The sequence below is a fragment of the Hemiscyllium ocellatum genome, chromosome 37, assembly GCF_020745735.1.
Source record: "Hemiscyllium ocellatum isolate sHemOce1 chromosome 37, sHemOce1.pat.X.cur, whole genome shotgun sequence".
Lineage (NCBI taxonomy): Eukaryota > Metazoa > Chordata > Chondrichthyes > Orectolobiformes > Hemiscylliidae > Hemiscyllium > Hemiscyllium ocellatum.
In genome coordinates this window covers 8,807,722-8,929,617 of record NC_083437.1, presented here as the reverse complement: position 1 = coordinate 8,929,617, position 121,896 = coordinate 8,807,722, and the positions used below count along the sequence as shown (strand labels likewise).

At 42.1% G+C, this 121,896-nt stretch overlaps 1 protein-coding gene across 5 annotated transcripts; it reads right to left on the bottom strand.

Moving 5' to 3' along the window:
* Positions 1-1,811: 1,811 nt before the first annotated feature.
* sh2d5 (SH2 domain containing 5) lies at positions 1,812-83,053 on the bottom strand. Of its 5 annotated transcripts, none has more exons than XM_060852119.1 (10): positions 83,031-83,053; positions 78,138-78,218; positions 73,986-74,060; positions 59,830-59,976; positions 38,534-38,797; positions 38,011-38,094; positions 35,190-35,355; positions 28,527-28,635; positions 2,583-2,742; positions 1,812-2,493 (listed from the first exon to the last, which is right to left on the bottom strand). In XM_060852119.1, the coding sequence occupies exons 3-10, from the start codon at positions 74,043-74,045 to the stop codon at positions 2,302-2,304; spliced, it is 1,182 nt and encodes a 393-aa protein (XP_060708102.1). In that variant the 5' UTR covers positions 74,046-74,060; positions 78,138-78,218; positions 83,031-83,053; the 3' UTR covers positions 1,812-2,301. The 5 variants fall into 5 exon arrangements, with proteins under 5 accessions (XP_060708102.1, XP_060708099.1, XP_060708103.1 ...); XM_060852116.1 differs by lacking the exon at positions 83,031-83,053 and adding an exon at positions 82,264-82,696; XM_060852120.1 differs by lacking the exon at positions 83,031-83,053 and adding an exon at positions 82,264-82,332 and having other exon boundaries at positions 78,138-78,211.
* Between the last annotated feature and the right edge of the window lie 38,843 nt (positions 83,054-121,896).

Here is a 121,896-nt window from a genome sequence, read left to right as displayed (position 1 = left end):
ATTCATACTTATTTTGTATTCAATATTTGTATTCTGTTTAGGAATTATACATAATACCCATGTGCAGAATATAAACAAATTATTAAGTATCACTTCCATTGACCTTACATCGAAAAACGTGGCACTGGTAAAGCACAGCAGATCTGGCAGCATCCGGGGAGCAGGGGAATCGATGTTTTGGGCATCATTACCATTCCTAATGAAGGGCTTATGCCTGAAATGTCGATGCTCCTGCACCTCAGATTCTGCTTGACCTGCTGTGCTTTTCTGGCACCACACTTTTCAAGTCCTCACTTTCTTCTTATATTAGCATCATAACTTTAATAAAACAAAGGCAAACTTGCTAAGATTATCTAATGACTTAAGTCAGCTTGAACCCATTTGAGATCCTCACTGCAATATTTTATGATTTCATGATAATCAAATCAAAAATAACATTTTTAATACAGCAATTAATTAGAATTTGTTTCACACAGACTGAAACTAAAGAGGTAATGGTTGGTGCCATAATCTGCAAAAAGCTGCAAAATGGTAGCTCTGCTTTCAAGGTAGCACATTTTAAATTTCCACTCTTGTATTTTCTTGAGGCCAAATCTGATACTTGGTCTAAGTGCCTAGACTTGTTAAAGCTGATCAGCTGTAATAAATTTAAAGTCTCTTTACTGTTTGTTCAATGTTTCAAGCTGACTCCTTCTTCATAGCAGTATGGCCTTTTTTTTAAGACACGTGTAATTATTAATACAGTGTAATATTTGAGCAGTTACAATGAACAAAATAAAAATGGAGTACTCCTGATAGTCTCTTGGGTAGATGATGTGACCTATTCCCCATATTCACTTACATGTCTGAAACTGTATGGTTTTTATCTTGGTCCTTCTGCTATGTGAATGTCTAGACCCACTAGAATGTACTCCAAAAAGTAGAGAAATCTCCCAATTATAGGCACAGAAAGTTGAATCTCTTTTATAGCCTAAGCACAGGCTTTTCAGTACTTATTTTTTTACTTTCATTCATTCAAATTTCATTTAAAATTCTTCTTTTTGATGATGCAATTCAGGACCTTGAGGACCAAAAGAGTTCTAAATGTAAACAAAATCTAGTTGTTAACAACTTTTCCTTAATTCCAACAGATGAAAAATAAATCCAAAGTAATAGTCCTGTTAATTAGCAACCATATTATTAAACAACATTCGAGTAAAAGCTTCATGCTACAAGTAGTAAACAAATATTATATTTGATTATATTTCGAAACTTCAGAGTTTGCACATTCTCACAGGCACTGAAAGAAATTGGATTGAGCTGTGGGCAGTTTTAAGTCTCACTTCCTCTCTCCTAGTAGCATCTCAATGAAGTCAGCAAAAAGTCTAAAATGTGTTTTTGCAGAATAGCAGCTGAAGAGAAAGATCTAGGATAATTTAGATCTTGCAATTGATAGTATCTCAAAACATTTTCATAAGCTAATTTGCTTATACAATATCTCTGACTTGGCTTCAAGCTTTAATGTAACCATTATTCTTGCACGGCTTGCATGGATTGCTGTTACATTTTAGCATTTTTGACAATATTTCCACAGAAAGGATTTTATTTATTTTTCATATTGTTTACAAGAACAATGCACATTTTCATGAATTGTTTAAGAGGCTAAACAGAGACTAGAAATTTGGTAGCCCATCTGGGTAATCAAAGGATAACCACAGACTATGTTTTAAAGCGCTTTGATCATTAAGCTCTTCCAAATCAGGAAAAATAAGCACACAAAGATGTGCTTTCTTGAATGTGAAATTTAAAATATTGGAAGATAAAATCCTCTTTCTTTCATGAATTAAAAACATCTTACTGATGGTGAACTGTGTTTCTATTTTGTATCATTATGCTATGATGGGTGATATTAATTGAACTTTTCTAATCTGATCATAACTGTTGGTGTGTCTGTGCATTTGCTGCAAAGTAAAGCAGCTGAATGATTTGTATCAAACTTCAACTCATTAAGTGCTAGCATAGTCTGCCATAGAAGGGACTAAAGGAACGCATACATGGTATATATAAGTATGCTGTTGGAATCACAAGACAGCATTATTATTACAACTTCCGACATGCTATTGTGAGTCAATCCCCATAACAGTAAACTCTGGGACCACTGCAGCAGTGTCTGATACCACTGAACACAAGACAGTATCTGTGGCAGATTCAAATTTATTGTATTAAATTTTCCTCAACCACCCTGCACATCACAACTTGCAGCTAGTCTCTTGATATGACCTGCAGGAAGCAGTCTTACCCGTTCTTGGAAATTCAGCTTCATTAATCTGAAGCAATCTGCCTGTCCTCTGGTTTACTTTGGACTGGGTGCAAACAATAATGTTCAGGAGAATCATGGTCTTCATAGCAGTGATTTACCCTTGAAACACTTAGGCAACAAAATAGACCATCTTCATTTGCTGTGTAATGTTCTATCAAGGCTTTTATGCTGGGAAACATTAGTGTGTTCAATTGCTGGAAGAGAATACATACATATTATAAATATTTAAAGCTATAGTGGAAAATAGATCATTTCATAGTTTTAAAAGTTTTTGTGATCGTACCTGCAAATAATATTTGCCTTCATCATTTTTACAGATAAGATAGTTGACCACACCAAATGGAGTTCGCATCATTAGGGTCCAACACTGTAGGGGGCCAGGATTCACCCACAGTAAGAAGGCTCCCATTACATCATGTTTTAGGAGTGCTGTGGCATAATCCCTTCATAAAAAAAAAATATATGTGAAAAACAAACTCATTTTTAAAGTTTTTCTGGAAAAAAACTTTTTAATAGTTAACTTGATCTAAGCACTGAAAAAAGTTATGTTTTTTAGTTATCATTATTAGTTGTTCAGACCATAGATTGAGAGAGGATAAATAGTGGGGTGGGGGAGTGGGATTCAACACCAGGAGCACTGCCTTTGTATATTTTAATGACCTAAGCATTGGTGTACAGGGTACAATTTTAAAATTACAGATGACACAAAACTTGTAAATATTACTAATTGTGGGGAGGATAGTAATAGACATCAAGAAGACATTTTGGTGGAAAATATGATTCGAGCATGATACAAGGGGTACAATTCCAAAAGGGTATAGGGACAGACAATGCTGCGGATATATATGCATACTGTGGTGGGCTATAGTTATGAAAGTAGTTAAAAAGACAAATGATTCCTGGGCTTTATAAGTAGAGACAGAGAACACAGAAGCAAGGAAGTTTTTAAAAACACGGATTTGACCTCAACTGGAGTACAGTGACAATTCTGGGCATTACACTTTAGAAAGGATGGAATGGCTTTAGAGAGTTCATTAGATTAGATTACTTACAGTGTGGAAACAGGCCCTTCAGCCCAACAAGTCCACAACGACCCTCCAAAGAGCAACCCCACCCAGACCCGTTTCCCTACATTTACCCTTTCACCTAACATTACGGGCAATTTAGCAGGCCAATTCACCTAACCTGCACATTTTTGGACTATGGGAGGAAACCAGAGCACCCGGAGGAAACCCACGCAGACACAGGGAGAATGTGCAAACTCCACACAGATAGGTGCCTGAGGCGGGAATTGAATCCAGGTCTCGGGCGCTATGAGGCAGCAATGCTAACCACTATGCCACCGCCCATAAAACATCATAGAAGTGATTATGGGAATGGTTCCGGGGTGAGGTACTTCAGTCATGTAGTAGACTGGAGATTGTTCTCCTGAGAGAAGAGGAAGTTGACAAAGGTGTTCAAAATTCCAGGGGGTCCAGAGATAGTAGATGGAGAGAAACCAATCCTGTTTATGAAAAGTTGAGAACCAGATGTTGAGAATACAATGTGACTTTTTTTTCATAGCAAATGGTTTACATCTGGAATACATGAGATGAAAATCGTGGCACTGGAAAAGCACAGCAGGTCAGGCAGCATCCAAGGAGCAGAAGAGTCAACGTTTTGGGCTTGAAACATCGACTCTTCTACTCCTTGGATGCTGCCTGACCTGCTGTGTTTTTCTAGCGCCACAAGTCTTGACTCTGACTCTCCAGCATGTACAGTCCTCAACTTTTCTGATCTGGAATACATGGTCTGACAAAATGTGTAGGGAAGATTTAATCTTGGTTTTAAAAAGGCATAAGTAACTGAAGATAAAACAAAAATCTTCTAGGGTTCTGGGAAAAGGGTGGGAACTGGGACTAGCTAAATTGGTCTTGCAATTAGCCAGCATTGTGCTATAGCCATTCTATGATTCCATGATCTTTACACAAGTTTTGAAGAATTGATGAGAATCATAATTCTGCCAAATATTATTTAAAATTTCAGTTACACAAACAGCAGCCAGATTTTTCGATAGCAATACAATTAGACAGTAGCATTCGCATGTGCAGATAAACACAGAAATCTGCAAGATGCTCTCTGACTTGCTCCATCGTTCACAAGCTTCCTTCTCAGGGTATCTCACCAAGGGTTAGCATTGATATCCATGTAAGGACATGAGGTTGCAGTACTTAACTGCTAGTGACCATGACATACTAGAAAGATGTGTTCACATAAACAAATAGGTGACAATTGTGATGTTGGTTCTTCCTTTGGAACCAGGAATTACACACAAATGGTAAATGTGAACAGCAACACTTTACTGAAAATACTCACAACTCCATAGCTAGTTCTAGACTAGAACCAAGGTCCCCCAACCTCTTGGTCACCTGATCAGCTTTCTTAAACAGGCAACACCTCCCAACTACATACATAACAATGATAGAATAGTGTAATATGACTGGACTGGTAATCTAGAAGCTTACAATAATATACTAGAAGCATGAATTCAAACTCCACCACAACAAAAGAAGAATTTAAATTCATTTAATTGATCATAATGAGAAACTGGTCCCAAACAGAATGATCATGAAACTATCATATCATTGTAAAAACCAAATGTTCCACTGGGGAGGAAAACACTTCCTTACCCAATCTAGATGACATATGGGTGCAGACCCACACAAATATGGTTGCCTCTTAACTGTCCTCTGAAATCAGCCAGCAAGCCACTTGGTTATAAATGACTTGCCAAGGTTTACTTGAGGGCTGTTTGATATGGCAGCAAATGCTGGTTTTACATGCCAAGCTCACATCCTAACAACAACTTTTTTTTAAAAAATTGCCATCAACCAACTTTTGGCATTGAAGATTAACTTTGTAAATGTAAAATCTCATTCTTTCAGGTTTGAATTATTGGTGGTGATATTTAAAATAATAAAACTAAAATAAAATTAAACAAAATCATTATTTGTCTCTCTCCTAAGGCCATCTTTACTTCCAGCTTTTTAGATTTTCTGTACAATACTTGATTTTATATCAAGTTAAACATTCTGACTTAAACTTCCTGGTATATACTCTGTGCAAGGCATTTAATCAAGATGATGGTACTCTTTCCCGTTGGCTAGAGAACTGGTGAGAGCTCTGTATTTTTGTCTCCTGTGAGGAAGGCCAGCCAAATTGTATCAAACAGGTATTTTCCCAAGTGTAAGGAATTCAGAGAGAGCAATAGCCTTCCCTGTATGAGCTGGTGTCCTCTGCTGTCCAAATCCCATGCAGGCAGTCGACAGGGTTGCAGCCACTGGCAGTGCACCCTTGCAGAGGCCTAGAATCACTGAGGGATTCAGGCCATACTACTATAAGTAATAGTGGGGTCAGCATCAGGGGATCTTCATCAAAGAACTCCAACAAATTTGTGTGGCATCACTTCCCACATACAAAGCTAAGATGACTACTCCTAATCAAATCCTGTCTTTCCAAAAGCATGTATATCTTATCCCTCAGATTCTTCTTAAGTAACTTACCTATCACAGATGTTAGGCTTACTGGTCTTTGGTTGCCAGGTTTTCCTTTGCAACCCTACTTGAATAAGGGCACAACTTTCGCTACCCTCCAGTCTTCTGGGACTTCACCCGTGGCTAACAATGATGCAAAAATTTCAGCTAGGGCCCCTGCAATTTCTTCTCTAGACACTGGCAATGTTCTTGGATATTCAGGAGATATATCCATCTTCATTCATTCTAATACATCAACACCTCCTCTACTGTATTATGGACTGTCCCCAAGATACCACTAACTTCCCCAAGTTCCAAAGTCTTCATGTCTTTTTCAAAGCAAATACAGAGGAGAAATATTCATTGAGGACCTCACCCATCTCCTGCGGTTCTACATGTACATATCCAATTTGGTCCTTGATGGGTCCTTTTCTCTCTCTAGTTATTCTTTTTCCTTTAATATACTTTGGATTCACCCAAATCTTCTCAGCCAAGGCGATTTTGTGCCCCTTTTTCACCCTCCTGATTTCCTTCTTCAGAAAACTCTTGTATCCCCTATATACCTCTAGGATTCTCTTGATCCCAGCTGCCTGTACCTGAGCCGTGCCTCCTTTTTTTTGATCAAAGTCTAAATATTTCGTTATCCAGGGTTCCCTGATCTTATTCATGTTGCCTTTCACCCTCACAGGAACATATAGACCTGAACTCTAGCTATCTCACTTTTGAAGGCCTCCCACTTGCCAGACGTCACTTTGCCTGCAAACTACCCCAATCAACCCCTGCAAGCTCCTGTCTAATTCCATCAAAATTGGGCTTGCCCCAATTTAGAACTTGAGCCTATGGATTAGTTTTGGCCCTCTCCATAACTATTTAAAAATTAATAGAACTGCCTTTATCCTTCTCTAGTTCGTGATTCCTTTTAGCGGTCAAACATTAACTTCCCACAAAGAGGACCATTCTGGCTTTTATCAAATCTTGGAGAAAGATATAAGAGATTTTTCTTGTTTCTCAGGGGCAGGCAATGCAATGGGTTACTGCCTTTGCAACTAATATGAAGCTTTTCATTAATATGAGTACATGGAGATGCAACCTTCTGTGTGCCCAAATAGACTTATATCAGAGTAGCATCAATACATATAGTCTAACTGGCTGAGGTGAAACCAGGATTCTGAATTTGGACAATGTAGGTGCTGACAATGCCTATACTGCCTGCTCCGGAAAAAAAACATTGTGTAGTCAGATGGAACTGGTCATCTGTCCACATAAAGGCTGCAGCATGTATAGAGAAGCAATAACAAAGCTGCTGATTTTGCAGCATGACAGGGATATGTAGCAGAACCTGCAGAGGACATGATCTGCAGCATCCACTTTCCTAAGTTGGAGCAAGATTCCTCCCAGCTTTCTAGCAGGCCCTGAATGAACTCAGTTTAGGATTATATGCTCATTCAATACTTTCAGTTACACTATTGCATCAAGGTCTTCATCAGAGTCCATCAGAGCAATATGTGTGTTATCTCACCTTCTGGTAAACTAAGATGCAAATCATCCTTTTGCTCCACCTGCTTTCAGCCCACTCAAAACCTAGTGACTCACTATGTGCTAATCTAAACTATATACAAGACTCCAATGTAAATGCAGTGCTAGAGTCATGATGATAACTGCAGTTGTCAAATTATGGAAAGGAATCTCTTCATCACTGCTGTGCTGTTGTCTCTGCCTTCCTTCTTGGGTTGCTGTGGATGTGCAAGCAGCACTTTTAAGAATAATGTAAAGGCAAAATACTGCAGATGTTGGAAATATAAAGTAAAAACAAAAAGTGCTGAAAATATTCAACAAGGCAAGCAGAATTAAAGTTACAGATCAATTCATTTGAAAATCTGAAACAACTGACCTCCTGAGTATTTCCAGAAATTCCTGTTTTCTTAATAGCAATTTTCAAGTTTCTGAAAGCAGGAAATCAGAAGACCAAGGTTCTTCTGGAGGAAGGGAATGGGATGAAAAACAAGAGGCTCCTGGTCACACCATTAGCAGTCTGTTCATCATGCAAGATGACAGAAGATTAGATGTAGACATTTTTTGGATTTAGATTTTTTATTATCACGTGTATTCAAGTCCAAAAGTACCACCAGAGTACAGTGAGAAGTGTAATGTCGCCACACAAAGCGCCATCTTAGGTACAAGTACCTAGGTACAGAAACATAAGAACAAGGTATGTTAAACCCTGTTAAGTTAAAAGTTAAACATTACAGTAATTCCTAGTTTTAACTAGAAAACTATAGAAATAAAGCTAAAAGTCAGACATTACAGTCTTTTGAAAATGCTTAGCCACACTGGGCCTGCACTACCTACAGAGGCTTGATCTCCTCTTCTTTGGCACGTTTTCCCTGCACAGTCCATTCTAGGAGTCCCCATTGTGGCCTGCCACACCACCACTGAAGCACATGTTGCTCCTGTCGATCCACCCAGAGTATCGATTCGGGCCTACTGCAGTGCCACAGCTGACCGATGTCAACTGCAGATGCTGCTTTCTACGCCGTCCGCAGAGGACATCGACTTGCCATTGAAAGCTGATGTTGCTGCCCGCTCTGAGTCCTGTGCCAAAGACGCCTCACTCTGGTGCCATCAATTGCCGCTGGGCCCACAATCACTGCCAACGTGAGCCCCCTAAAGGCTTGTTCCCTCCAAGCTGGACTCACTCTCCCCAAGGAGTGGACTCCGGCCACTGCTGCTGGAAACACTCTGGAGGTCAGACCCGTTCTCACCCTGCTGACGGTGCTGAAAGGTCTCGTCTTTAGCTGCCACTTAAGCAGCCACGAGGAACAGTCGGATCCACTCCGTTGGCGCAGCCTCCTAGAACCTCCTTCCTCATCTAAAGCTTGAACTAGGTGTTGAGCCAGTGCTAGGACTGCCTCGATAGAAGCTGTCAGGAACTTGAACTCACCCCCACCATCTCTAGGTCCAAGAGGTAAGTAAAATAAAATAAAACAGGAAAAAAGAGAGAGAAAAAAATTCAAAAAATGAAAAGGAAAGCACGGAAAACAGACCCGTCAGTCTCTAAGGGAGACCAGAATTGCACACGATATTCCAAAAGTGGCCGAACCAATATCCAGTCCAGCATCAACATGACCTCCCAACTCCTATATTCAATGATATACTTGGTGAGTGTACGAAATATGTTACGTGTTGCATCCCATATGGAAACCAGTTTGGTAAACCTTATTTCCGGTGATATCTGTTGCAGGGTAAGACATTCAAAGATCTGAAAGTACATAGTAATTCACACTCGTAAAGAAATAAGAATCCTCTGGTGGCCCTGATGTAGAGGATTACTTCATCGAGTGCCTGCTGTACTCGATGAGAGGGAATTTCAACAGAGATTAAATTCACTTGTTTCAATTGGAAACACTAAAGCCTGATTTTCCATCTTATAGCGGCCCAAGAATTACTAAATGGCCCACCAATCACTGTGAACCACGTTGCCAGTCACCTACTCTATTAACTAAGAACACCGTTGGAAAATAAAACAAGATGCATCATCTGTACCGAACTAAAACAAAACAACACCAGCAATATGCAGAACATCTTTTCAAGATTACAGAACTGGAGAAAATATTAAGGGGTGTGTAATGTGGCAAAGCAGTGAGATAATCATAATTCATGAAATGACTTTGCGGCTGTGCTTGTGTCTAGCTTTGTTTTTATTAATTCACAGGATGTAAGTGTCACTGGCTAAACCAGCATTTATTGTCCATACCTGACTGCCAGAGCACAGGTAAGAGTCAAGCGCATTGCTGTGGAGCCGGCGTGACATGTAGGCCTGACCAATGGCAGATGGCATTTCCTTACCTAAAGGACCTTAGTGAACCAGATAGATTTTTCTCCAAAACTTGGCAATGATCTCATGAGACTTCTAATTCCAAATTTTTATTGAGTTAAATTCTACTATTTGCCATGGCAAGATTCAAACCTGGGTCCCTAGAACATTACCTGGGTCTCTAATTTGCTAGCCTAATGATAATACCACTAGGCATCCCCTCCCAGCTGATTCACTTTGAGATAAGAATCAACTTGCTGAAACTCCCAAAGGTGCAGTGAAACTAAAATCATAGCCATTCCAAACCTGGAAAAGAAGTCACTGGCAGCCAGCTTTTGACCAATTAAGCTCTATGAAACATTGCTATAAATGCCTTATGGCTAAAGTCATGACATTTACAGCGTTAAAATCTTCATCTTTGTGAATTTATTTCACTAATGCATTAATTTAATTTACGTTCACCATAAACTCACAAATCCTTTCACTGACAAAACTAAGCACCTGTTCAATTATATCATAATTATGAATTGTAATGTTAAATTGTTTAGTTTTGTAGAATTACCTTGTAGCTAGTGTGGAGTACAGAGAATTTTCTTCTGAGATGTTGGCCATGTTTGTGGTTGGAAACGGATAATGGGCAGAACAGCTTGTTCTTGTTTCTTCCTTTATCATTTTAGTTTATAAAGTTGAATGTTATCCAGAGTCATCAGATACAAATAAAATTCACCTTGGATTTTGTTTATTTAAAATCTAAAGGGTATTTATTCCATTGAATGTTCTGTATATATCTGGCTACTGGTCAAATGGCAACCCAGAGTTAAGGAAAACAGCTGGATTGTATTAGTTAGAAAGTTCCACCCAATCGTCCAAAGATTAATATTTTATTGCCAAACTGAATAATTCTCTTTTCAGTTGGACGTATGTAGACCTTTTTTTCCTCTCCTACCCAATCAACAGCTAAGACAGGGAGCTGGTAAGCCACTCTTAGGGCTTTAACAAATCAATTGTTGATCTACAGTCTGAGAAGTGTGAACAATCAGACTATGGTCATTCATCTAATTTGTTTCCACACCCAGTGGAAATGTGCCAGCACTGGTAAATCATGCAGAGAAGTAAATGGCCTGAAACTTAGTGACTTTTTTTTCATACTTTGTGCTGCATTCTGTTATGCTTCTTACAAAACAGTCAACTTTGACGTTTTTTCCAAAAAACACAAACAGATCAGTTTACAGCTATGGTGAATCAGCCTGTCTGAACAAATTTAGAAGTGTTTTATGTTCCTGCTCTTTGGTAAGTCTAAGACAGTAATGGCATAAAGCCACTTCATAGATCCCAAATATCAAATTGATCCCGACTAATCTGCCCCCATCCATTTTTCAAACACAGAGAATGTTGGAGAAATGCAGATCTGGCACTATCTGTACAAAGAGAAACAGAATCCACATTTCAAGAGCAGTATGATTCTTTTTCAAAACTGAAAGGTGTTGGAAAATGATTTTTTAAATACATTTGACACTGAAGGAGGTCCAGTGCAAAAGACAACGAGTTGTTAATGGTGGAAAAAATATGTAAAATGGGTTTAAATTTAAGTGTGAAAGGGAGAAAATTGATCCTCTCTATTAAATTCAAAGTTAACAAGATGCAAACAATACAAAGCTGTGGAGGAGGGTCATAGAGGTTTACAGTATGGAAACAGACCCTTCAGTCCACATTGACCAGACACCCCAATCTGACCTAGTCCCATTACCAGCATTTGACCTCTCTTAAACCCTTCCTATTCATGCACTCATTCAGATGCCTTTTAAATGGTGTAATTGTACCAGCCTCCACCACCTCCTCTAGTAGTTTATTCCATACATGCACTACTCTCTGCATGAAAACATTGCCCCTTAGGTCCCTTTTAAATCTTTCCCCTCTCATCTTAAACTCCCTCACCTGGGGAAAAGACCTTGCCTATTTACTCTATCCATGCCCCTCATGATTTTATAAACTTCTTTGTGAGCACCTCTCAGCCTCCAATGCTCTAAAGAAAATAGCCCCAGCCTATTCAGCCTCTCCCAGTAGCTCAAACGCTCCAACCCTGGCAACATCCTTGTAAATGTTTTAGATGGACCAGGTGAAGGTGAGAGAAGAATGGAAATTGGAAGGAAAACTCCACTCTAGTTTCATTCCTTTCCACTCCCAAAGGCTGTGTCTAGTGTCCAGTGTCCATTGCTATGGCACAACTTATAGAACAGCAGTCTCCCCATAAGTTGGTCAAGAATTTTTTTATTATTCGTGAACATTAACAGTAAGTGCTGGTAGGCTGTTTCATTTCAAATGGCTTCACAACTAAGCACTTTCTGTTTCTTCATTCCTTTTATTCCATGTTTGTATGCCAGTTAGACAGTTTTAACACTTCATGTATTTCAATCATAAGAATGAGTTTCTATTTGTCTTTACAATGCAAAATGTGTTGATCTATTTTTCGGCAAACTCCTCCAAGATCCTTGTTCAATCAAAACTTGAGTGGCCAATACCTTGATGAAGGGGAATGTCATGCAGGAGTTGACATCTAATCATCTCACCACTGCTATCGGTTGGGGAGACTGGGGAAGAAAGCCTCCTGCTGTGGCCCTTAAACTATCCACACTAACACAATATGCCATTCTTAACCATACATTTCAAGAAAGAATACAAAAAATATTCATCTTAAATACTTGAAGGTATTCTTAATATTATCCATCATAAAATATTTTATGGTTGAATAAATACTGAAAATGTAGACAGTGACCCTGCAAATGTGAAGAGTTATGTACAAATGTGATGAAATATTCAGATATTAAAAACATTGAGGAAATAGATGTAGATTTTGATATTTGGGATTTTGAGCATGCATTGGAAATGTAAGGAATGATTAGTAGAAATCATATGGTTAAAAATTGTAAATTTCATTAAACTACAGTCAATTCAAGTAAAATAAATGAAAGTAAATTCATTATGAAAACAAATTTTTCTGTCCAATGTTTTGAGTATGAAATTTTTATATGAATTTAGGTATTTGTGTGACATGAAATTAAAACTCTGAAATAATTGTGTGGAAGATGATAATTAAGTAATTCTCTGAATAAAATCTATTGGTATAAGAATTGTTTCAAATAAATTGCTTCACAAATGCATTTTTGAGGTCTGATTTTCAGTTTTATTACTTATTCATCCTAAATATCTATGGATGAATATCTCAGATAATTAATTCAGAAAAGATTTCACCTTATCTTTAAAATCTTATTTTTAACTTCTATCTCCTTCTCTTCCAACTTGAGTGTTTTCATGGATACATATATATAATTTCAACTAGAAAATCACATCTATATACAAAGTGTAATTCCTGAGGGTGGGTGAACAGCGAGGGAAAATAATCTGATTTCTCATGATAAAGTGCTAAAGTTATACAATAGCTGGAATGACAGCAAAGCAGTCAGCATTTGACATCACTACAACTGTGAAACAGAGCAACTTCTGTCATCCACACATGCAGTTAAATAAGATTTCCTGTTCCTCCACAGAGTGCACTGTTGAAGTCCTCACGGATAGAATTCATTTGAATTTGTATTAATTTCACTTTTATGTCTTAGTCTCACTGTAAAAGCCCTCAAACATTACGTATTATTGAATGAAGAAGATGGAGGGTAATTTTCTGGGCCCACCTAGAACTTTTAAAAGGGCAGGCAGAAGAAGGTAATTGGTTGGGAGGCAAAAAAATCAGTTTCCCGACAGGAGGCTTAAATTTTCCCATTAACTTCTCAGAATTTTTTTAAGTTTCCTGACCCTCATTATTGGAAACCTGTTTTGCATTCACTAGGCCTGCATACTAACTATTATTCCAGTCTGCTGGAATTATTTTAATGGAAGCAATTTCATTATTCATAAATGGGAAGCAATTCTGTTCACAAATCTGGCCAAACATAAGATATGAGATATGGACATGGCAGGATAAATTTCTTTCTCCATGTTCATGTGAGTACAAATTTCTTCAGTTATTTGGCTCTTTCACAACAAATGGGTAGTGCTCAGGGTGCAGCCAGACTGGACCAACAACTACACACTCCTGAGGCAATTTGGGTAGAACTCAAAGGTGAACCATTCTTTGAGATTGTGTTCTCATTCCATGCAAGCTTTTGGTGAAAACCTGTCAGATGTGTACCTTCTCCTGGCTGTGATAAAAAAATCAATGGGCTGAAAGTAAACTGTTGAGGATTGTAGCTCCTTTTATGTTTTAAGTCTCAACATTAACAGATTTTTGAGAAGTAATATCGCTACAGAGTCAGCAGGGCTCCACTGGTAGCTGCAATGAAGTGAGACATTGATTGCACATTGAGGCATCTGATAGACATGGCTGGCACCCAAACTCCTGTTTTGCAGTCAGCTACAATGGCAACATTACAATGCTAATTTACACTCATAGGGGCATGAAACACTAAGTAAACAGTGGTATCTACTGAGGCAGAGCACAGATCATTCATCCTGTTGTGGCAATGGAGCCAGTTTCTCTGAGTAACCTATGGGCATTGAGCTCTGCAGTCACCTCTGTTTAATCTGCTTTTGTCAGTTAGGATGTTCTCTTGTTATCATTCATAGAGAAAAAAACCTCTCTAGCACAGTCAAGAGAACCTCTAGTGAGGCATTGCTAAAGTGTGGTGCTTCTTTTGACTGGTCTCTGACATGTTTGACCTCTTCAGAGATTCACTGAAGTTCTTTGGTTTCAGACACTGAAGTATTGTTTAAATATGGCGCTGGATAATGGTGACCAGAAGGTGCCCAGCAGAGGGTGTAGCATCTAAACAAACTTTGGCACTTTCTGTGCACATGCATACAGAATGAGCTGAGGAACATGTGATTGTATGGAATAATCCCGCAAGTCTTCAGCAGAGGTCCCTCCCACTTTTCGTAAATACATGACAATTAGCCTTAGAAATCCACACTAGGTTTTCAACCACATACTAAATCCCTAATTACTGCTGAGCAACCCCTTTGGACTTAAAAAATATTTTAAGTCTGTGAAAACAAAATTGCTACATTATGATAAAAATTCCATAGATGTTTATTTTAATGGAAAAGTTCATTTTTAACATGTATTTATTTTTAACACATATTCCAGTTTCTTACTTAATCCTATGTGGATGTCCCAAACTTTATTTTGCTCTTTGTAAATTAATTAAATGAAATTCCTTGTCGGAATTTGTTCAGTATAGCTAAGACTGCTTGATGATGTAATTGTTACAAGCCATTTAAGATCCCTATAGTTGGCTCAATAATCAATTTAATGTCAGGTAAGGTGAAATCCATGCTACAGAAATCTATTGATATTTGTGGAAATCTATGAGGTCAGTAGTGACTGCTATCATTTTGCAGTTGATTGCAAAATCCAGATGAATGGAAAGCATCTACAGTTATTCTTTCAGTAAATTATTAATTTAAATCAGTTATCTGACCTTCTTGTACTTTTCATAGGGATGTGTTAGCATTCATGAAAAATAACAATATCGTGAAACAATGCTATATAAAAATGACTTTACAAAATTACTCACGGGAAACAGTTAACCACATTGATAAATGACCAGTGTTAGATTCCAATTACTTGTAATCACAGTCAAAAATGGCTGAACATTTGCATCATTGTGCCTTTGACAGTCCAAAGCCATTGAAATGAAGACAAGCTGTTTTCATAACCTCACTAGGAATAATTCCCTTGAAGGAGTATAAATAGAGGCTGTTTCCTACCCCATCAAAAAAAGCTTCCAAACAATCATCTGAATACTCAACTGGTAAATACCCAACTGGAAGCCAGACAAGTGTAATCCACTGACCATGACGATATTTGGGCCACTGAACAGTTGAAGACAGTGTAAGAGACAGTCATGTCACAAGCTAGCCAACTCTTTGGATGTTTGAGTGCCTGTTCTCTCTGCAAGATACAGAACAAACAAATGAGATGCTGAAGAAACCCTGAGTGGGGATTCTTTCTGTCTTTTGCCATCTAACTCGCAACACTTAAACTCCGTCTGTTGATTTTGACTGTCCAGAAATTGCAGAAAAATATTTTAAGAACTCAAGCAAATTCTCTTGTGCAGAGTGGAAAGACTTATGGTGTTACTCTTGTATAAAATCTAGGATTGCTTGCCTCTAATTTAGCATTTTACATACGTTTATTGCTTTTATTTTAAAGTACATTAGAAACTTGGGGGCCGAGTTTATAAAATAAATCAAGGTTGTTTGATTGAGTAACAGTAGCAAATTAAGTAACTGGCTTAACTGCTTTTGTAACTATTTGATAGGATAATTATTCTGAAACCCAGTGGTATAATTGAGAGAGACTGGCATCTGGCGCAGAGTGCAAATGTTGCATGTATGATAAGAACAAGTTAGGTGAGAAGCAGAAGGGGGTACTCTTTTCCTTTTTATTTCACTATCTTCAGCCTTAAGGAAACCCATCTGGTTCACTAATATCCTTTAGGGAAGGAATCTACTGTCATTTCCTGATCCAGCCCACGTGACTCCAGACGCACAGCAATGTGACTCCTAATTGCCCTCTGGGAAATTAGTGATTGGCAATAAATGCTGGCCTTGCCAGCGATGCGCACATCCTGTGAATGATTAAATTTTAAAATGTTGAAATACTGGATTAGAGGGTTAGGGTTTAAAAACATTTAAGATGAACATTAACTGGAAAGTGGGACTAGAAGCCAGCACAAGATGAGAGGTGGCCTTGGCATGCAAGATTGCCAATATTTCAACTGTACAGTCTTTAACTTAAAACTTGATCTTTAGTTTAAATTAAAAATATTTACAGTACAAGGAATAACACGGGATCCCTGGTATATAATTAGTACTTTTTAAACTAGAGGAAGTAAACAGAAAAAAATACTTTAAGAAATGTGCGGTATGATGTCAAGTGTTCAAGGCAGTTATCCAGCTGCAACAACTGGAAAACCATGTTATGGATATAGTACAACAGTTGAAGACACTAAATTGTCTGCAAAGCTAAGATCTTCAAGAATAGCACCTCCAGACTTGGCACCAGGATGCAATGTTACCTCGTCATCATTGTGTAACTGCAAAACATTCTGAAGGGGGAGCCAAAGGTTGTGGCCCATGTCTGTACCGATGACAGGTAAAAGGAAGGATAAGATCTACATCATAAGAGAATAAATTAAAATGCAGGACCTCAAAGACAGTAATCTCAGCATTATTTTCTATGCCACTTGCTAAAGAGATCTGGAGTAGGAGAATACACTAGGTGAATGCATTGATGGAGGAAGATGCTTAGATTCTTGAGGCATTTGGATTAGTTCTGGGTTAGATGGGACTTTAACGATAAGTGCCATGCTGGTCCAGATAATGCATTGAAGGTGTGAGGTGCCCCCCTGTGTGATGCTGCCTGTACCCCAATGTTCAGACTGATTCTAATCTAAAAAAGGGATTTACAGAACCTTACATGGATTCGTGCCATTTTTGAGTAAAATAAAATGTAATTCTGCAAGTACAAATTCACCCCACAAACTTTTATGTGTGGGTTTGTGTGTGCGGGGGGCTATGAGTGTCTGTGACAGAGTGTGTGTATGTGTATGTAAAGTGGTTTAAGTCTGTGAGAGAGTGCATAAGTGCGTGTGAGCGCATGAGAGAAAGGTTGTGTATAAGAGAGGGTCTGCGTGAGTGTATGGGTCTGTAGGAGTGAGTGTGTGTGTGTGGGTCTGACTGTGAGTGTGTCTGTGTCTGCGTCTGTGTTTGTGTCTGTGTTTGTGTCTGTGTGCGTGTGTGTCGTGCAGTGGGGTCACCTGTAGTGCGACATGAACCTGAAGTCCCGGTTGAGGCCATCCCCATGGGTACCGAACTTGGTTATCAGCCTCTGCTTGGACACTTTGCATTGTTGCCTGTCCCAAAGTCTGCCTTGGAGGACGGTCACCCAAAGGTCCACGGTCAAACATCCTGGACTGTGAAGTGTTCTTCGACTGGGAGGGAACACTCCTGTCTGTTGATTGTTGGGATGTGTCCATTTATTCAGCCTGGAGCTCGGTGACAAGTGGTGTTCTGGGACCTCTGCTCTTTGTGATTTTTATAAATAACTTAGATGAGGAAGTGAAAGGGTGGGTTAGTAATTTGCTGATGACACAAATATTGGTGGAGGTGCAGTTAGTGTGGAGGGCTGTTGTAGTTTGCAATGGGACACTAACAGGATGCAGAGCTGGGCTGATAAATCACAGGTGAAGTTTAACCTGGAAAACTGTGAAATAATTTACTTTGACAATTCGAATTTGAATGCAGATTACAGGGTTAAAGGCAGGATTCTTGGCAGTATGGAGAAACAGAGGGATCGTGGGGTCCACGTCCATAGATCCCTCAAAGTTGCCATCCAAGTTGATGTGTTGGCTTTCCTTAGCAGGGGGATTGAGTTTAAGAGCCGTCAGGTTATGCTGAAGCTCTATAAAGCCCTGGTTAGACCACACTTAGAATATTGTGCTCAGTTCTGGTCGCCTCATTGTAGGAAGGATGTGGAAGCTTCAAAGAGGGTGCAGAGGAGATTTACCAGGATGCTGCCTGGATTGGAGGGCATGTCTTATGAAGAAAGGTTGAGGGAGCTAGGGCTTTTCTCATTGGATCAAAGAAGGATGAGAGGTGACTTGATAGAGGTGTACAAAATGACGAGAGGCGTAGAGAGATTGGATAGCCAGAGACCTTTTCCCAGGACAGAAATGTCTATCATGAGGGGGCATACTTTTAAGATGGTTTGAGGAAGGTTTAAGGGAGATAGCGGAAATAGGATTTTTATACAGAGAATGTGGTAAGTACATGGAATGCACTGTCAGCAGTGGTAGTAGAGTCAGATATATTAGAGACATTAGTTAGGGACATGTAAGCGACTCTTAGATAGGCACAGGGATAACAGTAAAATGAAGGGTATGTATATTAGTTTGATCTTAGAGTAGGATAAAAGGTTGGCACAACATCGAGAGCCGAAGGGCTGTACTGTGCTGTACTGTTCTATGCGAAACTGAGGACTGCAGAGGCTGGAGATCAGAGTTGAAAAGTGTGGCGCTGGAAAAGCACAGCAGGTCAGGCAGCATCCAAGGAGCAGGAGAATCGACGTTTCGGGCATACATCCTTTGTCAGCAATGTACTGTTCTATGTTCTGTCCTGTCAGACCTGGTGAGCCTTTCCAGCTACTTCTGTTTTGGTTGCTGATTTTTGATGATGGTTTTGACATCCCACAGGACAATGGCATATTTCCTCCTGCACATCTGCATCCCCATTACCTCTACTACTGTGAATTGCATTGTCATTCTTGATGTTCAGTTTCCAGGAATTTGTAATGCAGCAATCCTCATGTGCAGTTTCCCTTTAACAGGGAAGAGACTGCCTGAACCACCTGGTGTAGAGAAAACACTGCCATGCTTTACACAATGTGCAGAGCTTGCCACCAGCTTTAAGAACCAGGAAGTAGTGCTGGAGATGGGGAACAATTAAGGTCACAATTATTCAGATGAGGCAGGTATATAAATTTTGTAAATCATGAATTGCAGTGCCCTGTTTCTGACAGTCATATAAAACACGCTTCTAACCCAGTAAATTTATAATGAATATAGACTGTTACTGCAGAGAAGAAATTTAAACAGCAACTTTCAAATACTGACTAATAAATGTAAACATTCCTGATCGTTATAGCATTCCATCTATTTTCTGAGAGCTAACAAGACATACATAAACAGTAAAAACTAAAAGAACTGTGGATGCTGTAAATCAGAAACAAAACCAAATTGCTGATAGTGTACGAGATAGACAATGTTGGCTGAGTCACACAAGTACCTGTCACGTGCATGGTGGGAGGTGTCCCCATGTGTAATGGTGGTATCCATGTCAACACTCTAACACATCTTGCAGCATCCACCGTGACAAGGTTGTATGGTGTTGTCCTGCAAGCCAGGCAGTTTGTTACGAACAATGATCTGTTTGAGGTTTGATGATTGTTTAAAGGTGAGAAGTGGAGGTGCAGGGAAGGTAAGGTATTCATCCTCATTGATAATGTGTTCCAGGCTGCGAAGAACATGGCATAGTTTTTGTGCTCCTGGGAGTCAAAATGCCAACATTTTCATGCACAGGTTCGTACAAGATTTCTCCTCTATGCAGGGTCTCCAACCAACACTATACGCCAGGTATATTGATGACATTTTCTTCCTCTGGACCCATGGGGAGGAGTCACTGAATTAACTATACAGTGATATTAACAAGTTTCACCCCACCATCAAATTCACCATGGACTACTCTCTAGTATCTGTCTCATTCTTGGACACATGCATCTCCATCAAGGATGGGCACCTCAGCACCTCACTCTACTGCAAACTACAGATAACCTCACGGTGCTACACTTCTCCAGCTTCCACTAGAAACATATTAAAACAGCCATCCCCTGCGGACAAGCCCTATGCATACACAGGATCTGTTCAGATGAAGAGGAACGTGACAGGCACTTGGAAGTACTCAGGGATGCCCTCATAAGAACAGGGTATGATGCTCAACTTATCGACTCCCAGTTCTGACATGCCACAGCAAGAAACAGTAATGACACGAGCTGCAACCGGCAGGATATCCTTTGTTGTCTGGTACTTCCCAGGAGCCGACAAACTACACCATATTCTTTGCAGCGTGTAACACATTATCAATAAGGATGAGTACCTCACTAAGACCTTCCCCACACCTCCACTTTTCACCTTTAAACAACCACTAAACCTCAAACAGATCATTGTTCACAGCAAACATCCTGGCTTTCAGGACAGCACCATACAATCTTGTCACGGTAGACACTGCAAGACATGTCAGAGTGTCAACACGGATACCACCATTACATGTGGGGACACCTCCCACGATGTACGTGGCAGCTACTTGTGACTCGGGCAACGTTGTCTATCTCATATGCTGCAGCTAAGGATGCTCTGAGGCAATGTACATTAGCGAGACTGAGCAGAGGCCACGGCAATGGATGAATGGACACCGCACAACAATCAACAGACTGGAGTGTTCCCTCCCATTTGAAGAACTCTTCAGCTGTCAGGGGCAACAACGCAAAGTGGCCGAGCAGAGGCTGATAGCCAAGTTTGGTACGTATGGGGATGGCTTCAACCGGGACCTTGGGTTCATATCACGCTACAGGTGACCCCACTGCACAACACACACACACACACACACACACACACACACATATATAAGTTTGTGGGGTGAATTTGTTCTTGTAGAGTTACATTTTATTTTGCACAAAAACTGCATGAATCCACGTAAGATTCTGTAAATCCCTTTTTTAGATTAGAATCAGTCTGAACATTGGGGCACAGACAGCCTCACACAGGGCACCTCACACCTTCAATGCATTATCTGGGTCAACAGGGCACCTATTGTTAAAGTTCACTTGAGAATATATCTTTAAGAAAGTTCTGGCATTTGCAAATGAAAAATCTGAAACCAAAATGCCCATTCTAAAAGATGAGAGACTTAACAAAAAATCCATGTCTTTTTCAATATATACTTTTAGTTACGTCATACTGTAAACTTTTGCTATAAATTGTGTCCTACGATCTTAGACTCCACAACTATCTGATGAAGGAGCAGCACTCCGAAAGCTAGTATTTCCAATTAAACTTGTTCGACTATAACCTGATGTTGTGTGATTTTTAACTTTAAATAAGTGTAAAGTTATTATTTTCAGTAGGAAAAAGAGAATAGCAGAGTATTATTAAAATTATGGCAGAGGGGAAACGTTGATGTACAAAATGGACCTGGGTGTTCCATGCACCAGTTTTTGAAAGCAAGGATGCAGGTGCAGCAAGCTGTTAGATAGACTAAATGTTATGTTGGTATGGCATGGAGGGATGTCCTATTGCATATAAATGCGAAGTGCCGCATTTTGGAAAAGCAAATCAGAGCAGGCCTATACCCTTACTGGTAAGGTCCTAGGGAGTGTTGCTGAACAAAGAGACCTTGGAGTACAGGTTCATTGCTCCTTAAAAGTAGAGTCACAGTTAGATAGGATAGTGAAGAAGATGTTTCGTATGCTTTCCTTTATTGGTCAGAGTATTGAGTACAGGAGTTGGGCGGTCATGTTGCGGCTGTACAGGACATTGGTTAAGCCACTTTGGGAATATTGCATGCAATTGTGGTGACTCACCTCCCATCGGAAGAATGTTGTGAAACTTGAAAGGGTTCAGAAAAGATTTACAAGGATGTTGCCACGGTTGAAGAATTTGAGCTATAGGAAGAGACTGATAGGCTGGGGCCGTTTTCCCTGCAGCGTTGGAGGCTGAGGGGTGACCTTATAGAGGTTTATAAAATCATGAGGGGCATGGATAGGGTAAGTAGACAAAGTCTTTTCTCTTGGGTAGGGTAGTCCAGAACAAGAGGGCATAGGTTTAGGGTGAGAGGGGAAAGATATAAAACAGTACTACGGGGCAACTTTTTCATGCAGAGCATAGTGCATGTATGGAATGAGCTGCCAGAGATGTGGTGGAGGCTGGTACAATTGCAACATTTAAAAGGCATCTGTATGGGTATATGAATAGGAAGGGTTTAGAGGTATATTGGCCAAGTGCTGGCAAATGGGACTAGATTAGGTTGCAATATCTGGTTGATATGGATGTGTTGGACCGAAGGGTCTGTTTCCATGCTGTACATCTCTATAGCTCTATGGCTCTATGACTCTATAACTATACAGAACTTTGTTGAGATCACAGCCGGAACATTTTGTGCAGCTTTGGTCTCCTTACCTAAGAAATATCAGATTGATTGGCAGGTTTGGTGTTTGAGGACAGAGTCGGTCAACTGGGCCTGTATTCACTGGAGTTCAGAAGCATGCAACATTCTAACAGGACCTGGAACATCGGATGCAGGTTTGATATTTCCCATGGCTGGGGTGTGCAGTACAAAAGGGTCAAGATCTCACAATACAAGATAGGCCATTTCAGATTGAGATGAGGAGAAATATCTTCACTTAGAGGGTGGTGACCCTATGAAATTCTCTCCACTGAAGGCTGAGGACACCAAGTTATTGAATATGTTTAAGAAAGCAATAGATTTGCAGAGATTAAAGGTCTCCAGACATATGGGCAGAGAGAACAGGAGTGTGTTGTTGAAGTAGTGGATCACCATGAGTTGAGGAGTGAGTTTGATGGGCTGAATAGCCTGTGTAAGCTCCTATTTTCTATGTTTCTATGTTTCTAATCCAATAGCTAATGTCTCAGAAGAACAGATATATCATCTTTCTACATCTTTAAACTGTTTTGACGTCAGAACTAGTGGGACCATCAAACCCAGCCTTGATCTGACAAAATCATCAGCCAGTGGAAATCTTTAATGGACTTTAAAGTGTCACTTAATCTATCCTCCTACTCTGTAATCTATTTACCTGTGAAAACTTTGATTGTATCTAAGCATCAAAGTTATCAGAAGATTGCAGGTTCTAGTTCTGCTGCAATCACTTTAAGGGCCCTCTTTTGGTGCAGGGATAGTGTCCCTACTCTTGGACAGGGAGGCCCAGAGTCAATCCCACTCATTCCAGAGGTGTGTAACAACACTTCTGAACAGATTGATTAGAAAAATAGAATCTGGGTCAAGTACAATAAATAATATTTTCTTTTTCAAAACAAAAGACTCAAGGAAGCCGATCTATGTCATTTTCAATCACAGCATAAACAGTTAAACATGCATGGAATTGGCAAACATATCCCAAGAAAAAAAATCCTGTTGCCGTCACATGTGGATTGGGGAAAATTCCTGCCCCTCTTGATCTGATTGCAACAAAATCACATTGAATTTTTTAAAGCTCTGTAATCATTAATGTCCAGAACATGGTCTTCAAAATTGTATCTTTCTAATGACACACTGGATGCAGCTTTTAGAAAATACAAAGACTGGCTTTCCCTGGGAGGGAGAGAAAAACAACTTCTATCTTAGTAAAAATAGGGCAAGTGTCTAAATTTAACACTTCTTTGGAAGAAATATTTCTTCTTTTAATGATGTATTGAAAAAAATGTCGTTCATGTTTATATGAATCTTTGTTGTGTGATTTCACAACAGATTGTAAACTGTGAAAATCCCAGAGATGGGGAGCTTAGATCAACAACTCCATAGCTTGGGGTTACAAGGGAAAATTGTATATCTCTTTCATAAACAAAGATTTGAAAATTTTATTTTATTCTAAGAATATCCTAAAGGCTGATTTTAAACTGATTTGATACAACAAGCAGACAAATGGTATAGTGCAGGAAAACAATGTTTTGCCACAGTTGAAGATCAGTACATACTTCACTTTCAGTTGGATTTCCTCACAGATTTCCATTGCACGTGACAAAAGGAATTGCTCTTCAACGTGATGAAAGGAAATGGCACTGTTAGAAATGTGAGTAGAGGGAATGGGCAAAGACCCAGCCTGGTTCAGGCGGATGGCAGCAGCTGAAGAGGACCTCATACTCCCAACATCTCCAAACCCCCTTGCTCCCATCTCCCACTTCCCCAGTGCCCTTACTTTTTGCCCTACTGCAACTGAAGTCCAAACCTCCTGTCAGCACCATATGCAATGATACATCACTGTGCACAGGACGTCATTGACACAGATGCTTTCTGAGGCCAGTCTTGGTGCAGCCAGGTGAAGATACTGGTCACATTGTGCATATATTGGGACCTTGTGTACTGGTCACAAGGTGCCAATATTGCATTTTGGACAAGCACCTGGCTTCAATTACCCTCCCCACACAGGCTTTGGTTATACCTGGAGCACTGCGTGCAGTTTTTATCTACACAGCAAGAGAAGAATATACTTGTCTAGGAAATGATGCAGTGTAAGTTTACTAGATTGTTTTCTGGAATGAAAGGGTCATCCTGTATGCTGAGGCTGAGTAAATTGGACCCAAACTCTCTGCAGTTTAGAAGAATGAGAGATTATCTCATTGAAAAAAATAAGATTCTGAAAAGGCAGATACAGAGAAGCTGTTTCCTTTAGTTGTGGAATCTATTACATGAAGGCAGAGCATCGTAATAATATTAACAACACAGATAAGGGGTCGACTGAGAATCTGTGAAGAGACAAAATCTCCACAATCGGATGATTGAGAAGTTTTAGAATTCTCTACTGCAAAGAGTTGTGAATCCTTCATCATTGAACATACTCAAAGCTAAAACAGACATTTTTGAAGAATCAAGAGATATGGTGAGCTGGCAGGGAATGGAGTTTAGGCACATGATCAGCCATGATCATACTGAATAGCAGAGGATACTATGGCCTACTCCTGCTCCTATTTTGTAAATATTTAAGTTCCTTTAATGAAGTATTGTTTGCATCAGAGTTTTGGCAAACCTTTCTTTAGATTTGTTAACTAAACAGGTTAACCTCATTCATATCATTATGATATTTGTAAAACGTCATATTCACTTTGTGCCACACTTGACATATTGTATAATCTGATCACTATTGTATTACTTATTTTTACAAATATGCACTCAGATTGAAACCGTTAGATTCATTGCATTTTGCCAGGAATATTCATTACATCATGAAAATAAATCACAGAAAGACAAAAACTATAATTTAAAGAAAGAAAATGTAGCACTGAAGTCTCACAAGTATGCTAAAATGCTAAATAAATGTCTTATAAAATTATTTTTTTAATTAAGTCCAAATTCTACATTCTGATATGGCCTCATGTCAATGCAGATGTCCTTCTTTGTGAAAAGTTTGAGAGGATGGAATATTCTAACCTTTCTGCTCAATGCACCTCTCTATTCTACTATAGAAATAAATCAATTTCACAGTGCAGCAATGATAAGTTATGATATAACAGGCATTATTGATTATTCTTCTCTTTGGTCAACTCTATACCTTACTCTATCCTTGTGTCTTATTCACTTTGTGCCACACTTGACATATTATATAATCTGATCACTATTGTATTGTTGATTTTTACAAATAACTCAAAATGTGTTCAGAAATTTCCAATCTCCCAATTTCTCCTCAACAAATGAAGTTCCTAATATCCAAAATAGAGGTTTAAAGAAATAGTCAAACATTTTACAATAATGCAATTATGTTAATCCATTAAGTTATTTTGTTGGATACAGTCTTCATAAACAAGTTTCTATGCAGTAATATTCAAATTTGAAAAAATCAGATTATCTGACCTGTTTACTGTTATAGAAGATAAATGCTTACAAACCTAAGACAGATTTTTATTACTAACATAGGGCTGCACTTTATGATGGGGGATCGGGCCTTCCACTCTATCAGGGATGAACTCCCAGCTCCAAGATTCAGCCGATAGATCTTTGGTCCAATATTGTTGTCGAGAGCAGTGACATCTGCTGAGACCAGAAGCAGTCCCCAAGAGTGTGATTTGCAACAGATCAAGGGAGAAAGGCAAAACCAGGGTGTAGTTACAGCCAGGCTGACAGGCTGTCAGGTGGGGTCTGGGGTTAACAAGGAATGAATGATGTGAAGACGGAGGTTAACCCTGTGGGAGGCCTCCAGTGGCAAAGAGGGTCCATGAAGAAGGCATCTCCCAACTCCTGGTCTAGCCACCAGTCTACTCAGTTAAATGTGACAAGCTGGACATTTGGTGTTAGCCTTCACCTGGTGCAAGTACAATCCTAGTGGCAGTGAGAGGAGCGTCTACCCCTGGGAGGAACATAAAATTCAGCCCATAAGATAAACAGGTAGAAACACAGTCAAGCAGCAGGCCTAGAAAATGAGATAAGCTATCTGATGATATAATTAGGAAGATGGAAGAAGGGTTGAATGGGAACTGCTCAGTCACGTATTCCTAGCAGTGTCTGCAATTGGTAGCAGATAGTTCCTCCATCACACCATGCCATATGTCTTACACCTTGCACCCGAATGGAATTATAGAAGAGGATCATGGAACAGGTACAGCACCAGAAGCAGACATTTCCTCTGTCATGTCTGTGCTATTTCTACATAAGCTTGAAACAAAAGAGAAATGGAAGAAACAAAAAGTTTAAGGAGGAAAAAAATAAGGGAAAAGAGGAGATAGAGCAACATAAAAACATGACTTAACCAAGGTACAATTAAATATTGTGATTGCACAATGTCCAATAAATTGGCATTCCCCAAAAAACGCAGCACTCAGGTGTTCTGCCTGATGACATATTAAGCTCTGTACATATTCATATAAGATACTGAGCCCTGTTTGAAATTCCACCTCAAATGCTGGTCACCTTGAACATAACTTGATATAGTAAAAAAAAATCCTAATAGGGCACTTGCAGGCCACACCCAGAAGTTCAGTATTTAAAATATAATTGCCTTTTTTTAATATTAATTTGTGGGACATGGGCATCACTAGCTGAGCCAGCATTTATTGCCTGTCTCTGGTTGCCTTGAGCAGGTGGTACTGAGCTGCCTTCTTGGTCTGCTACAGGCGATGTGCTGTGGGTTGACCCACAGTACTGTTAGGGAGGGAATTCCAGAATTTTGACCCAGTAACGGTGAAGAAACAGCAATTTATTTCCAAGTCAGGATGCTGAATAACTCAGAGGGGAACTTGCAGTTGGTGGTGTTCCCATGTAACTGCTTGCCCTTCGAGATGAAAATAGTCATGATTTGGTGAATTTCTGTGGTGAATCTTGTAGACAGTACATACTGCTGCTATTGAGCATCAGTGGTGATGCGAGTGGACGTTTGTGGATGTGGCGCCAGACAAGTGATCTGCTTTGTCCTGGATGGTGTCAAGCTTCTTGAGCTGTACCCATCCAGGCAAGTTGGGGGGTATTCCATCACATGCCTGAGTTGTGACTTGTGGATGATGCACAGAGTTTGGGGAGTCAGGAGGTGAGTTACATGCTACCGTATTCCTAGTCTGACCAGCCCTTGTAGTGATTGATTATGTGGCAAGACCAGTTGAGTTTCTGGTCAAACTGCAACATAAAATGGAATCTTCCTTTCCATAGAGGTGGTAAGGGAGGTGCAAGGAAGGGAAAATAGCTGGGTGAGTTTGTCCTGGAGAGAAACTGCCCCATTCTTACTATCTGTGCACTTAAATGTTGGGTAAGAAATATCCATGGGCTACTTTCTTGACTTGCCAGCAATTAAGACCCTTTAGTGATCAATTAATAGCAAATTAAGGGCAACAATTCACTATACTCCAATTACAAGAAGGGTGGCTAGATTCCCAACATGGCAACCTTCGTATCAAGATTGGGGCGGGTCTTCAATTGCCCCAACCTAGTGGCAGTTGGAGGTATGGAGAGTGGGCATATGGGTAGTGTCTGAAAGCCAGTCCCCTGTCTTTGCCTCCAATTTCCCTGACCGATCTTTTCCTCGCATCCTCTTCCCCACAAGAAGAAGAGAAACCTTCTCGCCATTGGATCCCTCCATAGTAGGCCTCAATCAGTGGTCCTCAGCCTGACAAGATGCCTCAAAGGAATAAAAACTCAGCAATGCATGTCTGTGAGCTCTTAATGACAAATTAGTCGCCACCTAGATCTTTTGTTCCCCATACATCGTTCAAAAATGGGAAATCCCAGGCTTATTTAAAATTGTCAGTTACATTTCCCTGCCAGTCTCTATGTAGTGCCTACCCCATTGGTATAAACTAGACTACTGGCTTCATCTCATCTTCAACAAGCCACATGCTCATTAATTGCACTCTTAACTGCCTGAACAGAATACATGACTAAAGTAAGCATTTTATACTTGTGCGAGAATTTTTATTTCACCATGGAATCCATTGAGATCATTTCTGCAACTGCTATTTACAGAAACTGCTTGGATTTATAGCCACTTAATCATTTCAAGAAGACATACCATATATTTCTTATTTGAAAGAGCTAATCTTTAAAAAAAATGACTACTATAGTGTCATGACATACTAACCTAGGTAATCCAGCGCTGGCCCAAACTGTATCCATTAATACTTCTTCATGTTGCAGTGGTGCAAGTGCTTTCCAGGATTCCATGAGTTCATCTCCCAGGCTGCAACTATCTGTGAGAATATAAAACATAAATTGCATTTTAGATTCCGTGTTAACATTGTTTGAGCTATGTCTTTTTTTCATATCTAATGTTAATTTTAAAAATGAACAACTTTCAAACATCTATTTTAAACATATATTCAATAAAGCACAAGTTGGAAAACCACCAGATTGAACTCGGCTGGGGAGCATGCAAGTTTTGTGATCAATTCTGACTGCACCAATTTCATTTATGAGGATCAGGTCAGAAAGAAGAATATTTCATTTCTATATTGACTCTGCTCAAATAAACTATTTAGGTGGTAGGTTTGAGAGTTTTAAACCAAAATTCACTAGCACCATTTACTGAAGTTGATCTACACTGTGCAGCCACTCAATTCTGGTACAGCCAGATGCTTGTTTGTGCACCCCTGTGTGTTCCAGAAGCAACTGAATGTGTTCTATCATGATGCCACACAGCCCTACCAACTGATGAGATGCCCATTTACCAGACTTCAGCCTGATAACTCCTTTCAGCAAATTTCATGTCATTAAAGATCAAGTGTTCAATTCCAAGAGGGGCCTAGCGCTCGTATTACTTTCAGGGGCAGGTACCTAAATTGCAGAACAGGTAGCTTTGAAGAACTTGTGCAATTTTTAACTGTCTAAAAATAATCTGAAATGCTTAATCGAGAACTGTCAACTTGACACTGGTCACCGCAATTTCTCTGTACTCCCCCCTCATCCATTTCAACCTATCTCCCTCTGAACTGACTGCACTTCTTGCTCTCAGATCCAGCCCTGACTTTGTAATCAAGCCTGCTGACAAGAATGGTGCTGTTCTTTAGCATACCGCCCCCTACATTGCAGATCCCCCCTCCTATTTCTCACAGACCATAACCCTTCTTGGAACACCAGGCCATTGTGCCCACAACAGTCACTAATCTCATTTCATCCGATGATCATCCCATTACTAACTCCAAGCTCATAGCCCCCCCCCCCCCAAATTCGCAGAGCCTACTTTTACCGCCTTCCCAAAATCCACAAACAGTTCTGCCTGGTCAGACCCATTGTTTCCGCCTGCTCCTGCCCAACAGAACTCATCTCTACTTACCTCGACTCATTTTTTGTCTCCTCTTGTCTAGTCTCTTCCTAATTACATCTGGGATTCTCCTGATTCTTAACATCAGTTTCAGAATTTCCAGTTTGTGGGCCCCAGCTACTGCTTCTTTATCATGCACACTTACAACCCATTGTCAGCTACTAATGGTCCCCATTGGCACTATTTAATTTTGGAACTGGATACCTTCATACTTCCTGACAGGAAGCTTTTTGGCAGGCCAGCCGATGTACCCAGCCATCTCAGTATGTATACCCGTCGGCTTTCTCCTGTATGACACACCAGCAAGGTCTTCATCTGAGACCTTTGCAGTAAAAGTCATCAGAAATATTACATTGTAGAAGGCTGAAATGGGAACCATCTTTTACCATTTTCCGAGTTGCAGCCCAATTGTACATGTGCTGACCCCAACTCTGACTGAGCGTTTAAAATTGCAGTAATTGAGCTGGTGGGCAGTGAATGTCTTCCTATTTGCTTTATTCTTTCATGAGATGTGGACGCCACTGGCAAGGTGAACATTTGTTGTCAATCTCTTGCCCTTGGTCTGAGTGGCATGCTAGTCCATTTCAGAGTGCAGTTAAGAGGCAGCCACTTTGTTGTTGGTCTAGAGTCAAATGGAGGCCAGCTCAAGTGTGGAAGGCAGATTTTCTTTCCTAATAGCCATTAGTGAACCAGGTGGGTTTTCCAGATATTCAATGGTAATTTCAATTCCAGATTTATTAGCTGCATTCAAATTTCATGAGCATCAGGCTGGACTTTTGGATTATTAGCCCATTGATGATATTACCATTCTGCTGTCATCTGCCCCAAGTTCAAGTGAGAATGCTTCTTTAATGGAGTTTCACTGCTTTTACTTTAGTTATTTGATCTGCTGTGGTTGGTCAGGTGGCAGTAGTGCATGTACGAAAGCAGAAAATTAGAAGAGGAAGGTCGTTTGAGGGAAAGGAGGCAGAGTGGAAAGCAAAATGTTAATTGTGACACAATCAGCACCTTGCTCAAAGTGCCAGATGGCAAGGTGAGGGTGAGCCGGGTATTGAAAGGGGACATATGGTAGAAACATATCATCGTGAATGTTTCTTAGTGTTGCCAGATACCTCATGGTCCATGATTTGGAGAACCAGATCTTCCACAGGGCCGAGGAGGTGCAGGCATCTTTGCCCCTGTTAGCTATACTCCGTTCCCTTCTACTGTCTTTCTTCACTCCCTTCATCTTATTCTACAGAACAGAGTGAAAAATGTCAACATGTACTGTGTTCAGGTGATAGGCAATATGTAAGTGGAGGCAGCAAAAGGTGGAGTTTCTGAAAGCTGAGGCATGTGTGCACATGTGGAGTTTATGGATGTTAGGTGTGAAACCTATGCTCAGGATTGCTCATCAGGGAGTGATATGGATGTGGTGAATTGAGCAATGTGAGAGGCTGGTGATGCATAGCTTAGGAGTTTTCAGGATATGCATTCATTGTCCTTAACCATCCATATAAGATATCTTGTGGCATTGCTACCAGATCCTTGGAGCTAGATGCCTGGAATTACAATCTCTGGCAATCTTTATTCAATCCATTTTGATGATTGTTCTTGAGGGCTTCCTGTCCCTGCAGAACCATCATATCTTTTTTCCTGTCTATCACCACCATCACCATCACCACCAAGACCTGCATTGTCCTGGTTTGCCATGGCAGAAATAGTATTCATCAGCAAATCCCAGTTATTCAAGTATAGCTTCCCTTTAAATGAGACAGCCTGCCTTTAAGAATGAAAGGTTAGCTGCACTATATGCTAATATAGGTGGATACTAGTGGGAATTCAACAAATACTCGATATTTATATACTTTGGTTCCTATATATATATATTTTTTAATTTCATTGCTCACCCCCCCCCCCCCCCCCCCCCAAGACCGGTACCCATTACTCCTGTTTATTACTCTTATCTTATCCGGCCTTGTCTGTGACAAAATACTTATTCCTGGCCTCACAAGGCTGTTTGACCTCATCCTGCTGTAGGTCATTGTTAGGCATATCCTTTGCTTACCATTATCTACTCCCTCCATCTGTGCTGCCCCTCACAACATCTTACCATTAAGACTCTTTTAATTGGGGTTTGTTCCTGTGTTTCTGTAAAAGTAGGAAACAGATGTTTATACCTACTGTTTGTACAGGCGTATCTAGCTTAACTGCCTCTCTTCACAGCATCTTATCTAGTCGCTTGTATTGTTACCATTGTTTTGCAGTCCTGTTTCTTTCTTGCATACATTTTTAGCTAATACAAAAAAAATTATGCATTTCCTCCACATAGTTTCCATTCTTGTTGACTCAGCTCTTGGCTGAAACAATTACACACTGGTGTGAGTTCATTTACTTTGTATAAGCAATTACAATTGCAGAAGTAACATTACTTTACCTATATCCCACAATTTCCCTTTTTTCTTTAATTACCGTTTGTTATCTTCTGTATTTTTCTTTTAAGCATCAAACCCATTTGGTTCACCAATGTCCTTTCCGAATTTACCATCCTTACCTGGACTTGCCTACATATAACTCCAGACTCACAGCAATATGGTTGACTTTTAAATATCTTCTGGGCAATTAGGGAGGTGCAATTAAACAGAAATAGCACAACACTGCTGGGTTCCCTGCCGAGTGCACAGAGAAGCCGAGGTTTGAGTACCAACTTTACATGTTGCAACTTCACCTAGAACGAGTGCGGGCATTGCACAAACCTACTTTTGTCCTTCCAATTTTGGCTCTCTGTAATTACTATTTGTGATCATCATAAAAAAGGCAGTTTCCATAAATTTGTATGTGTCTCCTAGTCCAGAACTGACTGACAAAGAGTCACTAGACTCGAAAGCGTAACTCTACTTTTCACTCACAGATGCAGCCGGACCTGCTGAGTTTCTCCAGATCTTTATATTTTTGGTTCAGATCTCCAGCAGCTGCAGTTCTTTTGTTTTATTCCTTCATATCTCATTAATCACATCTACCATTTAGATCAAGGCATCTGAGCATCTTTTGCTTCAAAGACCCTAAAAATTCCAAACTTACCCTGTAACACAAGTATTTTTCTGTATAACAACTAGTTATACAATTAAATGTACAGATTATAATTATTGACTTAAACATGGTGCTGCGCTGCATAACAATTTTGTAAAGCTATTGTCAAAGTAATTTTGAGAAAAAAAAATGAATAGAAGCAGGAAACATTTGACCAAAAGTAGAAAATCATTTAAGGGACTACATCCAAAGGGAAAATGGTCAATTGCAGAGAATTGTAAAACCAAAACATTCAGAAGTTAACTAAGAAAAAGAGGAGGGGGCGGGGAGGTTAATGATCAATTCAAAACTGGGATTAATGGTCTCAGGATGGAAGTGAGAAAAGACTTTGCTGAAACTCATTGCTGGCCTTTGTGGTTGGGGGCCTGCAATTACATTGGTTAATAATTTTCCATTGTCACTTTTTGATTCACAACCTTTTTTAGTTAATCTAGCTTCAGGTAAACAGTATTTCAAACAAGGATTTTAGAGTTTGATGAATAAAGGATTTCTGATCCCATTGCCCGGAGAACTAGGGGGTGAATATAGAATTAAACAGAATCACATTAAATGATGATCAGAGGAGCAAAGAGGATCTGAAATAAAAGTGTGTAAAGTAAGCAGACTAGAATGAGATGAGGACCATAAAAAATGTTAATGCGACTAAATGGTAAATGAGATGATCTCTGATGGTTTGATAATTAGCTAGTTCCATCTACAGTCCAGAAACAAAGAAACAAGGGATGAGAGATGTTGAAGCATTATGAATGAGCTGACAAATGTTATAAGTAAACTGATAGTTTTAAATTGGAATTACATGATACCCATCTTCAAAATATGTTGAAAGGATAGATGCTGAAAACCGCCGAGCCATTTGTCAGGAATAAACATCAGATTGAGTAATAAAATTGATTATCAGAAACTTGAGAATTATCTATGATTCTGGCAAACCATTACTGTTTCAGAAAGAAAAGAATCATCAATCCTCTGTTTAAGGAAGAGAAATCTCTTGCAACTCTATGGAAAATCTCACGATAGTTTTCATACGTAGGAGAAAATTAGCGCTGGATCCACATCTTGTGTACAATAGGACATTAAAGGGGTAAATACTAAAGCAGTTGATTTCAAACTCCAGCTACATTTAATTTGCAATCATTTTATTGTCCATTTGCTGTGCATGCTGAGTGAATATGTTTAGGGTTCAAATGCTGCAGCAAGGTAATTGGCACTATGCCACTTGTCTTTGTAAATTAAATATTTGCATCTCAATGATGAAGTTCGCAAAAATGACTTGAAAAGAAGCCAGTGCTGGCCAAAGGCGAAACATTAATCATGCAACTTCCAAAGGTGCTGTGGGAACTCAGAACATTGCTGAATAATCTGTCGTGTAAGTTTAACTATGGTCTGTACTGAATGCAATGAAAAGTTAAATGAGGAGGATATATAAAAGGATGGAGGAGAGCAGGCACTTTCCTTAATGTAATATGCCGGTCCTTCAGTTGGCATGGCACATTTACCAAGTTGGTGCACATGCTGAAAGATGTTTCTGCCTCATGGAAACGTCTGCCAAAATATAGTCAGCGATACAACTCTGGGATCGGGTTCATCAAGAACCCACAGAACCCAAGACTAGTGACATGGAATTTCCTAGAAGGATTATAATACTTATTAGCGAGTGAGATGATGGCACATACTGAGGGTTGAAGTTGATTGAATGAATGGGGAAGACATGGCCTTCATTATTGGGGAGCAGCATGTCACATTATATGAGGTGTGTGTTCAGGGACAAACTGTAGCCTCTGTGAATTCTGTTTGTGCTCCCTTTTGGTAGCTGTAAATACAAGTTCATGTCTGCTTACCTGTATATGATGTTCTCCTATTCAACAGGTTATGGATCGCTAGTGGTCATTGGGGCACAGTGGTGGTCATGTACAGAGGGTATTTATATTGGCAGGTAAACTGCATAGTCTGGTTAAATGGCAACATGTGTGAAAATGGTGTTTTACTTGTGAGGGAGTGTTGGCCATGTCAGCTAGGTGCTATGCCAATATTCTATTGGTGAGGGGCAGCACAAGATTGTGCATCCAGACAAGATTGGCATTGGCCTTGCAAAGATGGCGCAGGTACAAAAGATGCTGGTCTTTTGGCAGATATTGGGAAGTGTCAAGTTGTTCCAGGAATGACACATGGTAAAATAGGGCTTGAATTGGATAAAAGGGACACCATAGGGACAAGGAAGGCAGAGAGGCACATTTGGTTTGGTACATCAAGAAATCTTGCTGAACCTTGCAGTGAGGAGTCTGCTAAAGAATATGATGCAACTTGCTATTTGCCAACTATGATCTGACCCTTAAAGGAATAATGAACATCCTTCTAGATGCCCCTACTTTAAACTGTAAAACACCCAGTTCTGTAAAAACAAATGTTTGTACTTACAGCCATCTGCTAGTGCTTGCTGGAATTGTCTCTTGAAGGTAGAACTCCTGTAAGCTCCTGACCTGATCCCTTTATTACGTATAGCTTTCTTTCGCACTAATGTCAATGAAGAGAATGGACAGTCTTCTAAAGATTTTTCAAATGGCTCCAGGTCTTTTGATTGGACCTAAAAGTGTAAGCAAGTAGACAGTAGTTTAATCTACATTTTATTGGGTATTTGAGGAGTCATTCCAGCAACCTTGGCTTCTGCTATTTGAAAGTACAATTAGTAGATTACAGGAAAAATGAGTGCATGGAAGGTGTTTACAGTGATGTTTCTAACCTGTTCAGGATACTTGGGATTCACTTCTGAGAGTCTAGAAGCTATTGCCAATAATCATGTTTAGCAACAATGTGCTGATTCTTCTAAAATCATAATTACTTGTGTATATACTGATGGATATCAGAGATAGCTAAATCTCATATTTATTGGGAATGGGCTCTGTACTGTACTAAACATATTGACCTGACACTTCAAGTCATGCAAGCAATCAATGGAGCTGTCAAGTTGTTCAGGTAATTAAGCTTCTTGCCATTTGAAAAAAAACTGCAATGCTATAAACTTCAATAATTGTAATTTACTTTGCCTGAGGGATATCATTATGGGATTAGCATTGCATGACTGATTTCACAATCTATTGTTGTCACAGTGAGATGTGATATACAGCGAGAGTGTTGGGGAGATCTCACTGAGTATTATTATCAAATTAGCATGGCGACTATGTAGGGACATGAGAATGCACAGAAGAGAATAGGTTGGCATGGAAGGATGTGGTATGCAGAGAGATATAAGTTGACTTGGATAGTATGTTAGGCCGTGTGGATGAGTACAGCAGTTTTAGATTAGATTAGATTCTCTACAGTATGGAAACAGGCCCTTTGACCCAACAAGTCCATATTGACCCTCTGAAGAATAACCCACCCAGACCCATTCCCTATATTTACCCCGACCAATTTAGCATGACCAATCCACGTGACCTGCACATCTTTGGATTGTGGGAGGAAACTGGAGCACTTGGAGGAATCCCAAGCAGACACGGGGAGAATGTGCAACCTCCACACAAACAGTTGCCCAAGGGGGGGAATCGAACCTGGATCCCTGGCTCTATGAGACAGCAGTGCTAACCACTGAGCCACCGTGCCACCCATTGGTTGTTGGCATTAGGATTATAAAAGGTCATGAGGGATGGCTAGTGCAGGAGGTTGCATGGATTGGCGAAGATGAGATATGGGGACTGTGTGGAAGGGTGCGGGTTGCACTGGTTTTATTCTTTCTCACCCACTGGAACAAAGTGCTGGAGCACCAAGGCGAGGCAGTCCCTGTGTCTGCTTGTGACCGATTTTTAGGGCAATAGATATGACTCCCATTGCATTCCAACCCAAATGAAGATAGGACCTTCTGGAGAATTTTTCAGGAATAAGATTTGAACTCTCATGTACTACCAATGTGAGACTAAAAATTCTGGACATTGTCTGCAACCTTCAGACCCGATTCACTTTTTTGGGAAAATCTTACATGAACACCCTTTATCTTTCTGTAACACATTACAATTACCAAGGCTTATTCCAACGCGTTTATGGCAAAAAGGCGAGCAGGGTGGCTCAGTGATTAGCACTGCTGCCTCACAACGCTAGGAACCGGGGTTTAATTCTAACCTCGGGCTACTGTCTGTGTGGTGTTTCCACATTCTCCTTGTATCTGTATGGGTTTCCTCCCCTAGTCTAAAGATTTGTAGGTTAGGTAGATTGGCTATGCTGAAATGCCTGTAGTGTCCACGGATGTGCAGGTTAGCCATGAGAAGGTGGGCCTGGAACAAATGTCGTTTGGAGGGCCAGTGTGGACCCGATGGGCTGAATAGCCTGCACACTGTCGGGATTCTACGATAAATGAAGGTTCACGGGTTGCGGCCATGGTGGGCAGAGCCAGCATTTATTGCCAATCTTTAGTTGACTTTGAAAAGGTGGTGGTGAGTTAATTTTGTGAACCGCTGCAGATCATTTAGTCGAGGTAGCCCTACAGTGCTGTTAACAAGGGAATTTCACCAGTAACAATGAAAGAATGGTGATAGTAAAGTTTAATTTTTGTTTAAAGAACATGTTCAGAAACATGTTATTACATACCTCAGAGCAAATGGGACTTGAACCTGGGTCCCCAGCTCAGTGATAAAACCTACCTGCACCACAAGAACCCATTAAAGTGTAATTTACCTTTATTTTTCTAATCAATGTGTACAACCATGTTATTATACAACTCTAGAGCATGTGGGACTTGAACCCGAGCCTCCTGAGTAATGATGCTGCCACTGCTCTTTAAGAACATGTTAAAGTGTAATTTAGTTTTTTTATTAACCAATTTTTCTAATAAACCTGTTCAGAGACGTAATTACTGTACACATCTCTCAAACAGATAGGTTTTGAACCCAGATCTCTTAATCCAGAGGTAGAGATACTACCAATGCATCACAAGAACTCCTTAAAGTGTAATTAGCACATATTGCATGAATAAGGAACATGCTTCTTTAATCGCCATTCTTGTTCTCTCTTGCAGTAATTGCTTAAACGATTCAGCACATGTCCATTGAGTTTTCATGAGAGCTGCTGAAGGGATTAGTAGCATCTGAAAGGGACAATAATTTTAAGTACAAATCTCATGTTAATATAAGCACTGGGTGAAATGTATGGACTGAGATCAATGTTTTGTCTGTATTGCCTCTTTCAGTGGATCATATGTCAAATGCAGAGTTCAGATCAAAAATGATTTGCAATCTTCCCTGGCACGTACCTTAGAACCACTTGTGGAGTCATGTGCCACTGTTTTACTGGTACAGCAACCATAGTTTTCATTTTTAATGGTTTCCTCAGTATCCTGTAAGTAGTAGATTACATTTGCATATGAATTTGGAGAACTTAAGTGTTTACCAGAAAATATATATTGTTATTCAGTGACTGTACAGGCAGTGGATTGACTGCTATCTTCTTGTTTAGGAGTTAGGCTCCTGGAGAGCAGTTATCTCATCGTGCAGGTGGTGTGAATCTGATCCTGCTGTCTACCCTGTCATGCTGTATATTATTCATAAGATCCAAGAATGTCTAACTCTGCCAGAGACCAATTGGGAATGACTTGTCTGTTCTAGGTGGCAGGTGACAAATTGACAAAATAAATCTTAGCAAAATAAATCTATTTCAAATGTATTGAAAATTTGCTAAGTGTTACCATGATGTTTCAGTTTTTTTGTGATACGTTAAAAACAGGAATAGTTCTGTAAATATGTCAATCTCTTTGACATGCAATCATTTTGCCTTACTATTTCTTCTGACAATCCGAGTTCCTCTTGCCGTGATGGTCTCTTGAAGGAGACCAAGGCACTGACATTCAAGGAAACCTCCAGTTCTCCATAGCGCTCTCTCCCACGTCTTGTAGAAATGGTTGATATCGGACAGCATGATTCTTGGTGAGTTTCCTGTTTGGGGTGCTGGGTAGCAGAAACATTGCTCTGTTGCTCTCTTCGATATTTTGTACAGGAAGCAACCTGGAACAACCGGCACAGCTGCAAATTCAGAATGGTTGCCTAAGGAAGAAAGACATCTGTTAGACAGAGGATTTATTATAAACTCAAACTCAAAGGTCTAATCAAATTAATTGCTTCTCAAAACAACTTATTTCACTGACATTACTAAGCTACTTGCTCTGAATGTCATATTTGATAGCAAACCCATCGGGATATAGTAAAATAGCTGGCCAAAAGCTTGGTCAAAGAGGTAGGTTTAAAGGATATCATGGTCATAAAGTCATAGAGATGTACAGCACGGAAACAGACCCTTCGGTTCAACCCGTCCATGCCGACCAGATATCCCAAACCAATCTAGACCCACCTGCCAGCACCCCGCCCATATCCCTATCCAAATGCCTTTTAAATGTTGCCTCCACCACTTCCTCTGGTAGCTCATTCCATACATGTACCGCCCTCTGTGTGAAAAAGTTGCCCCATAGGTCTCTTTTATATCTTTCCCCTCTCACCCTAAACCTATGCCTTCTAGTTCTGGACCCCCCAACTCCAGGGAAAAGACTTTATCTATTTATCCTATCCATGCCCCTCATAATTTTATAAATTCCAAAAGGTCACCCCTCAGCCTTTGATACTCCAGGGAAAACAGCCCTAGTCTGTCCAGCCTCTCCCCAGAGTTCAAATCCTCTAACCCTGGCAACATCCTTGTAAATCTTTTCTGAACTCTTTCAAGGTTCACAACATCTTTCCAATAGGAAGGAGACCAGAATTGTACGCAATATTCCAACAGTGGCCTAACTAATGTCTTGTACCGCCGCAACATGACCTCCCAACTCCTGTACTCAATACTCTGACCAATAAAGGAAAGCATACCAAATGCCTTCTTCATTATATCCTATCTACCTGCGACTCCACTTTCAAGGAGCTATGAACCTGCACTCTAAGGTCTCTTTGTTCAGCAACACTCCCAAGGACCTTGCCATTAAGTTTATAAGTCCTGCTAAGATTTGCTTTCCCAAAATGCAGCACCTCCCATTTATCTAAATTAAACTCCATCTGCCACTTCTTAGCCCATTGGCCCATATGATCAAGATCCTGTTGTAAGCTGAGGTAATCTTCTTCACTGTCCACTACACCTCCATTTTTGGTGTCATCTGAAAATTTACTAACTATACCTCTTATGCTCACTTCCAAATCATTTATATAAATGATAAAAAGTAAAGGACCCAGCACCAATCCTTGTGGCACTGCACTGGTCACAGGCCTCCAGCCTGAAAAACAACCCTCCACCATCCACCCTCTGTCTTCTACCTTTGAGCCAGTTCTGTATCCAAATGGCTAGTTCTCCCTGTATTCCATTTGATCTAACCTTGCTAATCAGTCTCCCATGGGGAACCTTGTCGAACGCCTTACTGAAGTCCATATAGATCACATTATCACTCTGCCCATGTCAATTCTGTTTACTTCTTCAAAAAACTCAATCAAGTTTGTGAGACATGATATCCCACGCACAAAGCCATCCCCAGTTGACTATCCCTAATCAGTCCTTGCCTTATCTTAAAGGAGGACAGAGAATAGAGAGGTGAAGAGGTTTAGGGAGGGAATTACAGAGGTTAAAAGCAAGGAAGCTGAAGACAGGGTCACCAAAGGTGGAGTGATTAAAATTTGGGATGCTCATGTGGCCGGAATTGGACAAATGCAGATATCTCAGAGGGTTAAAAAGCTGAATGAGTCTGTAGATGTTGGGAAGGTTAAGACCATGGACGTATTTGAAAACGAAAATTAGAAATTTAAAATTGCTTAATCAGAAGCAAATGTACATCTGCAAGTCAGATGTGGTTGATGAAAGGGAACTTAGTAAGGACATGGGCTGTAGAGTTTGGGAATGACCTCAATATTATAAAGAGAAGAATGTAGGTTGCTGACCAGGACTGTCTGAAACAGTTAAACCTGAGGCAATAAAGATGTGACTTAGTGTTTCTACAAGTTAGCTGAGGCAGGTACTGAGATGGGTGAAGTTATAGATGTGAAAATAAGTAATAATAATACCACAGATGAGGTTGGGAAATTTCACCAGGATCAAATATGACACCATGGCTCAACCTCAGACAGCAAGGACAGATGGAATCAGTGGCTAGGGAACAGCGCATTGAAGGGCTAAGCACTGGTGAAAGTATAGTAAGGGACCAGTGTGCAGAATTGCCACTTTATGTAGTAAAAGGCAAATACCTGGCATTATTTAAAACAGGGATGAAATAATTGGTTTTAGACTCCACAAAATTTAATTGGAGGAAATTTCTTCTTGCTAAGCACTGTGACATTAGACAAGCCGTCCATTAATTTGAAATGACAGTGGAAGAATTGAGGGACGCTTTGTAGAGTTAAGGGCAACATTAAATGTCATCAGTATATACGTGGAAAACTGACATCTTTCTGCATTATCTCCCTGAGAAGCAACATGTAAGTGAGAAACAGGAGACCAAGTGAAAATTGTTGGAGACACCAGAAGTAAGAGTGCAAGAGCAGGAACAGATGCCATCACAGGTCATTTTCAAGCTGTGATTAGCTAGATAGGAACGAAATTGGGTGATTGCAATTCAGCGGTTAAAATTACTTTGTTCAAGGGCTACATTTTCATTTTTGGGGGCTGCTTTCCTAGTCCCATGAGTTGCTTTACAGATGATACAGTTATACAACAACAATATCTTCTGAATTTGTAATTTGTATTGGCAGTATCACATATATGTAGTCATAAATATTAAATATTTTAATTTTGGCATCTATGAATTTTTTTGCTAATGGTCAGATATCATGCATGCAACTGTGTGTTTGTGTGAGTGTGTGTGTGTGTAGATGATCATGGTGGTCATTTATAATGATGATGCCCTATCTCCTGCATTAGGAGCACAAACTCTGATATTTTTAATCCAGCATGCTACAAATGATGGTCAGGAGATGATCTGATCAGAGTACCTCATTCACAGGTATTCACACTATTGGCAGATTTGCTTTGTATATGGGCACTTTTACCTATTCTTTGCACTTGGAAACCTTTCTTATTTATTGCTTAGATGATGAGTTTTTTTAATCCATTACATTCCTCACTGTATATACCGTGGAGGTGCAGTACTGCAACCCTCTGTGATCTGTACCTAAAATTAATTCATTTTTCTTTCGAAACGCAGTGCGAGACTGAGGTCAGTTAAGGGTTGGGCAATCACATGACACTATTCAAAGACAAGCAGGGACATCCTCCTGGTATTCTGGACATGTCTGTCTTGTCTGAGTCTATCAAAGGCATTCTCTCCTTATGTTTGTGGGACTTCAACTTGTAAAATTTGTTCTACATTCATTCATAAAATGTGAGTGTTGCTGGCTTGACTACCATTTATCTTCCATCTCTAATTGCCCTGGAGCTAAATTACTTGCTCTGCCATTTATGAGGGTAGTTAAAGAGACAACTGCATTGCTGTGGATCTGGAATCATATGCAGGTCAAAAAATGTATGAATGGCAGATTTTCTTCTCCAAAGGACATGAGTGAACCATACATATGACAAACATTTCAAAGTCATCATTATGCTAGCTTTTCAATTTCAGATTTTATTGAATTAAAATTTCACCATCTGCCAATGATGGGATTCAAATGCATGTTGCCAGTGTTTTATGTGGGGCCTCTCGTTACTATGCAATGATGTTATTACTATGTCACCACAACTTCAAGTTTAATTACAAAATAATAGTAACTTTATTTAATAACCTTCATTGACTGTTAAACATTTTTATTGTCTCAAAGTCATAAAGAGTCCTATTTATTTGCATCAGTACAAGCATGCTATTCTCGACTGGTTTAGTGCCAGTTTGGGTTGTCTATGGAACTACGTATGTATGTATAAATATTGAAATTTTTACACATAGGGAGGCTTTGTTTCTCTGCAGCACTTGGGTCCTATAGCAGGGTCTCCAAATAAGAGTGAGAGATCAGGTGAGGCAGATTTGGCTGGGAAAATGGAGGGGTCAATCTTCCCATGTCCCCTCTCCATTCCTGTTGTTTCTGTATTGTCAAAAGTCCAGGTACTTTTTCTGAAGTATGCCATGCTCCAGTTAATTAAAAATTCTTCCTTTAACAGAATGGGTACATATTCTGCCTACCTCCTCCACTTGGTCAGAAAATTGGTTGACAATTGGTTTGCTTTAGTAAAGAACAACCACATCAGTTTCCATAAATGGTCCTATTGTTGCACCAGTGACTGATTTCATAAGTTTGTCCATAGCGTTCAAAAGCAAGGAAATAATGACATGCCTTCAAAAAAATACTGATTTCAGCCTTATCATGTCCATAGATTCTGTACAGTGCACAAGGAGCCATTCGGCCCATCGGGTCCATACCAACCTTCCGAAGAGCCTCCCCAAACCCAGACCCAAGACTCTATCTGAGTAACCCCAGATTTACCATGGCCAATCGGCCTCACTTACACAACGCTGGACACTGTGGGCGATTTAGCATGGCCAATTCACCTAACCTGCACATCCTTGTTCTGTGGGAGGAAACCCTATGAGGCACAGGAAGAATGTGCAAACTCCACACAGAAAGTCACCCAAGACTGGAAGACTTTAGACGGGGTGCAGAAAATTTTTACAAGCATGGTTTTTGGGGATGTGGATCTTCAGTAGGTGGCTGGACTGCAGATGCTGGGGTTGATCTCCTAATAGAAGAGAAGGTTATCAGCAGACTTAAGCAAGATGTTACCATGACAGTCTAGACACAGCTGGTAACCGTTCACGACAGAAGGCTTTTGAACCAGAGGACAAATTCTGGGCACACAGTAAAATTCAGAAAACTCAGAAAGGAAATTCCTAAAAGATTCCATTGGCTATTTGTATCATTTTAGTCTTTCGTTCTTACGTAAAATGATTTTATAAAAGCATAAGCAATTATTTTAAGCAGCTTATTATTAGTCATTGAATGTTTTAATTCTCCATTCTGCTCTTGAAGGTGCCATTTCACTCTCAATAACAATTCTATTTGTATAAACCTGCAAATACTATGATGACTAGGAAGTGAGGAGGCTATTGAACTGTACTGAGCATCAGATTTAAAACTGGTTGTGTCTTTACCTGGTGTCCATGCAATGGACAGATATCGTGACATCTGGTTTATATTCATTTTATCACTGCTATCCAGATAATGTGGATAAATTAATTTCACACTGACCAAGGATTAAAGCTGGTTCATTAAAAACGACATCACGTCACTTAACCAATGGAGTGTGTTGGGGGTGGGAGGAGTGGTATAGTGGACCTCTGATAATCTGTTAATTATTTAAGGTATCATGGTGCGTTCACTGCCAGGATCTCTAACTGAGACAAGCAATTAAACTATTCCAAATAATGATTTTGTTAAAAAATCTTGAAATAAATATTAAACTAAGATTAAAAATGCACCAGACTAACATCAATTTCAAAAATAATTTTGGTTCATTTTATGGTCAGTTTGAGCGATGCCTCAATTTTCTAGTTTTGCATTTCATAATAACATTGTACTAATCAAAAAAGTTTAGGTTTGATAGCCTGTCAAGCAGAGAATTTGCTGGCAGTGAGCATAAAATGACAGCGTTTAGAGGAATGAGAGGCAATCTTATTGAAACTTGATTCTTAGAGGACATGACAGAGTAGATGTTGAGAAGCTGTTTCTCCTTGTGGGACAGTTTAGAATCTGATAATATAATCTCAGAGGAAGAGGTCACCGTTTAAGAAAAAGGTGAGGAGGAAGATCTCCTCTCAGAAGGTAGTAAATTCTTTATTGCAAAAAGCTGTCAAGGGTGAGTGGTTAAGTATATTCAAGGGTAAGATAGGCTGACTTTTAATCAGTGAGTGAATCAAGGGTTAGGGAAAAAGATAGGAAAGTGGAGTTGAGGATTATCAGATCAAACATGATCTCATTGAATGACGGAGCAGACTCGATGGCCAAATGCCTATCCCTTATAGTTAGATGGTCTGTTTGTTTTTGTGAATATCTTAACTGTTCTGTCCGAGAATAAGGTGTAGTGGAAGGATTGACATTCTGACAAGAATGCCCCTTCCATGGCCATACCATGTTTATCTCAGCTGTTAGGACATTTAGCATTGTACAGCAAAAGGGTTTTGTTTTCTCCCTCAACCAGCAGGAGGAGGGGAGAATGGGCTCAATTGGATGCAAGCATCTCATTTGATACCAACCAAGGCTTTACCGCTGGAGCTCTGGGCTTTGCTCATTGCCATTGTTTGTATTGCAGTTTGAACCCTGGATAAGGAGCAAGCAATGTTGCCACTAGGCTACAAGGCATACTCCCACATTATTTGACAACTATGATTAAAATTATGGAGCTAGGTGTTTTAAGAGTGCGCTGGGAGGAGGAAGGGAAAAAGTAGCCTTTCTTTAGAGAATTGCAATTTAATTACTCTCATAACAAAAAAGTAGTCATTCTTCATTCATGTGTCTGGACATGATAGCAGAAGCTATCAAACCGGGTCCAACTTATTACATGTTGCTACAGACGAACAGGAGTAGGTCATTCAGCTGTCAAGCCTGTTCTACAATTATTACGACTTTGGCTGATCTATTGTTTTTTACCCCCACTATCCCTGTAACTCTTTATAACACTGATAACCAAACATTTATCAATTTATACTTTAAATATACGCAAAGACTAACCTCCTGCAGCTCACTGGGGGAGAGAACTCTGAATATTCACTGCCCGCTGTGTAAGAGAAATTCTCTTCATCTTGGTATATTATAGTATATAACATATATCTAATACATATGTAATGTCAGTTCTGGTCACTGTACTGCAATCAGATGTAGGAAGATGAAGCATACTTCTGCCCAAGGTTAAGTTAGCAACCTGAGCACAAACCAGTGCCAGAAAATGAGACTTCATCTCTTCCTGATCCAATGTTGTATCATACCTAGGATTTGAAAATAAAATGATATCCTGGAAATGATTGGATCTGTGAAAAGGTACTGCTACAAAATGATAGGTCAGGAAGAGAAAAAGTTCGTGAAAAGCGATTATAAGAAACAGAGAGAAAAAGAGGCAAAGAAAGACATAAGAGGGAAAAGAATATTCTGATAGAAAAAGAGAGATATAAGATGGAATAGACTGAGAGAGAGAGAGACCAAAAAGGATGGGAAGACACCATGCTGAAGGAGAAGTCCAGTAGGTTTGTAAGCTTGTACTGTAATATCCTATGATATATCATCACCATGACCCCAACTGTCCATCATTTTCTGTCTTCAGTTCAAAAATCAAGTAAGGCCTTGCCTTCCCAGTTTGTTGCAGTGCCTGAAAAGCCAAACAGTGAGTCCATGGGTCTACTCAAAAGATTTCTAGACAATTAGCTTTTCCAACTGAAGATTTCCATATTGGATAGATTATAATATATTCTTGTTAATTTTAATTTTTCAATCAACTTTAATGTTTCAGACAGTAGGCTTTATTTAAATGCATATGTGGGATATGGGCATTGTTGACCGGACCAGCATTTATTGCCCATCCCTTGAGAAGGTGGTGGTGGTGAGCTGTCTTCTGGAAGTACTGTAGTCTACCTGTTATGGGTTGACCCACAATGCCTTTCGGGAGGGAATTCCAGGATTTTGACCCAGAATAAGTGAAGGAATGTGATATATTTCCAAGTCAGAATGGTGAGTGGTTTTGGAGGGGCACTTGGAAATGGTGGTGTTTCCATACATTTGCTGTCCTTGCCCTTCTAGATGGATGTGGTCATGGATTTGAAAAACAGTTACCTTTGATTGTAGTACAAGGCTTGGGCCCAAGGCTTGTGGGATGAAAATGGTTGAGAAAGATTCACCTCGATCGGCTCAACATTTTTTCATTAGAAAATGACTGCCTGAGTGAAGTCTGAATTAAATACCTGCAAGATTTTCAGGAAGGTCTAGGGACTGTCAAAGGGGCCAAAGCCACCTTGCATGTTGACCAGGAAATAATTCCATTCTGCAAAGCCTGCCCAATGCAGGCGGCACGGTGGCACAGTGGTTAGCACTGCTGCCTCACAGCACCTGAGACCCGGGTTCAATTCCCGACTCAGGCGACAGACTGTGTGGAGTTTGCACGTTCTCCCCGTGTCTGCGTGGGTTTCCTCCGGGTGCTCCGGTTTCCTCCCACAGTCCAAAGATGTGCAGGTCAGGTGAATTGGCCATGCTAAATTGCCCGTAGTGTTAGGTAAGGGGTAAATGTAGGGGTGATTTGCCTTTGTGGGAATTTTAAACAAATGGTAAATTGCTTCTCATCCTTGGATAAATACCCAATCCCATGCATAGAGGATTTATATACAAAAGTGGCTGGGGTGGGGAGCGGGGCTGTCCTTCACAAAGATAGACATGAACCATGCATACCTGCAATTGCAGTCGGATGAGGATTCCAAGAAGTATGCTACAGTTAATACCGATAAGAGATTGTACCAATATATGGGACTGCCATTTGGCATATTGTCAGCCTGTATCAAAAAGTGTGGTACTTTAAAAATTACAGCTGGCCAGGCAGCATTTGAGTAGGAGAGTTGATATTTTGGGCATAAGTCCTTCATCAGGAATGCCCGAAATGTCAACTCTCCTGCTACTCAGATGCTGCCTGATCTGCTGTGCTTTCTCCAGCACCAAACTTTTCGACTCCAACTCTCAGCATTTGCTGTCCTCATTTTCTCCTAATGACATCAGCCTGTGCCATTTTCCGTCAGACAATGGTGAACATTTTACAAGGTCTGCCACAGAATTTATCTATCTTAATAACAGGAAAGACCAACAAAGAGCATTTGTACAGAACTTGGACACAGTCCTTAGGTATTTCTCCAATTCGGATATATGCCTTGGAAAGGAAAATGTGTGTTCCATTTACCCCAAGTAACTTACGTGGGTTACAGAATCAACAAGACCAGATTACACCAGTTTGGAAGACAAAATGAGGGCAATCAAAGATGTCCCAGCTCCCACAACTGAGGTCTTTCCTTGGATTAGTGAATTATTATGACAAGTTCATACATAACCTAGCACCCTTACATTTGCTATTGAAAAAGGGGCAACTTTGGAAATGTTCTCATAGACAAGACATTGCCTTTAGTGAAATGAAGAAGCAGCCATTATTGTCTGAGGTATTGGCACAATATGAACTCAAGCGAGATCTGGTGCTGATATGGCATGCCTCCCCGTATGGTATCAGGGTAGTGTTGGCTCTCATATGGCCAAATGAAGAGGAATTCCCAAAAGCGTATGCTTCCCAGATTATGGCTGATGCCAAGTGCAAATACATCCAGATCCAGAAGGAAAGATGGCGGTCATCTTTGGTGGGTCAGAAAGTTCCACCAATACCTTTACAGATGTAAATTTGTAATAGTAATGGACCACAAACCTCTGCTAGAGCTACTCAAAGAAGATAAAGACAAGTCCATATCTTCTAGTTTAATGCTGCAGTGGGCTTTCATTTGAAGTGCGTACAACTACAAGTTGGAACATGGTCCAGGAGGCCAAGTAGCAAATGTGGATGCCTTAAGTTGCCTCCCACTGGCAGATACTCCACTGGTGCTGCTGCCACTGAAATGTTCATTCTGGTTTCAAACTTTCTGAACACCCTTTTGCTCACTGATAATATCAGACTGTGGACGCAAAAAGACCAGGTCCTGCAAAACTAAAACAGCTGGTGGTGATGAGAGAAACAAAAGGAATATCACAACCAGATTCGAAACCGTTCTGGACCCGGCAAGACTGGATCATAGTAGACAATAGACAATAGGTGCAGGAGTAGGCCATTCTGCCCTTCGAGCCTGCACCACCATTCAATATGATCATGGCTGATCATCCTTAATCAGTATCCTGTTCCTGCCTTATCACCATAACCCTGGATTCCACTATCCTTGAGAGCTCTATCCAACTCTTTCTTAAATGAATCCAGAGACTGGGCCTCCACTGCCCTCTGGGGCAGAGCATTCCACACAGCCACCACTCTCTGGGTGAAGATGTTTCTCCTCATCTCTGTCCTAAATGGTCTACCCCGTATTTTTAAGCTGTGTCCTCTGGTTCGGCACTCATCCATCAGCGGAAACATGTTTCCTGCCTCCAGAGTGTACAATCCTTTAATAATCTTATATGTCTCAATCAGATCCCCTCTCAATCTCCTAAACTCAAGGGTATACAAGCCCAGTCACTCCAGTCTTTCAGCGTAAGGTAGTTCCGCCATTCTAGGAATTGACCTCGTGAACCTACGCTGCACTCCCTCAATAGCCAGAATGTCTTTCCTCAAATTTGGAGACCAGAACTGCACACAGCATTCCAGGTGTGGTCTGACCAGGGCCCTGAACAGCTGCAGAAGAACCTCTTTGCTTCTATACTCAATCCCTCTTGTTATGAAGGCCAGCATGCTATTAGCCTTCTTCACTACCTGCTGTACCTGCACGCTTACCTTCATTGACTGGTGTACAAGAACACCCAGATCTTTGTACTGCCCCTTTACCTAAACTGATTCTGTTTAGGTAGTAATCTGCCTTCCTTCTCTTGCCACCAAAGTGAACAACCATATATTTTCCACATTAAACTGCATCTGTCATGCATCTGACCACTCACCTAACCTGTCCAGATCACCCTGTAATCTCCTAACATCCTCATCACATTTCACCCTGCCACCCAGCTAAGTATCATCAGCAAATTTGCTAATGTTATTACTAATACCAGTGTTCCTCCACTATCATCCCTGCTAAGGTATTGCACCATTGAACTTTGGCCAGCTCCTCCCTCATAGCTCCATAGTTCTCTTTATTTAAAAGAAATATTGTCATTGCAGATTGAAGCTTATTGTATTATGGTCACTACTTCCCAATGGTCCTTCACTTCGAGGTCACTGACCAATTCTGGTTCGTTGCACAATATCAGATCCAGAATTGCCTTCTCCCTGGTAGGCTCCAGCACCAGCTGTTCTAAGAATAGTAGTGAACGTTTTTTTTATTGTGGGGAGCAAGAGTAATTGCCCAAGCAAAGATCGCTGTCAGGTACTGGCTAAACTCCACCAGGGTCATCCAGAGGTGTCCAAAATGAAGATGTATGCAGGAAATTATGTCTGGTTGCCAGGACTGGATGGCGATATAGCCATTTTGGTGGGGCAGGGCCCACAATGTCAACAAAGACAAAATTTACAGCCAGCAGCTCTGCCATTTTTGTGGGAATGGCTGGGCAAAACCTGGACTCGGTTACTAATTGAATGTGCTAGCCCTTTCATGGGCTTAATGTTCTTAGGCATTGTGGATGCCTTCTCAAAATGGTTGGACATGCATGGAGTTCATTCATCAAACATAGGTATGACAACAGAACAGCTGCGAGCATCTTTTGCAATACACAGGCTCCTGGAAGTGTTAGTCACAGCCAACAGACCATCGTTTACCAGCAGCGAATTTGAGTATGTCCTAAACTTGAATGGCATTTAGCATCTAAGGACAGTTCCATACCATCCATCATCCAATGGTCTGGCAGAAAGAACAGACCATTGAAGGCTGTCTTAAACAAATAGAATATAGCTTCACTTAATACCAAGTGGTCCCGATTCCTATTTGATTATTAGACCACACCTCATGCAATTTCAGGGATAGCGCCAGCAGAGTTGCACCTGGTTAGTAAGTTTGTTGATGACACAAATATTGGTGGAGTTGTGTGGATAGTGTGGAGGGCTGTTGTAGGTTGAAATGGGACATTGACAAGATACAGAGCTGGGTTGATAAGTGGTAGGTGAAGTTCAACCTGGAAAAGTGTGAAGTGATTCATTTTGAAAGATCGAATTTGAATGCAGATTGCAAGGTTAAGGGCAGGATTCTTGGCAGTGTGGTGGAACAGAGGGATCTTGGGGTCCACGTCCATAGATCCTTCACAGTTGCCACCCAAGTTGATAGCGGTTGTTAAGAAGGATATGGTGTGTTGGCTTTCCTTAGTAGGGAGATTGAGCTTAAGAGCCACCAGGTTATGCTGCAGCTCTATAAAGCTCTGGTTAGACCACACTTGGAATATTGTCCTCAGTTCTGGATGCCTCATTGTGGAAGCTTTAGAGAGGGTGCAGAGGAGATTTACCAGGATGCTGCCTGGAGAGGAGGGCATGTCTTATGAAGAAGTGGAGCAAAGAAGGCTGAGAGGTTACTTGATAGAGGTGTACAAGATGATGAGAGGCATACATAGACTGCATGGCCAGAGACTTTTTCCCAGGACGGAAATGTCTCTCATGAGGGGGCATACTTTTAAGGGAATTGGAGGAAGGCTTAAGGAGATATCAGAGGTAGGATCTTCACACAGAGAGTGTGATAGATACGTGGAATGCACTGCCAGCAGTGGTAGTAGAGTCAGATATATTAGAGACATTAGTTAGGGACATGTAAGCGACTCTTAGATAGGCACAGGGATAATAGTAAAATGAAGGGTATGTAGATTAGTTTGATCTTAGAGTAGGATAAAAGGTTGGCACAACATCGAGAGCCGAAGGACCTGTACTGTGCTGTACTGTTCTATGAGAAACTAAGGACTGCAGAGGCTGGAGATCAGAGTCGAAAAGTGTGGCGCTGGAAAAGCACAGCAGTAAGGTAGCATCCAAAGAGCAGGAGAATCGATGGGCATACATCCTTTGTCAGCAATGTACTGTTCTATGTTCTGTCCTGTCAGACCTGGTGAGCCTTTCCAGCTACTTCTGTTTTGGTTGCTGATTTTTGATGATGGGTTTGACATCCCACAGGACAATGGCATATTTCCTCTTGCACATCTGCATCCCCATTACCTCTACTACTGTGAATTGCATTGTCATTTTTGATGTTCAGTTTCCAGGAATTTGTAATGCAGCAATCCTCATGTGCAGTTTCCCTTTAACAGGGAAGAGACTGCCTGAACCACCTGGTGTAGAGAAAACACTACCATGCTTTACACAATGTGCAGAGCTTGCCACCAGCTTTAAGAACCAGGAAGTAGTGCTGGAGATGGGGAACAATTAAGGTCACAATTATTCAGATGAGGCAGGTATATAAATTTTGTAAATCATGAATTGCAGTGCCCTGTTTCTGACAGTCATATAAAACACACTTCTAACCCAGTAAGTATATAATGAATATAGACTGTCACTGCAGAGAAGAAATTTAAACAGCAACTCTCAAATACTGACTAATAAATGTAAACATTCCTGATCATTATAGCATTCCATCTATTTTCTGAGAGCTAACAGGACATACTTAAACAGTAAAAGCTGAAAGAACTGAGGATGCTGTAAATCAGAAATGAAACCAAATTGCTGGTAGTGTACGAGATAGACAATGTTGGCTGAGTCACACAAGTACCTGCCAAGTACATGGTGGGAGGTGTCCCCACGTGTAATGATGGTATCCATGTCAACACTCTAACACATCTTGCAGCGTCCGACGTGACAAAGTTGTATGGTGCAAGCCAGGCAGTTTGTTACGAACAATGATCTGTTTGAGGTTTGGTGGTTGTTTAAACGCAAGAAGCGGAGTTGCGGGGAAGGTAATGGCTAGATGCTCATCCTCGTTGATAATATGTTGCAGGCTGCAAAGTACATGGCGTAGTTTTTCGGCTCCTAGGAAGTACTGCACGACGAAGGGTACCCTGTCAGTTGCAGCTCGTGTCTGTCTGTCTCCTGAGGAGATCTTTACAGTTTTTCGCTGTGGCACTTTGGAACTGGCAGTCGATGAGTTGAGCATCATTAGAAAGGCATTCTTGACTACTTCCAGGTGCCTGTCACATTCCTCCTCATCTGAACAGATCCTGTGTATGCGTAGGTATACACCCAGCCACACCCACAAAGTAGAACAGAAAATCACCCGATTAGAATGCAATGCCATTCATGCTCTCAAAACCAACCAGAATATTGTCATCAAACCAGCAGGTAAAGGAGGAGCCATCGTCATTCAGAATAGAAAAGACTACTGCGAGGAAGTGTTCCGACAAAAGAACACTACAAGCAATTACAGGCCGATCCCGACAAAGAGCACACCCATGAACTAAACACATTGTTCAGAAGTTTGGATCCAGTCCTTCAGAGATTTCCAAGTACCCTCATCCCACGCATTTCTCGCTTAGGCGACTTGTACTGCCTTCCAAAGATACACAAAGTCAACACACCAGGACCATCGTATCGGGCAACAGGACCCTGTGTGAGAACCTTTCTGACTATGTCGAAGGCATCTTGAAACCCATCGTACAGGGGACCTCCAGCTTCTGTCGCGACACTGTAGATTTCTTACAGAAAGTCAGTACCCATGGACCAGTTGAACCGGGAACATTCCTCGTCACAATGGATGTTTCAGCACTCTACAGCAGCATCCCCCACAATGATGGCATCGCGGCGACAGCCTCAGCACTCAATACCAATAACTGCCAATCTCCGAGCACCGTCCTACAACTCATCAGCTTTATCCTGGTGCCGAAGAGTGGGCAACATTCATTCCAGCAGCAGTGGTGTGGCGAACAAGATTTGTGCTGGCCACCACGCCCATGGCTCATGACAGAGCACTTAACAAGAAGGACTGTAAAGTGGGAAACATTTTCTTAATTTCTTCATTGTTCTGACCTTATATTCCATGCGTTGGTTGCCTGTGTTTTACAATGGTGCTGGAGAGTGGTGAGACTATACACTTTTCACTGTATTTTTGTAACAAGATACATGAAATAACTGCAGAAGCCAATGTCCTATAACCAAATCACCCTTGATTAACTAGTGTACAATACACTAGCCAGCCAGCTTGGAGTTAGCCCTCAACTGAGGAGATTCTAATCTCCTGGTTTTCTTTTAAATTATCAAATGGTACAAAATACAAACAACAGTTTGCAATAAACAATAAACAGCAGGTTACAAGAAATTGCAATTTACAGGGGAAAGGGGCAGCAAGGCCAAACCCCACTGTCCAACCAGTTAGCAGGAAAATGAACATGAACCTCAAATCCCACTTTATGCTATCAACAAGGAAACAGTACCACAAACTCATACAAGACAGTTCAATGAAAATGATCAACAAAACAGTGCATTGAACACTGGCATGCCTGGCAACCCATCAAATTGCCGGCCCCTCCCAACTTCCTTCCTCCCCTAAACCCCTTCTGGCTATCTCCTGGTCAGTCAAGGCTTTCCTGATTGGCTCAGGTTAAGAACCCCAATCAAGAACCTCATGGTTAATGAGGGTGTAATGCAATTTTGTCGACTCTGTAACCCAAAGTAGGTCATTTGGGGCTCCTGGAACACATATTTTTCTCTTCTAAGGTATGCGCTCAGCTGGGAGAAACATTTAAGCACCATGTCTAAGTTCTCCAAGTGCTATTTATTGGTCCTCCTTGTTATTAGTATGTCAACCAGATTAATGGCAACTATGGATTGCCCTTGTAAAATGTTTTCCATGGTCCCTGGAAAAGAGCACACGCTGATGATATCAGAAATATCAGTCTTGTATATTGACATAGACCCTAATGGGTATTAATTGTAGCATACTTCTGGGACTCCACATCCAGTTGCAATTGCAGGTAGGTGTGTCTCATGTCCAGCTTCGTAAAGGGCAGCCCCCATGCCAACTTTGCATCTAAGTCCTCTCGGGATCAGGTATTTATCCAGCTATGAGAAGCGGTTTACCATTTACTTGAAATTCCCACAAAGGTGAACCAAGCCTTCAGGCTTCACAATTGGTACAACCGATGCTGCCCATTCTTCAAACTGCTCTGGTTTCATGATTCCTTTGGTCTTCCACCTCTACTTTTGCCCACAAAGCATTGCAAAATCTTGCAATTACGTCCTGGTAATGTAAAGTGGCTTTGATCCCTTTGATAGTCCGAAGCCCTTCTTGAAAATCTCCTGGGTATTTCATTAGAATTTCCCTGAGGCAGCCATTTTCCAACCAAAAAATGTTGAGCCAATCAAAGTGAACCTTTCTCAATCAATTCTGCCCCAATAGGCTTGGGCCCATCAGTGGTAACTGCACCAACTGCTTCTCATAGGAGACCAGAACTGATGTTGTGTTCTTAACTTACAATGGTGGCCCAGTGTATGTGCTCAGTCTGGCTGAGGTCTTGTGCAAGCTTAAAGGTTAGAGTCTTGAGGAATCTTGTTAAAAGGCAGATTCTGCAAAGACAGATACAGTTGTGCCAGTATTGACCTCCAAGGGAACTGGGTGATCACTTAATCAAACACTAATTTAAATCAGCTCAATTTGGGTGTCACTAAGAAATTAAATTGTTCCAACCCACAAGGAGGGAAACTTTCCAGGGTGTGCACTCTCCTGCGTACCAGCCTTCAAGCTTTCCTACTTAAGTCAGGCATTGTACAATGCCTTTTGCTGTCTTGAGTCCATATACCGGCAGCAACTACAATGGTTTGCTGGCCCAGATTCTGAAGAATTGCTTAGCCAGTTGGGATTCTGCTGTGAATTGGGCTACCAGGGCCCTCTGCTCAGAACATGCCCTGCATGAGGCTCTGCAATTGCCTACTGTCAAAGTGGTGTTCCCCAAGCTCAGTGGGACAGGTGAGGTTGTCCACTTCCATCCGGATGCCCTATAGTGTCCATGGTCCACTTGCCGCATTTTCTAATGACAAGGCCAGCTGCAATGCCTGTTCCAAGTCCAATTACATTTCAGCTAGAAGGCACTTGGCATGGTTACTTCATTAATCCCACTCTCATCACCACTGAAGTAACTACACAGAGACTGGTGTCCTGTCACCAAATCACCATTTATTTACTAATGCACAGTGACCAGCCAGCTCAGTTTCAGTCCTTGACTGAGAAGATTCTAATTTCCTGGGGGTTTTTTTGTAGAAACAAAGTTCAATTATAAACAATCCACAGTACACAATGGTTGTTGTGGCTAGCCAGCAGGGAGTCAATCCTCAACTGAGGAAATTCTAATGCCCTGGTTACATTGATCAGGCAAGGCTTTCCTGATTGGCCCAGGTTAACACTCCCAATCAAGAACCTTAAAGTTAACAAGATCCACCTGGTTTCAATCACTACAATACACATGACAATAAATAAATCAAATCAAATCAAAGGACAGCCCCTGATTTGAAGATTAAAGACACCCAGGATAAAAGTACTGCCTTTCTTCCATGGAGGCATTAACTCCTGATTTATTCTAACCCACAGAATAGACTGTAGACTACTCCTACCCGTGTTTTCCCCTTTTTATTTCTTACCTCCACCCATTTGAATACTGCACTTTCCATCCAAGATCGTTTCTTGCTATTATACTTATTCCATCCCATACCAACAATGTTACACTACCACCCTTTCCTTCCTGCCTGTGAAAAAGTCACATACCTCTGACTATTTAGTTCCCAGCTTTGATCTCATTGTAACCAGGTCTCTGCAATGGCTACAAAATCATAAGCATTAATCTGCATTTCTAAATACTACAATGCATTTCAGTAAAGAGCCATTAATTTTGCCTTTAAATCACATTTTTCCCCCTTTTTGACTGCATTTATTGCTGTTTTACTATGTTTGTAAACTCAGTTTCTTCCTGTCCTGCTCTGGGTGTCATTATCCAAATTGCTACTGTGTAATGCTGCTATATTCTATTCCTTTGTAAGCCTGTATTGTATTTTTCCATTTCTCACAGTAGCCTCCCTGTAATCTGTCAAGGTAAGATTGACAGATTTGACAGCAAGAGTCTTACATATCCCTTTTATAATGAACTAGCAGCATCACTTGCACCACAGTACGTACCCTGGCAATGTTTCTTTCATTAGCTGCAATCATGTGTCTTTGAATTTAGTTACTGAGCTAATATAATGTGAAGTTGAAAAATTATTTAGGCTAAGTATATTAATTGAATAATATTATCATTGAGTCTTTCTATGGTCTCTATTGTATCCATTACATTACTTCATATGTACAACTCTGCGAATTTGCACTGCTACAGGAAAGGATAAATCTGCAGAATAGGATCCTCAAAGCACCGCTGAATACGTTCAGTCCTGAGCAAGTAAAATTGAATGTACTTACTCAACTACCATAAAATACTGGAACCTAATTACAATTGGGCAGAATTATGGAATAAAATCCCAAAATACTTGTAAAAGATCTGTGTAAAAGGATAATTTCAGTTATTTAGGTGTGCTACAGCAATAATTCTTATAGCAATTAAAGATATCACTCCTAAATTTACATTTCTTTTGTCACCTGTCTCACCACACACCCCACACTCTCAATTTTGATTTAGGTATACATAAGAACAGGTTATAAAATGGCATACGAATGATTCTTCTGTTGTTGACATTTGTGAAGTGTATAATGTTATATGCCAATTGTTAGCAATCATGCATCTAGGTCAGAAGGTTATGGATTCATAGGTGAATAGGAGATTTAAATTAATATTCCAGTGCTGCAGCAATGGAGACCTGAACTATTAAAATTGTTCAAAATGCTATCCGTCAGATGAAACATAAAACCTGAGTGGCTTTGTTGCACATCCTTTCTTGCCCTTGAACTGGGTTTGCTTGGCCTCTTCAAAGGGCAATTAAGAGTCAACCACGCTACTGTGTGTCTGCAGTCACATGTCAGCCAGGCTGGCTCAGGATTGCAAATTCCCTAAAAGACATTAGGAAAAGGGAAAGGATCACAGATTCTTCTCAATTTAACCTCATGAGAAAGCTGAAAAGCAGATAATTTAATCTTCTTAAAAGCTTTAAGTCCCCCAAAGATAAATCAGGCAAACAATTTTATGATACTCATCAAACATCTATAACCTCAATATAATCTTCAATCCTAGTCTAAGTACATTCCACTTATTTCAATCCGCAGCATTTACTAAGGCAATGTTCTATACAACATTTGTCCATTGCAGCAAAGAAAGTTGAGAGGTGACTAGATAGAGGTGTACAAGATGCTGAGAGGCATAGATAGAGTGGATAGCCAGAGATTTTTCCCAGGGAGGAAATGGCTATCACAAGGGAGCATAATTGTAAGGTGATTGGAGGAAGGTTTAAGGGAGATGTCAGAGGTAGGTTCTTTACACAGAGAGTAGTGGGTGAGTGGAATGCACTGCCAACTGTGGTAGTAGAATCAGATTTAAATGACTCTTAGATAAGCACATGGATGATAGTAAAATGTAGGGTATGTTGGTTAGTTTGATCTTGGAGTAGGATAAAAGGTCAGCACAACAAGGGCTGAAGGGCCTGTACTGTGCTGCACTATTCTATGTTCTACGAATATGGAGACCAAAATTTACACAGTATTTCCAAATACTTAATCTCCAGCCTTCTAACAATGAAGGCTGAACTTCCATTTACCTTCTTAATTACTTGTTACAAACTAGCAACACCAAATCATAACCAAAACAGAAGGACTATAAAAATGTTACGATATAAACAAAAATATTGTGAATATTGACTAAAACCTCTAACGATGTACACAAGAATTAAAGCTTTGCATACAAAGCTTCACCTGACAAAGGAGCAGCGCTCCAAAAGGTTGTGATTTCAAATAGACCTGTCGGATTATGTGTCATTTGACTTCTGACGTTGCCTACTAAAGTGAAATAAAAGAACCTATTTCCTAAATACAAGAGTCTCCAGTCAGGGATGTTTTATGCATTGAGCTAAAATGGCCGAAAGTGTACAAACTCCAACTCCATACCAACTTACATTTTGATGCAACACTTCCTGTCAGCAAATTCTCAAAATTAATTCATTATATCTAAAAACTGGTAAGCTGGCAGCAGGAAAATAGCCATGAAGGCTCTCTGATTGTCACGTAAGCACAATTTTTCATTTCTGGTTTCAGAGAATGAAACCCACCACCTCTACACAGTTGAGACTTTAAAGCATTGAACAACAACGATGAGCAATAAAGATAAAAATATCGCTTTGTCAATACTCCTCAAAATAAATTAAAAGAAAGCTGCTGCCACTATCCTGGGACTGGGCTTTTGAACTGAGATATTTCCTGGGGATCATTGGACGCTTCCCTGCAACTGTCTTACACTGTTTCCAAATGGTCATTTGCAGCTGTAATGGAGCTCACTGCTGTCCTCTGGTGTCTTGCTTATCTAATTGTAGCTTCCTAGTAATGAAGAGCAATTTTTCCAAATGACAGCTCAACAGATGACAACTGGTGAGAAATGTTTTGTAAAGGAATGGGGATTATCATACAACTTGCAACTACATTGATTTTGCCTTTATTGAATAATATTAATATCTTGAAGGCACATGAAATCAACTGCTTACCATCACCAGCAGGGATAATAATTACTAATTCACAACACTTGCAAACAATTTCTACACAGTAAGAGTTTAGTGCTGTGTATGTAATGTAATTATATAGCAACATTCTGAACTGTCCCACTGCTTTCACAAATCAAATAGTTTAATTACCTTCACTGGGTCACAGGATTCTGGTTAATTATAAAATGTAACCAAGCTCTGTTGATCATAGAAATAGAAATCATATTTTCAGCATTACTATACTAATCAGTCTCAGTGAGACATCTTGCTCCTGTGCATTTCTTTCAGTGAGACTGATCTAAGTGCCAAGTCACTCCACTCAGCTAACAGCTTTCATTTCCATAAATCTTTGTGTTGTACTGCTGCAACTTAACTGTAAACAATAAGAAAATCTGTCTCTCTCCACTCCCCATGCTTCAGGACACCCACTGACATAAAGAGAAAGTTGTTCTGTTGATCTCTTATTCTTTCCCCAAACAGAAAACCATTCCATTTTATGACAAAAACAGAAGGATGTTATAAAACAGCAGCCAACTTCATCTGTTCAGGCAGTCAGACTATAGGAACTATTCACAGCAAATAGTTTCCAAATTCATTTCGTGGTCTCAGCCAAGGCAGTAATAGGATTGATGGGAGGAGGACTCAATTGTTTTTTTTGACCTCCAGATTAGGAAGAGGAAAACTCAGTCATCTGTAGACTTTCTGTACCAAACCATTGCTCAGCCATTATTTCCTAAGTAAAAACAAATAGAGGACTTTCTGTACAGAAAATAAAGCACGATTCTATATTTTTTCAAAAATGTCTTATTGAACAAATGGATGGTTTTTATCATCTGATTCATGTTTTTTTAAATTATTACCGACCCACCTCATTCGGCTGTGTGGTGACAAACAGATGGCAGAAGAGCTCACTTGGTGGTCTGTACGGGTTGCGTGTGACAAATGCAAACTGACAATCCGCCGGTTGACACGTTGTGTATAAGATTCTCCTCAGGGCATGAGCCATCAACAGCGTCTAGTTGAAACACAGCACAGGAATTAATTACATCTGTGCAACCAAATTATTTGCACAGCATTTTATGTTAGTTCTTCTGAAAGTCAGTAAAAAAAGCTTCTAATTTTTCAATCATGATACCAAATGTTTTCTTTAAGCCAACCTGGTGAAGCAATTTGTAGTCTGACCAAACTCGCTGATATTCTGTAGGCTACCACCTTTTTGTTGCACATACCCACCAAACTGGACCAAAGTAACATCAGAGCAATCTGTTAGGTGATTGTCTTCCCTAACTCATTCCTTCCTATCTGTTGAACCTGATACCATCTTAATTTCTCTGTCTCTACTGACAGGAAGGGTTTTAAACTACAAGCTTGTTGACCTCCTAACATATTGATTTAATCTTCCAATTCTTTCAACACTGATGATACCTGTATCTTGGAATCTGATATTCCTCCTCAATTTCTTTGTTTTAAATATGGAAAAGTGGAGAATTTTATTTTCTCTGAGTGTGAACAATTCTCTTTTTCAGGATCAGCTGTGGGGGCAGGATCATTAAATATGTTGAAGGAAGAGGTAGATGTATTGTTTACAAGGAACTCAAAGGGCATGGGAGTAGATAGGAAAATGGGTTGAGACCACAGTCAGAACAGCTATAATCTCGTTGAATGAGGGAGCAATAATGCTGGAGCCTGTGAAACAAGCAAAAAAAACTAAGTAGCAAGAAATAACAACAATGACCACAAATAAAGGTAAGGACGATCAGCAATGTACAGTCCTGACAGCAGTGGCAGGCACACAGCTATGAGCAATAGAATCAAAGGAAAATTGACCTGCAATAAGATGAACTCAAATAAATTCAACAATTCCAGTTTTAACTCAGCGAGAATACTGAGGTCAAGGGATACAGGAAATGCCTGTGGTTCTATTGTTTTAAGTGCCCCAAATCTCTATAATGTAGCAAGGATAATCAAAGGTAGAGTTTCACTGCTCTGTGAATATATGGATGAGGTTGGCCTGGGAGGGTATTAAATGGGGAATGCTGAAATCCTGAAAATTAAAGGAATCCTGATCTCTCCTGAATGTCCCAGAGTAGACTTGTTCCAAGCAGGAACTGACGGCTAAACAACTATTGCAATTGATAAAAAGCCAATTTTGTGCTGTTTTAGTGCTGAATTCTGGATTTACCAATCATGTAATCGGTTTCCTGACCCATCAATGACTTACCAGGGTCACCAAGGTTAGTGCACAGCAGGAAACTGATATCTTGTAAAGGCTCTGATTGGTTACACTGAAGAGATCAATCAATGATTGCTGACAGAGTGCTGTTCCATCTTTCTCGGAAGGTACTTTGCCTCACCTACAGTTCCCTCACCTACAGCTGTACTGCCCTGCTACCATGGGAGCATGGGAGAGCTCATATAGTTACTCCTTCCACCTTTTTCGAGGGTAAACACCAGTGCCACATCATTGAACATAAGAACTGGGAGCAGGAATAGGCAGTTCAGCCCTCAAGCATCTCTCATTTAATATTATCATGGCTTTATCTCATCTTGATTTCAACTCTACTTTGCTGCACACTCTCCATAACCCTTTAACCTATTACTAATTAAAAATGTGTCTATCTCATTCTTAAATGTATTTAGTTCCCATGACCGTCACATTCTGGGTCATGAAATCCACAGATTTGCAAGCCTTTCAGAGAAGTAATTTCTTATCACCTCTGTTTCAAATCTGCTATCCCTTATCCTAAAATTATAACCTCTTATTCTCAATTGTCCTGCATGAGGAAATATCGTCTCTGTCTACTTTGTCAATTATCTTTAACATCTTAAATATCTCAATGAGATCTCCTCTCGTCCTTCTGAGCTCCAGAGAGTATTGGCCTAAACCACTCAATCTCTCTTCTTAAGATAAACTCCCACATGTCTTGAATCATTCTAGCAAAAGTTATCTTAACTGCCTCCAATGCCTCATGTAAGGGGGCCAAAAGTGCATCTAGAGTCTTGCATATAATCTCACTAATGCCTTGCATAGTTGCAGCAAACTTTACCGACTTTTATACTTGATTTCTTTAATAATAGATGCCTAGACTTTCTGAGGCATCCTCCTCTAAAACTCCCTAAGAACCAGGAGTTAAAATGGTGGTGGATAGAAGTAGGGTGAGAACATACCCTAACAATGCAGTCCCAATTTTGTCTCCTCATCCATCCCATTTTTATTAGCCAGGGTAGGGGAATTTAATAGACAATTGTCACCAAACTGAAAATAACAGTTGAAGCAAAGCACAGATAAAATCATGTAAAACTATGGAATTAACAATATTAAATCCAAAATATACCCTAGGTTTCTCAAAGACAGATAGGATCCAGCTGGAAATGTCAATAAAATATGACCCAGTTTTAACTCTGCAAGTGTACAATGCATCTCAGCTTTATTAAATCTCAAACAGTTAAAATTGGATGAGAGTGGGAGCAAAGTCAAAAAGTGTGGTGCTGAAAAAGCACAGCAGGTCAGGAGCAGGAGAATTGACGTTTCGGATACAAGTCCTTCATCAGGAATGTGGAGGGGGAGGGGGGCTGGGAGATAAATAGAGGGGTGGGGATGGCTGGGGGAAGGTAGTTAGGATGGTGATAGGTGTATACAAGTGGGAGGTAATTTTGATAGGTCGATGGGGAGGGTGGAGCAGATTGGTGGGAAGGAAGATGGACAGGTAGGAGGATTGGGAGCAGGCAGCCCGAGGTGGCAAAAGCAGGAGCAGGCAGCCCAAGGTAGCTGGAGGCCGGAGTGGGAGCAAGCAGCCTGAGGTGGCAAGAGTGGAAGCAGGCAGTCTATGGCAGCTGAAGGCAAGAGCAGAGTAGGTGGCTTGGGGTAGCTGGCGGTGAGAGCATGTGTAGGCAGCCCAAGGCAGACGGCAGTGAAAGCAGGAGCAGGCAGTCCAAGGTAGCTGGAGACAAGATTGAGAGCAAGCAGCCTGAGACAGCAGGGAGGGTAAAGTCAAGCCTGGAGCAGGGGAAGTTGAGCCTATGTGAAGACTGCAAGCCCAGCGTGGCCTGTGGTGTTGAACTGTTAACTGTGTTTCTTTTATTTTTTTCAGTTTTTAGTAAGGGCACTGTATGACTCTGTGACTAATGTTTAAGTTTTTAACCTTTGTTTCGTTTTTCTTCTGCTTTGTACCGAGAATCTGTACCGAGGTACCTTTGTCCCTAAGATGGCGCCATAAATGGCGACCTGTAAACTTTTCACTGTACTTATGTACATATGATAATAAATCTAATTCAATTCAATAAGCTAATTAGTTAATTTTGGCCATGCATTTTTTAAAAATGTGTAATTTAAGCATTCTTTAAATATTACTTTGAGCATCATATACTTCATTTACTAAGAAACAAAATAGCTGACAGAAGTTTATTTTCAGGAGGATTTTGGAGCAATTCGAAAATGGGGACTAGGCAAGACAGATGACTTACATTGGGGAGTTGTTTTTGATTGCATTACATTACAGAATTATAAAACATACTATTTCGAGATCTTGTAACTCTGAATTCGTTCAAAGTATACTGGAGAACTGTAAATTATGCTATTTCATTTTCCTTTTACTAAATTCATAAACAGAAAATGTCTGACATGAATTGAGCCAATATTGGGGTGATTAACTGTCACAGAGAAATAAAAGATATATCTTTTCTGTACCCAGTAAATTTGATACTAGAACCAAATTAATGGCAGATGTCTGCAACAGTACAGGCAAACTTTCCCAACTGGATGTACACCAAGAATGAGCATATATGCAGCAACAAATTGTGCAATTGGCTAGTTCAGCATGACTGAACTGTGCCAGGCTGTGGTTTGGATTTTGAGCCAGTCAGAAAATGAAAATTTGCCAGTGAGCTCCAGGAAGGAGAAGGTAACTCCAACGGCACAGATCTGATGGTGATGGGATGAGGGGAAACAAAATAAGAACAAAATGACCGTGCACCAAGAAGAACAATTAATTAGCAGTGTCTTATGGTATAACGATTTACAGAAAAACATGGGCTTAGATTTTCACAGAACAAATGGCCTTGGAGAAGAAGTAACAGGAGTATGGATAAGGGAGATGTGATTTCATGTTATCTACATGTGCTTTAGCAAAATCTTTGGTAAGGTCCCTCATGACATTCTGGACAAGAAAGTAAAAGCCCATGGGATTCAAGGGAAAGTGTAAGTTTGGATCCAAAAAATACATTAGTCATAAATTGCCGGAGTATATCAGCGGACTAGTCAGATGGGCAGAGCAGTGGCAATGGAACTCAACCTGGAAAAGTGTGATGTGATATACTTGGGGAGGGCTATGAAAACAAGGAATTACACCATGAATAATTTGACCATAGTAAATACTGAAAATCAATAGGACCTTATTGTGTATATTTAAAGATGCCTGGAGATAGATAAAGTGATTTAGAAGACATGGGATACCTGACTTTAGTAGCCATGGGAGGGTAGGAGATTCAGGGTGACCTTGTAGAGGTTTATAAAATCATGAGGGGCATGAATAGCAAAGGTCAAGGAGTTCAAAACTAGAGGGCATTTTTTTTTTTTAAGGTGAGAGGTAAAAGATTTAAAAGGGACTTGAGGGACAACTTTTTGACACTGTGTTTCATGTGTGGAATGAACAGGTGGAAGGAGTGGGAGATGCAGATACAGTTACATTTAAAAGATGTTTGGATAGATACATGAATAGGAAAGTTTTACAAGGATATAGGCCAAATGCAAGTAACTAGGACTACTTTAGTTTGGGAAACCTGAGCTGCCAGAGGAGATGGTGGAGGCAGATACAATTACACCATTTAAAAGTGTAAATGGATGAGTACTTGAATAGGAAGGGTTTAGAGGGATATGGGCCAAATGCTGGCAAATGGGACTAGATCAGTTTAAGATGTCTGATCGGCACAGACAAGTTGAACCAAAGCAGCCACTTCCTTGCTGTACAACTGTAAGACTCTATAATTGCATTGCCATTGCCATCAGGGCAGTTTGCCAGAAGCTGGAAAACAGGATCATTATTGGGTGTAGTCGGCCAAATAGCCTTTTTCTGTGCAGTAAATAACTATGCTGCAATGAGCCTCTCCATCATGACTGAAAAGGTGAAGGAGGTCAAAGTTCAGAAATTCTGCCCCAAATTATAGCCTAACATTTTCATATGGGCAGATCACATTTGACAAAGGGCTTTTTGTGGAGTTAGCTGACCATATAAATCGCCTGTTACTTCTAATTGTGTCTGGTTTTGATGACCTAGCTTTGTGAAGCACATTGTGCTCAAACTAGACTTGGTAAAAGGTCTGAAATTTGTGGATTGTTTAGATTGCTTGTGCACCTTTTTGGAGAGTTAAAAGTATCCCTTTGAATAAGATCCCAGCACATATTTGGAGGAGGTGATGTGCCTTTTAGGAGAGCTAATGTGCCCTTTGGGGGAGACTTGGTGCCTTTTGGGAGAGTTAAGTTGCCCTTTAGGACTGGCAAAAGTAAACACAAATATGCATGAAAGTATATAAACTCATTAACCGTAAAGCTCAGAAGACCTGTCAAAAGTCCAAAGAAATCAAGCTGGCAAGGCATTTAAAATTCCTGCCCGTTATACCGTGGCAAAACTATTAGGAATGCTAACAAAAGTTAATTATTGCTATTTTGTTTCACTTACGTTGAAATAAGCCTATAGGTTACCATAACTGAATTAGTGCTTCAGATTGATATTGTAATCTTTCATTATCACAGCAGAGTGCCAATCATTTCATAGTTTGATTAACATCTCATGTGGTTATAGATTTTTAAAGTTGCGACTAAGAATTAAGCACCTAAGTACAATATTTATTCTCACTTATTTCATCTCAGTATGGTTCTAAGTTATGCCTACAGGGGAGACTGGGAAGTTAAAATAGTAGGTATAAGAGCAAAGTATAGGTGGTTGTGGGGTATATATTGGTATGAATTAGCACTAAGTTAGGTTGGCACGGGACATGGGGATTGTGTGGCAAGTGAAAGGACGTAAGGGAGTGAGAACTGGAGAGATGTCTTATGTTTTATTCTTTTTTGTAAACTGCAGACTCCGCGTCAGAGTCTGGAGGCTGACCTTCCACCCAAGCAGACCTTCACACCTTCGAGAACCTCTACATTAATTCTGAAGTTGTCCAGCCTGATTCCTAGAGAACCAAGCCAACTCCTGAACCATTTTCTCTTGGATCAGGTTTGTGGAGCTGGGACACACCCAACTCAGTGCTCCTGGCCTGAAAACAAAAATTCATGCATAAAGCTTTGTCTCTGGTTCCAGTTCCATGACAAACTATTTTCCACATTCACTTTGGTTACTGTGAGCCATCTACACACAAAGAATGTATTTAGTTAATATAAAATGACCACACATAACAAACATTATTAATAACATTACCAATCTGGGAGGATAACTGTTAGTCACACAACAGCAGGATGTTGCTGATCACCCAACAGAGAGAGAACATTGAGGCAGCTATTAACCCTTTAAGTGATCAATTAGAATTAATGTATAATTCAAACTTCTATACAAAAAAAAGCACAGAGCACTGTGCTGGATTATTAGATCAACCCCTCCTCCAGAGGATACTGCAGATAGAAAATTACCACTTAGTTCCTTTAGCCACCTCTTTAAGTTGACCTGGAGCATATCAAGGACTTGAACAAATCCTATTCATTTATGACATGAACTGGAGGGAGGAATGTCACTGCTGGATAAAAAGGACAACTCTTCCAGTTTCAGGACTGTGTCAGTATTAAACTTTGTCATTCCAAGTAATACTAAGTGCAGGTAATAAAGCATCCACTCTTGATACCCCAAGTTTCTTAACTTCAGAAAAGCACTGCTAATTACACCAATGTGAACTTTCTATTTCATATACCAGTCATTATTGTGGCCACTCAGTGAGCCACTGCTAATTAATGTTCAATTGGAGTTGTTTATGCTGTGAACATACTGATGGAAGTGGAATAAGATTTTCAAAGCTAATTAGATTTACATTATCGTTCTGCAAATTAGGACATTTGTCACATTACGCTGTTCAGGGTTCAGATGCACATCTCAAAAACTGACAGGACACTGTTCTGACCACTAACAACTATTGACCCATCCCCTCCCTCTTCAGCTTTGTTTACATATCATTCCAAATTAGTATACAGATGGACATCAAGATTCTCCTCAGCGATGTATTAAGTATGGCAGTATGGGACTTTGTTCAAAGAATATCCTGCTGTCTGCACACATTATATGTGATCAATATAATTGGTATATTTTTGACAGGATTCTCATGCATCAAGAAATTTGCTCGAGGAACAATACACAATCTTTGTTGCAGAATATATAGCCAGTTCTCTATAAAGTGCAAGGCTTCAGGAGTGCATTTGTTCCTAAAATTAATAAGAACCTCTGGGGTTGAAGGAATTAAATTTCAAATTGCACATCCTTATATATTACAACATTTCTGCAGGCCAGGACATACAATACTCCTAACATCACTGACTACATCTTTTTCTTCTTTGGTGGGAGACCAGCATTTATTGTCATCACCAAGTGCCCTCAAGAAAGTTGTGATTAGCTGCCTTCTTGAACTCTTAAAGCTTTTTGATGTGCAGGGACACCAACAGTACAGTTATGAAGGGAATGCCTGGATTTCAACCCAGAGAAAGTGAAGGGAAAGTGACATAATTCCCAAACCAGATGGCATGAAACTTGATGGGGAACTTGCAGGTGGCAGTGTTCATTGCATCTGCTGCCCTTATCTTTCTAGGTAGTAGACATTGTGGGTTGGAAAGGTGCTTTAGAAGAAATATTGATGAGTTGATGCAATATATGTTGTAGGTGCTGTTACTCTGCATCAGTGTTAGGGCATGAATGTTTAAGTTGGTGGAATGGGCACCATTTAATGTGCTGTTGTCTTGGATGGTGTTGGTTTCTTGGATATTACACTAATCCAAGCAGGGTGGATAGCATTCCATTACATTCCAGACTTGTCCCTTGTAGATCATGGACAGCCTTTTGGGAAATCAGGAGTGAATTGCTTGCTTTAAAAAAAGCCTACCAATAACCATAATCAGTGTTAAAATGCAGGAGGTTCATTAGAAAATATTTTGATTAAGTAAAGAATGGGCCCTGATAATGTAATGTTAGGATATTCATTATTTTATATAAAAACATGTTTTTATCAGCCTGTTTGGACATGTTATGGCACAACTACAAGATAGGCGGGTCTTGAATTCAACCTTGAAGGCCATGTTTTGTTGTTAAACAAACCCTGCTTAACATTTTGAACTGGGAGCCTTCCCAGGAGAAATGGATGTGAGAGTTTTACTGATTACTAAAGCAGTATAACAATCTCTCTATGGTTTACAGTCTTATTAACTGTAACTGTGAGTGAAATTAACTGCACAACCTATCTCATTAGCTTTTAGGTCCATTAGCCTTTTAAAAATTCTTAGCTGAATATATGTTACTTTTAAAACACAACCCTTAAACCTATCAGCTACTTTCCAGAATTCGTTGGAACAAATAAAAATGACCAAATGTTCTCACAAGATGTATTGGTAGATGTATTAGCTGAAGTTGAAATTAAACTAGGCTTTAGAGAGACAGCACAAGGACTCCCGCCCCCCACCCCACCACCATTTCTCATATATCCAACAATATTACACCAGGATAACAGGATAGAATAAATTCTACTACTGCCAGATACTTCTGTAGAATCTTTTTTTGTATATTACACATAATCACATTCCTATAGTTAAGCCTAGAAAAGCATCAAATTCAGCAGATATCCAGTTCAATTTAGCTAAGACTGATTGATTCCTCAATTAAACTGAAATTAATATCTGCAAAATGATGAGAAAACCTGGCAAAATTTAATTGATTTGATCCTTTGAACTTGGAGTGATTTAATTTGATTCTCAAAATCAATAACATTGGCTTGGCTCCACGATTCAGAAACCAAGTTTGTTTTTAAATCAATTAGGAGAAAGTGAGGACTGCAGATGCTGGAGATCAGAGCTGAAAATGTGTTGCTAGAAAAGCGCAGCAGGTCAGGCAGCATCCAAGGAGCAGGAGAATCGACGTTTCGAGCATGAGCCCTTCTTGAGGAATGAGGAAAGTGTGCTAAGCAGGCTAAGATAAAAGGTAGGGAGGAGGGACTTGGGGGAGGGGCATTGGAAATGCAATAGGTGGAAGGAGGTTAAGGTAAGGGTGATAAGGTGAGGGTGATAGGCCAGAGTGGAGGTGGGGGCGGAGAGGTCAGGAAGAACATTGCAGGTTAGAAAGGTGGTGCTGAGTTCAAGGGTTGGAACTGAGACAAGGTGGGGGGAGGGGAAATGAGGAAACTGGAGAAATCATCCCTTGTGGTTGGAGGGTTCCTAGGCGGAAGATAAGGCGTTCTTCCTTCAGTCATCGTGTTGCTATGGTCTGGCAATGGAGGAGTTCAAGAACCTGCAAGTCCTTGGTGGAGTGGGAGGGGGAGTTGAAGTGTTGAGCCACGGGGTGGTTGGGTTGGTTGGTCCGGGTGTCCCAGAGGTGTTCTCTGAAATGTTCTGCAAGTAGGCGGCCTGTCTCCCCAATATAGAGGAGGCCACATCGGGTGCAGTGGATGCAGTAAATGATGTGTATGGCGGATATGGAAGGATACCTTGAAGCCTTGGAGGGAAGTAAGGGAGGAGGTGTGGGCGCAAGTTTTGCATTTCTTGCGGTTGCAAGGGAAGGTGCCGGTAGTGGAGGTTGGGTTGGTGGGGGGGTGTTCTTCCTGACCTCTCTGCCCCCACCCCCACTCCGGCCTATCCCCCTCACCTTAACCTCCTTCCACCTATTGCATTTCCAATACCCCTCCCCCAAGTCCCTCCTCCCTACCTTTTATCTTAGCCTGCTTGGCACACTTTCCTCATTCCTGAAGAAGAGTCATGCCCAAAACGTCGATTCTCCTGCTCCTTGGATGCTGCCTGATCTGCTGCACTTTTCCAGCAACACATTTTCAGTTTTTAAATCAATGTTAACATTAATACATGTGAGGCTTCATCTTATGATCCATCTCTCAGCAAGATGATCAGATAAAAACATGGCAAGTGGGTGATAACTGTAAAATATTGCACTTGCTGGATCAGTGCCATTAATAACAAAATAAACATCCTAAAGCGAGTCATGGGAAAATGGTCACTGAACAGCGAAAGAAGAGCTAGTCGACATGATTAAAAGCATGATCACAAAAACAAATTTTGAGGAGACTGTAAAAGGTAGTGAGAGGAACAGAATGGCAGAGGAACAGCGGAAGAAGTTGAGGTGATTGAAGACAAGGTGACTAATGGCGGGAGGATGGGATGCATAGCAAGACCAGTGGTAGAAAGTCCAAGGTCTTAAAGTGGGACAGAAATTAGTTTTTTAACAGAGAATGAGAAATCCGAATTAAATATATTAGGGTCATTCAATCAGTGTTGGTGAGGATCGGGATGGAAAGTGTGAGTCAGTGTGGGACAGGTTAGGGTAGTGGAGTCTTGAATGATTTAGAGCTTAGAACAAAATTAAGGAGGATTCACCTTGGAAAAGATGAGGCTGAATGTAAAAAAAAAACAGATTTTGCACGGTAGGAGATGAGACAACGATTAAGGAGTGGGCGAAAGTTTTGATGATAGATTTGAAGCTTGGTTCAGTGAAATAGTCTATAAGATTACAGTGAATTAAAGCAAAATGGTCTTAGGTTAAGCCACAGAATCTGACAGGAACAGAATAATTCTTTCAAGTGTTCATTTATATCAGGCAAGATTTCTGACAGCTTAGAGTGGATGGTGTTTTAGATCTGGGGTTGGATGTTGAATGTTGTCAACCTACATTTGGATAGTGACATATGCATCCAGATAACATCATTTAGGTCCAACAAGTAAACAAGGAAAACCAGAAAACCAAAGATGGAATCTTAAAATTCCCTTAAAGTAACCAAAGTGGCAAAAGAAGGTGCTTTTTAAGCAACTGGTATTTTTGGACAATTAAGAGTGTACTCAATCAAGGGCAATTCAATGGATTGGTTAATTATGTTCAGTGTGGGACATCATAGAATAATGTGTACAAATGAAATCACAAACTCTTTTGGTGTTTCAACACAGTTAGTATAGGTTCTGTGAGAAGGGCAGGAACTTTATTTTATTCACTCATGGGATGTCAGCATTGCTGGCTGGCCAGCAATTTTTATTGGATGTCCCTAGATGCCCTTGAGAAGGAGGTGGTGAGCTGCCTTCTTGAACTGCTGCAGTCCACACGCTGTAAGTTGACACACAAAACCCTTCGGAAGGGAATTCCAGAATTTTGACCCAGTGACAGTGAAAAGAATGGTGATATATTTCCAAGCCAGGATGGTGAGTGGCTTGAAGGGGAGCTTCCAGCTCGTAGGTGTTCTCACGGTGTCTGTTGCCCCTGCCTTTCTAGATGGAAATGGTCATGGGTTTGAAAGGTGCTGTCTAAGGATCTTTGGTGAATTTCTTGCCATGCAGCTTGTAAATAGTACACACTACAGCTACTTAGCATTGGTGGTGGAAGTGGATGCTTGTGAATGTGGTGCCAGTCAAGTGGGCTGCTTTGTTCTGGATAGTATCAATCTTTTTGAATGTTGCTGGAGCTGCACCCATCCAGGTAACTGGGGAGTATTCTATCACACTCCTGACTTGTGCCTTGTATATGGTGGCCAGGCTTTGGAGAGTTAGGAGGGGAGTTACGTGCCACTGTATTCCCAGCCTGTGACCTGCTCTTGTAGCCGGTTTTCATGTGGTGAGTCCAGTTGAATTTCTGGTCAATGGTAATCCCAAAGAAGTTGATAGAAGAAGATTCAGTGATGGCAACACCACTGAATGTCATGGGGGATTGGTTAGATTGTCTCTTATTGTCTGCCATTTGTGTAATGCAAACGTTATTTGCTTCTTGCCATTCCAAGCCTGGATATTGTCCAGATCTTGTTGCATTTGAACATGGACTGTCTCAGTATCTGATGAGTAGTGAATAGTGCTGAAAATTATTCAATCATTGGAAAATATCCCCACTTCTAATCTTATGAATCAAGGGAAGCTCATTAATGAAGCAGCTGAAGATGGTTGGGCATGGGACACTACCCTCAGGAACTCCTGCAGAGATTTCCTGGAGCTGAAATGACGGATTTCCAACAACCACAACTGTCTTCCTATATGCCAGGTATGACACCAACCAGTAGTGAATTTGCCCCCGATAACCACTGATCCCAGTTTTGCTAAAGCTCCTTGCTGCCAAACTCAGTCAAATGCAGCTTTGATTAATGTCAAGGTCTATCACTCTCACCTCACCTTAGGAATTTAGCTCTTTTGTCTATGTCTGATCCAAGGCTGTGGTGAGATCAGGAGTGGAGTGGCTCTGGCAGAACATAAACTGGGCATCACTGAGAAGGTTATTGTTGAGCAGGTGCTGCTTGGTAGCACTGTTGATGACACCTTCCATCTCTTCACTGGTGATCGAGAGTAGAATGTTGGGGCGGTAATTGGCCAGATTGGATTTGTCCTCTTTTTGTACACAGGACATACCTGGGGAGTTTTCCAACTTGTTGGGTGGATTCCAGTGTTCTAACTATATTGGAAAAGCATTGCTAGGGTGCAGCAAGTTTTGGAGCCCGAGTCTTCAGTACTATTGCCGAAATGTTGTCAGGACCCATAGCCTTTGCAGTATTCTATACCTCCAACCATTTCTTGATATAATGTGGAGTGAATCAATTTGGCTTAAGACACAAATTGGCTCCAGCATCTGTGGTACCAGAGACTACTGGAGAAGGCTGAGGTAGATAATCCATTTAGCATTTCTGGCTGAAGTTTGCTGTGAATGCTTCAGCATTATCTTTTGCACTTATGGTTAGGATCTGAAGTCATTCAGTTCTTTAATTTTCCACCATTATTCACAACTGGATGTGACAGGACTACAGAGCTTGTACCTGGTCAGACAGCATCCATGGAGAGACAGCAAGCTTTGTCTCCATGGATGATAACTGATAAACTGTGATCTCCAGCATTTGTTATTTTCAGTACAGTTTCCATAATCTGCAGTAATTTGCTCTTAAAGAGCTTAGATCTCTGAGTTGTGGGATTTCTTAGCTCTGTCTATCACTTGCTGCTTATTCTGTTTGGCATGCAATTAGTCCTATTTGGTAGCTTCACCAGGTGATACATCATTTTTGGGTATGCCAGGTACTGCTCCTGGCATGCTCTCTTGCATTCTCCATTAAGTTAGCTGAAAGGAATTGTAGGCAAGGTGAGTACATAGCTGGGTTAGCAAACATTTGCGTCGGGTAAGTTGGTTGTGTGATCATTAGTTCACAGGAGGAAAAATTTGGGGAACTGGAGTTGTGCTTCAGAGGAGATGAAACTTGTGATAGTTGGAAGAAGATGGTGAAAATGAGGGACAAACTAAAATGTTATATAGATTCAGAGCTTGAGTGAGGATGATGTTGGGAAGGAGAGGGGAAGTAGACACTTAGTTCCAATTTTAATAAGTAATGGTATACAAACGAGGAGATGATCTGTTGGAGTTATACACTCTGAAGCCATACATATTTCCTAAAATCATAAATACAACACTATCATTGATAGGCAAAGCTAATGAGACAGAGTCAATGATTGGCAGTATATCCCCCAAAACTTGACTGTGCTGAATTTTTAACTGCGGCCTCTAATGTGCATCAACATTTACCGTGCCAGACAATTTTCATTATCTGCAGTTGACCAATTTGACAATTATTTATGAGAAAGCTAATTAGATGGTCATACTTCAACTTAAGGAGAGAAAGCAAGAGAAAAAAAAAAAGAGGGTAGGTTGGAGAAATGGAATGAGGGAAAGGAAAAAAAAAATGTTCAAAGGTATTACCAAATACTATTTATGAATTTTGTATTTCATTAAATTTGACTTCAGTAGCCATTTTGTCAAGCTTTCCAGTCATAATAAAGTGAATAAGTTGTACAGCTTGAATTATAAATGGGTCTCTTCACTATACCTCTTTATTTTCATTGTACATCTTTATTCCTTGTGATGAGAATTTTAGTATTACTGCCATTTTTCGAGGAAGATCCTACAAGAAAATAAAAGCACATGTCAGATGACGTGAGATACAACTTAAGTGCCTTTTAAGAACTGAAACAGATTGAAATTCTACTAACAAAATGATTAATTCCTCTTTGAAATCAAAAGGAGAATTTTAAAAACAAACATTTTAGATATGCATCATCTATAGCATTAAGTTTTCCACATTACTTTTGTAGGATCATGAGACCACAACATTTTCTAATCAGCCTGCCACAGATGTTATGACACACTTCTGGAGCAAGTGAGCTTTGAACCCGGAGCTCCTTGACCAGAAGTAGGGACATTACCACCATGCTTCTAAGGACCCTTAGAATCATGATTTTATGGGTCTTTTTTCATCAACCTGCTCAGGTGTTTTATGAAACACCTGATAGAAATCAGGGAGAAGGTCTGTGATACAATTAAATAAGTTAGTGTAAACAGAGAAGAGGCTCCGAGTGTGTGCTGTGGCAGGGCTAAAAGTTGATAGGGCCTGATGAAATGTATCCCAGATCTTTGAGTGAGGTAAGGGGGGAAATAAGGGTGCTTATAAAAGTTACAATTCCTGTCTGGCCACCGGAGAGGTGCTGGAGGACAGTCAATGTAATACCATCATTCAAAAAGGGAGCAAGGTATAAATCAGGAAAATGTAGGCCAGACAGTCTAACCTCCGTAGTTGGGAAATTACCGGAAGTGATTCTGAGGGACAGAATTAATCAGTACTTTATAAGGTGAGGATTAATCAAGAATAGTCTGCATGGTTATGTTAACTGAGGTTATGTCTGACCGGCTTGACTAATTTTTCCAAAGTGGTGACCACATTTGCAGAGGAGGGCAATGCTTTTGATGTAGTCTACTTGGACATCAGCAAGGCTTTTGATAAGGTCAGCATAGGAGACTGATAGCAAAGATAAGAACACACGGCATCCAATTTTCCAAGCTGGATCCACAGTTGGCTGGAATAGCAGGAAACACAGAGGGTGATAATTCAGGAATGTTTTTCTGATTGGAAGTCTATATCCCTTGAGATCCTACAGGGGGTCAGTGTTGGGGACCTTGCTGTTTGTGGCTTATATACATGATTTAAATTGAATGTAGGAGGATTGATCAGCAAATTCACAGGTGATACAAAATTCAGAGTGGTAGTAAATAGTGAGAAGAGCCTTAGAATACAGGAAGGTATACACAGGCTAGTCAGACGGGTCGATCAGTGGCAAATGGACTTCAATCTGGATGAATGTGAGATGATGCACTTGGTCAGAACAAACAAGGCAAGGGAATAGATAATGAATTTTAGGACCCTGGGAAGCACTGAGGATCAGAGGAACCTTGGTGTGTATGTACACTGGTCCCTTAAGGTATCAGGACAAGTAGATAAAGTGGTTAGGAAGGCAAATGGTCAGCATCCTGGCCTGATTAGCTGAGACATAGAATTTAAGAGCAGGAATCTTATGCTGGAACTGTATAAAATGTTGTTTAGGACACAGCTGGTAGTTTTGGATTCCACACTATAGGAGGGATGTGATTGCATTGGAGAGGACGCAAGGAAGATTTACGAGGATGTGACTGTGCTTGAAGCGGTTTAATTATGAAGAGAGTTTAAATAGACTGGGGTTGTTTTCCCTAGTGCAGCGGAGTTTAAGAGGAGACATGATTGAGATGTATAAAATTATGAAGGGCATAGGTAGGGTAGTCAGGAAGAAGACTTTCCCCTTGGGGGAGTCAACGAGCAGGGGGCTTAGGTTTCAGGTAAGGGGCAGGAGGTTTAAAGAGAATGTGAGGGAAGCTTTTCTTTTTACCCAGAGGTTAATGGGAAACTGGAACTCATTGCCTGTAAATGTGGTAGAGTCAGAAACCCTCAAAACATTTAAGTAGTACTTACAGGTGCATGAAATAACTCTACAGAGGCCATTATTCCATCACTAAGTCACCCTTTATTTACATGTGCACAGTACTCAATACTGGTCCGGTTTCCTCAGAGCCAGCTCTCAGAGTGAACAGGATTTCAGACATTCTGTTTATATTTGGTCAGCCAGGGCTCCCCAATTGGACTAGGTTAGCATTCTCAATCAGGGAACTCATATTCTATGAGAAACACCTGCCTTCCCTTGTTACAATCACTACAGTGCAATGGCGATGCCAAGGCATACAATGCCGTGGGCCAAGTGCTAGAAAATATGGTTAGAATAGTTAGGTTGTTGTTTTTGAGTGGAGCAGACATGATGGGATGAAGGCCCTTTTTCTGAGTTGTAGATCTGTATGGCTGTATGACCTCTGGTATAGATGGTACTCAAGCCAGGCATTTTGGTCCAGAAGTAGGGATACTACCACCACACCACCAGAAGCCTACATTCTTAAAAAATATAGTCAGGTGAATTGGCCATGCTAAATTGCCCGTAGTGTTAGGTAAGGGGTAAATGTAGGGTTATGGGTGGGTTGCGCTTCGGCGGGTCGGTGTGGACTTGTTGGGCCGAAGGGCCTGTTTCCACACTAAGTCTAATCTAATCTTATTTTTCTAATTAACATATTCAGAAATGTTTTTACACATTTCTTTGCAAAGTGGGTATTGAACACAGACCTTCCAACCTAGAGGTAGTGTCACAAGAGGGCTCTTTACAAGAGCCCTATATAAGATAATTAGTGTGCAACTAATGCCTGGCACCATTTTACTAGAAAACTTGGTCACATTAAATAAGCAGATAGTCAAAACAACAGGAAAAAAGTGCATATTTTTTTCATAAGCATAACTATGATTTCCATTGCAATTATGAAACCCACAGACCACGACTGAATAGAATAATCTAGATTAATGGAAATGATTACTATCATCCTTTTTTTACAAGCATCTCAACTGCTTGACAATATAATTTCATATGAAGCAATTGTTTATCATGCTACTTTTCACCACTTTTTAAGTTGACCTTAATATCGTTTTTTTTGATTCCACTTAATAATAGCACTGGGATCTATGGACAAGGTAAAAATGTTTGGTCCAAACACATCCCATTTTGTAGGTTAGATGGACAATGTTGCAACTTAAACTTGATGAGTTCAACATTATGATAAATCAAAATATTCAGCATTTGGATTCGGTCCCCAAATATTCTTGAATTAAAAGTTATATTTTTATTAATACTAGAAACTAAATGTGACCCTTTAGTTAACGTCCATCTAAAGATTTTTTAACTCTATCACCTATATCTCAGGGCCTTCTGCTCCTGAACACCTAAAATTATCCCCTTTATTTTATCCTCTCCAACTTTTCCTACGAAAATTAATCACTTCACATTTGTCTGCATTAAGTTCCATTTGTCACTTATCCACACAATCCTCCTACCTGTTTGTCATTTTGAAGTTAGCAGAGTTTTTTAAAGTTAAGATATACTTGTGTTCTAATGGTGAAACTAACAACTATTGTATTCCTCCTGACATAAAATTTTCAAACATCAGAGTTACAGCTAATAAGAAAAATTTTAAAAAAGTTCAAGTGGAAAACACAAATCTATGTTACTACTTTGAAACCATTAAAGCTTAGCTTCAACTGTGCTTCCACGTTCCAAGTATTTTTCTGCTTTGAAACATATGCAGTTTAGTGGTTTCTTTAGATCTTCATTTAGCTATTTCTATAGGCAGCTCCAGATGTTGTCTAATTCGGTTCTCGCCAATAAGTTTTTCAATTTAATCTATTTTAATGCCAGTCATTTTATGTTCTCCCTTCATAGCAGTGGAATATATCCAGCTGCATTTTCACCCTTAGCGTCCCATATTTCACTATTTTAGACTATTGTAAAACATCTTTTATCCATGAAGGATCTGCTGTCTCTTATGTCTCTCTCCAATCACAGGATACTACTCCTAATTAAATGAATTTGGAGGTTTTAAACCTCCACCATTGTAACGAGAAGCCTATACGTTGATCAATCGTCACGTATCATTAGGTTTAACTGTTCCCTTTCCTAGTTTGAATGTTATCCTATTGCTATGATTTAGTTTATTAGGAATTGTCCACCAGTTAATGGACCAGCGACTGACTTTAAGAACAGTCCCTCTGAGACAACTTTTGGTGACAACATGCAATCTTTACCTTCAGAATATGAAGCTGTTGATGGATTCGCCATGTCTTTTCATCAAGATCTTGATCCTCCACTGTAAAGGAACCTACATACTGCAGGAATAATTCCACAGATAAACTACAGCTCTCACAACATAGGCTTAAAATATCACTCAATACTTGTTCCCAAAACTCTGCATTGATCCAATGATTAGTAATTCATTTTTTTGATTATGTGAAGTTTTAACTGTGAACTATTTTCTAATTGAAAGGAAAGACCAACTCATGCCTTCCTGACACTGGATTAGAGTGGTGCTGGAAAAGCACAGCAGTTCAGACAGCATTTGATAAGCAGGGAAATTGATGTTTCGGGCAAAAGCCCTTCATCAGGAAAGATGAAGGACTTTTGCCCTTCCTGATGAAAGACCTTTGCCCGAAACATCGATTTCCCTGCTCCTTGGATGCTGTTTGAACTGCTGTGCTTTTCCAGCACCACTCTAATCCAGAATCTAGTTTCCAGCATCTGCAGTCATTGTTTTTACCATGCCTTCCTGATAGTTTTGCAGTGTAACTGGTTACTCAGTCGAAGCGCTGAGAAGTAACATGGCTGATTTACCATCCTAAAGATAAACAATTATACCTCCACTCAGACTTCTCCTCAACAATCCAGAGATTAGGAGTTTACAACCTGGGAATCACTGATGCAATCCCACATCCTATTAATCAAGCACTCTGCATCTCAAAGTTTACTTCTAATGATGTAAGGATAAAACTCTCAATTCCTCAGTGGCCCTTTGTAAAAACAATAGTTGGATCATCTCAATCCACTAAAATCCATCTTGGTTAAGCACACAGAGATGCATTTTGTTTCAATTAGTTTAGCACCACTGAATAATGGATCACATTCATGTCAATCATTAAATTAAGCCCACAGAATCATTATCATCTATCAAATTTCAAAATGAGAAAAAAAAATGGTGGCTTGAAAATGTAAATCTAGAATCTTTTTGTCATTGACATAAACATTCTGCAAATTACATTACTCGTGTTACCAAAGCCTCTTGTCTCATCTACCTGAAATCAATGCCTCTGGTTCTCAATCGTTCACTAATAGTAACAGTTTATCTCTATATACTCTCTGTATAGTCTCATGATTTTGAACATCTCCAACAAACTTCCTCCCAACTTTTTCTTCTCCAAGGAGAATAACCCCAGCTTCTCCAATTTCAATGTAGTTGCAGTTCCTCATTCCTCGAACCATTCTCATTAACTTTTTCTGCACTTTTTTTTTAAACGCCTTCAAATCTTTTTTGAGGTATGGTACCCAGAAATTGACACCTATCCAGTTGACGCTGAATTGGGTTTTAGTCAGGTTTATCATAATCTCATGGCTTTTGTGCTCTAAGCCCTACTTATAAAGCCGGGATCCTGTTCATTTTGTTGATGTTCTCAACCTACCCTGCTCCCCTTGATAATTGTGCATATATATCTCCAGGGCCTTCTGCTCCTCAACACCCTAAAATTATCCCCCTTTATTTTCTCTTTTCCAACTTTTCCTACCAAAATGAATCACTTCACACTTACCTGCATTAAGTTTCATTTGCCACTTATCTACCCACTCCTCCAACCTGTCTGTCATTTGGAAGTTTAATGTTATCCTCTTCACAGTGCACAATACTTCCAAGATTGGTGCCATATGCGAATTGTTTAATTGGCCCTGTATACTCTTGTGCGGAGGCCCTAATACTGATACAAGCGAACTCCACTATAAACCTTCCTCAGGTTCAAAAGAACAAAAATTCATCACTACTCACTCATTAAAAAAAGTAAACCTGACTAATTTGCCAGCGCAGGCCCAAGCACACTAAGGTCAATTGTTCCAACTGGGATCAGCAGAGATCGGAAACTGAATCATGACAATGTATCAAAAGGAAGACAAGTGCTGTAACACAAAGGGTGCTGAAGGATCTTTCAATGTGTATTGTAAAGACTCTTTCCAGTTCTTTCCCTCTTTGCAAGCGCTAAGGCTAGTTGCAAGGTCTGCTCTCCCTAAGCTCAAAGGATATGAAAAAATCTACTGAGAGTTTTGAACCTTTTCTGTTTCAAATAGGGAGCAGGTTTTGCTACATTCCCAACCGTAGGAAATTTAAATATTTGATACTTTAAAATTTTGGGCAAGTGGGAGAATCATAATGAATAAAGGGAACAGAGAAAAAATGCATGAGAGGTGAATATATTGGAGAGGCTTGTATTGTTTTCCTTCTAGAGAGAAGGTTGAGAAGAGAGCTGCGGTCTGGATAGAGTAATTGTTCCTGTTGACAGAAGGGTCAAGAACCAGAGGACACAGATTTGAAATTAATGACAAAAGAACCAACAGCAATGTGAAGAAAATCCTTTCGGGCATTGAGTGGTTGCTGTCTGGAATGCATAGCCTGACAGTGTGGTACAGTAAGATGCCAAATCTCATTTTTGAAAGAGAATTGTCTAAGCAACTGAAGAGAAAAAGTATACAGGCAAAAGATTGGGGTATGAAGCTAGCTAAGTTGCTGTTCCAGACAAGATAGATACAATGGCTCAAAGGCCACCTCTGCTATGGATTTTGGATTCTATGGATTTTGTTGCTGTTGTACAGGGATCCTATCATTTGTGCATAGCACTTAGCCTCGCACATAGCAGGAGCTGAAAAGGAGCTAACTGAAGAGAGTTAAAAATCACAACACCAGGTTATAGTCCAACAGGTTTATTTGGAAGCACTAGTTTTCAGAGTGCTACTCCTTCACCAGGTGGTTGTGGAGTGGTACTCTGAAAGCTAGTGCTTCCAAATAAACCTGTTCGACTATAACCTGATGTTGGGTGATTTTTAACTTTGTCCACCCCAGACCAGCACCGGCTTCTCTGAATCATAACTGAAGATAAAGGAGGTACGTTTTGAAGAGTTAATTGAAGATGAGATAGGATGCATGGATAGACCCATGGATTGGGAAGCAAGTTTATTATGATAACATCCATCTTAATGTTCACCCTATTTAATTTATTTTGACTGTACTGGAGTAAGATAATGTAAAGGATATGCTTGAGAAATTGTAGCTCCTTTCAGTAGGGGATCAACAGGAATGGTCAAAATAAGGAAGGTTTTTGAAAGGTCAAAATAAGGAAGGTTCTTTTAACTGGGAAAATAATTTCTGTTAATGGCGAGTTGGTAATTGAAGGGCATGAATTTAACTTTTAAAAACAAGATAACGGGCAAGGTTATTTCTTTATTTTGCTAATAGGTTATTTTGACTATTAATTAACCCAAGAGAAATAATGGTAAAAACAGATTCCATAATAGCTTTAAAGACGGAGTGATAAATACATAAGCACTAAATATTACACGACTGAGGAAGAAACTGCGGTCAGTAACTCAGTACACAGCATTTTTGGAACAGCTGTCTGTTACAAAATGTTGATCCCACTTATTCCTGTTGCAGTCGAAACATCACCAACGTCCGATTTTAACCGATTTGATGTGACACGGGAGGGATCTGACTAAAATGCATTAATGTCATCTTCAATAGTGGGGGAAGATTCTCTCTCTTAAGTAGCATTGTGCCCTCCCAGAGATATCTGAACTCTGGAAATGTGATTAATCCTAAAGAGCCTTCCCAACAGTTTCCAGTAGCAATTCCCTTATTTTTCTTGGTAACCGGATAGTTTTCCATCACAAACACGTCATTCTTTCTTTTAGAGCTGGAAACTGTTCATGCTTTTCCTCTGAGTCGCAGGATGTGAGTAACGTGCAGTAGGGAGGACGGTATGTTGTAAGATATGAAACATTTATGACATGTCGCGACTTAAAATGGGGTGGGGGGCGGCGGGGAACATAATACGCCAGAAGACAGACCTGAACAAATCCACAAACCCCTCCCCCAAATCTAAGAGGGGTCCTCACTTTGCCTAATACATTAATTTGTTTTTTTTCACGACAGCAGGAAGTGTCAGTAATTTCTTTAAAAAATATATACATGTATCAAGTTCATACCGAGTACAGCCGCTGCCTGCTAATGGGCAGCACATTGCAAATTCAACAATTGCATTGCTCACCCCACAGCCTGATGCAGCGCCAGCAGAAGCAATGCAGTTCAGCTAAGCCAGCCTCTGTGCACAGGCTCCAGCTTACCTCCACGAACTTGGTCCGGCTCCTGGATTTCTTGTCTGGAGAGCGGTTCTTGGCCATCACGGCAGAGACGGTGTCAGCGACTGATGACACGGAGGGACTCCGAGCTTTTGAATGTGGTAGTAAGTTTTAGGCGGAGGGGGTTGAGGATGCTTGATGGCAACACTGGGCAAAGTCTCACCTGGGTCCTCCTCTCGCTATCTATCTGTGTTGACATCAGTGCTGAGAGAGGCGTGTGTATTGGGCCGGAAATGCTTCTCTTTTATGCCCGTGTTCTTTGCACAGCTCCGGGGGGGGGAGGAGGGGGCTTCACCGTGACTGGACCCTCATTCGAAGCTCCGATATTACGCAGAAAGTTTCGTTTCCAGTTCTCGGAAATTTGATCGTTCCGTGACCGGGAATGGTTGGTCCAAACATTTAAAAAAACACACGAGTATCAATTCGACTAGCGCCCCGGGGAATGTCTGTCAGTAACAAGCTAACATTAGGATTCCCTTAAAGACTGAAAGAAATTCGCCTCGTTCTCTCCAAAGCTTTCATAAATGAAATTTTTTGAGTACTAAGTTTTCGCATTTCAGCAATTTTATGATACATTTTTTAAAAAATATTTAATTAGCTGTTACCGTGCATTTTGCTTCCGCACCGCTGCTTTCTTACGTTTGCAAATGTCTTTAATTTTTTTTCAATGCTACTGCTGCTCTAAATTGTCCTCTTGAGTCTCTTAAATGGTTCCTGCCCACTATTCCTTCAAATCCTCACTTTACACTTACCTCTCTCACTTTTTGTAAATGCCTCAAGATTGCCTTGCTTAGCTGCTGTTCTCACAGGTTCCATTATTTAAAATTCACCCGTAACTTCACATAAACACTCCTTTTGCATTTACCTCAACTCCTTCCTCTTTCACGTTTCTAGTGTCCTGAATTTGATTTCTCAGTCGCTCAAAATTTCTAATGGTATTGTAAATATGGTCTTCATGACCTGTCCATTTGGAAACTCAGAGGTTGTTTGGAACACTGTAGGTTGTTCACTCCCTTGAATCTTTTCCGTCATTCAGTTAAATCATGAATGGTCTTTATTTTAACTCATTTTCCCTGAATCCAGAAGCTTGGCCTTACTTTGGATGTTCACATAAGATCAAGGCAGCAAAGTTTTCAAAGCATACGTCTTATACTTCAAAACTCACAGCCAAGGACTGTGCCTTCGCTGTGCCCATCCCTGGGCAACAGGTGGGTAAAAACAATGACTGCAGATGCTGCAAACAAGATCCTGGATCAGTGGTGCTGGAAGAGCACAGTAGTTCAGACAGCATCCGAGGAGCAGTAAAACACGCTGGTGTTTCCTTTCTTCCTGGTGGTGGAAAATGTATAAAGATTTGTGCACCTGTTGTCTTTCACTATGTCTCACACCTGCACACACACACACACCTGCAAAAGCCCTTCATCAGGAACACAGGTGGTCCTGCAAACCCAGCATATTGACATCAGACCCCATGAAATCTTAATGCATCAGGTTAGACTAGGAAAGTTGCTTACCACTACCACTGTCCTACTCACCCCTTCCCCCATAGCTGATAAATCTGAACAACACATGGAGGTAACACCAAGGGCAGCAAGAGCCCATTGTGGACTTTGGGTTGGGACTCAGGGTCTACCTGGAGAAAATGAGGATTGCAGATCCTGGAGATCAAAGTTGAAGAGTGTAGTGCAAGTCAGGCAGCATCTGAGGAGCAGGGGAATTGACGTTTCGAGCATAAGCTCTTCATCAGGCTTATGCTTGAATTGTCGACTTTCCTACTGCTCGGATGCTGCCTGGCTGGCTGTGCTTTTCCAGCACCACACTCTAGCGTCTACTGCCAAGAGTGGCTCAATAGCATCACTACTGAACAGATTGGCCAAGTCCTGAGAACATCACTGCTAGATTAGATCTGCAACAAGTGATAAGGAAACCAAATCTCCTAGACATTGCAACACAATCGGCAGGAGTGATTGGAACCAGTACAAGTGACTACTGCATAGTCCATGTGAAGATAGAGACCTGTCTGGTTCAATGAAGAATTCAGGAGAGCATTGCAGGAGCGTATCAGGTGCGTATGCAAAATACATGGTAACAGCTAACTATATACTTTTAAAAATGATGGGTCAATTTATTGAAGCAATAATACTTTTTGTGTGTCAAACAGCAGAAGCAACATGTAATAGACAGAGCTAAGCAAGTGTTTCCATAACCGATAGATCAGATCTAAGCTTTGAAGTCCTGCCGTGTCGCAACATAACTGGTGATGGATAATCAAATTAAACGTAAGGAGGAGACTCTGTATATATCCCGTTCTCAATCTTCTCCTCTGCTTTTGGTTGCACTTCAGTCCCACTCTCCTGATCGTTGGATACCTGGTGCGGAGGGGGGCGGTTGGTCAGAGGATCTTCTTGTAGGTCTGCTCCTGGGCCTGGCCAAACTGGCCATAAACAGGTTCAGGCACCAGGCCGTGGAGGGGGTCGTTCTAGCCGATTGCCTGCCCTCTTCCACAGTTATGTTAGAGCCCGGGTGTCTCTGGAGAAGGAGCATGTGGTGTCTACCAACATCCTCGAGCTGTTCAGGGAGGGGTGGGCACCACAGGGAATGGAGTGTTTTATTTTCCCCTCCAACTCTATTTTGATTTAATCTCTGCCCTCTCCTCCACTTTTTTCATCACACAGCATTACCCTTTGATGAGAAGGGCTGCTTTTCACTGGCCACGCTGGTGTTTCCTTTCTTCTTGGTGGTGGAAAATGTATAAAGATTTGTACACCTGTTGTCTTCCAGTATGTCTCACACCTGCACACACACAACATGGTGCTGGGGAAAATATAAGCACTACCGGAGTTAGGCTGTAGTGAGGGGAATTGTGAAAAAGAAGAAAAAAAAACTCCCCGTTCTCAGTGACAGGGCAGCCCAGCACATCAATGCAAAGGTCAAAGCTGAAGAAATATTGAGTGATCTCAGACTCCTTCTGAGATCAACAGATGGCAATCTTCAGCCAATATGTTTCACTCTACTGACACTGAATTAGCTGAAGGTACTGGACATCTGGATTATATGAGGCTATGGGCCCTGACAACATTCCAGCCCTGACAACATTCCATCAATAGTACTGAAAATTGCACACAGTCCTACCCCTGCCCTTAGTTGAACTGTTCCAATACAGCTACAGCACTGGCATCTACTCAACAATTAGAAAGATTGGCCAAGTTTTTCCGAACAGCAAAAAGACCAGAAAAATCAAAACCAACCAATTCCTGCTCTATCAGCCCTCTCTATGAAATCTTAAAAGTACTGCAAGCAATGCTATATAGCGACATTTACTCAAAAATAGTCATAATGTTTCCCAGTTTGTGATCCACCAAGCTCTACACAGTCTTGATCCAAAGATGAACGAATGAGCTGAACTCAAGAAGTAAGGTGAGAGTGACTGCCTTTGACATCAAGGCAACATTTAATCATGACATGAAAGAAACCAGGCAAAATTGAAGTTAATGGGAATCTGTCTCAAAATGTCTCACCAATTTTGGTCACAGAGAGCACAATGGAAGATAGTTGTGATTGTTCAAGGCCAATCATTTCTGTCTCAGTACACCACTGCAGGGTTGTGTCTTAAGCCCAACCATCTTTGCATTTCTTTCTAGTGATGTCCAGAACCCATGAAAGAATTTTTAAGAGTCTGATTAATTTATTAATCTTACTGTTGTCACATTATGCTGGAAGTCTGAAATAAAACATAAAATGCTAAAAATACTCAGGTCAGACAAGATCTGTGGAAAGAGAAGTATAATTAATATTTAAGGTTGGTGACCTCTCATCAGAACTGTAAAACTGTTAGACATAACTGAGACAGAAGATTAAAATTACTAACCACATTTCCATTCTGAGCTGTTTGTGGACCTAGCCGCCCGCACTGTTGCTTAAAGATAGCTTGAAAAATAGTACCTCATCCTTCCATTGGGCACTTTATAGCATTCTAGACTCAATCCTGAGTGTAATCCCACTTCTTCCCATTTCAGTTGAAAATTCTCTCAAAAATTAAGTTGGTTTCTGTCTCCACAAATCTATATTACTTCCATCATTTTCTGCTTTTATTATACCTATAAAGTTATTCTATTTGTCTTCAGCTCAAATTCTGTACAACAAACTTTCCAAATCAGTTTCTACAGTGATTCTAATGAAATCAGCTGGGCACACCTCATAGAATATGAGTTCCCTGTTTGGGGCTGCTATCTGGTTGAATCAGGCAGTCCTGGCTGAGAGATAAGAACAGGAATGTCAGACATTGTGTTCACTCTGAGAGCTGACTCTGAGAAAACTGGATACACATAAATAAAATCAAGGAGTCTCCATATGTAAATAAAGGGCGATTTGGTGACAGGATGCTGAGCTCTATGGAGTTATTTCAGTGGTGAAGAAAGAAAAGCAAGCTCCTGAAGAAATTCACTCATAGTACTCATCTCTGAGTTGGGAAAAGCATTTCTGGCATCAAGCTGTCATTTGGGAAACATGACTCGTTTGATCTACAGACTGGGCCCAGTATGTGGTAAGAATATATTTTTTTTTTCTAGGCAAATGACATTGGGGCAGATGAGAAGCAATGAGTAATTCTCCTGACAGTTTGTAGATCCACAGCTTTTTTGGTTATTAGGAGCCTAACTTTCCCTGAGGCACCAGATACTAAGGCCTTTCAAAAGTTGATGGATGAGTTAAGAAATATTACTATCCAAGCCTCCTCTAATTCTGAGATGCTGTCGATTTTACTTGGCAATACAGGAACCAGGGGAATCTGTATCAGGATTTTTGACAAGGCTAATATGACTGGCAGAGACGTGTGACTTTAATTTAACCCTTAATGAAATGCTGAGTAACCGTATGGTATGTGGGATTAATGATGTAACCATGCAAAAGCAATTACTAGCCAAAGCACAACTGGACTTCAAACGGGCACTACAACTGGCTTTATCATTGGAAAATGCAACAAGTGGAGCGCGACTGACAGGGTATTCTGATGGAAATGGACACCCTTGCCATTCCGACTGAGCTTGGGGAACACTATTTGAATGAAAGCTATTGCATAGCCTCACTCAGGACATATCCTGAACAGAGGGACTCTGGGTCAGCCCACAGTAAAACCCTAAAACCAAGCCAAGCCTTGGTCAAACAGTTAAAAGTTTTTTCAGGATCTGGACCAGCAAGCCATTGTAGTTGCTGCTGGTTTGCAGACTCAAATAGCAAATTGAGTAAGAGAACTCATAGGCTGGTGTCCAGGAGAGTGCATACCCTGTAAAGTCCACCTACATCTGGTTTGGAACAATTGAAATAAACGTCTGATTAAATGGCCACCAAGTTCTAACGGAGGTTGATACCGGTGCAGCCATTTCAGTGATTGCTTGTCTTGAACAAAATTTCCTCTGGACGCCAGTCCTTAAATTTGTGCAAAACCTCAGCTTGATTGAGAACCTATACTGGGGAACCTCGACAGATTAAGAGTACAGCTTCAGTTCTAGCCTGTAATGAGAAGCAGCTGGTTCAGTTACCACTGATTGTAGAAAAAGGCTGGGGCCTAAACTTTATGGAGTGAAATTGTTTGAGAAAGATTCACCTAGATTGGCTCAACATTTTTTGATTAAAAAATTGCTGCCTCGTTAAATACCCAGAAGCTTTTCAGGAAGGTTTAGTGACTATCAAAGGAGCCAAGGTGACCTTGCATGTTGACCAGGAAGCAATTCTGCAAGGCCCGCCCAATCATCATTCCACTGCTGTATTTGGAATAGGGAGTACCGTTATACTGATTGTGGGTCAGTTTGCCTTTGTGGGGATTTTAAACAAATGGCAAACTGCTTTTCACAGCTGGACAAATACCCAATCCCTCACAAAGCTAGCAGAGGACTGTCTTCCCGAAGCTGGATATGAGCCATGCATATCTGCAATTGCAGTTAGATCAGGATTCCTAGAAATATGCAACAATTGATACCCATAAGGGATTGTATCAATATACGAGATACCATTTGGGGTATCGTCAGCCTATGCAATTTTTCAGCAAACGATGGAGAACTTTTAACAAGGTCTACGCCAGGTCACCACTTATCTAGGTGATGTGCTAAAAACAAGGAAGGCATATAAGAAGCACTTAGAGAACTTGGACATAATATTTAAATGTTTCTCCCAGGCAGGCATACGCCTTAGAAAGCAACAATGTGTGTTCAAGGCATCCTTGAGTGACCTATGTGGGCTACAGAATCCACAAGTCTGGGTTACACCAATTGGACAATAAAATGAGGGCGATCAAAGGTGCCCGACTCCCATGTCTGGACCGGAGCTTAGGTCTTTCCTTGGACTGGTGTGCTATTGCAGAAAGTTCAGTCATAAACTGGCCCCATCCTGCACAGGGATGATGATAAAAAAAACTGCACGCATATTTTGCAATACATGGGCACCTGGAAGTGTTGGCAATAGATAATGGGCCGTTGTTTACCAGCAAGGAATTTGAGTATTTCCTAAAGTAGAATAGTATTTAACACATAGGACAGCTCCATACCACACTTTATCTAATGGTCAGGCAGAAAAAGCAGTCTAAATAGTGAAGGGAGGCTTAAATAGCCTACAACTTCACTTGATACCAAACTGTTCCAGTTCCTATTTGATTATGGGGCTAACCTTCATGCAACTCCAAGGATAGCTTCAGCAGAGTTGCTGATGGAGAGAAGACTTCGTACTAGCTAAAATCTGAACTTCCCAAACCTTGGAGGAGGACAGGGAAACAACAACAGGAACAGGGGAGGCGATGGCCTAGTGGTATTATCACTGACCTGGAAATCCAGATAATCTTCTGGGGACCCAGGTTCGAAGCCTGCCACAGCAGATGATGGAGTTTGAATGTGATAAAAACCTGGAATTAACAATCTAATGATGACCATGAATCGATTGTTGGGGAAATCCACCTGGTTTAGGGAAGGAAATCTGCCAGCCTTAACTGGTCTGACCTACATATGACTCCAGATCTAGGGCTATTGTTGACTCTTAACTGCCCTCGGCAATAAATGCTGGCCTCACCAGTGACACCCTTATTCTGTGAATGATTCCAAAAAATAATAAATGCTGGACGCCGGTCTCCACTAAGCGAAACAGAGTTTACTTCAGGGAGCAAAGTTTGGTATAGAAACGATGAGAAAGGCCCTGCAGAGTAAGAGGCATGATTAACACATGGTCAAATCTAGTGATGTATAAAGTTGAGGTAGGTGCAATGGGCCTGAACAAGCATGTGGACCATATGAAACTCACGAACAGTGCAAAAGCAAAAGGCACCCAGCTCCTTGATTGTCTTTCTGACTGTTCCAGAATCCGGGCGTTCTCCCTCTCCTTTAAGCTTGAAGATACCTTGGAAACTGTGATAGACACAGCGGATGTCACCGCCTTGATGCCTTTGCCGCCTGAAGAAGAAAATGTATTTTTTCGGAGATGCACCGGGTGCAAGAGGTGAGCTACTATGCACGCTGCCCACATTAGAGGCTAAGGTGGAGACCTAGTGCTAAAACACCCCAGGAGGAGCTACAGGATGTAGTGATTGTAATGAGGTCGGCTAAGTGGGCCTCATAGAATATGTGTTCCCTAATTAGATCAGATTAACAGCCCCAATTTGGGAACTCTGGTTGTCAGATAAAACCAGGTATGTCAAACATCTTGTACAGGGTGAGCTATAGGGAGAGGCTGAATAGACTGGCGCTATTTTCCCTGGAGTGTCAGAGGCTATGGGGTGACCTTATAGAGGTTTATAAAATCATGAGGGGCATGACTAGGGTAAATAGACAAGGTCTATTATATATTTGGGAGAGTCCATAACTAGAGGCCATAGGTTTAACTTGAGAGGGGAAAAATTTAAAAGAGACCTAAGAGGCAACTTTTTCACAGAGGGTGGTGTGTGCATTGAGCTGCCAGAAGAAGTGGTGGAGGCTGGTGTTAGAGGCTTGAGACCAGACCCCCATTCAAGGTATTTTAAGAAAGTAGCCTGGACCCTAAGTTTTTCTTATTTTAAAGGCAGATGTGAAGTGCGTGATGCAGCTGGTCAAATCACTCGGCTATATGCAAAACAGAATTTATTTAAACACTACAGTTGTAATACGAATAAAAGAAAGTGGAATTAAGATAACTTCACTGTTGGAAAATGTAACCAACCCGATATAGCAACTGTTACTAATTAACTGTTCCAATACAGTAACATACCATAAATACCCTTTGACAAAAAGGTAAATTGAAACACAGATTTTTCCAGGCAGGAAAGAGACTTCCAGAGAGAGTTTTCAGAAGAAAAGTCAGAGGAATTCATTACTGAAGCTTGCTCCCCTGGACTCACACATCTTGTGACTGCTACAGCTAAAACAAACTATAAAAAACCTGAACTGGCCATTCCCCTTTCATTGTTAAACTCTGTCTTTACGACTTCTCTTCAAAAAAAACCAAGGATAAAATAACCTTCTTAAAATGACAGCATCATCACACTGCTACAATTACAATATTTAACCAGCATCTGCAGGGGTATAGAATGAGAAGGGGTTAGAGGGATACCGGCCAACTGCTGGCAAATGGGACTAAATTAACTTAGGATATCTGGTTGGCGGGGAATGGACTGTTTCTGTGTTGTATATCTCGATGACTGTCTCTGAGAGCTGACTCTGAGGGAGCTAGATCAGTGTCAAGACTCTCCACATATAAATAAAGGGTGACTTGGTGATGGGTTACCAGCCTCTATGGAGTTATTTGAGAGAGTTTCGACCATCTGCTCCTCCATTCTTACATCCTCCAGATACTCCTCCCCTTCAGTACTGACATTGTGTTTGCTGTAGTTCTACTTGTTTTTGCTGAGGCAGTTAATGTTCAATTGAACTAAAATCCAGGCCGTTGTTTTTGTACACCCAGTTTATTAAAGGAACTACTTTGGGCCATTGAAAAGCAGAGGTATATTTTTGTCTTGTTCTTGATGGGCAATAGTGTCATCTTGGTGAAATACAGTAAGAAAAATCAGATGAAAAAGATCACATGCCAAGAGATGGAAAACCAGGCGGTTGCTATTACTGATGCCACAACTTATTGTCCTTGATTTTATTTACTGCCCCAACACCCTACCTAAAGAATAAGATAAAAACTAAAACCTGTGCCAAATGCTTGTGGTGGATCTTTGTCCAAAGAACATGTTTGAAACCCAAAATACTGTAAAGAAAATAAAGACTCTACGACTTAATAGCAGAGTATGGACAAAATATTCAATTTTTTTCTATATGAACATGGGTATAATGTTTCATTATTTGTCACGCTTGATGACATAAACTAAGTATTGATGGAGATGAAAAATCTGGTGAGGCAAATTCCTGTTTCATGAGGATCCCCTGTGGAGATGTGGCAAGACATCCATTAATCATGGCCAAATGTTTTCTTCCTCTGGGGGAAGATTTATGTCCCGTTGAGCAGTTCACTGGCAGTACAATGAAAAGCCTGCTTCTGAAGGAGGCCACACTATTACAGAGGCTCAAACTTCCCTGCTCTAACTTTGTGCAAGAGATTGAAAATGTCACAACAGTTGATTAATCCAAAGCAGAATTTTTAATTATTTTCAATCTTCGTATAACTAATAGCAGATAGATGATTATAATCTATGTATAAACAAATGAAGAACAGTTTTGCAACAGTACTAGCACCATAGTACATTAAGCTAGATTAAAATCACAATAATTAATCAACTTAGTCATTGGAAATGATCCAATTTAGCACAATCACAAACTCAGGCATTATATCCCACCAGCTGTCAGATGTGGAAGGTGGCAAGGCAAAACTGATTCAATTGACTAACCATTACCCAGTCATTATAATAAATCTAGAACTGGGTGCTGGAAATCTGAAACAACAACATAAATTGCTTGACAAACTTAGTAGGTCTGGCAGATCTGTGGAGAGAAAACAGAGTCAATGGTTTGGGTGCAGTGACTCTTCTTTAGAGCTCCTCACCATGTGGTAACCACAAGAAAAAAAGCAGAGTACAGCACCAACTCTTGTACTTGACCTTGTTCTAACTCACAAAGGCCTTTGACATTGTCAGTCACCAGGGATTATGGACTGGTATTCTCTGTTTTGGCTGGGCCCAAATTTTGTCATGATTTTCTCTCTCCTCCATGATGCCATATAAACTGTGATCCTAAGCAACATATCCACCACAGATCCAATGTTTAGATTGAAATCAGTCAAGTCTTGTCATTGCACTGATGCTGTTCTCGATCCTCTTTGCTGTAGTGCTCCACCTCACCCTCGACAAGCTCCCAACTGGATTGGACCTAATCCAGAATAATCTGTGCCAACCTCCGTTAATCATTAACATTACAATCATTCTCTAGAGCTCATAGTAACTTTAAACGACACCAAGGGAGATCTGGTAGCATTTATGAATGATTTTGGCATAGGCAAAGAATTTTTTTTTTTACTTTATTGTGGGACATAAGTGTCCCTGGCTGGCCAGCATTTATTACCTGTCCTCACTTGGCTTGAGAAGATGCTGCCTTCCACCTGCTGTAGGGAGACCCACAATGCCCTTACAGAGGGAACTCTAGGCTTAACGCTTCTGAATAAAAAAAATTATGTAGGACAATGAACAGATGGCATTCAAATTGATCTAGTTACCTAGAGGATTGGACAAATAAAGAGTACACGCCATTTGCTCTGTCTTACTTATGAGTTTTACTTCACCTAATGTCCTTATGTTATGAATGGTCAATTTCAGAGTGCCAGTAGCTGTAATGGTGCTGCATGCAGGGAGGGCATTCATTGTAACCTTACAGTGCTGTGTAAAAGACTTTGAGGCATCAAGTAAGAAAGAAGAAAGGAGAAGAAAGTGAGGACTGCAGATGCTGGAGAGTCAAAGTTGAAAAGTGTGGTGCTGGTAAAGCACAGCAGGTCAGGCAGCAACCAAAGAGCAGGAGAGTCAATGTTTTGGCCATAAGCCCTTCATCAGAAATATAGAGAGGGAAGGGGGCTGAGAGATAAATAGGGGATTGGGGGTGGGGCTGGGGTCGGGGGGAATATGAAGCAGGATGATGATTGGTGGATGCAGGTGGGGGGTGATGGTGATTGGTCAGTGGGGAGGGTGAAGCGGATAGGTGGGAAGGAAGATGTACGGGTAGGACAGGTCACGAGGTCAGTGTCAAGTTGGAGGGTTGGATCTAGAATGAGGTGGGGGGAGGGGAGATTTGGAAAGTGGTGAAGTTGATGTTGTTGCCATGTGGTTGGATGGTCCTGAGGTGGAAGATGAGGACTTCTTCCTCCAGTTGGCAGGTGGCTTTGATTTGCTGATGAAAGAGGCCCAGGATTTGCATGTCCTTGGAGGAGTAGGAGAGGGAGGTAAAGTGGTTGGCCGCAGGGCAGTGAAGTTGTTTGGTGCATGTGACCAGAGATGTTCCCTGAACTGCTCGGCGAGTTGGTGAGCCATCTCCCCAATGTAGAGGAGACCACATTTGGAGCAATGGATGCAGTAGATGAAGTGGGTGAATGTGCAGGAAAAATTCCACTGGATTTAAAAGAAAAGATCATTTAAAGCCTTGGATGGAGGTGTGGGCACAGGGCTTGCACCTTCTGCTGTGGCAGGAGAAGGTGCCATATGTAGAGAATGGGTTGGTGAGGGCCATAGATCTAATGAGGGAATTGCGGAGGAAATTGTCTCTGTGGAATGCAGGTAGGGGTGATGAGGGAAATATATGTTTGGTGGCAGGTTCTGACTGAAGGTTGCAAAAATAGCAGAGCATAATGCACTGTATCTGGACTTTCGTGGTTTGGAAGATGAGGACCGGGGTGGGGGCAGGGGTGCGGAAAGGAAAGGAGATGCAATGGAGGGCATTGTTGATCACATGGGATGGGAAGTTGTGGTCCTCAAAATAGGAGGACATCTAAGATGTCCTAGAGTGGCATTACTCCTCCTGGGAGGACATACAGCAGAGGTGGAAGAATTGGGAGTAAGGGATCATGTTTTTACATGAGGGGAGGTGGGAGGAGATGTGGTCAAGATAGCTATGGGAGTCTGTGGGTTTAAAATAAATGCCTGTCTTGAGTCAGTCACCAAAGAAATCCAGAAGAGGAGGATGGTGTCAGAGATGGTCCATGTGAACATGAAGTCAAGGTGGAAAGTATTGGTGAAGTTGATGAACTGTTCAATCTCCTCATGGAAGCATGTGGTGGCACTAATGCAGTCTTCGATGTAGTGGAGGTGAGGGATGGTGCCAGTATAACCCCATAAGAGGGATTGTTCCATGTATTCCTTCAAAGAGGCAGGCATAGCTAGAGCCAATGTGAGTGCCCCATGGCTACCCCTCTGGTCTGTGGGAGGTGGGAGAATTCAAAGGAGAAATCGTTGAGTGTGAGGACCAGTTCCGCCAATTGAATTAGAATGAAAGGTCAACCATTGCTTCCTCATCATAATTCTTCCATAAGTTATTTTCTGCATGAGATCGTAAGTGTAGCCCCAAAAGCAGGAGGAAGACTGGGACTACAGGCTTTTCTATTTGATGGCCTTATGTCTCCAAGCTCAGCCTTTCTAATACCTCGCAGTGTCCCTCAGAAACAAGGTAAGTCCTATACAGTGAAGGTTAGAGCCCCTCTATGTCCACTCCAGTGTTAGGGCAGTTATATGCAGTCTTACCTATGAAGCGAACACTGTAATTATATTGAAGAAGCTTATACAACATCCCTCATTGACAAAACCCTCACATAATGTGATCCCTTTGTAGTGACAGTACTGACGTAGAGCAGGTCCTACAAACACTAAGCAAAATGTGTTAGGATGCAGTGTGCCTTGCACCTTCTGTTGAATGCATGAGTGATATGGAAAACGAAAATGTTACCGAACTTCTGTATTCCTAACAGGGTAGAGTGTCGCCAAATCCCACTTGCCATGCCCTGTACGGTGGAAGAGGTGTTTGTGTGCAAACCAAAATCTTTTTCTTCTGGTATTTCTGCAGATGGCAATAAAGTGCCCTTCTATTACATGTGCTCTCAGTTTGCCAGACTTGAAAAATGCCACTGACCTCCTCCATCACCAGTTTCCTGGGAACATGAGTGGCCAACTGGACAGAAGGATGGGTATCTATTCCTTGTGGCAAAACCTATCGAAGTACCTTCAGAGCTTTGTCATGGAAAAGAGCATTTTACTATGCATTTTTCCAGGTCTTCTTGCTAAATGCAACTGTTATTTTAAAAAAAAAGCACATTCTCTCACAGGATATGGATCTTACTTGCTGGGTTAACATTTATTGCCAGTCTTAAATTCTGTCCCTTTATAGGCTGCTATTTGACCAGATTCTACAACTGACCAGTCTGAGTCCTTAAACAAGGTTCCTATGTACCTTGGACAGTAAGAGGACAGTTTTAATATCGCCAAATTTGACATATTGAATAGTCACCCTATTTTCAGAGTGGGAAAGAAGATAATAACATTGGAGACTCATTTCTTCTTAAGAAACAGTAGTGTTGGACAATGCAGTGGGTGACCCAATAATTATTACACAGCTTTATGAATAGTATTGTCACTCTTCCCCTGGAATTTCTGAATTTAAGTTTGTTGGAATTCTAAATGCTTATGGTGATCTTGCTGGTGAAGACAAATTAGTGATACCAACTGTGCAGTTAATTCAGTATTCTTTGAGATAGGTTCATGGAGCCATTGACGATAGCACCATCTGCATACAGTGACTCACACCTACACTCTGTCTCAGTAACTCTTCCACACTAGTCCCTTAAATGATGTTTTCGGGCCTTGACATTTAAAGCAAAAACTGTTAAAATCAGTAGAAATTAAAGATTGTCAATGATCATATTTTGGGTTTGTTTTGTTTCAGGAAGAGAGATGGCAGTGAAATGCTCATTAATTAGCCTAAGGTATTCCATAAAGTCCAAACCTAAGGGAAGTATGGCTTATGGTATGAGAATTTGTCACCAAAGTGCGCCACATTGCTCTCTTGCTTCATCTTCCTTTTGCTGGTGTTGAGATACCTTACTGAAGTGCCTGTCCTTTGGAGGGATACCTAGTCTGTGAGTATTGGTAGCCTATTCAAGTGTGGAAGGAAATTTAGACAAAACCGGGGCTATGCTTCCCAACGTCTATATGTACAAGGTTTCGGAAGTTATAACTTATCACTGAATAGCAGCTGAATCACTGAACAGGAACACTGGTCAGGGACACAGGAGGCAGGTTTGGTACTCCAATTACAATCTGACTGAGATCTGCTATTGGGTACAGACTGGGAAACATAGCTTCCCACTTGGGAGGTGAAGAAAATATAATCAAGTTTCTTTCAAAACTGAAGTTAGAGTTCATGGAATAGGACTGAAGATCCATAAACAATGTGGTCATTGTACTGACAGTGGCCACAGCATTCAGGAGAGCAATGAAAATACTAAATCAGCAAAGCAGCAGCAGGACCTAGAGAATACAGGAAAGCAGGGATGACATATAAATAAGGCAACAGTAGTAATGACTAGAATATCATGAACTACAGAATATAAATTGAAGAAAAGAAAAATCAGGATTGATGGTATAGGACCACAGGTAGGTGATTAGTTGGTGAATTGACAGGGTTTTTATGCTAGGGAGGTGCCTGAAACTCAGAGCTTGCTGTACTTTATTGAGTTATGTTAATACATTAAACTAGATTAAACCTCTTTATATATATCTTCAATAAATCTTTAGTTATTTTTGCTAAGTTCAATTCCTCTGATAAGTAAAGGGATGCCAGGACATCTCACTGTCATGGAATACACATTCTGTACCCTGGAGGAACTCTAGAACACTACTCCTGTCCTGAACAACCACGTGCAGCCAGGCAGCTAACAGCTGTAGCAGCCTGAATTCAATATTTTGGATCTTGAGCAGCAGGTATCACTTGAGGGCTTCTGCAAGACAGAGTTTTGTGTAGAGCACTTTTCTAGGAATGATCACTTAAAGATATATAGCCAACGAAGGAATGTGACCAGTGGGCAGTCAATGAAGACTCAAGGATATAGATAGGAAGTTAAATAAATGTAGAGAGATAGAACTGTTAACCAGGTGTGAAATTTGTGCCCTTGTTAGAGATGACCTTTGTTCAAGATGTAGGATTGGTTTAGGTGGAGATGAGGAAAAGAAGTCACTAGAAGAGCATTTGTGACATTACGTTTTGAATAACATATACTGTTTTGGTCTTCTTATTTAAGACTAAAAAGGAGTAAGAGGAGTAATGTCCCTTAACCCATCAAGCCTGATTTGCCAATCAATGAGATCATGGCTGATCTGATAATCCTCAACTCCACATTTCTGGCTTTTCCTCCTAACCCTTGAATCCTTATTGATTAAAAATCTGCCTATCTGTACCTTGAATATACTTAACTACTTAAATACCCGGCCTCGACAGCCCTCTGCAGTAAAGAATCCACAGATTCATTACCCTCATAAGAAATTCCTTCTCACTTCTGTTTTCAATGGGTGACCCATTACTCAGAGATTATGACCTCTCTTCATAGATTCCCCGACATGAGGAAACAACTTCTCTATGCCAAGCTCCTAAGATTATTTCAATAAGGTTGTCTCTCATTCTTCTAAACTCCAATGAGTACAGGCCCAACCTACTCAACCTTTTCTCATTAAAGACAATCCCTCCATACAGGTCATTCTGCTATAATGTGTGTTTTGTTAACCCGAATTCACTGTAATGTGATTGACAAATTGGGGACACTGTTTCTGAAGTGCTAACTTTTAAAACATGTTGGCTGTAAGATTGTAATTGGCGATTACATTGCCAATGCTTTAAGTGCTGTTTTTAAAACGTGATTGTACTATAACAAAGTTGCACAAGAACTACCCATACCTGGAATCAACCTATGAACCTTCTCTAGTCTGGCTGCAGTGCCAGTATATCTTACCTCGGATATGGAGATAACTGTTCACAATGTGCCAGATGGGGTCTGACTGTGCTTTGCATAGATTTTGTAAGACCTCTCTATTTTTATTTTCCATTCCCTCTGAAATAAAGGAACGACGTAAATGCGTTGGAGGCAATACAAAGGAGAAATTAGGAATCAAAAAAACCTGTTCCTGGAGGCAGAGAACGAAACTCAGGTACTTTGCATCAATCTTTACCCAAGCAAAAGATCCTGCCAATGTTAGAGTGAGGGACAAGGTCATAGAGATACGAGATGATTCTGAAAATTAAGCAAGAGAAATTATTAGAAAGGTTTGTATGTACTTAAACTAGATGAGATGTATTGGAAATGCTGAGGGAAGTAAGGTAACAATTTGCTGAGAGGCAAGCTGTCGTCTTCCAATTCTGCTCAGATATGGGGGTGGTTCCAGATGATTGTAAAATTGTAAATGTTACATCCTTATTTTAAGAAATGGTACAAGGATAAGCCCAGCAAGAACAGGCAGGACATCAATGGCAGGAAAGCTGTCAGAAATGAAAATCTGGAACAATATTAAATCATCTGTGACAAAATTGGATTAGCTAAGGCCAATATAGATTTGTTAAAGGTAAATCAATAATTATCTAACTAAATTAACTTGGTTGACCTCTTCACGATGTAAAGAGTTAATGAGGCTAATGTCATAGATGTAGTGTGTGTGCCATAGGTGTATATCTTAGGCTTGTTAACAGAGTTGAATAAAAGTGAATATAATGGTATGGATATTAACTGGTTGAGTCAATCTAGTGAACCTCCTCTGAACTGCATCCAATACAATTACATCACTCCTCATGGGGACCAGAATAGTACACAGTACTCCAGGTGCAGTGTCACTAATACATCGCACCATTGCAGCAACATTTCCCTCCTTTGATACTCTTCCTTTAACAATAAATACCAAAATTTAATTTGCCTTCCTTATTACCTGCTATACCTGCACACTAGTTTTGTGCAATTTGTGCATGAGGACACCTAGAACCCTATGCACCAAAGCACTCTGAAGCTTTTCTCTATTTAGATAATAAGATGTCTTTCTATTCCTCTGACAAAAATGGATAACCTTTTATCCACATTAATCTTGCCTACCATATTTTGACCCATTCACCTAATTATCCACATCCATGTAAATTTCTTATTTCGTAATTGCAACTTATTTCCCTAATTTTGTATCATATACAAATTTGGCTATTGTACTTTCTATCCCCACTAAGTCATTAATATAGACTGTAAATAGTGTAATAACAAACCCAACACATATTTGACCTGTCTAGAATTGTTAAACCCTTTGATTTCTTTTCAAATCAATTTGTCCATTTTGTTGACACATTAAACTTTACGCCTTGTCTATATATCAAAGAACTCAATTACTTGTAGTTGAAGAACAGTCGAGCTTAATTATATCCATTTCCTACATACAACAGAGATTTCTCACATAGCATTATTAATCTTCAATTCTCCAGCAGTTAAAGTGAGTATATTCTGTATATTTTACGTCCATCCGCCTGTTTTCCTACTGCAGCGACATGCACCCAAAATGTGACATTCATTTACAGTTTGGCTTTCTCCCAATTCATCCTGCATGTATTCATGGAGAATTGCAGTTTCCATAAGATGACTTGCATCACCTATGGTCTGAGCTTTATGGCCTCAGGTATATCATGAACAAAGGAGCATGGTTCGGAGTTGTAGTTCTCGTTCTGCACTTTTATCCTTTCTGATTGGTGGGAAAATAGCATAAGTAAGTTTTGTTCAGAAAGAAATTACAATTCATTTTTGAATTAATGTTAGAGAAGAAAAGGAAAGCAAGATTTTACCAAATGTTGTTAAATACAAAAATGTTGTTCGGTCCAAAAGATTTGAGAATTTCTTCTGCAAAATGTAGTTCTTCTACAGACAAATAGACAGCAAGATTTCCAGTTAGGTTATTGGTACACAGGGGTGGAATTACAAGCCTGACCATGGAGACTCCATGGAGATCACCGTTACCTGACATACAACCAAGATTGAGCTAGAAACATGGTTAAGCGATTGAAGAGTCTTCACCAAAAAACAACCAGGCCAAGAGGTCTCTAAGTATGGAACTTGCCGATGATCTAAGATGACAGAAATAAGGGAGGACCACTTGAGAAGCAGTTGTTCACAACTTGTACAGACCTCAAACTCAAACACTTTGATGGGATATAATCAGATTAGCTAAGTAACGAACTCTCTATATCCTGTCTGATTTGCAAATCAAAACCATCTGGTCTTTGTCCCACAGAATACAGCTTATTCATGATGTGGCAGTGCTTTGAGAAAAATTCATCTGCAACTCACAATCTTTGATACAAGTTTGATCAGTTTAAAATAGCCCTCAAATTATCTGTAACTTAGTAGCTAAAAATAAACACAAAAATGTTTATTATGAAACTTGATGGTTTGAAATAGCCATTCAGAATCACTAAGTTTCTTGAACTTGTAAAATCATCGTGTGATAAAGTGTTTTCAACTGAACATTATTGGCTGTCTCTCCTATTTAATTAAATCATTGTGTTTTGGTCAGTAAAGCAGCTCATTTTAAAGTAATAGCACAATTTTAAAGATGACTGAAGGATAACTTAACCTGTGTAACAGATCTCTACATTTCACAACAAAATAAATAGGATGACTTTGTTCCTGAAAGATGGTGCATCTTAAATTGATCTAAAAACCAGCTTAAATAGATTAAATATTTTACATGATTTATAATAATTAAAGTTGTTTTTAATGGCCAATTAGAAAAACAGGAGTCTTGTCAAATTCTAGTTTCAGCGTCAAAAATGTGTGCAAATAAAGGTTTAAAATAGTGAACTTACAGAAAATAAGTGAAAGCCAATCTTTATTTTATGACTTTTCAGTAAAAGAAATAAACAAAAGGCTAAAACAAAAAGCAATAAAGGAGATGGAGCATGAAAACGTTAAATCTGGTAATCCAAGTAAAACAAAAAAAGTCAAAAACATCGGACCTCAATCATGAAATCTCCTGCAAGAAACAAAAGAATACCTTGGGCCAATCCAGGAACCTAGCTATTCCCATCTATCTTCTACTAATTAAACTGCCTTCAACTCCTCGTAGTAAATGCATTCTCACTCTACACAGATTAAAGCAAGTACTCCTGGGCTCAAACCTAACTCTTGCATGGAATTGTAAAGCACTGAGTGGGCCATTGGTTCAACAGGTTGTTATGGACCAGGCCAGACCTCCTCAAAACATTTCAAGAAGGTAGCCCAGACCCTAACCTTTCTGGTTGTTTTGAGCAGGTGCAAACTGAAAATTCCAGGAGTGATGCAGCTGGTCAAAATCCCTTAGTTTTAAACAAAACAGAATTTATTTACAGAGTACCGAATAAACCACAAACAAAAATAAAGTATACAGAATAACTAAACCTATCTGAAAACCCAATAGACTAATCCAACTTAATGATGCTGTTCCAAATACTTTCAACAATCCCCAAAAACACGCCTTTGCAAAAAAGGTAAAATCAGACACAGGGTCTTACAGGAGAGAGATGGCAGAGAGATTCTTCCTTCTTACATGTAGCTGTTTCTTATGGATTCTTAGCTAACAACTGACAAGCAGCTCTGAACAGCCAGACTGCTAAAACCAAACCAGACTAGACCTGAGAAAAGCTGAGCTGGGGGAATTGGCCACTCTCCTTTCATTGTACAAGCGCTTGGTCAAAAACTTAAAAGTTTCTTCAAGTAGATACATTTCAGAACCTATACAGTTATGCCCCCTCTAATGAAAAAAGCACGGACAAACTAAACTTGTTAAAGGAGCAGCATCGTCACAAGGTGTGCAGGTGTTTATTCTCCACATGACCAGCCTCTTTTCACCATACCCTTCTTTTCCTTATAGCCTCATGTACTTACTTAGCTTTCCCGATCTGTGTTATTTTCTTCAAACATTTAATAGGTAGATGGTGTATTATACATTCAAACCACACTTCAGTCCGTGATTCCCCAACTCTGGGAAAAAGGCTGAGTGCATTCACCCTATCAATGCCTCTCATGATCTTATACACTCTGTCAGTCTCCTATGCTCTTAAAAAGAAGTCCTAGCTTGTCCAACCCCTCCATATAACTCAGATCATTGAGTCCTGGCAACATCCTTGTAAATTTCTTCTGCACTCTTTCCAGTTTAATAACATCCTTCCCGTAGCAAGGTGACCAAAACTGAACACAATACTCCAAGTGCAGCCTCACCAACGTCCTGTACAACTGCAACATACCTTCCCAACTTCTCTACTCAATGCCCTGACTGATGAAGGCTGGAGTGCCAAAAACCTTCTTCACTGCCCTGTCTACCTGTGACTCCACTTTCAGAGAACCATGCACCTGAATTCCAAGGTCCCTCTGTTCCACTGAACTCCTTCAGGCCCGAACATTCACCATGAAACTCCTATGTTGATTTGACTTTCCAAAATGCAAGACCTCACACTTATCTATATTAAACTTCATTTGCCATTCCTTGGCCCACTTCCCCAATTGATCAAGGACCTGCTGCAATTTCTGATAACCTTCCTCACTGGCCATGATATCATCTATTTTAGCTTCAGCTGCAAACTTGAGAAGACTCTGAGGGATAACATATACATGCATTTGGAAAGACAGAGTTTGATTGGGAGAAGTCAGTGTGGCTTTGTGTATGGGAGATCATGCCTCACAAATGTGATAGAGCTCTTTGATGAAGTGACCAGGAAGGTTAAAGAGAGCAAGGTGGTGGATGTAATCTATATGAATATCAGTAAGGCCTTTGATAAGGTTCCACATGGTAGGCTGCTCTGGAAGATTAGATCGCATGGACTCCAGGGGGAGCCTTGTACATTCTCATCCAAATCATTAATATACTGAACAAACAGCAATGGGCCCAGCACTGACCCCTAAGGTACACTACTAGTCACAGGCCTCCAGTCTGACAAGCATCCTTCCACTATTCTTCTCCACATCCTACCATCAAGCCAACTGTGTATCCAATTTGCCAGCTCCCCACAAAGCCATGCTGACTACTTCCAATCAAACCTTGTCTTTCCTAATGTATGTCTTATCCCTCAGAATCTTCTCAAGCACCTTACCTACCACAGATGTTACTGGCCTATAGTTCTCAGGCTTTTCTTTGCAACCCTTCTTGAATAAGGGCACGCCATTTGCTACTCTCTAGTCTTCCAGGACCTTCCCTGCAGCTAACAATGATGCAAAATATAACAGCCAAGGCCCCCACAATTTCTTCTCTAGTCTCTAGCAGTGTTCTTGGATATATCTGATCAGGACCAGGAGATTTATCCACCTTCATACATTCTCATACATCCGACATCTCCTCTATTGTGATATGAACTGCCCAAAGATATCACCACCACCTTGGCCAAGTCATCTCATCTTTTTTCACAGTAAACGCAGAGGACAAATATTCATTGGAGACCTCACCAGTCTCCTGCAGTTCTACGCATACATTTTCACTTTGGTCCTCAAGGGGTTCCATTCTCTCTCTAGTTATTCTTTTTCCTTTAACATACTGAAAGAATCTCTTCGGATTCACCTTAATCTTCTCAGCCAAGGCTATCTCATGCTCCCTTTTCATTCTCTTGATTTCATTTGTCAGTAAACTCCTGTATTCTGTGTATACCTCCAAGGATTCCCTTAATCCCAGTGGCCATACCTGAGCCATGCCTCCTTCTTTCTGGTCAAAGCCTCAAAATCTCGTCATCCAGGATTTCCTATTCCTGCCAACCTTGCCCTTCACCCTCACAGGAACATACGGACCTTGAACTCCAGCTATTTCACTTTTAAAGGCCACCCACTTGCCATTGGTTCCTTTTGCCTGCAAACTACTCCAATCAATCCCTGTAAGTTCCTGTCTAATTCCATCAAAATTCATCGTGCCCCAATTTAGAACTTGAATGTGTGGACCAGTTTTGTCCCTTTCCATAACTATTTTAAAATTAATAGAATGGTGATCACTGGTCCCAAAGTGCTCCCCCACTGTCAGCTCAGTCACCTGTCCTGCTCTATTTCCCAAGATCAGGTTAAATGTTGCTCCTTCCCAGGTAGAATCCTCTATACACTGCTTGAGGAAACTTTACTGAACACACTTAAATTCCACCCCATCTAAGCCTTTAATGCTCTGGCAGTCTCACTCAATGTTTGGAAAATTAAAATCTCCTGCTGTGACAACTATTGTTTCTGAAAGTCTCCCCAGTCTCCGTAATTCCCATTGACTACTTAGGGGTCAATAGTACAACCCCAACGTCACCATCTTCTTATTATTCCCTAACTTCACCCACAATGTGTCACTGGAAGAACCTTCAGTTGTTTCTTCTCCGGTTACTGCTCTGATATTCACCTTAATCAAAAATTCATTTCCCCCTCCCCTCTTTCCACCACCTCTGTCCCGCCTAAAGCACCTGTACCTTGGTACATTAAGCTGCCAGTCCTGTGGCTATAATATCCCATTACAACATACCTGTTCACGCCCTGAGTTCATTGGTTTTACCTATTTTATTCGGTATATTAAAGGGAAAAGAATAACTAGAGAGAGAATGGGACCCCTCAAAGGCCCTAATTTCGAACTTGAAATAAATGCAATTTGATCCAACAGGCATTCCTCGCTCCAGCCTGACCTGTCTCTTCGCGCACTTGCCTCTCTGCTGTTGAGGATCCCACCCCTCTGCCAATCTAGTTTCAACCTTCCTTTATAGTACTAGCAATCATGGCTACCAAAGTATTGGCCCTCTTCCAGTTCAGATGCAACCCATCCCTCTTGAACAAATCACCTCTGCCCCAGAAATTATCCCAATGATCTATAAATCTGAATCCCTGCCCCTTGCACCAATTCTTTAGCCACACTTCATGTACCGTGTCCTTCTGTTCTTATCCTCGCTAGCACATGGCACTGGAAGTAATCTGGAGATTACCACTAACAAGGTCCTGGTTTTTAACTTTTTTCCTAGCTCCCTACAATCACTCCACAGGACCTCATCCCTATTTCTACGTGCACAATGACTTCTGGCTGCTTACCATCCCTTTTGAGAATATTCTGCAGCTGCTCCGAAACAGCCTGGACCTTGGTACCCAAGAGGCAACACACCATCTTGGATTCCCATTTATGGCCACAGAATCTCCTGTCTGTCCCCTAACTATCGAATCTCCTATCACTAAGGTCCTATTTACCTATACCCTTTCCAGCTGTGCCCCAGAGCCAGTCGTAGTGCTACCAACCTGTCTGCCACCAGCCTAGCTACTGCTGCTTTCCCCGAATGGTCATACCTCCTCCCACCCCTGCCCCACCAACAGTATCCAAAATGGTATACTTGTTTTCGAGGGAATAGCCACAGGGGATTCCTGCAATCTCTGTCTACTCCCTTTGCCTTTCCTGGTGGTCACCCAGCTACTCTCTGCCTGCACCTTTAGCTGTGAGCACCTCACTAAAACTCTGATGCATCAGCACATCTTGGATGATCCTGAGTGCATCCGACTCCAGCTCCCTAACACAATCTCCCAGGAGCTGCAGCTGGGTGCATTTCCCACAGCTGTAGTCATCAGGGACGATGGAAGTCTCCCTGAATGTCCACATCCTGCAGGAGGAACGTGTGACTTCCCTAATTGCCAACTCAACTGTTGTAAGAATAAAAAGGAAAGTTAAAGTGTAGCTTTTGCTGAACCACTGCTCACCAAAGCCTCTTAAGCCAAAGCCTTACTACTCACCCTACTACCAAATATCTTCCAATAGCATATCTCTATTCCCACCCACCTTATTTTTCTTTTATTTTATTTCAAAAATATACTTTATTCATAAAATATTTTGATGATCTGTACAATTGGTCATGTCATACATATGTAAACATTCCATTTTTTGGCGTACAGAGACAGAGTAATCATTCATATATACAGGTCTGTATGATTACTATCCACATATTTAGCAGGGGGCTCAGCGGACCCCCCTTACTGCGTCGTACCCCTGTGCTTAGGCAGGCAGACGTTACACGGTGGTCTTTCCCCACTGCGCCTTGGCGGCATTTTTTTTATATTTCAAAAATATACTTTATTCATAAAATAATTTGATGGTCTGTACAGTTGGCCATGCCATACACATGTAAATATTTGCATACAGAAATTAGAATTTATCATTTGTATATACAGATCAGTACGTTTATCAATCATATATCTATATATTTAGCTGAGGCGTCAGCAGAACCCAAAAGACTGCGTGGGCCCCCTGTCCTTCTTAGGCAGGCAGATGTTACACGGTGGTCTTTCCCCACCGCGCCTTGGCGGCAGCTGCCCCAAGCTTCAGCGCGTCCCTCAACACGTAGTCCTGAACCTTGGAACGTGCCAGTCTGCAACACTCAGTCGGGGTCAACTCCTTCAGCTGGAAGATCAACAGGTTTCGGACCGCACAGAGAACGTCCTTCACCGAGTTGATGATCCTCCAGGCACAGTTGATGTTCGTCTCGGTGTGCGTCCCAGGGAACAGACTGTAGAGCACGGAGTTCCCCGTCACGGCGCTGCTCGGGACGAACCTCGACAAACACCACTGCATGCCTCTCCAGGCTTCCTCTGCATAGGCACATTCCAGAAGGAGGTGTGTGACAGTTTCGTTTCCCCCCCCCGCAGCCGCTTCGAGGGCAGCGTGCGGTGCGGGAGAGAGTCCGGGTGTGCATAAAGGATCTCACAGGCAGAGCCCTTCTCACCACCAGCCAAGCCATGTCTTGGTGCTTGTTGGAAAGTTCTGGCAATGAGGCATTCTGCCAAATGACTTTGACAGTCTGCTCAGGGAACCGCTCAATAGGATCCCCCCTCTCCTTTTTCCGAAGGGTCTCAAGGACACTACGTGCTGACCACTTCCTGATGGACAAAGGTGTTTTTCTTCATAAACATCTCCATGAAGGACAGGTAATATGGAACAGTCCAACTACTCAGAGCGTTCCGCGGCAGCGAGGCCAGGCCCATCCTTCGCAACACCGGGGGTCCACACAGCTTGATGCAGCCACACACAAAAGTGGCCATCAGGGTGAGGGAGGCATTGGGTGTATTTTTTTCCCCCGTTGCCCAGATCTTTATACATCGAGTCTCTTCGGACCCGGTCCTTCTTTGATCTCCATATAAATTGGAAGATGGCCTGAGTGACTGCAGCGGCACAGGTTCTGGCAATAGGCCAGACCTGTGCCACGTATAATAGCAATGACAGTGCCTCACACCTGATGACCAGGTTTTTTCCTGCGATGGAGAGGGACCGTAGCTTGCATCTGCCTAGTGTCTGCCTCACTTTGCTGATTTTTTTTCTATTTCAAAATATACTTTATTCATAAAAATAAATCTTTGGTACCTGTACAATTTGTCATGTCGTTCATAGACATATACATTGCAATAAATCTTTGATATCTGACAGATTGTTCATAGATATACACATTGCATATCTTAACCTTACAAAAAAACAGAAAACAGATTGAATTAATCGTATTTACAGTTACCATATTTACAGTCCCTTTATTCACAATCCAGTCTGTGGCTTCAGCAGAACCCACCTAGTGAGTGGGTGCCCTGTTAAATGATTGCAAAGGAACCTTCTTTAATCCCCAGTTTATGGGATTACCATTGTCCATTTGACTGTCCTGTCTCTGGGGTAGCTGTCTGCATCCCCATGGTGAGCTCGAACTGCTGGACCTTCGCTGGGCTGAGGTAGCTATCCAGCTCCTCACTGGGGTCATTTACCCACTCTGGTGTCATTGAGCCAAGGCAAGGGTCCGCACCGTCCAGTTCTGTGTCTGATAATGGGACTTTTGGCCTTTTGGCTAAGATCAAGTGTCTGTTCTTATCAGGACAGGTGTCGAGTTGCGAGTCATTAGAACTAGTCGAGGTCATCACTGGATCGTGATTGGACGTTGGAGGATCGTTTGGTTGTGCTGACCTGCTATTGGTGGATCTTCATGCTGGCTTCGGCCTAACGCCAATTCAGGGACCAGTCAACCTCGGAGCCATGGCCTCCGCAGCCGCTTGAAGCCCTGGCCAGGGGGTTCGAAACACAGTCAGGGTGACTGTGAAGAAGGTGGAGGGTCATACTCTGGTCGATTGCATGCCGTTCATTAAGAACGTGCTGTTGGGATGCTGTGGATTGAGGAGCTCAAGAGGGACTACGCAGGTTGGAGAACCGTGATGCTCCTCTTTGAGTCTCCAGCAGACTGGTGGGAAACAGTTAAAGGGAACATCAAGAGGTTCTTCATCCTCAAAGGTGTTCAGGAGGCGAGAGAGAGGCGGGAAAAACTGTCCCAGCTCCAGGAAAGTATGCAGAACCTGCTCCTGCTGCAGACGATGGGGGTCGATGTCACAGAGGACCTCAAGGAGGTGAAGGGCCAGCAAGCCTCGCTCTTTGCCTCAGAGGCCTCCAAGATAATCTTCCGGTCCAGGGTCCGCTCGGTGGAGCAGGACGAGACGTGCTCACGTTTCTTCTTCCAGAAGGTGCACAAAGAGAGCTCTGTGCTCAGCAGCCTGAAGGAAGAAGACGGCTCGACAACGTCATCTCAGGCTGACGTCATGAGGATCAGTAAATCCTTCTATGCCAGTCTGTATGACGCGAAGCCGACCGACAGCGCGGCCTCCCAGTCGTTCCTGTCGTCTATCACGGAGGTCTTAGACGACAGAACACGCGAGAGGCTGGACCAGCCGCTATCTCTGGACGAGCTGACCAAGCCCTCGAGTCCTTCGAAAAGAATAAAACTCCCGGAAGCGATGGCTTACCGGTCGAGCTCTATTCCGCTCTGTGGGACTTGATTGGCCAGGACCTGCTGGAGGTGTATGTCAGTATGCTTCGGGCAGGTACCATGAGCAAATCCATGAGGAAAGGCATCATCACCCTCATCTATAAGCGGAAGGGGGAGAGGGAGGAACTCAAAAATTGGAGACCGATCACACTGTTGAATGCAGATTACAAAATCCTGTCAAAGGTAATTGCCAACCGGGTCAGGTCTGCTCTGGGGTCGGTGATTCACCCTGACCAAACCTGTGCTGTGCCAGGCAGGAAGATCGCTGAGAGTCTCGCACTCCTCAGGGATACGATCGCCTACGTGCAGGACAGAGGGTTGGACGCCTGCCTGATCAGCCTGGACCAGGAGAAAGCCTTTGACAGGATATCACACATGTATATGAGAGATGTTCTCTCCAAAATGGGCTTTGGGGAGGGAATCTGCAATTGGATCAGACTGCTCTACACCAACATCGTCAGTGCAGTCTCAATCAATGGGTGGGAATCAGATAGCTTCCCAGTCAGATCTGGAGTCAGGCAGGGCTGCCCTCTCTCTCCTGCCTTGTTTGTGTGCTGCATAGAGCCATTTGCCGAGTCCATCAGGAAGGATGCGAGCCTGAGAGGGGTGACTATTCCGGGCAGCGGAGCCTGCAGGCTAAGGCCTCCCTGTACATGGATGACGTCGCCGTTTTCTGCTCGGATCCGCTGTCCGTGCGCAGACTCATGTGCATTTGTGACCAGTTCGAACGGGCCTCGGGGGCCAAGGTAAACCGAGGCAAGAGCGAGGCCATGCTCTTCGGGAACTGGGCCGACCAATCCTCGATCCCCTTCACCGTCAGGACCGACCACCTGAAGGTGCTGGGTATTTGGTTCGGGGGGGCTGGGGCGTGCGCCAAGTCTTGGGAGGAGCGTATCAGTAAAGTGAGGCAGAAACTGGGCAGATGGAGGCTACGGTCGCTCTCCATCACGGGAAAAAACCTGGTCATCAGGTGTGAGGCACTGTCATTGCTGTTGTACGTGGCACAGGTCTGGCCTATTCCCAGAACCTGCGCCGCTGCAGTCGCCCGGGCCATCTTCCAGTTCATATGGAGTTCAAAGATGGACCGGGTCCGAAGGGACTCACTATACAAAGATCTGGGCAACGGGGGAAAAAATACACCCAATGCCACCCTCACCCTGATGGCCACCTTTGTGTGTGGCTGCATCAAGCTGTGTGTGGATCCCCGGTACGCAAACACCAAGTGTCACTACGTACTGAGGTTCTACCTGTCCCCGGTGTTGCGAAGGATGGGCCTGGCCTCGCTGCCGCGGAACGCTCCGAGTAGTTGGACCGTTCCGTACCACCTGTCCTTCGTGGAGAAATTTCTGAAGAAAAACACCTTTGACCACAAGTCCATCAGGAAGTGGTCAGCACGTAGCGTCCTCGAGACCCTTCGGGAAAAGGAGAGGGCGGATCCTGTTGAGTGGTTCCCTGAGCAGACTGTCAAAGCAATTTGGCAGAATGCCTCGAGCCAGAACTTTCCAACAAGCACCAAGACATGGCTTGGCTGGTGGTGAGAAGGGCTCTACCTGTGAGATCATTTATGCACGCCCGGACTCTCAGCCGCACCGCACGCTGCCCTCGAAGCGGCTGCGGGGGGGACGAGACTGTCACACACCTCCTTCTGGAATGTGCCTATGCAGAGGAAGTCTGGAGAGGAATGCAGTGGTATTTGTCGAGGTTCGTCCCGAGCAGCGCCATGACGCGGGACTCCACGCTCTACGGCCTGTTCCCCGGGACGCACACCGAGACGAACATCAACTGCGCCTGGAGGATCATCAACTCGGTGAAGGACGCTCTCTGGGTGGTCCGAAGCCTGTTGATCTTCCAGCTGAAGGAGTTGACCCCGATTGAGTGTTGCAGACTGGCACATTCCAAGGTCCAGGACTACGTGTTGAGGGACGCGCTGAAGCTTGGGGCAGCTGCCGCCAAGGCGCGGTGGGGAAAGACCACTGTGTAACATCTGCCTGTCGAAAGAAAAGCAGGGGGCCCATGCAGTCATTTGGGCTCTGCTGACGCCTTAGCTCAATATGTGAGTGAGAGATGCACAGATCTGTATGGAATAATGATAATTCGGAGCTGTGTATGTAAATGTGGAAATATGAATGGCATTACCTAATGTACAGTGTATCAAATTATTCTATGCATATTTTATGAATAAAGTATATTTTTGAAATAAAAAAAGGATATGTACTGCCTGCAGGATTTCCCTGGGGCAGGGTATTTTGACGTGACCTTCAGGAGTGTGAAGCAGTGTGAGCAGCTCCTGGAGGTCTTCAAGGAGAAGGAAGGGGAGCTGCTGTTCTCGATCTTGTCGGCGGTCCCATTGTGTGTGCTTCCTGCACAGAGGAGTCGGGTTGTTACAATCCATATGTACAACCCCTATGTTCCAGCGGCTGATGTCCTGACCTTCCTGGGAAGGTACGTCCAAGTGGAGGGAGAAGCCACCGATGTGATCGACCCCTTCGGGATCTGGACCAGTAAGCGGCAGGTCAGGGTAACTCTGAGGGTCGATGATAATGGGAACATTCTCCACCCACCCTCGAGCTTCGCAATTGGAGGGAGCAGAGGCTACCTGACATATGCAGGGCAGCCGAAAGTGTGCCGAACCTGCGGGAAGGCGGGACACGTGGTGGCGGATTGTAAGGTGACCATCTGCAGGAATTGCAAACAGGAGGGTCACCTGACTAAGGACTGTCAGGAAGCAAAGAGCTGCAACCTGTGCGGAGAGGCGGGCCACATGTACAAGACCTGCCCAAGACGGGGGAGCCCCACTTACGCACAGATGGCTGGAGGTGGCAATGTGAGCCGTGGACCCCCAAAGACCAGCAAGGACCACCCAGACAGCAGGGAAACAGAGACTGGTGGCACCAAGGAAGAAGAACAGGCTGGAGTGGAGGAGGCAGCAGCCAGTGGAGAGACACAGCAGCTGATCCTAGCTCTAGCTGGGCAGATGGAAGCAATGGAGGAGGAGGTAATCGAGAAGGCAGAGGAGCGGATACCTGTTAAAAACAGGAAGAGAAAATCCTGCCAGGCCCCCAGGAAACGACAGCTGCATGAAGGAGAGACAGCCAGCGCTTCGGATGGGGAAGACGGGCGCAAAGAAGGTCACCACCAACAGAAGAAGAGACAGAGCGCCGTAGATAAAGAGGAGGCTATTTCCTCCCAACCAGGAAACAACGGACCCCCCGAAGTCCACACTCCATCCAGTGAGAACCAGGGGGTACCCACTGCCCCACAACTACAGGTAACTGGAAGCCTCACTTTGCTGATACTTGATTGTTTTTTTATTTCAAAAATATACTTTATTCATAAATTATGCATAGAATAATTTGATACACTGTACATTAGGTAATGCCATTCATATTTCCACATTTACATACACAGCTCCGAATTATCATTATTACATACAGATCAGTGCATTTCTCACTCATATATTGAGCTGAGGTGTCAGCAGAGCCCAAATGACTGCATGGGCCCCCTGCTTTTCTTTAGACAGGCAGATGTTAAACGGTGGTCTTTCCCCACCGCGCCTTGGCGGCAGCTGCCCCAAGCTTCAGCGCGTCCCTCAACACGTAGTCCTGGACCTTGGAATGTGCCAGTCTGCAACACTCAGTCGGGGTCAACTCCTTCAGCTGGAAGATCAACAGGTTTCGGACCGCCCAGAGAGCGTCCTTCACCGAGTTGATGATCCTCCAGGCGCAGTTAATGTTCGTCTCGGTGTGCGTCCCGGGGAACAGGCCGTAGAGCACGGAGTCCCGCGTCACGGCGCTGCTCGGGACGAACCTCGACAAATACCACTGCATTCCTCTCCAGACTTCCTCTGCATAGGCACATTCCAGAAGGAGGTGTGTGACAGTCTCGTACCCCCCGCAGCCGCTTCGAGGGCAGCGTGCGGTGCGGCTGAGAGTCCGGGCGTGCATAAACGATCTCACAAGTAGAGCCCTTCTCACCACCAGCCAAGCTATGTCTTGGTGCTTGTTGGAAAGTTCTGGCGATGAGGCATTCTGCCAAATTGCTTTGACAGTCTGCTCAGGGAACCACTCAACAGGATCCGCCCTCTCCTTTTCCCGAAGGGTCTCGAGGACGCTACGTGCTGACCACTTCCTGATGGACTTGTGGTCAAAGGTGTTTTTCTTCAGAAATTTCTCCACGAAGGACAGGTGGTACGGAACGGTCCAACTACTCGGAGCGTTCCGCGGCAGCGAGGCCAGGCCCATCCTTCGCAACACCGGGGACAGGTAGAACCTCAGTACGTAGTGACACTTGGTGTTTGCGTACCGGGGATCCACACACAGCTTGATGCAGCCACACACAAAGGTGGCCATCAGGGTGAGGGTGGCATTGGGTGTATTTTTTCCCCCGTTGCCCAGATCTTTGTATAGTGAGTCTCTTCGGACCCGGTCCATCTTTGAACTCCATATGAACTGGAAGATGGCCCGGGCGACTGCAGCGGCGCAGGTTCTGGGAATAGGCCAGACCTGTGCCACGTACAACAGCAATGACAGTGCCTCACACCTGATGACCAGGTTTTTTCCCGTGATGGAGAGCGACCGTAGCCTCCATCTGCCCAGTTTCTGCCTCACTTTACTGATATGCTCCTCCCAAGACTTGGCACACGCCCCAGCCCCCCCGAACCAAATACCCAGCACCTTCAGGTGGTCGGTCCTGACGGTGAAGGGGATCGAGGATTGGTCGGCCCAGTTCCCGAAGAGCATGGCCTCGCTCTTGCCTCGGTTTACCTTGGCCCCCGAGGCCCGTTCGAACTGGTCACAAATGCACATGAGTCTGCGCACGGACAGCGGATCCGAGCAGAAAACGGCGACGTCATCCATGTACAGGGAGGCCTTAACCTGCAGGCCCCCGCTGCCCGGAATAGTCACCCCTCTCAGGCTCGCATCCTTCCTGATGGACTCGGCAAATGGCTCCACGCAGCGCACAAACAAGGTTGGAGAGAGAGGGCAGCCCTGCCTGACTCCAGATCTGACTGGGAAGCTATCTGATTCCCACCCATTGATTGAGACTGCACTGACGATGTTGGTGTAGAGCAGTCTGATCCAATTGCAGATTCCCTCCCCAAAGCCCATTTTGGAGAGAACATCTCTCATATACATGTGTGGTATCCTGTCAAAGGCTTTCTCCTGGTCCAGGCTGATCAGGCAGGCGTCCAACCCTCTGTCCTGCACGTAGGCGATCGTATCCCTGAGGAGTGCGAGACTCTCAGCGATCTTCCTGCCTGGCACAGCACAGGTTTGGTCGGGGTGGATCACCAACCCCAGAGCAGACCTGACCCGGTTGGCAATTACCTTTGACAGGATTTTGTAATCTGCATTCAACAGTGTGATCGGTCTCCAATTTTTGAGTTCCTCCCTCTCCCCCTTCCGCTTATAGATGAGGGTGATGATGCCTTTCCTCATGGATTTGCTCATGGTACCTGCCCGAAGCATACTGACATACACCTCCAGCAGGTCCTGGCCAATCAAGTCCCACAGAGCGGAATAGAGCTCGACCGGTAAGCCATCGCTTCCGGGAGTTTTATTCTTTTCGAAGGACTCGAGGGCTTGGTCAGCTCGTCCAGAGATAGCGGCTGGTCCAGCCTCTCGCGTGTTCTGTCGTCTAAGACCTCCGTGATAGACGACAGGAACAACTGGGAGGCCGCGCTGTCGGTCGGCTTCGCGTCATACAGACTGGCATAGAAGGATTTACTGATCCTCATGACGTCAGCCTGAGATGACGTTGTCGAGCCGTCTTCTTCCTTCAGGCTGCTGAGCACAGAGCTCTCTTTGTGCACCTTCTGGAAGAAGAAACGTGAGCACGTCTCGTCCTGCTCCACCGAGCGGACCCTGGACCGGAAGATTATCTTGGAGGCCTCTGAGGCAAAGAGCGAGGCTTGCTGGCCCTTCACCTCCTTGAGGTCCTCTGTGACATCGACCCCCATCGTCTGCAGCAGGAGCAGGTTCTGCATACTTTCCTGGAGCTGGGACAGTTTTCCCCGCCTCTCTCTCGCCTCCTGAACACTTTTGAGGATGAAGAACCTCTTGATGTTCCCTTTAACTGTTTCCCACCAGTCTGCTGGAGACTCAAAGAGGGGCATCACGGTTCTCCAACCTGCGTAGTCCCTCTTGAGCTCCTCAATGTTTCCCGGGGTCAACAGCTTAGTGTTCAGCTTCCACGTTCCCTTACCCGCCCGCTGCTCGTCCTGTAGGTGACAGTCGGCCAGCAGGAGGCAGTGGTCAGAGAAGAACACCGGCTTGACGTCTGTGGATCTGACCGAGAGCGTTCGGGACACAAACAGGTAATCTATCCTTGAGCGGATAGACCCGTCTGCCCGTGACCAGGTGTATCTACGCTGCGCTCCGTCTGCAGGGGTGCTGAAGACGTTGTGCAGCTTGGCATCTTTTACCGCGTCCATCAGGGCTCTGGACGTGGCGTCCGGTTTACTGTCCCCCCCGCCGGATCGTCCATCTGCATCAATGATACAGTTGAAGTCTCCGGCCAGAATGACCGGCCTGGACGTAGCCAGCAACAGTGGAAGCTGCTGCAGGACGGCCAACCGTTCACTCTTACCCACTGGGGCGTACACATTGATCAGTCTCAGGGGAGAATTCCTGTACATAACGTCGGCGACGAGGAGGCGCCCGCCCACCACCTCCTTAACCTCGGAGATGGTGAAGTTGCTTCCTCGCAACAGGATACCCAGGCCGGAGGTGCGGCTATCGTTGCCTCCCGACCAAACTGACTGCCCATGGGCCCACAAGCTCGACCATCTCCTGTAGCTGCTGAGGTGCGGTATCCCACACTCCTGCAGAAACAGGAGGTCGGCTTTAACGCTGGCCAGGAAGGCCATCGTTGAAACACATCGCGTAGCCGATTTGATGCTACGCACATTGATGCTGGCAACTTTAAACCCCATTTTAACAATTTACAAGGTTAATAGTGTCCATTTGCTGCTGGTCTTGCTCCTCTGGGGTAGCTGTGTGCATCCCCATGGTGACGGCAAACTGCTGGACCATCCCAGGGCTGAGGTAGCTGTCCGGCTCCACGCTGGAGCCATTTCCCCGCTCTGGTGTCTTTGTGTCAAGCCCAGGGTCCGCACCGTCCAGTTCTCCATCTGACAGCGGGGCTGTCACAGGACCGCTGCTCCCAGTTACCTGGAGCTGTGGGCCGGTGGACACCTCTTGGTTCTCACCGGGTAGGGGGAGGCCTTTACCCATCCCCACAGAGGGATCGTCTTTCCCTTCTTGGGTGGTGCTGCCCTCCTTTCTCCCCATGGCGCTCTGTCTCTTCCTCTGGTGGCGACCCTTCTTGCGCCCGTCCTCACCGTCAGAAGAGCTGCCTGTATCCTCGACTTGGAGGTGTCGTTTTGCTGATACTTGATGTTCCATTTGGTTAGAGGAGGAGGGAGACACTATAGACATGGTGCTTGGGCCTTAAGCATCAGGCCCATGAAGATCCACTCTTCAATGCTGGTGACTGCTTCCGGGCTGTAATGCATGTGTTAAAGTGCTGCCTCTTGCTCCCTGCTGCCCTCTGCTGGATGCTTAGGGGCTGTCGCTAGACAATCCACTCTTCAGTAAAGGTGACAGCATATCTCCCACCCTACTGTTACCAGTTAACCCAGAGAATCAGCCATGATTCAAAGAAGTGTACAAGGGTGTATTCGATGAACAGCATTACCTATAAGTAAAGTGTAACCTGATGAAACTACAACATAGGATTACTTGCATGTCAAGCAGTGCAAGGAACAAGCAACACAGAGAAGTGCTCCTTCAACCAATAGATCAGATCCAAGTTCTGATGTTTGGCCACATCCAGTAATAAATCGTGGTGGACAAGTAAACAGGTTGCTGGAGGAGGCAGCTTCATAATATTCCCACCCTCAATGATAGGGCAGCCCAGCACATAAGTGCTGAAGACAAGGTTGAAGCATTTGCAAACACCTTCAGCCAGAAGTATCGAGTGGACGATCCGTTTTAGCATCCTCAGGTCTCCCATCTCACAAATGCTACCTTTAACCAATCGATTCACTCACCTTATATTATTAAACAGCTGAAGGCGCTGTTTACAGTATTTGGGCCTTGATAACATCCTGGTACTGTAGTGAAGATTTGTGCTTCAGAACTAACCACAACCCTGGCCAAGCTGTTCCAGTACAGCTGCAACATTGGCATCTACCTGACAATATGAAAAATTGTCCAGGTATGTCCTGTACACAAAAAGCAGGACAAATCCAACCCAGTCAATTAGATTAGATTAGATTAGACTTACAGTGTGGAAACAGGCCCTTCGGCCCAACAAGTCCACACCGACCCGCCCATACCCCTACATTTACCCCTTACCTAACACTACGAGCAATTTAGCATGGCCAATTCACCTGACCCGTACATCTTTGGACTGTGGGAGGAAACCGGAGCACCCGGAGGAAACCCACGCAGACACGGGGAGAACGTGCAAACTCCACACAGTCAGTCACCTGAGTCGGGAACTGAACCCGGGTCTCAGGTGCTGTGAGGCAGCAGTGCTAACCACTGTGCCACCGTGCCGCCCATAATTACTGCACTGTCAAGCCTACTTTCAATCATCAGTAGAGTTATGGAAGTGATGTCAACAGGGTCTTAAGGCAGCACTTACCCCACAATAACCTGCCCACTGACACTCAATTTGGGCTCTGTAAGGCCAACTTAACTTCTGACCTTATTACAGCCTTGGTCAAAAGAAGGAAGAAAGGAGCTGAAGTCAAGAGGAGAGAGTGAGAGTGATGTCCTTGATATGGAACTTGAACAAACTGGAGACAATGGACATCAGAAGGAAAACTCTGGTTTGCGTCATACATGGCACAATGGAAGATATTTCGGGTTGTTGAAGATCATTCAGCTCAGTAACAGGATATCATTGCAGGAGTTCCTCGAGGTACTGTCCTAAGCACAACTATTATGCAGCTGCCTTATCAATAGCTTTCCCTCTAGCATAAAGAGTTGGTGATGTTCACTCCGTAGTCATCAACATTCAGCACTACTTCTAACTCCTCAGATACTGGCATAAGAGTGACTCAATTTGACTCACCATATATTTGATTGGATTTATTGTAGTCACATGTACCGAAGTACAGTGAACATTTTGTTTTGTGAGCAGTAAAGGCAGGTCATACAAATTATACCAGGTTATGGCTGCACAGGAGGTGCATAAAGGATGATCAACATTATTTGAAGTTAGTTCAGCAGTCTAATAAAAGCAGGGAAGCTGTTCTTGAACCTGTTGATGCATGTGTTCAAGGTTTTGTATCTTCTGTCTGACTAAAGAGGTTGGAACAGAGTGCTATCAGGGTGGGAGGGGTCTTTAATGATGTTGACAGCCTTTTCATAGCAATGAAAAGTATAAATGGAGTGCATGGTTGGGAGGTTGGCTTCTGTGGAGATCTTGCCAGTGCACTCAACTTTCTGTATTTTCTTCTGGCCCTGGGCAGAGCAGTTGCTGTACCACACCATTACGAACTAGGATAGAATGCTTTCAATGGTGCATACTGAATTTTGTATGCCACTTGAGGCAGACAAGGTATTGTTCCTTCTTGATATCGTGTCTACGTGCGAGGTGCGTGATTACAAGAACAGATTAGAGACTAGGAATGCTGTATTGAGTGTCTCGGCGTCCGGACTCCCCAAACCCCGTCCATTGGCTACAGGGTACAAGTCAGGAGTTTGATTCAATGTTCCCCATTTGCCTGGCTGGTTGTAGCTCCAACAACACAAGAGGTTTGACACCATCCAAGACAAAGCAATCCACTTGATTGGCATCACATCCACTCCCTCCACCACTAACATTCTGCAGCAGCAGTGTGCGCTATCTAAAAGATGACTACAGAAATTCACTAAATATCCTTAGATAGCATTTTTCATATGCAAACCATATGCAACTAGAAGGACCAGGACAGCAGATACATGGAAATACCATCACTTAAAAGATTCTCTCCAAGGATCCTCACCATCTTTTACTGTCACTGGGTTAAAGTCCTGGAATTCTTGACTAGCCTGGTACAAGAAAGCGGCCCAATAAGATCTTCTCGAATGCGAAATACCGTAAATGCTGACTAGCCAGTGATACCCACATCCCATAAATGAATTTTAAACAAGGATGCAGTCTGTGTCCTTTTGCAGCGGGACATTCTGGGAGTTCCTATTGACCAGAAACTGATCTGGATCAATCCACAAACCTGACTAGCCTGGCTGACCCATTGTCTCAGCCTGCTCCTGCCCCACCGAACTCATCTCTGCATACCTCAACACGGTCCTGTCCCCCTTAGTCCAAGAACTCCCTACCTACGTTCGGGACACCATCCACGCCCTCCACTTCCTCCATGATTTTCGCTTCCCCGGTCCCCAACGCCTTATCTTCACCATGGACATCCAGTCCCTGTAGACCTCCATCCCCCATCACGAAGGACTCAAAGCCCTCCGCTTCTTCCTTTCCCGCCGCACCAACCAGTACCCTTCTACTGACACCCTCCTTCGACTGACTGAACTGGTCCTGACCCTGAATAACTTCTCTTTCCAATCCTCCCACTTCCTCCAAACCAAAGGAGTTGCCATGGGCACCTGCATGGGCCCCAGCTATGCCTGCCTCTTCGTAGAATATGTGGAACAGTCCATCTTCTGCAACTACATTGGCACCACACCCCACCTTTTCCTCCGTTACATCGATGACTGTATCGGTGCTGCCTCGTGCTCCCACGAGGAGGTTGAACAGTTCATCCACTTTACCAACATCTTCCACCCTGACCTCAAATTCACCTGGACCGTCTCAGACTCCTCCCTCCCCTTCCTAGACCGTTCCATTTCTATCTCGGGCGACCGAATCAACATGGACATTTACTATAAACCGACTGACTCCCACAGCTACCTAGACTACACCTCCTCCCACCCTGCCCCCTGTAAAAACGCCATCCCATATTCCCAATTCCTTCGTCTCCGCCGCATCTGCTCCCAGGAGGACCAGTTCCAATACCGTACAGCCCAGATGGCCTCCTTATTCAAGGACCGCAGAGTCCCCCCAGACGTGATCGACGATGCCCTCCACTGCATCGCCTCCACTTCCCGCTCCTCCACCCTTGAGCCCCGCCCTTGAGCCCTACCTCTCCAACCGCCACCAGGACAGAACCCCAATGGTTCTCACCTACCACCCCACCAACCTCCATATACAGCGTATCATCCGCTGTCATTTCCGCCACCTCCAAAACGGACCCCACCACCAGGGATATATTTCCCTCCCCTCCCCTATCAGCATTCCAAAAAGACCACTCCCTCTGTGACTCCGTCAGGTCCACACCCCCCACCAACCCAACCTTCACTCCCGGCACCTTCCCCGGCAACCACAAGAAATGCAAAACTTGCGCCCACACCTCCTCCCTTACTTCTCTCCAAGGCCCCAAAGGGAACCTTCCATATCCACCACAAATTCACCTGCATCTCCACACACATCAAAAATTGCATCCACTGCACCCGATGTGGCCTTCTCTATATTGGGGAGACAGGCCGCCTACTTGCGGAACGTTTCAGAGAACACCTCTGGGACACCCGGACCAACCAACCCAACCACCCCATGGCTCAACACTTTAACTCCCCCTCCCACTCCACCGAGGACATGCAGGTCCTTGACTCCTCCATCGCCAGTCCATAACAACACAACAGTTGGAGGAAGAGCGCCTCATCTTCTGCCTGGGAACCCTCCAACCACAAGGGATGAACTCAGATTTCTCCAGTTGCCTCATTTCCCCTCCCCCCACCCCACTCCGGCCTATCACCCTCACCTTGATCTCCTTCCACCTATCGCATCTCCATCACCCCTCCCCCAAGTCCCTCCTCCCTACCTTTTATCTTAGCCTGCTGGACCCACTTTCCTCATTCCTGAAGAAGGGCTTATGCCCAAAACGTCGATTCTCCTGTTCCTTGGATGCTGCCTGATCTGCTGCGCTTTTCCAGCAATACATTTTCAGCTCCAACCATATAAATATCATGGCTATAAAATTAAGTCAGAAATCTTTACCAAGTAATGAGCAGGTGGCATAGTGGTTAGCACTGCTGCCTCACAACACCAGGGACCCAGGTTCAATTCCTGCCTCAGGCAGCTATCTGTGTGGAGTTTGCACACTCTCCCCATGTCTGTGTGGGTTTCCCGCTGGGTGCTCCGGTTTCCTCCCACAGTCCAAAGATGTGCAGATCAGGTGAATTGACCATGATAAATTGCCCGTAGTGTTAGGTGCATTAGTCAGGGGAATGGGTCTGAGTGGGTTGCTCTTCATAGGGTCAGTGTCAACTTGTTGGGCCGAAGGATCCATTTCCACACTTTAAGGAATCTAATCAAAATGCTCCATTGAGGATGTCATTTAATTCAAGTACAGCAGGTCAGGCAGCATCCGAGAAGCAGGAAAATTGATGTTTCAGTCCGGAAAAAAGAGATACAAGAGCCACCACTCTTAAAAGAATTTAATTCATGTATCGTGATTCAATTGCCTTTCTTGGCTGTTACATTTTAAAATAGACTAAGGTTAAAGATGATTTTAACCATTATGCTGCTTTTGCGCTTGAAGGCACATGATTATCTGACTTAAAATTAATGATACAGCTGGCAGGTGACCAGAGGATATTGCCAATCACATTTTTCTTCAGCTCCATGAACGACGTGTTCATCCCTGACAAACAGAATTGCCAATGCTAATATTAAAAACATTTCTGTAACACTTATCTAAACAATGCAAACCATGACACGTAGAGAGACCGCTTTGTCGGACAACGGATGTACCCTGTTTGAAAAGTATCAAACATCTTGGAAAAGCCTGAATGAAGTTCACACAGTGACCCATCAATAAATA

Coding starts and splice junctions, on each gene's coding strand:
- sh2d5 (XM_060852116.1), bottom strand. CDS start 82,320: ATGGCCAAGAACCGCTCTCCAGACAAGAAATCCAGGAGCCGGACCAAG. Junction 78,219..82,263: donor GCCGGACCAAGTTCGTGGAG/GTAAGCTGGAGC, acceptor TTATTCCTGCAG/TATGTAGGTTCCTTTACAGT. Junction 38,798..59,829: donor TCACCACACAGCCGAATGAG/GTGGGTCGGTAA, acceptor TTTCTTCCTTAG/GCAACCATTCTGAATTTGCA.